The sequence below is a fragment of the Peromyscus californicus genome, unplaced genomic scaffold, assembly GCF_007827085.1.
Source record: "Peromyscus californicus insignis strain IS unplaced genomic scaffold, ASM782708v3 Scaffold_1__1_contigs__length_55948999, whole genome shotgun sequence".
NCBI lineage: Eukaryota > Metazoa > Chordata > Mammalia > Rodentia > Cricetidae > Peromyscus > Peromyscus californicus.
The window spans coordinates 46,889,442-46,997,373 of NW_026294492.1; the positions used below are offsets into that span (position 1 = coordinate 46,889,442).

The window sequence follows — 107,932 nt, forward strand, 5'->3', positions numbered from 1 at the left end:
AGCCACGAGCCATGTGGCAAGGTATAAATTAATGGAAATGGATTAATTTAAGCTGTAAGAACAGTTAGCAAGAAGCCTGCCACAGCCATACAGTTTGTAACCAATACAAGTCTCTGTGTTTACTTGGTTGGGTCTGAGTGGCTGTGGGACTGGTGGGTGAGAGAGATTTGTCCTGACTGTGGGCCAGGCAGGAAAACTCAAGCTACACAGTTCCACCATATTGTCCTTACCAGAAGCAGATCTAAAGGACATGTCTGCTCTGTGTGTCCATTGGGTTATTGTATGACTTCCAGTCATATGCTATGGGACACATATGCCTAAATTGACATTTAGTCTCCCCCTCTCTTTCTCACTCTTTGTGTGTGTGTGTGTGTGTGTGCCTGTGGTGATATATTGTGCACCCTAATAAATTTGCCTGAGGATCAGAAGACAGAGCCAGCCACTAGATTAGACATAGAGGTCAGACAGTGGTGGCACACAACTTTAATCCTAGCACTCGAGAGGCAGAGACCTGTCTAGATCTCTGTGAGTCAAGGCCACCCTGGCCTACATGAGATTGACTCAGTCTAGGAGAGAAAACAGAGCCAGGCAGTGGTGGCACCTCTAATCCCAGTACCAGGAAGCACACAAGCATTTAATCCCAGGAAGTAATATGGCAGGGCGGAGAAAGGTATATAAGACATGAAGAGACAGGAACTAGAGGCTTTGTAGGCTGAGGAGTCCTAGAGGTAAGACATGGCAGTGGCTTGCTCTGCTTCTCTGATCTTTTGGCTTCCACCCCAATATCTGGCACAGGATTTTCTATTAACAAGACCATTTTAAATTCAGACAACATGTATTCCTCTCCCTCTCCCTGCACTTCTCTCAGTATTAAAAAGAATGAAGCATCATCCCTTTCGTTGGCCCTCCGTAAGAGCCAGAGTCTCTTGCTCTTTTCCTCTCATGGTTGTTCACTTGCCTTTCCACTGGGGATCACTCAGCACAAAGCATATCAATAGTATTAGAGCAAGGGTACTTTCTAACAGAAAGAGGACATAAGTGTCACACTGCCATTCCTTTAAAATATTTATAGTTATGTGTTTTGTGTGTGTGTGTGTGTGTGTGTGTGTGTGTGTGTGTGTGTGTGTGTGTGTGTCCTTGAAGGTGGATTCACCAATGGTAAGCCACTGAGAGCCACCCAACATGAGGGCTGGAAAAAAATCTTAGCTCATCTGTAAGAACACAAGGACTATTAATTGCTGAGCAAGCACTCCAGTTCCTCTTACGTTCTTGGTAAGTTCATCACGTTTAGCACCTGTTAGGATCCTGTACATGTGCAGCTTGGGGTTTTGTGTCTCACATCTTACATCATCAGTGGGCACCGGTGACTACGGGCGCTGGTGACTACGTACCTTCTATGTGGTCATGCAATCCCCACCATAAAAAGCCAGACGCGGACCCCCACCCCTCTCTGTGTGTCCTCTCTGTGTTCTTTCTCTGCTCTGCTCTGCTTCACTCCCTCCCCCATTTTTCTCTCTCACCAGGCCTGGTCCCCTTCCCCACACCCATTTTCCCTCCTAATAAAGCTCTAAAAACTAACATTGGGTTCTGCTCTGGACTGTGACTTTTCCTCCGATACCCAGCGCCACCAACCAGCGCTGTTTTACTGTCAGCACCCTCCTATAACTACTTACCAAGACACAAAGGCTTTCGATATACTAAAACATCATTTCAACACTGTGGTGATATTCTGTTTGTACTGTAACAAATAAAGCTTGTCTAAAGATCAGGGCAGAGCCAGACACAGAGTTAGCCATAGAGGTCAAGCAGTGGTGGCACACACCTTTAATCCCAGTACTTGGGATCTCATGACTTTGCTCCCAGTATTTGGGAAGCACACATGCCATTAATCCCAGTACTAGGAAGGTTGAGACAGGAAGTGATATGGCTCGATTTGTTTGGGGCTGGCCCTTTCTTTGGATGTGGCTAAAAGGAAATATTTGCAAAAGGCAGATGTTTTGGCTTTTAAATTTATAATTTCTCCTTTTCAGTACTTCCCCTTTATTCCTTACCATCTACTTCTCAGCTCATTTTCCTCTTTTTGTGTCTTTTTTTTTTTTTTTTTTTGGTTTTTTTGAGACAGGGTTTCTCTGTGTAGCTTTGCGCCTTTTCCTGGAACTCACTTGGTAGCCCAGGCTGGCCTCGAACTCACAGAGATCCGCCTGGCTCTGCCTCCCGAGTGCTGGGATTAAAGGCGTGCGCCACCACCGCCCGGCTGTGTCTTTTTGTTCATGTCTTACTGAGTTTAATTTGAGTTTTTTTGCTGAAGTCTCAACCAGAAATTTATTAATAGCAACAAGGGCAAATACCTATGGACTCACCACTGAAGAAAATGACCCCCTTGTCCTCAGAAACCATGAATTGCAAGTACTCTCTGAGAGATGGGGTCCCTTATTTTTTCCTTTCTTCATCCATGATGAAATATAGGCCTTTCCCACATAGCTTTTGAGCACTGAGAAGTGAGTTCCTGAGCGCAATAGCTGTTATACCATCTGTGAACAGACTGGTTTCTCTTCTCCTCATGCTGTGGGCCTTAGAATCTCTACTCCTCTTAGAGGTTCCCTAAAGCTTGGAGTGGATGATATGGCTGACCCATTTCAAACCACACTCTCAATCTTCATGCAATTTGGGCAGTTATAGCTAGGATCTACAGGCAAGTGACAACATAAGGCATTTGTCTTTTGTATTAGGTTTACACCTTCAGGCTGTTTCCCAAACCCATCAAACTGCCTACACATTTCATTGCTTATAAACCTTTAATAAATTTCTACTGCTTTAATAAATCCACCTGCTTTCTTTAAAAAAAGCAATAGCATTACTACAGTTTTAAATATCTCTAAGAGAAATGTTGAAGGGTGGACGGTATGCGTCTGTTGTTACTCTGTTGGCACGCACAGGAAGACCACAGCAGGTTTGAGGACCACCTGGGCCAAGTACAAAGATCTGGTTGGAGGTGCTGACAGTGCTGACTATGTTTCTCTAAGAATTTGTAAATAGTCAGTGCTGGTGCATGCCTTTAATCTCAGTATTTGGGAGGCAGAGGCAGGCAGATTTCTGTGAGTTCAAAGCCAGCCAGGTCTACACAATGAGTTCCATGATAGCCAGGGCTAAATAGAGAAACCTTGTCTCAAAAAAAATTGTAAATATAGATGGACTGAACATTGAACTGAGGTCCTGAGGATAGTACACAATCACATAAAGTTCTATAATATATTGCACCTTGGACACACTCAACAAAGAAATTAAAAATATCCCCTAACAAGGGAATGGAATTCATTAGCTCTGTCGTTTCTGTGCCTCTACAAGAAACTGGTTGTTTTGTTTTTAATTGATTTTGGTGGAGGGATGCTGGATACATTCCCTTTGGCTGACTTTAGGCTCATAAGGGGGAAAACTTGATGCGAAGGGCGGTATACCCTGGGCTCCTGGAGTCGTGGATAGCAGGACTGTCACATTGCATAGGCTGTGGCACCACCGCCGGAACACATCCCTAGTGCTGTGCAGCAGAATGGCCACTGGAATTTGACACTGGCTTTGTCTACCTCAGATCTCTGGAAAAGTGTGTAGAGCAGGCATCTTGGCTCTAGCTGTCCCACACTCTCATTCCAAGGGAAACTGCTTCTTCGCAGAATTCTTGGGAGAGATTTTGCCATCTATCTGTGCCTTCCCAGACACTGCAGCACTGGCAGGCTGGAGACACTGAGTCCAGACTCTGGTGTGAAGCGACATGAATGGGATGTGCTGCCCCCATTCATACTAGTTGCCCTTACAAGTATGTCTGTGCTGCTTTAGATTGTTCATGTCACAGCCTTTATAATTTTATATTTTTTATTACTGCAATTGAACCCCAAAGCCAGACCTGACATGAGCTAAACAAAGTCTTTATCATTAGGATATATCACCCAAGCCCCAGTTCTCCCGCGTGCATGCGTGCGTGCGTGCGTGCGTGCGTGCGTGCGTGTGTGTGTGTGTGTGTGTGTGTGTGTTTTCTGTCCTTTAAAAAATGATGGTGTAAAAAAAAAAAAAAAAAAAAAAAAAAAAAAAAAAAAAAAAAAAAAAAAAAAAAAAAAAATGATGGTGTGAGAGGACTGGACTGTTTGCTCTGTGAGAGTGGCTCAAAATTCCCAGTCTCAGAGGAAGACAATTTTAATTTTTTTACACTATTTCTGACGGAGGGGGGGAATGGGATTTTTGAAAATCTATTATGGGTTTGAGATTGGATTGTTGTTTGTTTGTTTTGCTCTAGGCTGTTTCTCCAAATAGAAGAAATTTTGTGAGGGAGTATTTAATCAATATTTAATCATTTTACCAGATGACCTTCTTTGGAGAAAAAAAATGTTAATAATTCCAGTAGTGTTAGATTTTAGGTCACAGAGTGAAGAGAAAAAAGGCAGGAAAGAGACCAAAGTCTAGGCTCCAAAAATGACACTGTTTATTAGCACATACAGCAAGTGGCACTCACTTTGTACAGGGAAGCTTTGCAATGCTTAAAAGATGGCTGGGACCCTTTACAGGGCCTGGGAGGCATGTGGACACGAGGAAGTGGGTACAGCTTCATGGGCTTCCTGCTGGAATGCAATCTTTCCTTCCTGCAGTTATTTGCCCAAGGGAGACAGGCCTTCTCAGTAGATATTCCTCTCCTGGCTGACCCATAATGGTTGAACAAGGCCAGCTGTAATCTCATAGGAATGCTACGTTTACAGCCCAGGCACTCTGTCAAATAGAGTGTTTGTTCGTACAATATTATTTCTGGCTATTCTTGGACATAAGTATTCAAGTCTTCATCATTTGAGCTTGTCATGTGGAAGTGTTTTCTCCTCTTGCTTGTGTTTCTTCTAAGTAATTTTTTGTTCTTTTTACTATGTTTGAAATTTTGTCACTGATTTTTCTCTTTGACCCTGGTCTTTATTGGATCAGAGGAATAATATTCCCTACTGAATGTTGATATTATATTCTGCTATGTTACTGAAAGTACCAAATGGTACATACAAAATGTATAATTTTTACAACTTCCTCTGTGTTCTAGGGGAAATTCCTGTTCAATTTGATAGAACTACTGGCAGTGTATTAAGTAGTTATAGGTAATGACTGGTAAAATAATGAGCTGTTGCATATAAGATGAGAAAGGCCAACTTCAAGAGGGTAAAATACTTATACTGTAAAACTGAAAATCAATTTTGATTATTCGTGCATTGAATTTTTTGAGTCTCTGGGTAAATTTTATTCAGAAAACAGAACCATTAGTATTTTCATAAATACTAATACATAAATGCCTAACTAAAAGAAAAGTTTATGGCCTCAAGAGATGACTAAGCTGTCAAGAATCCAGCACCATATTGGGCAGCTTACTAACACCTGTACACGCAGCTGCCATGGGTCTGATATTCTCTTCTGACACCCAGCCCCTGTACATAGTGGTACACATACAGACATACACACATATCTGAAAATAAAATAAATCTTGGAGAAAGAGAATTAAGCAAAGCCTAGTTTATCACCACAAAAGTAGTTACATGTGAAAAATCATACAAATTTTCATTACAATTATCCATTTAAAAGTCAATTACCTGAAACCACATATGTGCTTGTTTGTGTGTGTGCATGCATGTGTGCATGTGTGTGTGTATGTACAAATTAGAGGAAAGTGACAGAGAACAACAGAATATGAGACTCAACTTTCTACTACAGCAAAAGATGGTCTACATTTTTAAGAAATGGTGTGTAACATTAGTGCAACCATTATTCAAGGGAATACTGCTGGCTCTTGTGGAGCATGCCAGAAATTTCATTGACTGCAGTTGGTTAGCTCCATAAACAGTCACACTGGTAGGCACATCTTGTCTGGAACATTAGTATTGTAGCATCCAGGGTCCAGCACAGTGATGCCTTTTCTCCCCAGCAGCTTTCATAGTACCATTCAGCACTATGAAAAATAGCCACTAGGGAGATTCCTGGTCAGTTCATGATTGGTTTTCCTGTGACCTGCAACCAAAGAGTGTGGTGTCTTCAACAATAGGTTTTTATCATCTAGTTTTGATGGGCAACCAAGAGCAGAGGCAATAGCTATAACATTTTGTGTGACTTTGGAGCCTCTCTGACCAACAACTTATATAGAGGTCACCTGTCCCTGACACTGACATTCATTTAATCACTCATACATGGCTTCTGGGAGCAGCTTTTTCAATAATGTGAGGTAATAGTAGTAATATCTGCTTATTCAGATCATTGTGGGTTTATGTCTAAATGGTTCTACACACAGAATTCACAATAAATTCCAGATCAATCAGGGCTTCATAGTGAGGATCTATTTCTTTCCACCCTCAAGAAAAATATTCTTATGTAGCATACAAACTAGTGGTGTTTCATAAGGCTTCACTTCTGCCCACCATAGAGTTACTATTACTGTGATAAAATACCATGAGCAAAACAATGTGGGGAAGAAAGAGTTTATTCAGCTCACACTTTCCCGTCACATTTTATCATCAAAGGAAGTCAGGACAGGAACTCAAACAGCACAAACCTGGAGGCAGGAGCTGATGCACAGGCCATGGAGGAATGCTGCTTACTAGCTTGCTCCTCATGGCTTGCTCACCCTGCTTTCTTATAGAATCCAGGATCACCAACCCAGGGACAGCACCACCCACAATGATCTGGACCCTTTCTCATCAATCAGTAATTAAGAAAATACCCTACAGGGTTGCCTACAAACTGATCTTATGCAGGCATTTTCTTAATTGAGATTCCCTCCTCTTGGGTAACTGTAACTTGCATCAAGTTGAAATAAAGCTATCTATAACATCTTTTTATACATCTTAATTTTCATTCCTCTACCTCTGTCTTCATACCTACTGAAACCTTTAGCTTCCCTGGGTTCATTCATGTCACATATGCTCTACTGTTCCCACTTACAATATGCATGTTTTTATCATAGATTTCCAAGTAACTTCTTCGTGTCCACTTTATTTTGTTTATGCCTTCTTCTAGCCTCTCCTCTACCCTTCTTTGTCACCCCACTACCTGCTTGAAAATTCTGTCTCCAATATTCCCCCTCCCTACTTTCATTTTACCCATATTCACACCCCATACAAATGCCCCAACAATAGCTTATTCTAGTTTCTTATCCTGCACATGCACTCACTGTTAAAAGCACACAAAGAAAATTTGAAGCTGGGAACCTCATATGAGAAAGGACATTCAGTGTTTCTTCTTTGAGCCAGGGGTGATCCTGCCCAATAGAGTTTTTTCTAGTTCCACTGATTTTCCTGATTTTTTTTACAAGTGTGTAACATTCCATTGTGTTTATGTGTCACATTCCCATTATCCATTTGTAAATTGATGAGTAACTGGGTTGATTCTATTTCATAGCTATTATCAATAGAGTTGCAGTGAACATGGATATGCAAGTATCTCCATAATAAAATTTGTAATCCTCTGTGTATATGCTGAGGAGTGGTGTAAGTAGGTCATATAGAAAATCTATTTCATGCCTTTAAATATATTTTATGCAATTTTATCTGCATGCAGTCTATGTACCACTTCTGTGTGATGTTTGTAGAGGCCAGAAATGGGTGTTGGATCCCTTACAACTGGGTTACAGGTAGTTTGGAGTTATAATGTGAGTGCTGGGAATAAAAACTGAGTCCCCTGAAGAGTAGCCTGTGCTTTTAACTGCTAAGCCATCTATCCATTCATATTCAGTTTTTTGAGAAGTCTAGAGATTTATTCCAGAAAGACTGCAGCATTTACATTCCTACCAATAGGGCAGCCATGTTCCCTTGGACCCACATCCATGCATACATTTGTTGTTATTTGTATTTCTCGTGAAGGCCATTTTACTGAGGAGAGATGGAATCTTAATTTAGTTTCAAAATGCAGACTAGACAAAAGTAGAATCTTTTATTTCACTTGCTCAAAACTCAACTCCAGTTGGAAATAGGACCTCAATGTACAACTTGATTGCTAGATGAAAACCTTGTAAGTATACTTGAATTTACAAGCATAGGTAAGGGTTTTCTAAATAGGACTCCAGTAGCTCAGAAATTAAGACTTACAAGTAAGATAATTGGGATCTCTTGAAACTGAAAAGCTTCAGGACAATAAAAGAAAGAGAACTAACTCGAGGCAACCCACAGAATGGGAAAAATCTTTGCCAGCTATGTATGTGACAGAGGATTAGTGTCCAGAATATATAAACTTTTTTAAAAAATATAAAAAAACCTAAATATCGGGAATGCAGACAATCCAATTAAAAAATGGACTATGGACTGTCTTAGGGTTTCTACTGCTGTAAAGAGACACCATGATCATGGCAACTCTTACAAAGGAAAACATTTAATTGTGGCTGGCTTACAGTTTCAGAGATTTAGCCCATTATCATCATGGCAAGACATAGCAGCATGCAGGCAGATATGGTGCTGGAGAAGGAACTGAGAATTCTACATCTTGATCTACAGGGAGAGAGAAGGGAACAGAGAAACTTCCTCCAACAATGCCACACCTACTCTACCATAGCCACACCTCCTAATAGTGCCACTCTCTATGAGTCAAGCATTCAAACACATTCAAACCTATTTGAACCACTACAGCCTCTGCAGTTTTTAGCAGAATATGATGTGTATGTGTTGCCGGGTAGGAAATTATTCTATGATCTTTTTAATTGTGGCCACTGGGTTGCCAGGTAAAATGTGTTTGTAGGTTTCATAGCAGACACTTAGGAATGGGGATGAGCTCGGAGAGGGAAAGGAAAGGTGATCTGGAAGAGGGCAGAAAAAGATTTTCCAACTGTATCTGCTTGGTCTCCTTGGAAGGGGGGCAGAGAATCTGGAGAGTCCCCAGCAGAAGGTCTGCAACAGATCTGGGATGGGAATAGGAGATGGACATGGAGGGATGGAGGTGAAAATATGCATTTAGCCAATCTGTATTTTTGGTCAAGGTGGCCTACATATTCCCAGGGAATGTCTTTTGGTGTTGGGAGCTCACATAAAGCAATGAGTAGGCAAAGGATGTTTGGAGGGGAAGATCTGCTTGATGTACCAGAGAAGGGCACCAAAAGGAAAGAGGGTCTGCTGAAGAATTGGGGAAGAGACTGTGTGATTTGATTTGGAATATGGAAGAACTGATGGAGATCTGCAATTAGCCCTCCTGCTTCCCTGGTTGGAGTTACCTGTGGATTTCCTGGAAATGCTTGCTGGTGTTGGAGGTTGAGTAATGCAATGTGTGTTGGGGAGGAAGTTAGAAGGGGATGATCTATGTAATCCACTGTAGATGGAAGCAGAGAGGAAGGAGAAGCTGCAGCATGTATATGCCACAGAGCTGGGGGTATTTACAGATATCTTCCAAATGAATTGGGGAATTCAACATGCAACTTCATATGCAGAAGTTTCTAGATTTGTAGGTGTATTTGAATTTAAAAGACATGTAAAGATTTAATAAATAGGACTCCAGTAGCTGGGAATATTTACATAACATTTCACCTAAACACAAAAGAATATACCTTCTACTCAATACCTCATGGAAGTTTCCTTAGAATTGGAGACATACTTGGACACAAAGTCTGAAGAAACATAAGAAATTAAAATAATACTTTGCATTCTCTCTGAACATCATGAATCAAAGCTGAATATCAACAATAACAAAAACAAAAACTCACTTCTGAGTTAAAAAATAGGTCAAGATAGAAATAAAAAAAGAAGAAATGGAAGACTTTCTAGAATTTCATGAATAAAAATTCACAATATAAGCCGGGCGGTGGTGGCGCACGCCTTTAATCCCAGCACTCGGGAGGCAGAGCCAGGCGGATCTCTGTGAGTTCGAGGCCAGCCTGGACTACCAAGTGAGTCCCAGGAAAGGCGCAAAGCTACACAGAGAAACCCTGTCTCAAAAAACAAAAAAACAACAAAAAAAAAATTCACAATATTCCAGATGATGGTGGCACATGTCTTTAATCCCAGAACTTGAGGGGCAGAGGCAGGTGGATCTCTGTAAGTTCAAAGCCAGCTTGGTTTACAAAGTGAGTTCTGGGATAGCCAAGGCTACACAGAGAAATACTGTCTCAAAAGAGGAAGAAGAGGAAAAGGAGGGGGAGGACATGGAGAAAGAGGAAGAGGAAGAAGGAGGAGGAGGAGGAGGAGAAGAAGGAGAAGAAGAAGGAGGAGGAGGAGAAGGAAAAGAAGGAGAAGAAGGAAAAAAAGGAGAAGGAGAATTATTTATAACTTCACAACATGTTCAAACTTATGGGACACAATAAAGGGTTTCTAAGATGCACATCCATAGTACAAAGTGCCTACAAAAAAATGGATAAATCTCATACTAGTAGCTTGGTGGCACACCAAAAAGACCAAAAAGAAGAAATCTCACCCCAAGAAATAGAAGGCAAGAAATAATCAATCTCTGGACTGAAATCAATAAAATACAAAGAAACAAGCAAAAAGACAATATGAAGAATCAATGAAATAAAGAGGTTTTTTTTTTTTTAAAGAAAATCAATAAGATTAAGAGACCCTTATTCAAATTAACTGAAAGGCAGAGAGAAAAACCAAATTAGCAGTTAGAAATTTAAAGGGCTGAAGGAAATTCCTTTGACAAAATCAACAATTCTTCATGATAAAAATCCAGGATAGATTAGGGATTCAATGGACATGGTTCAACATAATGAAGACAGTTTACAGCAAGCCTATGGCCAGCATCAAATGGAAAGAAAGTCAAATCAATTGCACAAAATTCAGGAAAAAGGCAAGGTTATCTGATGGGCGAATGTCTTTCTGTATGCTGTGAAAATATGTTGCTCTGATTGGTTGATAAATAAAGCTGTTTGGCCTATGGCAAGGCAGCTTAGAGGCAGGCAGAAAATCCAAACAGATAGAGGAGGAAGGAGAAAGACAGAGCAGAGGAAACACTTGCCTGCTGCCACCGTGAGAAGCAAGATGTAAAAGTACTGGTAAGCCACAAGCCACATGGCAAAATATAGATTTATAGAAACTGGTTAATTTAAGATATAAGAACTAGATAGCAAGAAACCTGCCATGGCAATAGTTTAAAAATAATATTAGCCTCTGTGTGTTCATTTGGGTCTGAGTGGCTGTGGGACCGGATGGCCACAGGAGCCAGGTGGGATGGAGAAAACTTCAGTTACAGTTGTCCACTCTCTCTAGACCTATTCTATGTAGTCCATTTTTTAATTGGGTTTTTTAAGTTCCTGTTTAGGTCTTTTTTTTTTGTAGACACTAATCCTCTGACAGATATACATCTGACAAAGATTTTCCCCCATTCTGTAAGTTGCTTCTCTACTCAGTTCTCTTTCCTTTATTGTCCAGAAGCTTTTCAGTTTCATGAAATCCATTTGTATTACTTGTAAGTCTTATTTCCTCAGCTACTGAAGTTCCATTTAGAAGATCTTTACCACTACTTGTAAATTCAAATACACCTACAAATATAGAAACCACTGCATGTGAAGTTGCACAAAGAGTTCCTTGATTTATTTGGAAGTGAGTTTTGTGCAAGGTGGAAGTTAAAATTCTAGTTTCACTAGTCTACACCTTGAAACTGCATCAAGATTGTATCCCTCCCCAGTTAAAATAGCCTTCAAGAGAAATACAAATGACATCATATAGTGAGATGGATCTAGGCCACAGGGAACCCTTGTACACTTTTGGGAGTAGTGTAAAGTACTATAGCCTTTCTGATAATCAGTCTGTATGTTTCTCCAAAAACTAGAAATGGGTATGAAGTGATGTCTTAACAGTTAACAGCACATGTAACTCTTCCAGAGAACTCAGGTTCTGTTCCATCATCCACATGGTATCTCACAACTATCTGTAACTCCAGTTATAGGGGATCCAAAACCCACTTCTGGCTTCCCACACATCACATGAGAGGCACATGAACATATATGAGGTTAAAATACACATACACATAAAAACAAATAAACTTTTAAAAACCTAGAAATAGATTGACCATATAACCTAGCTACACCACTTCTGGGTATATCCTCAGAGAACTCAATATCTTATTACAGAGAGTTGTTTATCCATTTTCATTGATACTCTGTTGTGAATAGATATGAAATAGAATCTGTTAATCCCAAAGATGTATGGAGAAAGATCCAAGACACAGTTCACCATGGCCAAATTAATTAAAGCTAGCAATTAATTAATCAAGTTTTTTATTCATCTACACTTGCTGCTTCCCCTGAGTTGGAGTTCAAGATGGCAGCATTCTGTGTGGGAAAATAACTCAGGTTTTCCAAATCGGACATTTGGCAAACAAATAGGCAGGGTTATAGGAGCAGAACATAAGCATAACAAATTGGTCATAATAACCTGAAAGAAAGATGGTTGCAAGGTAGTTATAACAATGTGGCCATAAAAATAGATGGTTATAATAACCTGTTGAGACAAAGGCATGGTTGCCGTTTTCTGGAATAGGCCATACAGAACCATTTTTAGATAAGGTTACAGGTGAGTGAGTCATAGCTCAATCTTGGAAAAACAGATCTGATGACAAACGGGAATGGGCCTAGTTTGTCTTTACAATAACATGGTTTTCAAGCCCTCCCCCACTTTGTCTTATGTGTTTCTGTTAAATCCTTGATAGGGTCTTGTTATTCTTTATATGCAAAAAATTTGTAATGCATTAAAAGATGTATGGCCCATTCATAAACTATACATGTTTTGTTAGCAATAGGAAGAACAAAATTTTAAGGCCATATAATCTTGGTGTGCCAATATGTACTACATGTAGTCATTTGCTCCCCTTTGCTGGGAAATTTCTCTTGGACCTAATATTCCAGCGCTTTGTGGAGGACAAGGGGTAATGTGCACTCTTTGATAACTACTTCCTTTGAAGTTAGGACAATGTTGTCAGGGTCTCAGGAAGGCAGGCATGTTATTCATTGGCCAGGAGGGGGTTATGACAATAGGGGTACTCATCAGAAGAATATGATTTTCTGACACAGCTGAAGAAATAGGGAGCAATCATATCAAGTGGACTAGTTTGCATCAAGTCCCGGACTTTCTGGTTTTGTAGGACACCTGGAGAAGGTGTGGTTTAGGTCACATTTAGAGCAGTTTGTTGACTACAGCTGATTCTGGGTGTTGTCTACCAGCCAAGTAAAGTCTGCTAAGACAAATATAGACTAGAGAAAGAAGAAACTTTTATATTTGGAGCTGCCCTCTCAGGAATAGCCAACCTCAGAAACAAATCATAAACTAACACATGTTTCTGAGAGAAATATTAGAAGGTATTATTCTAAAGAGTGGTTACCAGCTATCCAGATTGTACAAGAGCAGGGCACACAACTGCTGATCTTTCAAAGACACCAACAGCTCTACCTTTAAAATGGTTAACAGACAAGCCTGTATGGGTTCAGCAATGGCCTTTAACAACAGAGAAACTCTAGGCTTTAGAAGAGCTGGTACAAGAGCAGTTGAATGCTCAGCATATTGAAGAATTGACCAGACCTTAGAATTCTCCTGTATTTGTTATTAACAAGAAATCTGGTAAATGGAGAGTGGTAACAGACTGTCAGGGACAAGGACAGAATCTCTAGTTAGTGGAAAAATACAGACCCCCCCCATAAGACAGGGAACTTACAGTCAGGTTGCCTAGCAACAGGACATTGAGTCAGAGCCCTTGATCCTTTCACCCTGTAAACATCCTATACAAACATCCTGTTAGCTTGCTCCACCTTGTGCAGATGACAGCTGCTTGCTCCCTCCACCCTGCAGGAACTATATAAACCCTCCTGGAGAAAAATAAAGTTGCACCTTGATCAGAATCTTGACTTGGTGTATTTCTTTTGTGTCTCCTGTCCCTACATTCCATCCTTAGGGTGGTCGAGTACCTGTTGAAGCCCTGCTGGCCGGGGCAACAGACCTGAGAGCAATTAATAACAAAGTAATTCAGCCAATGGGCTCTCTACAATCTGGAATTCCTTTGCCTACTTTATTACCTAAAGGATGGGTCTCTTATAGTTATTGATTTAAAAGACTGTTTCTTTTCAATGCTCTTACAAGAAAAAGACAGAGAAAAATTTGCCTTCATGGTGCCTACTTATAATAATTCTCAACCAGTTAAGAGATATCAATGGAAGGTTCTCCCACAGGGAATGTTGAATAGCCCACCCTTGTGCCAATATTTTGTATGACAGCCATTGGAAGTAATATGTAAAAAAATTCCTAAATCTATAATTTATCATTATATGGACGATATTTTACTAGCTGATTCAAGTGCAAATATATTAGGAAGAATGTTTGAAGAAGTAAAGAAAATTTTGCCTTGCTGGGAATTACAAATTGCTCCTGAAAAGATACAAAGAGGAGATTCTATTAATTATTTAGGATATAAAATAGGTCTACAAAAAATTAGACCCCAATAGGTGCAAATTAGGAGAGATCGATTACAGACTCTTAATGACTTTCAAAGATTATTTGGAGACATTTCCCATCTATGAACTATTGCTGGGATAAAAAATGATGAACTGAGTAATTTGTTCGAAACCTTAGAAGGTAACAAGGACTTACATAGTCCAAGAGAATTATCAGCTGAAGCTGAGAAAGAATTGTCTTTGGTGGAAAAGAAAGTACTAGAAGGACATGTGGATTGTGTGGATCCAAAGCTAGATTACATTTTGGTTAATTTACCATCTAGGCATTCTCCTACGGGAATTTTAATGCAGATGGAAGATATTATATTGGAATGAATATTTCTACTAAATAAACATAGTAAAAAATTTAAAACTTATGTGGAAAAGATCTCTGACTTGATTTTAAAAGGAAAATTGAGACTTTGTCAATTAGCAGGAATAGACTCAGCAGAAATTGTAGTACCTTTAACTAAGGAGGACACTGAAAAATTATGGGCAGAAAGTGAACTTTGGCAAAGAGCTTGCAGTAATTTTTTGGGAGAGATTAACAACAAATATCCCAAAAGTGATAGACTTGAAATTATAAAGAGAGATGATTGGATTTTGCCTCATATTGTATGGGAAACACCCATACCTGGAGCTCATACATTTTATACAGATGCAAACAAACAAGGAAAGGCAGGTTACAAATCAGAAAATTTAAGTAAAGTGGTTTGAAGTCCTTATAATTCAGTTCAAAAATCAGAATTGTATGCTATTCTGTTGGTATTAATGGACTTTTCAGAACCTCTCAACATAGTTACTGACTCTCAGTATGCTGAAAGAGTGGTATTACATATTGAGACTGTAGAATTTATCCCTGATGAGTCAGAATTAACTTCACAATTTATTTAGTTACAAAATATAATCAGGAATAGGAAGCATCCATTATATCTAACTCACATCTGATTCCATACTGGTCTGCCAGGCCCTCTAGCACAAGGTAATGATGAGATTGATAAGTTATTGATAGGAAATGTGCTGGAGGCCTCAGAATTTCATAAAAACATCATGTCAATAGTAAAGGTTTAAAAAAGGATTTTTCCATAACCTGGCAACAAGCCAAGAAAATTGTAAGGAAATGTCCTACTTGTTATTTTTACAATCAGACTCTGCTACAAGCAGGATGTAACCCAAAGGGTACTCAGAAGAATGAAATCTAGCAGATGGATGTGTTTCACTTTGAAGAATTTGGAAAATTAAAAATGTACACCATATCATTGATACTTATTCAGGATTTCAATGGGCAACTGCTTTGAGTTCTGAAAAAACTGATTCTGTAATCACTCATTTGCTAGAAGTTATGGCCATCATGGGTATACCTACACAAATTAAAACTGACAATGCTCCAGCATGTATTTCTGGTAAAATGAAACAAGTTTTTTGCTTATTACAATATAAAGCATATTACAGGTATACCACATAATCCTACAGGCCAAGCAGTTATAGAAAGATCAAACAGAACTGTAAAGGATATGCTAAATAAACAGAAAGGTGTAACAAGGGCCCCCAGAAATAGACTACATAATGCTCTATTAACCTTGAATTTTCTCAATGCCAATGAGAAAAAACAACAGCTGCAGAGAGACATTGGATAATAGAAAAAACTACAGAATTAAATCAACCTATATACTTTAAGGATGTGCTGACCTCAGAATGGAAACCAGGATATGTGTTACATTGGGGACGAGGTTTTGCTTTTGTTTCTATAGGAGAAGATAAGCTGTGGATACCATCAAAGTTGATAAAGGTCCGATTTGAACAAGAGGGACCTCTTAATTAGAGGAGGTGATCGTTCATCAACCAGCATGACCATCCAATTTAAACTAACTTATACCACTAACAAATGTTTTTCATTTAATCAGGTCTAACTTGCCAAAAGGGAACCTCCTCAAAATTAGGCTTGTCTTCAAGAATGAAGGCTAAGGAATCTGAAGAACACTAGACAAAAGAGACATCTGAAGAAAAAGGAAAAATCATCTAGAAAAAAAGTCCCAAGAAAAAGAGTAAATTGACCTATTGTTACATCACATATAAAATTTCATAAGTCTTCCTAAATGTTTGTTTCTTCTGTTCTCTACAGACACTTAATACAAATGGTCTTCTTGTAGTCCCAGTTCAATTAAAAATTAAAGCTGGCTTTGGAGTCAGAGAATGGCTCTCCCCTTCTTTAAACCCAAGCTTGTTGTTAAAAGGAAAATATAAAATCTCTGTATCATGCCAGAAGAAAGAGCTATCTTCTGATACGGGAGAGAAGAAAATGAAAAAATTATCGGACTATTCTAGCCCCACTAATCTCGATTCTTTGATTCTATTTTGATTCTTTAAACTTCTCTTAAGTTATGAATTTTATATCAAAATTTATAAAATTGATATATATTTTTTTAAACTTTTGTTATTATATTACTGGTCATATAGAGTACTAACTAATTCTAGAAAAAGGCTTCAATTAGCAGCCTATACATGTTTTTGTGTTCAAGACTCTATCAGTTTTCTTTAGGGAATCATGATGTGGCCTAACATCGAATTTGAAGTCTCCAGAAAGATGATGGGGCCCCTCAACAATGATTCCACATGGACAATAATAATACCAATAAACTGACAAACATCACCCACAGATCAGCTTTGGACTACAAACTGCTCAGAACAATTTCGAGATGGTGAGCTAAGATGATCCAGTTTCACAGACTACTTTAACAAGGACTAAAGATAAGCCCTGAAATTTGGCATTATGCAGAGACTGGACAACAAATGATATAGCTACCTTTCCTAGAATTTGACAATTAACCCAAAATTTTTCCTCAGAATCCCCTAAAGATGCCTTTGCCCACAAACAGCAGGAAGCAAGTTTAAGAACATGATGCCCACATTCCCAAAGAGATGGTGATGGGCAGGTGGTTTTTGGTCTTTCTATGGTTTTCAGGTTTGGGATAATTTTCATTGTTTAGGAGGGTTGGTTACAAGTTGTTGTTGTTAATGGTTAGGAACAGTGCTAAACAAAGGAGATTAGATTTAAGGTTCTTGTTTGGAAAAAAAAGGATATATAGAAGTGATAGAATAGAGGTTAGATTATTGAATTTACTCTGAAAAGTAAAGAAAGGATATAGATATGATATAAATAAAAAGATAGATTATTGAACCTACTTTAAAAAGACAACTGTTAGTTTTAAATACTTTACATTGGATTGGATTTTTATATATTGTATATAAATTACATATATTGAGATTGATATTCTTAGAAAATGGTGTATGTATATTCCTAATATTGTTCAGGATATTGTACTTATACAGTTTATTTAACAATGTAATGCGATTTGCTAATCCTTAAATGTTATTATTACCAACTATTAGAATATAAAGAAATGAAAGTTAGTAGTTAGACATTACAATCGAACTTGTAGTTATATTAGGTATGTTTTCAAAGCTAAGCAGAGATATATTTTAGATAGACAGGTCATCTTCAAACCCTTCAGAATATGGCAGTTAAAATGTTTTAATAACTTAGAATTTTTTCTTTTTTTTAATGACTATAAGACATGTCGACTCCTGGCAGCACCAATCTACTTCAGAGATGATATGGGCATTGAAGAAACTGCATATGGAGTTAACTTTCATTGTGGCAAAAGTTAGCCACTGGGCAACAAAGTGCCCTCGAATCGACTGCTGACAATATGTTATCCAAAATGGACAGACAGGACATGAAACAAAGGACTACCAAACCTTGCCAAGACAAATGTGGTTGTGGCTTTCGCAACAGACATCCTCTGAGGCCAGAACAATATGGCATCATCGCTGAAGTGGCTTTGCAATCTAGAAAATGTACAGTGCCCCTTTCTTCTAAGGCAGCTGAACAGGCAGTGGACCAATGGCTTCTGGCATGCAGTGGAACAGTAGCTGAAACAGTTATTCTTTTAAGAGTCGCTAGGCTGACGGAGTCTAACCTCTCAATGGTAGAGGCATTTAAGAAAAGAGATGAAGCCACCCACAAGCTGAGAAGAATGGACAGCTGAATTCCAAAAAACACCAACAATTTCCAGAATTTAAAATCCTGAATCAAGACAGGACACTGGTACATGGAAGACTCACACCAAATGTGAAGTCAAGCTATAGGCCTTGTGTACATCCTGCTTCACAAATGAGTCTGTCAGATACACTAAGCCTATAGGCTGAAGATGATGCTCCAACGTTGCAGAGAAACTTTGGGTGACTGTCCAGGCAGCTGGCTGTTTCTGTCAACTCACATTTTTTTGGAAGCTGCTTATTTGCACTTCCTGTTTTACTAGGTAATATTATTTCCTTCTTGGGTCTCTGAGGGAGTTGAAGATTAGATAGTTATAGTTTTCCTTGTTAAGAATTTCAGAAAAGAAACTCACTAAAGAGGTGTAAAGTGTATAAGTTTGAAAGACATTATAAGATAGTTTTCTGTTGGTAAAATAAGATAGAAAATGATTTAGGTTCGTTTTGGACCCCCCAAAATAGGATAGATAATGGAATATTTTCTCTGAGTTTGTCAAATGCAAATGGACTAGACATTGTTGATGTATTTATTGCTTATATATATTGTATATAGTTATTGTACTTACTGTATATAGTTTTTCTTATATTAGTTATAACTTTTTATTTTTATTAGGAAAAAAGGGGGAATGTGGTGATATTTTATTTGTGCTGAGATGTAGTGATATTTATTTGTATGTTAATAAATAAAGTTTGCCTGGAGATCAGAGGACATAGATAGCCATCCATACACAAAAGTCAGGTGGTGGTAGCACATGCCCTTAATCCAATCACATGGCAGGCAGAGTCTCTGTGAGTTCAAGGACAGCCAAGCATGATGACCCATGCCTTTAAATCCTAGTACCAAACATAGAGACCTGGAGGTCTATACAGACAGGCAGTGACAATAAGTGAGGTGGCTGGGCTAAGAGCCAATGAGAAGGCAGAACAGCAAGGCAATAAAGGTGCAGGTTAGACAGGAAGAAGCTGGTTCTCTTGGGAAGCTACAGCAGTGTGGTGAGCTAAGGTTAGTTGGTGGCTATCACTATTTCTCTCATCTCTATGGCTTTCACCCTGTATTTGGCTCTGTGTTTCTTATTTAAAAAGACTCTTTAGAAATTCATCTACAAGATGTTAAGGGTGGAATGCAACAGAAGGGGAGACAGGAATAGGATGAGCCAGTGGGGAGGGGAGAGGAGATGGGGAGGACTGAGGGACTATGGGAAGAAACACGTAGAATTGATGGACATTTGAGGGGCAGTCCAGAGACCTAGTGAAGTGAAAACTTCCTAACATTTATAAAGGTCTCATAGTAATGGGGGAGAACAAGTCCCAGCAGACCATCTTCTGTCACCAAAGGAATCTTCCAGGAGTGGGACTGGGTTGCATTCAATTGAACTTGTGGCCATAGGACCACAAACAACCAAGGCCATGGCTAAGACAGTGGGTTCCTCTCTGCAAACTGAGAGCTGGGCCCCATTGCCAAAGACAATACCCATAAAACTCGATGAACATGGAGAAGTTGAGCTGGTGTCTACATGGAGCCCTCACCCCTACATTCTAGAGTCTTTGGTGCAATCAAGTACTCTGCAGGGTACCAAAAGAGAAACATAAACACTAACCTAGTCACAAAATCTGTGACTTACAATCTGTCCTGCCTACAAAATATGCTATTAAAAGTAGCCAAGTAATGTCTCCTATGACTTTAGACCACTCCATGAAAGAGAATCCATGTTCAACACTGCTTGGGTAACCAAGAATGAGAGACTAGAGAGCTCAGAGACCTAGGGTAAACCAACCATGAGTGGTCTAAAAAAAAAGTTTCAATAAACTGACACCTATTGATATTCTACTATACTCATACATCAGTGTCTTATTCAGTCATCATCAGAAAAGCTTCCTCAGGCAGCAGATGGAAACAGATAATAGATGCAGACACCCACACCCAGACATCACAAAGAGAACCTAAATGGGATGTCTCTATCAAATCCCTCCTTCAGAGTTCAGGGAACTCTTCAGAAGACAAGATAGAAAGAGTGTAAGAGCCAAATGGCATGGAGGACACCAGGAGAACAAGGACCTCTGAGTCATCTAAGCAAGGCTCATGTGCACTAACAGAAACTGAAGTAGCAAGCACAGGGCCTGCATGGTCTAGACCAGGTCCCCTGCATATATATTGTAAATTTAGCTTAGTATTTTCTGGGACTCCTGATTATGAGAATGAGTGAATCTCTGATTCTTATGCCTGACCTTGGAACTCTTTACCTCCTGTTTGGTTTTTGCTTTACCTTATTATACTTTATTTTGTCAAAATAAAAAGAAGACCTATTATTCTTATAATCACATGTCTATCCAAAGCACACAGTGTCTAGACTGGATGCTATGTTGAAACTTTGTCACTCTTGTGAGAGGAATATTTTGTCACATCATCATACACAATGAGAAGCATCTTGTAAAGGCACAGAAATCACAAGGCTAATGAGTTCCACACATTTTTCCAGATATACTTTTAATTTCTTAGTAGAACAAAACCAAAAGGGAATAGTATTATAGGACACTATATGATTGTGTAGTTTTCTCCGGACCTCAGTTCAGTGTTCATTGATTTATATTTACAAATTCTTACAGAAACATGTTCAGCATTGTCATTGTCTCTTTGTAATTGGCCCAGGTAGACCTCAAACATGCTGTGCTTTCGACTGCATCCTAGTAGAATAACAGAAGCACATCATCCAGCATCCAACACTTCTCCTTGTGAAATTTTCAAGTGCAGTAATGCTATTCTAATTTTTTCAGAACTCAGGTGGTTGAGAGAAATTATGTAGATATTGAAAATGTGGCACACATTCTCAATCAAATTTATTAAAGGATAAAAAAGCAATGAAATTTGTAGGCAATTTGAGAAGGAATCTGAGTGAGCAAACCTGACAGACAGATGTATTATGTTGCCCTTGTATGCAGATCTTAGCTGTAACATTTTAATGGTATGTACTTAACAATGTGCACACAAAAAGACCAGAAAGACTGGGGCTATTAGATGGAGGAAAAGTGGATATTCACACACATCATATATAAACAGGCAGAGGTGGTAACACTGGGTAGAATGGTATAGCACAGAGGAAAGTTGTAAGTTATGAAAGAAAGGGTGTATGCCCGTGGGAGGGAAAACCAAAACAATGCAAAAACATATAGAAACTTTGTGTGAAATCTTAGTAAAAATATAGATATTTCAACCAACACTCTCCTTGATGAATAATGCTGTTTTCAGTGCTATTTGGTTACTAATGAGAACTGGTTGCCAAGTTTGGGACACCTATCTTACTTAGGGTTTTTATTGCTGCAAAAAAATACTGTGACCAAAAACTAAGTTGGGGAGGAAAGGCTTATAGTTCCATGTAGCTGTTCATTATTGAAGCCAGTCAGGACAGGAACTGAAACAGGGCAAGATCCTGGAGGCAAAATCTGACATGGAGGTCAAGGAGGGCTGCTGCTTACTGGCCTGCTTCCCATGGCTTGCTCAGCCTGCTTTCATATAAAACCCAGGACCACCAGCCTTGGGATGGCACCACTCACTATGGGCTGGGCCCTCTCTCATTGATCACTAATTGAGAAAATGCCTTACAGCTGGATCTCATGGAGGCTTCTTCTCTAGTGACTCTAGTTCATATCAAGTTGACACAAAACTAGCCAGTACTCGCTGGCCAGGGAGGAACTAAGGTCTCCCTCAAAATATAGGTTAAGGTATTACTTGTGGTTGCCCATCAGAATTTGATGGTAAGACTGTATGGCTGATGACAACATACTTTGATCACAATACATTGAGAAATCAAGCTGAAGCAAAGCTGAAAATTTTCTCTTACTTTCATGGCTTCGAACTACAAGAATTTCCTCTGCAATCTGTGAGGAAAGAAGTCATCACATATTACCAGCTACATGAGCTATATTATCAACCTGTCAAGAAATATATATATTCTCAAATAGTGGAATGGGTGGTATTAGGATGACCTATCACTTTCTCATTGGATTTGTCACCCTCTCCACAGAGAAACCTCATGCTGAGTTCTTAAAATAGCCATTTTTACAAGTTTGTGCTCATGCAAGTGTGCATGCATGTGCACTATGTATTTGTGTCTGTAAGGGCCATAGGAGAGTTATGATGGCCTAGAAAGTGCATTACATAATGGTGACAGTCACCTAATATGCATAGCTAGAAATGAACATGGGTATTCTAGAAGACATGCAAGTACTCTTAGCTACATCGTCATCTCTTTAGTCCTCATTCCAGATCCTTTAAACCTTGTCTAGAGCCTATGGCTGAGGAGGACATTTCTCAGGCAGAACATACTACTACTACTACTGCCTTGGAGAATGTTGATGTCAAACTGCTTTGTAAATTTGCATGTTCATATCCGTAGATGGGTGCTCCGCACAGCATTTATCACAGAAACTTCTTACTGCAGGGGTGTATAGATGACTAAGAAACCTGTAACTGCCCAAGCTGCCATGCAGAGGAAGGGTTTGGTTTGAAATGGGTCAGCCTTATCATCAACTCCAAGCTTCAGAGAACATCTATGAAGAGAGGTGGAGAGTCTGTGCACCAGAGCATGAGAGGTGCAACCAAATCTTCTCAGCAGATGATACAGCTATTGCACTCAAGAACTCAGTGCACATGTGGCAGTGCACAGAAGTTACATGAGATTTGGCCTGTGAGCATTTCATCATGGGTGAAGAGGGGGGGAAACTAAGAGATCATCAATCCTCAGGGATTACTTGCATTCATGGTTTCTGAGGATACAGGAGTAATTTTCTTCAGTGACATATCCAAAGATATTTGCCCTTGTTGAAGTTAATAAATTCAGAGCCAGGCTTCAGCAAAAAAAATTTAACTCCATAGGGCACAAACAAAAAGACACAGAAGAAAGAAAACACACTGAGAAGTAGGTGCTGAAGAATAAAGGGAAGGTACTGAAATGGGTAATAGGAAACTGCAAGGCTAAAGTATTATAGAAATACATTAAACTGTGAAAAAAATACCAGTACAAATTGGGGGGGGGGGGAGACCCTATGTAACTTTACTTTAAGAACACTTCTAAGAGCCAGGCAGTGGTGGCACATGCCTTTAATCCCAGCACTTGGGAGGCAGAGGCAGGCAGACATGGGAGCTTGAGGACAGCCTGGTCTACAGAGCAAATTCCAGAAGAGTCAGGGCTACACAAAGAAACTCTCTCAACACCCCCACCCCCAAAAGAGTATCTATCTAAATGCCAGCACTGGAGAGATGTTCCAAATATTAAAAGCAGATAGATAAGTTTATATCCTAGTACCAAGCTTATGCAGCTCATGAATGCTTCTAACTCTAGTTTCAGTGGAAACTAACCGCACTTCTAACCACAGGCATGGACACACAGGCACATGTGCACGTACACACACACACACACACACACACACACACACACACACACACACACACACCGAGGGGTCAAGGAGACTATACATCTTCAGAAAAAAGTCTATATGAATGACACTTAGAAAATTCAGATTCATGTAAATATAATTACCAATAAACTAGTAATGGCAAGCAAAAAATAACTTGGTATGTTAGAACAGTTTGAAAGTATTACTATAAGGAACACTACAGTTTAAATTTCAAATAAAACACAAATGCTAAAAAATTAGCTTCCTTTGAAAGTGCAGTAAATGTTCTTAACCACTGAAGCTCCTCCCTGGTCTCTATTTTTTAATTTGTATTTTTAAATTTATGCGTATGTGTGTGTACACAATCATGCATGTGCCTGTTGAGGACCAGAAGAGGTAGGTGGTTAGATCCCTGGAACTAAAAGGACAGGTGATTGTAAGTCATCTGACTTACATGCTGGGAAACAAAGTGAAGCTCTCAGGAAGTGTAGCCAATGCTTTCCATCATGGATCAATTTCTCCAGACTGCAAATAATTTCCCTATATGCTTGTTACTGTTGGAAAGTTCATTGTTTGCCTGAGGTTTCCAGGCAACAGGAATGACAAGAAAGAAAATCATGCCATCATTATTAAGCAAATATATCTTTGTAAATTTTATTTTTTTTACATATTTTATGTGTGTATATTTGTGCATTTAGGTGCACCAAGGTACTTGTAAGAGCCAGCAGACTTCAGTTGTGGCATTGAATGTTTTGGACCTGGAATCACAGACAACATATGTGCTTGCAACTCTCTGCAAAAAGAGTAAGCACTCACAACTGCTGAGTCAACCTTCCAACTCCTTTTTAAAAGTCTAATAATGACCACACTTCCCCTTCCCTTTTCTCCCTCCAACCCTTGCCATGTACCAACAATAAGTTCTGGAATTGATGGCATGCTTGACTTATTATTGAAACATATGTTTTATAACTGCATAAATGCATTTTTGTTGTTTGGGTGGGTATAATTTTAGGTTTGATTGCTGTGTACTGGATAACCAATCAGAGGGCTCAGACCTAGGAGATACCACTTCTCTTTCATTAGTTGCCTGTATTTTGTCTAGGAGTGGTAGCCCAATGAAATATCCTTTCCTGTCTGTTGGTATTGTCATTGTTCTTGTTTTGGCAACCATATTGTTGAGGCATTATAGGTGTAGGCTCTGTTATTTCTAAGAGACATGGTCTCACCTAAGACAACCTCATAGTTTGGTTCTGTAGCTAGAGTTTTCCTGCCTGACCCACAGTCAGGACAAATCTCTCTCACCTGCCAGTCCCACAGCCGCTCAGACCCGACCAAGTAAACACAGGGACTTATATTGGTTACAAACTGTATGGCCGTCGCAGGCTTCTTGCTAACTGTTCTTACAGCTTAAATTATTCCATTTCCGGGGCTGGAGAGATGGCTCAAAGGTTAAGAGCACTGACTGCTCTTCCAGAGGTCCTGAGTTCAATCCCCAGCAACCACATGGTGGCTCACAACCATCTGTAATGAGATCTGGTGTCCTCTTCTGGCCTGCAGTCACATATGCTGTATACATAATGAATAAATAAATCTTTAAAAAAATTATTCCATTTCCATTAATCTATACCTTGCCACATGGCTCGTGGCTTACCGGTGTCTTCACATGCTGTTTGTCATCGTGGCGGCTGGCAGTGTCTCTCTGACTCAGCCTTCTACTTCCCAGCTTTATTCTCCTCCTTGTCCTGCCTATACTTCCTGCCTGGCCACTGGCCAATCAGTGATTTATTTATTGACCAATCAGCAACACACTTGACATACAGACCATCCCACAGCATGGTTCTTAGAAACTTTTCACTCCTTTGAAGATGTTCAATGAGCAGCAGGTGCATGAGTTGTGTATAGATGTATTAAGTGGGCCTGAGATCCTGACCATTATGAAAAGTTGTGGTTTTCTGGAATTGTTTGCACTGAAGAGTTTATTTAAATAAATGTATGGACTATACTTCTCTGTGAGTATAAAAATGAGTTGTATGCCAAGGGCCGTGTCTGGGTCCATGGCCCTGCCACAACCATGGTTTGTGTTTCCTTGACTTGTTACCAATCAAGGCCATGGGGATAGTGCTACACTAGGGAGAGCTGGCTCTACCCCTCTTCCCAGTTACAAGCAGCAAAACTGTGCCTGGGGTCAGGAGAATGGGAGAGCTGCTCTTGTCCCTCGCCAGCTACAGCACTTGGGAGAGTGGGCCCTGCATCATGCCTGGGCAGCATAGTTGAGCTAATCCTGTTTGAATGGGTGCAAGTGAGCCAGCCCTGAGGGTGTGAGAATGGGAGAGTTGGCCTCACCCTTCATCTGCCATGTGGTAGCATGGGTAGAGAAATGAAACCCCATTGCCCCTTGCCATGTGATGCAAGTGGAAATGCTGACCCAGTAGTCAGGAGTGAGGGAGCAAGCCATTCCCCTCACCAGCAGCATCCCTCAGAACACCTCACCTGGGCAACATAGTAGAGCTGAGCTTGTTAGCATGGGCATGCCAGCTCCAAGGGTATGAGAGTGGGAAAGATAGCCCCTCATCTGCCAGATGGTGATGTGGGCAAGGGAAAGATGCCCTCCCCCACCTCTTGCCACCTGTGAAAGCTGGCCCCAGGGTCATGGGAACGCTTGACTTGCGCTGTATCAGCTGCAAGAGTGATCACCTGTGAGAGCAGGCCCCACAACTCACCAGGGCAACACAGTAGAGTTGGCTGTGGTGGTGTGCATGCAAGTGAGCTGGTCCCTGAGGGAATGAAAGCAGACCTGTCCCTGCCCCTTGCTGCCTGCTGCACTGGATGAGGTAGCCAGGGCAATGCTGGAGAGTTCACCCTGGAAAGGATGAGGGAGAGGTGGTGGGCTGACCAATCCAGCCAGCTACCACCCAGGCCCAGGCCCAGGCCCATGGATGAATTGGCCAACTGCAACACCCACCCCATCTATGAACCACTCAACATATGAAGGGATCAGTAATATAGCTCTAAAGCTGTAGGATCACCATGCAACAGGGCAACAGGATAGCCAAGAAGAGTCCTAGTGAGGGCCCAGCACTGGTAGTGTAGGAAAAGCAAGGGCATCAAGTCAGACCAATGCCTCATTGCAATAAACACTTGTAAGCAAAGATGTATGGACTAAAAGGGTATACGGCGTGACTCACTGGGCCACACTGCAGCTTCCACAATGAGATTCTATTTTTTTTTAAACATTTATTTATTTATTATGTATACAGCATGTATGACTGCAGGCCAGAAGAGGGCACCAGATCTCTCATTACAGATGGTTTTGAGCCACCATGTGGTTGCTGGGAATTGAACTCAGGACCTCTGGAAGAATAGTCGGTGCTCTTAACCTCTGAGCCAACTCTCCAGCCCTATTTTTTCTTTTCTTTTAAATTGTATTTTATTTTATTTTGGGGGGAGGTTGCAAGGGATGGGGAGATCAATTGGATCAGGATGCATGATGAGAAATCCACAGTCAATAAAAATTTAAATTAAAAAAAATGAGTTCTGTGACTCGGGAATGATGTTAACTTAGTAAAAAGGCAGATGTAGGTTCCCTGAATTCCATGACATATTCTGGTTGGTTGATCAGGTTACAGCCATAATTTCTTACCTGTTGAGTAGATCTTAAACATAATTATACAGTAGCTGATTACCCACAAGATATGGAAGCCACTACTGCACCTTTACTGATATCTTGCCATCATGATCACTGTTTTGGTTCACAGGGTTCTTAGTCATTTTCCTATTGCTGTTCAGAGACTTACTTGGTGATCAACGCAATTTATGAAAGAAAACATGTAATGGCACTTTCAGAAGTTAAGAGTCCATGACTATCAAGGCAGGAAACATAACAGTAGGCAAACAAGCATAGTCCTGGGCAGTAACTAAGAGCTTCCATCATGATATGAAAGTTCAAAGCAGAAATGGGGCTAATTTAAAACAGTAAGTGCATGGAAACCTCAAAGTCATCCCAGTGCCACACCCTCTCCAACCAGGCCATATCATCTTATCCTTCTCAGCAGTTTCACCAACTGGTAAGTCAGACCCAAAGATAAATGTCATTTATCATTTCTCATCTGCAATTCCTAGCTCCATGTCTTCAGATGTGAAAATATAACCTAGAGTAATCAGAAAAGCCACATCTTACCTTCCTAATAAAGGCATAATGAAATGTAAAACTCCTGTGTAGGAATGGGCCAATAATAAAAATGCTCAGAATTTGACTGTGCTTCTTTCAAGCTGTTTATTTCTAAAATATTCTGGACTAACTTCCACAAAGTATTTCTGATGTAAGATTTAACTATATAAAAAAGTTACAAAAATTTTATATCATTTAAAAGGAAACAAAGTCATTTCATAATTTTACAATAATTTCTTTTGACTGAATTTGGTTTTTGTTAAAGCTCCAAGTTGGATGTCAGAACTTCTTTTCTATACCTGTGACCAATCAAATATTAATGTGATTTTAAAAGGAAATGTTACATTGGCCTTGCAGTTACAGAGGGTTAGTGTCCACAATGGCATAGCAAAGGCATGGTGGCAGGAACAGCTGTGAGCTCACATCTTAATCCATAGTCAGGAGGCAGGGAGAAAACACTGGGAGTTTCAGTTTCTTTTGAAACTTCAAAACTTTCCTACAGTAAAAGATATTCTGCAACACACCATACCTCCTAATCATGCTCAAAGAGTTCCATGAATTGAGAACAAAGTATCAAAATTTATGAGCCTACAGGGCCCATTCTCACTCGGACCACTACTACACTTGTATTCAAAGCCTAGGGGTATATATATATATATATATATATATATATATATATATATATATATATATATATATATATAAAACCTCATATTATTACATACACTGCAAGTGGCTTTCCTCCTATATATACTAAAATATTGAGTTAAAATTGGTTTTAAAGGGTCTCACAATCTGTTTCTTTCCACATTTAAAACATTGTATTTGTTAGTCTCTCTCTCTCTCTCTCTCTCTCTCTCTCCCCATTTGGAAATGTGCATGCAATTGTCAAAACACAGCTTTCATAATTGGTTCTCTACTTCCACCACATATGACCCAAGGAGGTAACTAAGATAATCAGCTTTTCTGGAAAGAACTATTCCTAGTTGATGCATCTCATGGTCCAACCACATTCTTCTTTCATGTTTCACAATAGAAGCAATTTGACCAACTCAGTGTCACAGAGTTAATACTGGAACAAGTTCTACCCAGTGTACTCCTTTTCACTCCGATACTGCATAGGTTTGTGAAAGGATATGAAACACAGAAATGAAGGCACACACTCATCACAAGGAAGAGGCTTCTAAACTCTATGAATTATTTCCCACATTTATTACAAAGTTTTTCACCACTGTGAAACTGTTTCATGACTACAGTAGAAACTTACTGCTAAAGGCTTTTCCACATGCTTACACGTGTACAGTTTCACTCCAGGGTGAATTCTTTATGAATGTTGCAGCAAATGGAACTGATGAAAGCTTTTGTAAGATGATTACATGCACAAGGCTTCTCCCCAGTGTAAGCTGCTCCATGTATGCTACAGAAACTGGAAGCATTAAAGGCCTCTCATAATGGTGACATTAATAATGTTCCTCCCCACTGTGAGATCTTTTGTGCTTGATAAAATGAGAGCAAAGAAACATTTTCCCATGGTTTTTCTCCAGTGTGAATATTTTCATGACTCCTATGGCAAGTGGAATTTGTGAAGGCTTTGCCCCAATGTATTAATTATATACTATTTTCTAGTGTGACAGCTTTCATGATTCTTATGACAAGTACAGCTGAAGGTTTTTCCACAATGCTTGCATGCATAAAGCTTCTCTCCAGTATGAATTCTTTCATGAATGTAAGATCATCAGACTGAAGAGTTTCCCCACACATAAAGGCTTTCTCTCCAGTCTTCCTTCAGAAGTATTACACCAACTGAAATTGACAAAGGTATTTCCACAATGCTTACATGCTTAAGGCTTCTCTCCAGTATGACTTCTTTCATGAATATTACGATAACTGGAGCGGGTAAAGAATTTTCCACAATGCTTGCATGCATAAGGCTTCTCTCCAGTGTGACTTCTTTTGTGAGTATTAAGCGAACTCAAAATGGTAAATGTCTTGCCACAATGCTTACATGCATATGGCTTCTCTCCAGTGTGAGATCTTTCATGAATTTTACAGGTAGTGGAAGTGACAAAGGTTTTCCCACAATGCTTACATGCATGAAGCTTCTCTCCACTGTGAATTCTTTCATGAATGTTACGGTAAGTAGACCTGGTGAAGGTTTTCCCACATTGTTTGCAGGCATAAGGCTTTTCTCCAGTGTGAGATCTTTCATGAATGTTACGATTATGAGAACTAGGAAAGGCTTTTCCACAATGCTTACACCTATAAGGCATCTCTCCAGTGTGAGTTCTTTCATGAGTGTTACGGTAAGTGGACCTGGTGAAGGTTTTCCCACAATGCTTGCAAGCATAAAGCTTCTTTCTAGTGTGAGTTCTTTCATGAATGTTACGGCAAGTGGAACTAGTGAAAGTTTTCCCACATTGCTTACAGGCATAAGGCTTCTCTCCAGTGTGAGATCTTTCATGAATGTTACAAGTATAAGAAGTAGGGAAGGCTTTTCCACAATGCTTACATGTATAAGGCTTCTCTCCAGTGTGAGTTCTCTCATGAGCGTTACGGTGAGTGGACCTGGTGAAGGTTTTCCCACAAAGCTTACATGCATAAAGCTTCTTTCTAGTGTGAGTTCTTTCATGAGTAGCACAGAGCTTTGAACTGGTGAAAGCCTTTCTACAATGCTTACATGTAAAATGAGGCTTCTTTAAATTGTGACTTCTTTCATGAGTCTTACGCCACCTGGAACTGGTAAAGGTTTTTCCACAAAGCTTACATGCATACGGTTTTTCTCCTGTGTGAATTCTCTCATGGCTGGTAAGATGATGAGAGAGAAGGAACATTTTCCCACATGTTTTACAAACAAAGGATTTCTCCCCAGTGTGAATTCTTTCATGACAGTTACGAGAACTAGATCCAAAGAAGGTTTTTCCACAATACTTACATGCATAAGGCTTCTCTCCGGTGTGACCCTTTTCATGAACATTTCGCCAATTAGAACTGGTGAAGGCTTTTCCACAATGCTTACATACATAAGCCTTCCCAGCAGTGTGAACTCTTTCATGAGCATTACGAGAACTCAAAATGGCAAAGGGTTTATCACAATATTTACATGTGTAAGGTTTTTCTCCAGTGTGAATTCTTTCGTGAATTTTAAAATAAGAGGGACTAGTGAAGTTTTTTCCACAATGCTTACAGGTATAAAGCTTCTCTCCGGTGTGAATACTTTCATGAATGTTACGACCATAGGCGCGGGTAAAGCCTTTTCCACAATACTTACATGCATAAAGCTTCTCTCCTCTATGACTTACTTTATGTTTCTCAAAACATGAAGCATATTTAAATGTTTTCCCACAGAGCTTACAAATGTAATTTTTGTTTCCAGTATGACTTTTGTGGTGGTTGATGAGGTCACTGGAATCAGTGAAAGCTTCTTTGCAATGCTTACACACAAATGGTTTCACTCCTGTATGGATCCCTTTATCTTTCTGGCCATATTTGTATCTCTTTAAGACTCCCACACGGAACTTATCTTTGGTTTGAGTTCTCTCTTGACGTTTATCAGAAGTGAGACTCCTACAGGCTTCATTACATTGTTGGTTTTTATGGGATTTCTCTGTAGAAGTTTCAAGTACCTGAAGTGACTCAGAATGAATGATATCTTTCCAATGTTTCTCATGTTTGAAAGCCTTTGCCACAGCTTTCATATATTCAGGCTGTTTCACTCTAGTTTGGTCTCTTGGACATACATGTGAGGATGAATGACCAATGATGTTTCTTACATTTGCTTGGCTTTCACAAATTCTTATTGCAGAAGGCATGTCTTTATTTTCTGAAATTGGTTCCTGGATTTCATCACACTGACTATCACACTCATATCCACAGTCTTTCTCAACCACCTGAGTTCTGCAAAAAAAAAAAGAGAGAAGACCATTACTGTAAACGAGGGAAATATTGAAGGCCAGATCGTCTGATTCACTACAACTATACTATTCCACAGGCAAGAAAAAAATGCCTCCAATGTTAAAGACAGTATATAGACCGCATGTAAAGACCCTCTCCTGTAAATAAGTATAGTGTTGACTTTACTTCTATAAGAACTACAAAGGAAGCTGGGGGGAGGAGGCACACCTTTAATCCCAGCACTCAGGAGGCAGAGGCAGGTGGATCTCTGTGAGTTCGAGGCCAGCCTGGTCTACAAAGTCAGTTCCAGGACAAGCTCCAAAAGCTACAGAGAGAAACCTTGTCTTTAAAAAAAAAAGAATTACAAAGGAACTAAAGGCTCAGAGGTTAAGAACAACACTTGCTCTTCCAGCTAACTGCAGTTTGTTTACCAGCTGACATGTGGAGGGCTGACAAGTTCTTGATACTCTTGATCTGAAGGATCTGTTGTCATTTTCTGACCTCCACAAATCTTTTTTTGCACAGGTCATATACACAAGCACACATACATATACTTAAATAATCAATGGACATAAAAGGAGTGAACATTCAGGCAAAGGTCCTGGCATTGTGAAGCAATCATAATAATGACTTAGAGTTGTATAACACTATGGCATTTTGGCATTCTATATACTCTACCTGTGTTGGTTAGTTTATTATTAACTAGACCCAAGCCAGGGTCATCTAAGAATAGGGAACCTCAATTGAGAAAATGACTTCATTAGATGGGCCTATAATCAAGTCTATGGGAGCATTTGTTCATTCTTGATTGATGAGAGAGGGCTTACACCATGTTGTGTGGTGTGTCCCTAGGAAGGAAGGCTTGAGCTATGTAGGAAAGATACCTTAATAATCCGCGAGGAGCAAGCTAGTGAGCAGCATTTCTCCATGGTCTCCAATTCAGTTCTGGCTTACAGATTCCTACCTACTTTAAATTCCTATCCTGTTTTCCCTTGCTGGACTGTAATGTGGAAGTGTAAACCAAAATAAGTCCCATTAACCCCAAAGATGACATTAGTCATTGTGTTTATCACAAGAACAAAAAGCACTCTAAAATACAAGTTGAGTCCCAGGTTCATGGGGTATTTTTCTGACAGAGCTGAGCTTACCACTGTACAAAGGACTATGAGAATGTCTGGAACACTGGGCTGGAAAAAAATCAGTGAATGTAGTTCAGAGGTTAATGAGCATTTGCAGGGGCTTAGAGGATAGGGATACTAAGAACAATGAAAAAGATGGAAGTCTGGCTTGTATAGATTCAGAGATGATAGAGGGCACATCAAATACTCTAATGGGGCAGTTTTTATAATGTTTTAAATTAAGAATCTGTGATTCCCTATCACCTGGGCTTGAAGAATGACCTGGTATTAACAAGAAAACAGCATCATTTAAGAAAAATCTTTGGGGATTTCAGTCAGCACACAGACTTGGAGTCCACAGGGTGCCAAGCTGCACATGAAGATGGCTGCAGCACACAGACATGTAGTCCAGATCTCAAGCTGGCTGAGATTATAATAGTTTATGAGCAATTTCCAGGCGGCACTGGTTTTTGCATCCTGAGACCTGCTGGATTGAAGGGGTTTTGGAAAGAAACTGAGGTCTAACACTAACAAAGGCCAGGAGAGGCCATTACTGAAGGTGCTGATTTGGACAAAGTGGAAACACCAGGATAGAAGAGCTTTGGGAGAAGCTGATGTATGGCACCATGTCATAGGGTTGGAGTCCCTGAAGAGTGGCCAGGAAGCCATTGGTGAAGGTTTAATGTGGGGAGCTTCTGGTGTATTAGAAAGGCCAGTACCAAGGGAAGATTGCCAAGGACTGAGCAGCTGTGCAATGAAGTCAGTCTGAAACCATAAGACAAGTGCATGGCAGAACCAAAAGGGTGGATCATGCAAAACACTCAGGACATCAGGAGATTGTGAACCAATTCCAAATATGGGATATGGATCTGGCGGATGACTGACACTATAGAATTTTGGTTTTGCATTGATCTGACTAGAAGTAAGCCCAGGTTCTTCTTACTTTGAAAATAGAAGCACAAACTTACTAATAATTTTTCAGGAGCTCACAGTAGAGTTTCTCACCTTTTGAGATTTTAAAGAGATCCAGGTATTTTAAAGTGACTAGCCAGTTAAACTGTTAGAGTCTTTTTAACACTGGGAGACTTCAAATGTCATATTCTACTTTATATTGTGATATCAAGAGTATTTAGGGACAAACATTCCATGAAAGAATAGAGATTATTAGTCATGTATTTGTGTGTCACATGATCAGTTGTGCTGGTTCGCATTTCACAACTTGACACAAGATAGAAAGCACTTCTGAGAAGAGGGAACTTCAACTGGAAAACAGCTCTATCAGACTGACTTTTAGGCAAGTATGTGGGGATATTTTCTTAATGAATTATTGATAAGGAGTGGCCCAGCCCACTGTGAGTGGTGTTCCCCTAGAGATGTGGGCCAGGGTTGAATCAGGCAGGTAGCTGAGAAAGGGGTGAAGAGCACACCAGTAAACAGCATTTCTCTATCACCTCTGCTTCAGTTCCTGCCTCTAGGTTCCTGCCAGGCTTAAGTTCCTGCTCTGGCTTCCCTTTATGATGGGACTGTGACAAGGAAGAGTAAATAAAAATGAGCTCCACCCCAGAGTTGGTTTTGGTCACAGCAAAAGAAAGCAAACAAAACACAGCACTTATGTTCCAAGTCTCAAAAGAATATATAGAAAGATAGTAAATACTTTTGGATATGAAAGGAAGTTTTTGCTTCATAAACCACTGGAAAAGCTCTTTCAGAACTTGATGAGGCATCACATGTTGGTGATATTTATAGATTGCACAGATGAGATACTCAAGTATTAAATGATATAATTCAATGCTCCATTATAGGAATCTGTGTGAAATCAATTTGCATTTAGATATATTTGGATTATATATGTAGGACCTCAGTTGTCCTACCACTCCCAATTGTTTGATGAAAATTCCTTTCTATTGAACATAAATTACCCCAGATTTCTGCAGAGATCTTTGTAGTCCTCTTCAATATTTTCTTCTAGTGTTTTCTCTAGAAATAAACCCAAAGAATTCATTATGACATATTCAAGATTTTTAAAAAATTATTACTATCTAGCTCTTATGAGATGGGCATGCACACTAAAGTCACCACATGTTCCATTCAGTTATTCAAATCACACCACTACACACAAAAGCAGGAAATAGTTGTTCTCTGAGTGAATATGCAACAGGAGCATGCTTGTTTTTACCTATGAAAGTCAGGTTCAAAAATGTCTCTTTCATCACATCTCTGTAGAGCTTCTTTTGACTGGAATCCAACAAAGCCCACTCGCCTGAGGTGAACTTCACAGTCACATCCTCAAAGGTCACTGGCTCCTAAAACAGTGCACATAATGGATTGGTTACTTTTAACACCCAGGCAGAAGGAAACTTAATCATCTAAGGCGGATGTTTCTGAAGACACCTCGATGTGATTATGTAGATAAAGGTATTATCTGCTGCAGGCCGCAGGAATATATCATAAGAACTCAGCTGGTTATGGCAAAGTCACTACCTGGAGGAATCAGGGAATTCCTCCAGAGGAAGCCAAATCCCAAGGAGTTTTTGGTGTTACTTGGCTTGTTATATATCAGCTGTCTTCTGTTATGAAAATCATGTGTGCCTTCATAGTTTTCCCAATTGACTTTTCCCTAAGAAGGGCTAACAGTGTGGACTGATCACTCTCCAGACATACACATTCCAGGTATTTGGAGAACAGCCTCAGGGAAGGCTTTCTCTGGAATCAGATATCTCCCTTGGCCACTTTCAAGGACTAGCAGTAATAACAGTCCACATGCAAGTCTCCTGATTTAAGGTAAATTCCACAAGGAGACACCACCTAGGTCAGGTGGACATTAAGTAATAGCTTTACACAATTCAGCTCAGACCCCCCTTTCTTACAGCCTTGCTAACTTTATAGACCGCTAACTCCTTACCTAACCACTTCTAGGAATATTTAGATAACCTCCTGTACTGACAGCTATGCTCAGCCAGAACCCCAGTTCAAGCCTCCCTGTAATTATCATCATTAGCAACATCCGGCCAGGTCCATCCCCAGATGGAGGAGAGTACTTTATCAGAGATACCTCTGTATTCTCTAAGAACAGACTTAACCATCCAGGCTACCTGTTTGAGAAGGCCTGGCGGATGTGCCAATTAAGCGTTACTTCCTCCTTTCCCAAACCTTACCTCCAGTTCCAGATCTCCCTTTAACTATCACCAGAGGCATCCAGCTGTACACAGGTTGCCTAGCGACTGAGCACACTTTCCCCCACCCTGCAGAAAAATGGCAGATAGCTTGGACAGATAGGAGCCACAGGAAAAAAGAAGACAGTTTTACTTTCTCCCATTGACCTAGCAACTTATAGATTCTTAACATTTTCTACCAATCATGTTTAAGATTATAGTTGAGCACATAAGAGCCCTCTTCATAGATATTACCTGAATTCAGCCTTTAGTTAATTCATTTCCCCATTGGTCACTTCCCTTTGGGGTTGCAAATGATAATTAACGGTTATTGCCTCCCTATGTGGTTCTTATCACCCTTCCATTTGACCCTGGAAGCCTGGCTTTATATACCAGGATGCTGTGGAATGTTCTGTATGGCAAATGTGTTGCTAATTAGTTAATAAATAAAACACTGATTGGCCATTGGCTAGGCAGGAAGTGTAGGTGGGACAAGGAGGAGAATAAAGCTGGGAAGTGGAAGGCTGAGTCAGAGAGACACTGCCAGCCGCCACGATGAGAAACAGCATGTGAAGATGCCGGTAAGCCACGAGCCATGTGGCAAGGTATAGATTAATGGAAATGGATTAATTTAAGCTGTAAGAACAGTTAGCAAGAAGCCTGCCACGGCCATACAGTTTGTAACCAATATAAGTTTCTGTGTTTACTTGGTTGGGTCTGAGTGGGTGTGGGACTGGCGGGTGACAGAGATTTGTCCTGACTGTGGGCCAGGCAGGAAAACTCCAACTACACCAGGACTTCCAGGGCATGAGGGGTCGGAGAAGAGAAAAGAGAATGGAAGAACTAGACGGGTAAGAACTTGAGAGGAACAGACTGAGATGGGGAAGAACTAGATTGAAGGGCTAGAAGAGAGGACTAGAGGAATGAGATGGAAGATGAGGATGAGCCAGATGGGGAACAACAAGATGAGGAAGAACGAGATGAGGAGAGAGAAAGAGATGCGAGAAAAGATGATATGGGAAGGAACAAGATGGATGAGAACCTAGAAAGGGCAGAACAAGATGATGGAATTAAGATAGAACCCAGAGGGGACCGCGGACAAGTGTAGAGAGAAATCAGGCAAGAAAAGACCTAAACATGAGAGCAGAATATAAGCTTGTAACTGACACAGAATAATAAAGTATATGGACAAAGGAGTTTTGTGTACATAGATTCATTTCTCCTCATCAAAGATTAATTATCAGCTGGTTGTAGATTCTTCCTGGACCCTGGGAGGGGACTATCGAGGGGCTGGACCGCCTTAGTCCCCGATAATTATCTACATAAGAATATTGTGGTCTGCTCCTTTGAGTTCTTATTAGAAGAAAGGAAGATGCACAGTCAGTTACTGCTCTACTGCTGTGAAGAGATACCAGGATAAAGCAACTATTAGAAAAGAAAACATTAAATCGGGCTTGCCTATACTTTTAGAGGATTGGTCAGTGAGAATCATGGCAGGAAGCACACATGCATGAAGCTGGAACAGTAAATGGATATTTTATTCCTGATCCAAAGGCACCAGGCAAAAAGATGTACATGGTGTCTGCCATGGCCTTTTAAAACCTCAAATACCACCCCCATTGGAACACCTCCTACAATAAGACCACAACTCCTAATATTTTTCAAACAGTTAACTGTGGACCAAGCTTTCAAACATACGATCCTATGGGGGTCAGTCACATTCAAAATAACGCACACACCTACCTGAGAGGCAGCATTTTATAAACGATGGAGGCATTACATCAGTGGAAGGAGGGAGCTGAGACACAGACAACTATACGTCACTCAATTCCTGATTGTGTGGGATCTGACCAGCCACTTCAAAGTGCTACATTTTATGGACTGTACCCTTCAATTGTGAAATAAAATAAATTCTTTCTGCTTTACGTCACTTTTCTCAGTGACATTTATGACAGCCAGATGAAAAGCCTAATACAAGAAATAGAAAAGAAAAAGTGGGGACATTGGTATAAGTAGATCGGACCAGGTTCTCTGTTCCATTTAGAATTTGTTTTGGGAGGAATTGGCAAGAGATTTTTCTTTAGAAAGGACCAAAGCTAGAGCACACTGAAAGCTGAGCTTAAAGAATCATTCTGATGGAGCTTCAAAGACAAAAATGCTGAAAGAAATGTTCACAGAGCTGAGAGTTCTACATCTTGATCTGTAGGCAACAGGAAATGAACTGTGTACCACACTGAGCATAGCTTGAGCAAAGGAGACCTAAAAGCCTACACCCACAATGAAAGATTTCCTCTAACAAAGCCACACATACTGCAAAAACGCCACACCTCCTAATAGTGCCATTCCCTTTGGGGGCCATTTTCTTTGAAGTCACCAGAATATGTAAGTAGAGTGGTCAAAACACTAGGAATTGAAAGGATAAAACAAGCACTGGAAAGGAAGAGAGGAGGAGGTTGGAATAGCAAGGCTCCTGATTATGCTCAGTTACAGAGTGATTTACAGGCCTACCTAGAGGCACACAAGTGACCCTGACTCAAAAGAAAAGGAAAAAGAAAAAAAAAAGTCAGGGGTGTTGGTGCAAGCCTTTACTCCAGAATGCATAAGGCAAAGGAGGGTGTTCTCTGAGTCCAAGGCTAGTATGGTAAACACAGGGAGTTCCAGGGCTACAGAGAAACTCTGCCACCAAAGACAAAACAGCAAAACAAACAATGCTAAATTAAATATTAATTATAAATTAAAATGAAAATCAAAGCAATGACACATACAAGAGTAATAAATATATTATCAATGTACTGCACAATCAAGGCAAATTTCAAATAACCTATCTCCAGCAGGTAGAAAGCAAACTTGTCTTTCTCTCTTATCAACTTTCCTAAGCATTCCCAATGGTCAGCAATTACACTACCTACAAAACCAACTATCTGAAGGCAAAAACAAAGAGATAAATTGTTAATATTTTGGGGTTCTTTTTTTGTTTTTGTTTTTGCAAGGACTAGAATCCTGGAAATTTACTGGTTACAAATTCACACTCCCAATCCCTTCTGTTTAAAGCAGCCTACAGCAAAACAAGCAACAGCAACAGAAATATGATTTCAGTTTCATAGAGATCTTTTCAAAATCCGCCAGCCCTTTTCACTTTCAGTAAAGTTGAACATAGCTTTCAAAATTCCAATTTTAAACTCAAAAATGATCACTCCAAGGAAATAAAATATGAAGTAAATTGAATTTTTTCTCTTTCTCCCAACTGGTAATTTTGACCACTGCGGGGGTTGGAGGGACAAGAAAAAATTTTTGCATATAGTTGTTTTGTTTTTGTTTTTAAATAAACATGCAAAAACCCATACTGGATGAGGTGTTAAAGGGTAAAGCCATAGTTCTGTGAGAAAACCCCTAACACTAAGGGGGCACTGGGAAGAATTCTTAGTTAGGGAAAGCAGGTGGGGGAGGGAGGAGAGAGAAAGGAAATCAAAGGTGATTACCGTTAAAAAAACAAAAACTAAATCAGCTCAAAGAGAAGTACAAGAGAAGGAAAACTACACATAACACCGCCTCTCCCTCACATCACAGTCTGGATTCAGCATCACCAACCCACCAGCACGGATGGTCTGTGCAGCACAAGCTCACGGCAAGGACGCACCCAAGGATGTTGTGGACTGCAAAGCAGCAGCTTCGCTGCAACAGAGAAGTTGGGGACTCGGGGTCAAGGCTGCCTGTAGGGTGCACACTTCAAGCACAGGTGGGCCTAGGCATTGCTGGGCCAGACCACCTTCCACTGGACTGTACAGCACCAGGGCAGACTTGGTGGCCCCACAGAGCTCCAAAGCAGCGAGAGTCTGAAACTACTGTTCAGCAGCCCAAGGCTCACTCACCGTTCTGTGCTTCCGATGTGTCTAGGTTTCCTCCCAAAGAGAACTGCACTCTGCAGAACACACGATCGCCCAAAACAGGTCGTCCCAAGAACATCCTCTGCTAAGCAAAGATTTTAAAAGGCCTGGGAAAGGGGAGCACACTGACTAGCCGTGCTCCTTACTGGACAGTTCCTTCCTTTTAGTAATGTTGTCCCTGATTGGCGAACTGTACTCACTCAGCCCAAAAGTATCAAAACATTTTCGGAAAGTTCAAGTGGAAGCCCACAATGTCAGCACTTGTGAGGAAGGCAAACTTCTGCGAATTCAAAGCCAGTCAGTGCTACACGGTGAAACTCTGACTCAAAACCAAACACAGAAGCACGAAATGGTGGCAGGCATTTTTAATCCCTGCAGTCCTGAGACAGAAGCAGAAAGATCACTAAATTGAAGGCCAGCACGGTCCAGAGAAGTAGTTCAAAGGCACCCAATAATATCTAAAGAAACTGTAGCTAGAAAAACCAAAACAAAGAAAAGAAAAAAAAGAACTAAGCAAGCAAAAAATAACAAAAGCAAAATAAACAAATCGAGAAAAAGAATAAACACCCTAACATATTATTATTGCATTCTGGGATAAATCTATTCCATTTTGGGATTTCAGTGCACTGTAAGCCAGCATGCTCTGGGATCTGGGGTGTACTCACTGACTTACTGGCGGCATACCCACTACTGCCCTTTTCCATAAAGCAGTGCCTTAAGTTTCCAAACTCATGTCCCAAAAGAAAAAAACAGAGCTTCCGGGTAGAAGCCAACCCCAGGAAGGTTGAAGCACAGGAACCACACATAGGACTTGATAGGAAAGCTCAAAGACTAGGGATGGTCGGGGGGAAAAGCTCATGATTTTCTCACACTCTGTGTTTCAGTGTATCCAGTTTCTGCCAATTGAATTAAAACACACCAACAAGGGGACACAATTACTCAATGGATAGGTAAAATAGACATACATGCCAGGAGTACTAAGGATTCAGAACCTCATCATGTGGAGTCCAGGGGAGGAGGTGCTGTTGGGGGATGTTGGGCAGGCTTTACCTGAGTGTTAGAAGGTGGTGGAAGGTGTCTTACCTTGGGTCTCAACATCCAGCCTGGCCTCCAATAAAGCCTGAGTCTTCTTCTGAAGTTGTAGGCAAGACTATGGAACCCAGGGGAGGGGGTGCGGCCTGGAGTTGTTGGGCAGGCTTTAAGGAGTGTTAGCCAGCAATGGTCAGTGTCTTACTTGGCGTCCCTAGGACCAGCTTGGCCTCTGGTAAAGCTGCTGGGGCTATGGGCAAGGGGGGTGTTGCACAAATCCGAAATGTTCTTGTAATAAAAACCCAGAGCCAGATACTGGGGTAAATGCACAGTCACTTGCCACCTCCCCAACTCCACAAATCCTGATTGAATGCCTCTGAGTCCTCAGTCAAAAGACCTCAGTTCCAGTCTCCTTCCACTTTATATGCCTTTCTCCGCCCAGCCATATCACTTCCTGTCTCAGCCTTCCTAGTGCTGGGATTAACTTTCCCAAATACAGGTAGCAAAGGCATGAGATCTCAAGTGCTGGGATTAAAGGTGTGTGCTACCACTGCCTGACCTCTGTGGCTGGCTCTGTCCTCTGATCTTCACGCAAGCTTTATTTCTTAGATTACAAATATCACCATGGGGAGGGAGGGCGGGGAGAGCAATGGGATGTGCCCTGGGGATCAGGGTCTGGTAAGTGCAGCAGCTCAACAGGGAGGCAGGTCACTCACCTCTTCTTCTGGTGTGGACTGTTCCTGGGCCCATGGAGTTTGCCAGAGTTGTGGGAAAGGGCTGTCCACAGGGAAGAAATTGAGGTAGGAGGGGTTGGACAGCAAAGTGAGTCTTGGGAGAACAGAATCCAGGGGCTGGTGGCAGTCCAGTCACTCACCCACTCATCTACTGCTGAGAACTACACCAAAGCAATGGAGTTCACCACACTAAAGATATACAGAATACGCCGGGCGGTGGTGGCGCACGCCTTTAATCCCAGCACTCGGGAGGCAGAGCCAGGCGGATCTCTGTGAGTTCGAGGCCAGCCTGGTCTCCAAAGCGAGTTCCAGGAAAGGAGCAAAGCTACACAGAGAAACCCTGTCTCGAAAAACCAAAAAAAAAAAAAAAAAAAAAAAAAAAAGATATACAGAATACAACTTCTTCTTAGCACCTCATGGAACCTTCTCCAAAACTGACCATATACTCACTCACAAAGTAACTCTCAACACATACAAAAAAATTAGAATAACCCCCTGTAACTTATCAAATCAACATGGATTAAAGTTAGAGTTCAAGAACAACACAAACTAAGAAAAGCCTACAAACTCATGAAAACTGAACAACTCTCCATTGAATTACCACTGGGTCAAGAAAGAAATTAAAGACAACCTAGAATTCAGTGAAAATGAATGTGCAGCATAACCAAACTTATGGCATACTATGAAAGCGGTTCATAGCACTAAGTGCCTACATAAAAAATTGGGAAAGATCTCACACTAGGATTTAACAGCACACCTGAAAGTCCTAGAACAAAAAGAAACAAACACACCCAAGAGGAGGGAGCAGATGCCAGAAAATCATAAAACTGGGGGCTAAAATCAATAAAATAGAAACAAAGAGAACAATACAAAGAATCAATGAAACAAAGAGTTGGTTCTTCAAGAAAACCAATGAAATTGAAAATGCTTATTCAAATTAAATAAAAGGCAGAGAGAGAATATTCAAATTAACAAAATCTGAAAGGAAAAGGATGATGAAACAACAGACACTGGAAAAATTCAAAGAATCATTGGGTCATATTTTAAAAACCTGTACTCTATAAAATTGGAAAATCTAAAAGAAATGGACAAATTTCTTGATAGACACGACTTACCAACTGGAGGTCTAGTATTCCATTCTTTGTATCTGTTGTATGGGAACATCATCATAAAATGATTTAAAAATAACCTCAAATCTAATATACTCAGAATGATTACTATTTAGCAGTGATGTGTAGTTCCTTTTAAACATTTATATCACTAGACAGTTGTTATTTGGTGATGACTTTAAAGTCTATACTTAAGAGAGAGATGCCATGGCCAGTGAAACCCATAAAGGACATCCTACTAGACTTGACTTCTATCATGCATACAGTTTTCCTCAGTCACAAGACCACATCTTGGTCACAGTTTATGCCAGAAAAATGAATTTCGGAAGATCAGGATCCCAACAGAGGGATTAATCTGCATGTTTTCCTCGCCTCTGTGCTTGGAATTACATTCATATAATCCCTTCCCTTAATAAACAAGACCAAAAGTATATGATCATGTCAACAAATTTACAGAAAATATTAAGTAAGAAGTAATTGGAGAGAACTAAGACTGAAGAGGAGCAAATACAACCTTTATTCGTTGATTATATCACTGTAAAGATAGAAAATATCCAAGTCTACATCCTCCTCTCCTCAAAATGCAAGAGGAAAGGGGAATGAAAGAAGGCTGTACATATCTACCTTCTCATACCAAAGCTACCATTTTGAATTGTATCAACTTCAAACCATTGGAATTTTATCAATTATAAAATAGTTCCATGATATGTTTGAAGATTATGCTCTGTGGTAGAGTTTTCTGAAATTATTATGTGTTTTAGTTGGCTTCCAGATGCTGTGATTAAATGCCATTACGAAAAGCAACACAGTTGAAGAAAGTGTTAATTTGGCTTACACACCCATGTCACAATCCAATCTTAAGAAAAGCCTTGGCAGGACAATAAACAGAAACTGTGGAAGAACCTGTTGACTGGATCATAAGTAGATAACTTTCTTACATAGTCCAGGACCACCTGCAAAAGGATGATGCTGCACCTTCTGTACTAGCACTTCACATCCCCATCAATTAAAAGAATCCCTCACAGACATAGCCACAGGTACATCTGATCAATACAATTCCTAAGTTCCCTCTTCCAAGATGATGTAAGATTGTGTCAAGTTGGCAATAAAAATTCACCAGTACACTATGACACAAAACACATTTATTTCCTGAAGTCCATCTATTTCTCCAATACAAACTGAGTTTGTAACAATTTACTTTTACAACCATAAAGACGACACTGGTAACAAGTTCAGTACTCATTTCCACCACACTGTCATTAATAGAGACTGGTATATGACTGCTCTGTGTGATCACTTAGGTTGTCCTGTGAGCTTCATGTTTATGGTATGGGACACGTGCCTAAAATTACATTCACACTCATTCCCTTCCTCCACCTCTCACAATACTAAAGGAAAGGAATGAATTATCCCTCCAGTTTACTCAGTGTAGACCTCTCGATAGTTTCCTCTCACACATGTTCACTTGCCTTCTACCGTGACCATGCAACACAAAGGGTATCCATAGAATTTGATCAGTGGGACTTTCTAATCACTAAGAAGCCACAGGAATTACTGTCATTCTTTTTAAATATGTGTGTGTGTGTGTGTGTGTGTGTGTGTGTGTGTGTGTGTGTGTGTGATTCTCTGGAGGTGGAGTTACAGTGGCTGTGAGCCACCCAACATGGGTGATAGGAAATACACTTCAGTCACTTGCAAAAACATAAGAGCTCTTAACTTCTGAACTAGCTTTCCAGCTCCATACTAATATTCTTTGTAACTTCTGTAGTGTCCTCATATAACCACTTACCAAGACACAACATTCTTAGACATACTGAAAATTACCATTTCCACATCACTGTGAATAGGCATTCCTGCTATGGGAGCACTCTGGAGGCTGATGCAATGGGCATCTATCTTCTAGGCAAGCTTTATCTAAATAGCAACCCAATAAGCAAAAATCTTCAAAATGAAATTTACTATTGGTATTGAAGATATTTAAGAATCTAGCCATCCAAAAACTGAGAGCTGTACAAGAAAAATCCTGGCCACAAATTAATTTTCAAGAGATAGAATAAATTAATAAATTAGATATCCAAGTCAGAAGAGATGGCATATAGAAGAAATCAAATTTCAAGACTAGATACATATATATGCACTTCTAACAAGCCACCATGGTGAGAATCAGCAATGATCTAGCAACACACAGCTCTTGCAACTGGTGTCTGGTGATGAAACACATCTGAAAATCATCAGGACTTTGGGTGAATTGAAAACCTACTGTGCTTAAAATCACCTGTTTGTCCAAAGCACACACTGATGATGTCTGTATGTATAATAACCCAGTTTCTACACTGAATGCAAAATTGAAACTTTCCCACCCTTGTGACAGGAAAGTTCTGTGATATCAACACACATATTGAGAACCAGATCTTGAAGAGCCACAGAAGTCACAGGGCTAATGGGTTCCACTCCCTTGTCTGGGGCTATTTTTAAGTTCTCAGTAGTGTACACCAAAAAATTAAAAAAAAATCATAAAGTATTATATGATTGTATACTGTCTTCAGCTCAATGTCCAGTTGATTTATATTTATAAATTCTTACAGAACACGTACAGATCAGTACAGTCATCACCCCTCCAACAGGGTTTTGAATTTGTCCCAGATAGACCTCAAATATGTTGTATATTTTCTAATGCATCCCAATAGAATAATAACAAAAGCGCATCAGTACATCATCCAGCCTTCAACAGTTCTTAGTGAAATGTAAAGGTACAGTAATGCTAACCTCATTATATGCAGAACTCAGGTGGATGAAAGAAAGTATGCATAGATACTGAGAAAGCGGTACGCATACACAGTGGAATATTGTTACATGGCTATTAACGCTGAAATTATTACATTTGAGGGTAATTAGAGCGGTTTTGGAAATATCATGAGTGAGTGAACCTGACACAGGAAGAAAAATGCTTATGTTGTCTCATGTATGGAGATCCTAGCTACCACATTTTAATGTGTATACTCAACAATGTGTGCAGGGAAAGACCAGAAAGATGGTGGCTATTAGAGGGATGAAGAGTGGATATTAGAACATATTATATATAAACATAGATAGAGAAGGTAACTGGGTAAAAAGGTATAAAGCACAGAGGGCAGTTGTAAGATTTGAAAGATAGGATATGTGTGTGTGTGCAGTAATTAAATCACAATGTCTTTAAAATGCATACAGAAACCTAGTTTGAACCCTTAGTTAAAATATAGATGTTTCAGTAGATATATTCTCCATGGATTGCTGCTCCAAGTGCCATTGGTTACTAATGAGAATGGAGTGTCAAATTTGGGACACTCTCCTAGCATTTTTTTGGCCAGGGAGGAAACAAGGTCTCTTTCAACATGCAGACTATTGCCAACACTCATGGTTGCCCATCACAATTACATGATAATAAGCTATCACTGAAGACAACATATACTTTGAACACAGTACATTGAGAAATCAAGCTGCAGTTAAGCTAGAATTTTTCTCCCTAACAATTAACCTGAAGTAGAAGATTTGCTATGCTACCTGCTAAGAAAGAAGTCCTCAGTTACTACCAGGTGTAAATCCAGTGAGTTACAATAACACCCAGTCAGGCAAAAATATATATTTTGAAATAGTAGAATGAATGTTGTAAAAATAAGTCATCTCTTTCTCATTAGTTTTGTGACCCCCTCCACAGAGAAAACACATGCCAGGTTATTAAACTACTCATTTTTACTTTGTGTGAGTGTGCATATTAATTATCTAGGATATAAGATAGGTTTACAGAAAATTCAATCACAGAAAGTACAAATCAGGAGATCAGTTACAAACTCTTCATGATTTTCAAAAATTGCTGAGAAATATTAACTGGCTACAGCCCACAACTGGATTACCAACTAAGAACTAAGTAATTTATATAAAACTTTACAATGTGATAAGGACTTAAATAGTTCAGAAAAATTAGCAGCTGAGACTGAGAGAGAATTGACTCTGGTAGAAAAGAAATTACAGGATGCGCATGTGGAACACTTGGAATCAAAACTGGATTGTATCCTAGTCATTCTATCTTCTACTCATTCTCCCACAGGAAGTTGTTTGTTTGTTTTTTGGGGAAAGTTTGGGGTTTTTTTAGGGGGGGCGGTTTCAAGACAGGGTTTCTCTGTGTAACAACCCTGGCTCTCCTGGAACTCACTCTGTAGCCCAGGCTGGCCTCCAACTCACAGAGATCTGCCTGCCTCTGCCTCCCAAGTGCTGAGATTAAAGGCATGTACCACCATGCCCAGCAAATTCCCACAGGAATTCTTATGCAGAGAAAAGATAATAGAATAGATATTTTTACCACACAGAGTGAAAAATTAAAGAGTGATGTAGAAAAGTTTTCTGAATTGATTCTGAAAAGAAAAATGAGACTTTGTCAATTAGCAGGACTAGACCCAGCAGAAATTGTGGCACCTTTTACTAATGCTGAAATTGCTTCATTATGGGGGGAAAATGAACACTGGCAAAGAGCTTGTGTAATATTTTGGGAGAAATTAGTAACAAATATCCAAAAAGCAAGAGACCAGTTTATAAAAGAACTGACTGGATTCTCCCTCATATCATAAAAAGGACATCAATTTCTGGAGCCCCTGCATAAATTAGGAAACGCAGGTTATAAGTGCGGAAAAAAATAAGTAAAATGGCTCAAAGCCCTTATGATTCAGTTCAAAAATCAGAATCATATGGTATTCTCATGGTATTATTAGATTTGCCAGAACCTCTTAATGTAATTATTGACTCTCAATAGGCAGAAAAAGTTGTTTTACATATTGAAACCACTATACTTATTCCAGATGACACAGAATTAACTTTGTTATTTATTCAATTGCAAGTAATCAAAAATAGAAATCATCCATTGTATATAGCACATACCAGATCCCATATGTCTACCAGGCCCTCTAGCACGAGGTAATGATGAAATTGATTGGTTACTAATAGGAAATGTGCTAGAAGCCTCAAAATTTCATAAGAAGCACCATGATAATATCAAAGGTTTGAATAAAGATTTTTCCACCACTTGACAACAAGCCAAGAAAATTATAAGGAAATGTTCTACTTGTTCCTTGTATAATTAAACTCCATTATCTGCAGGAAGTAACCCAAAGGGTACTCAAAGAAATGAAATTTAGTAAATGGATGTGTTCTATTTTGCATAATTTAGAAAATTAAAGTATGTGCACCATACCACAGATTCATATTCAAGTTTTCAATGAGTAACTGCTTTAAGTTCAGAAAAGGCTGATTCTGTAATTACACATTTATTAGAAATTATAGCCATTAGGTGGATACCTGTATAAATTAAGACTGGCAATGCTTCAGCATATGTCTCTAGTAAAATGGAAGTTTTTGCATATCATAACATAAACCATATTACAGGTATACCACACAATCCAATACGACAAATAGTTATAGAAAGATCTAATCATACTTGAAAAGATAGGCTTAATAAACAGAAAAAGGTAATAAAGAGACAGATGACATGGTGATTTATTAACTTTAAGCTTTTTAAATGCTAATGAAAAAGGAATGACAGCTGTGAAGAGACACTGCCTAGTAGAAAAAAACTGCTGAATCAAATCTCCCTGTATGTTTTTAAGATCTGTTGACCTCAGAGTGGAAACCAGGATGAGTGTTACATTAGGGAAGAGATTTTGCTTTTGTTTCCACAGGAGAACAAAGGCTGTGGATACCATTGAGAGTCATAAAGATTATATTCAAACAGGAGAGATTTCTTGAACCATGTGTCTTAAGTCCATGATGGAATGTTAAACTATAGATTGCCATGTGGCCCACGCCACCCTAGACATAAGCTTCTGAGTTTTTTCTTATATAAGGGCATTTTTGTTGTTTGATATTAAACACAGTTAAGAGATTTAATGTTTTAAGTAAATTCAAAGGGATACTACAGTTGAAGCTTGTTTTCTAAATCTCCAAGAGCTGGAGTGATTTGAATCTAAGATAAAATATTTGAGCAGGTAGTAGTAGCCCACCCCTTTAATCCCAGCAGAGACAGGTAGATCTCTATAAGTTGTTTTCTAAATTCTAGTTACAATGAACAAGGTTGTGGTGGTGCATGCCTTTAATCCCACCACCCAGAGACAAAATTCAGATACAGCTCCTAATTGGCATGTTTTCATCCTAGAAAAACCACATGCCATATTTACAAATTATTATTTAAAAAAAAAAAAACTCTACTGGAAAGACAGGCAAAATTCAAAATAACTGTCCTTTGTGATCTAAAAATAAATACACTTAAACCTTGAATTTATATATATAAGGATAAAGGGAAATATAGGTATGTTTATTGACACATACAAAGGTATATTTAGTTTCAAAATTTCAAAAAAATTTTTTGAATTAAAAGATAACACATTTTCTGTTGCCAAAAAGGCATTTTGCCTTAACAAAAATATAACCTGCCAAAGAAAGGAACTCCCCAAAATTAGGGTTGGGCAGGGTTTTGTTTTTGTCTTTCCAGGAGAATGAAAGCATTCAATTAAGGAATCCAGAGACCACTGGATGAGTGAGACATCTGAAAAACAAAGACAGATCATAGAGAGAAAATGTCCAAGGAAAAAGGGTAAATTGGCAAAGTGACATCCCCACCTCCAGCTCTCTTCTACGGCCAGGTTCTGTGCAAACATGGGACACCTCTGAGGAAGATGATGGGCCTGCAGTGACAACCCCACCTGGATGTGGTGATGACACTAAGCTGAGAAACATCCCACAAGTATCAGCTTCAGACGACAAACTGTGCAGGTCATTCAAATCACTGAATGAAATGAAACTGACGGAACATTTTACAGAACTTGGAACTTGGAACTACTTAAGCCTACAACTGCCAAATACAACCAAGCTGGACTTGCAGAAAAGCTTGGCAAAAATAGCTTCATTGCTGTGAACAGTTTTAGTATGTTAGAGTTCAATGTTGCAGAAATATTTGAACACATTGTGAACCCCAAGATCACATTGTTTACTGGAGGAACCTGCTTTTAGCATAGCTGTGGATCAGCCCTTAGCACATACCTTTAATCCAAGAGCTTTCTGTTGCAATACTGTAAACAAGATTAAATAAAATCAACCATAGATTGAGAGGTAGAGCAAGCAACCAGTTGACTGAAAATAACCACAGAGTATAGTATGAGGGGAAGCCGGGAAGGTGGAGAAAGACAGGCAGAAGAAGTAGAAGGGAGGGACATACAGGTGGAGGAGTTTTATTTCAGACAGAGGAAGGTCACCCAGCTGCTTCCTCTGCATCTCTGAGCTAGCAAGTTTTTACACCAGTACTGGCTCCCAAGTCTTTATTGTATGCATGGGAAAGCATACACACACACACACACACACACACACACACACACACACACACACACACACATGGCTAAATATCTTTGAAAAAAAGTCTACATAAATGTCACTCAGAAAATGCCTTTTCACATAAGTGTAATTACCAAGAGATAATAATAGCAGCAAAAACAAAAACAATGCAGGAAGTTGTATGTGGCAGCTCAGATTGGCAAGGATGTGGAATAAGGGGAACACTCATCCACTGCTGGAGGGAGTGAAAACTTGTAAAGCCACTATAGAAATCAATGTGGCAGTTCCATAGAAAGTTGGGATTTGATCTACCTCAAGATCCAACTATACCACTCTTGGGCATAAACCCAAAGGACACTCAATCCTACAAGGACCCCTGCTCAACCTATTCATTGTTGCTCTATTCATAATAGCCAGAAACTGGAAACAGCCTAGATGTCCTTCAACAGAAAAATAAAGAAAAAAAATGCGGTATAGTTACACAATGAGATATTACTCATCTATTAAAAAAAAGACATCATGAAATTTGCAGGAAAATGGATGGAACTAGAGGGAAAAAAATCATCCTGAGTGAGGTAAGCAAGAACCAGAAAGATAAATATGGTACGAATTAATTTATATGTGGTAATTAGCAGATAAGTAAATGATAACGAAGCTAAAAGTCATACAGCCAGAAAGGATAGGTAATGGGGGCGGGGTCGTAGGGGGACCTTAGAATAGGGGAAATAGAATAGATTTTACAGGTGGACTGGGGCAGGTAGGGAATGGAACAAGAGGATCAGGTGGGGAAGGTGAGCATGGACAGGGCTAAAGGGGAATATTCAGGAAGAGACAGCAGGAAAAGAGGGGCACTTGTGGGATGATAGGAAACCTAGTTCAGTGGAAACTTCCTAAAATATATGAAAGTTAGCCTAATGAGGTCTCCTAATAATGAGGGATAAGGAGTCTCAACTGGCCATCTCTTTGTCACCAAAGGAGGCTTCCATTAGGGGAACTAGGTTGCATTCAATTGACAACCCCCCTAAACAACCCAGGCTATTGCTAAGACAATGGGTTGCTCTCCCCAATCTGACAGTGGGGCCCCATTGCTGAGAACAATACCCATACAACTCATTGAACATGGAAAAATGGAGCTGGTACCTACATGGAGCCCAACATTCTAGTGTCCTAGGCACGGGAGGTACTCTGCAGGCAACCAAAAGAGAAATGTAAACACCCAGTCACAAACCCTTTGACCTACAATTTGTCCTGACTACAAAATACACTAGGGCAATCGTGGCACAAAGCTTGTGGGAGTAAGCAATGGATGTCTGATTTGACGTAAGGCCCACTTCACAAGACAGAACCCACACCAGACACTGTTCGGGTAATCAAGAACCAGAGACTAGACAGCACAGAAGCCTAGGGTAAAAAGCAAATACTACTGGTCAAAAAAGAAAAGTATCCATAAAATGACTGCTAATGATCTGCTAAACTCATAGATCAGTGACTTACTCAGTCATCATCAGAGAAGCTTCCTCTTACAGCAGATGGGAACAGATGCAGAGACCCACAGCCAGATATTACCTGGAAAGTCTAATTGGGAGATCGCCATCAAATCCCTCCCCTCAGTGCTCAGAGAACCTCAAGGTAGAGGCGGTGGAAAGAGTGGAAGAGCCAGAGGGGATGGAATGCACCAGGAGAACAAGACCCTCTGAATCAACTAAGCAAGCTTCACATGAACTCACAGAATCTGGACCCGGTCCTCTGGCTATGTATTACAGCTTTTGATTTAGTACTTTCATGGGACTCCTGAGTGTGTGAACTAGCGGGTCTCTGACTGTTGTGCCTGCTCTCGGGGCTCCTTTTCTCTTGTGAGAATGCCTTGAACAGCCTTGATGTGGTGTTTTCTGCTTTATCTCATCACGTTTGGTTGCTGTATCTCATCACGTTTGGTTGCTGTATGACTGAAGCTTGCTCTTCTCTAAAGAGAGGCAGAAAGGGGGGTGACCTGAAAGGGGGAGGAAGGGAAAGGAACTGGGAAGACCCAGGAGAAACAATTATCAGGATATGTTGTAGACGAATTCTTTAAAAAATGAGGCTGGCCCAGTGGTTAAGAGCACTGGCTGCTCTTCCAGAGGTCCTGAGTTCAATTCCAAGTAACCACATGGTGACTCACAACCATCTATAGTAGGATCTGATGTCCTCTTGCATACAGAAGTACATGCAGATAAAGCACTCATACATTTTAAAAAAAGAAACCTTTTTTTAAAGAATAATAAAAAATAACTACAAACAAAATGTTAAGCAAATTGAAATTTCTCTCTTTCTTCGGACTGGTAATTTTGGCCAGCTGCAGTTAGAACAAGAAAAAATTCTCACACATTATCATTTTGTAAAAGTAAGCAAAACAAGGGGGCTAGAGAGATGCTCAGTAGTTAAGAGCATTCGTTGCTCTTGCAGAAGACCTGGGTTCAGTTCCCAGAACTCACAAAGTGGTTCACAACCATCTGCAACTCCAGTTCCATGGGATCCAAAGGCACCACCAAGCAAGCACATGACACACAGAAACATATGGAGGCAAAACACACACGAAATAAAATGAATAAATCTAAAACAAACAAACAACAACAACAAAAAACAACTAAAGCAAAAACAAACCAACAGGAAAACAAAATGCAAAACCATACTGGATGAGGTGTTAAGGGGTAGAGACACAGCTCTGTGGGAAACTTCTCACAAAGGAGTTGAAGATGAAGAGAATGAAGAAGACCAGATGAAGGAGGGGACAGAAGAAGACAGAAATTAAATCCGCGGTGATAATGGGGAAAAGAAAAACAAACAAACAAAAACACCAAAATCAGCGCCAGCAGAAGTTCAAGAGGAAAAGGTAAACTGTGCGGAACACCCAAATCCCTGCACAGCCGTCTGGACTGACCATCTCCAACCCGCCAGTGAGGTTAGGTCTGTATTCATGGCAAGGACTAACTCAAAAGGGCTGGGGATTGTGGGGAAGCTACTTTACTAGGACATAAGTGTGGCGGACTCCACTTTAAGCGCACGTGGGCATAGGCATTGCTGTGCGAGACTCCGCCTTCCACTGTACTGCATAGCAACAGGGGAAACTTCAGGAGCTGGCGCCGCATTTAACTCCAAAGGAGCTAGCGTCCCAAACCCTCTCCAAGAGCCCAAGGCACACTCACCATTCCTGGCTTCTGATGTGTTTGGGTTTCCACCCAGTGATGCCTGCAGTCAGCAGAACACAAAGTCTCCCAAACCAGGTCCTCACAGGAATCCCGCCATACTAAGCAAAGCGTGAAAAAGACTTCCCCCACCCTTCCCCGGCTTGCTGCGACTATCCGTGCTCCCGATTGGCCAATTCATTCCTTTTAGTACTATGGTCCCTGATTGGAGAACTCTACTGACTCAGCGATAAATATCAAAACATTTTAGGAAAGTTCAGGTGCAACCCCTGACTGCCCACACTCTAGAAGGCGAACTTCAGTGAAAGACATTCAGGGCTACACGGTGACACCCTGACCCAAAACGAAACCAAGAAGCCCGGCATGGTGGCAGGCATTTTTAATCGTGATCACTAGGTGGAAGCTAGTCTGGGCCAGAGAATTAGCTCCAGGGCAGATAATAGTACCCAAAGAAACCCTGTTTCGAAAAACCAAAACAAACAAACAAGGAAGCAAAATAAACAACAACAACACATTTAAAAACAAAAACTCTAACATATCCGTACTCTCTGGAATGAACCTGTTCCGTTTTGGCATTTCACTGCATTGTAAGAAAACATGCTCTGGGATTTGGGATGCACTCACTCACTGCCTCACATACACAGTATACCTGCCTTTTCCATAAAGATAATGCATTAACTTTGCTCTATACATTCCAATATCTTGCCTCAAAGGAGAAAACGGAACTTCAGGATAGCAGAAGACATGGAAAATATTAATTAGTGGCTTGTTCCTCATAGATAGCTCAGCCTGCTACTTTATACCATGGAGGACCATCTGCCCTGGGGTGGCAGTGTCCCTAATGAACTGGGCCTACTTACATCCAATCATTAATCAAAAAAAAAAAAAATGACCATAGGTTATGGTAGTACATGACTTTAACTCCATATTGGAGTTGGGAGTTCTGCATCTAAACAGTTTCAAGACTGCTGGCTGAGATGGACCAGTTGCACAAATACTTGAGTCAGGACTTGACCATAATTCTCAATTTTCTCAGGGTCTCCATAAGATTACCAGAGCCACAAATCAACAGGAAGTAGCCTACAGAACTACACCTAAATTCCCAAAATATTGTTTATGAATGTTTGTTTTCATTTAAGGGTGGTTGATTATAAATTGTTAATGGTCATAGTCAATCTCTTTCTAAGAAGAAAAAGGGATATGGTATAGAAATGATGGGGGAAAGGGTAGATTATTCTGATGAATTATTGAATCTACTTTAATCCAAAAAAACAGCTGTTAATCTCAAAATATTTTACATTGGTATGGATTTTAGTTTAATGATACAAATTTAAAGTCAATTTTGTTATACTGTATATATATTTCTACTCTTGTTTAAGGTATTATGTTTATGGAGCTCATTTTAAAATGTATAATTAAAAATACAGATTAATAAATAGTCACCTATAATAGTCACATTTATAATCATATTATTTATACTTTCTAGGTATACAAAAATGTATTTCAATTAGATAGGTAATCTTCAAATATTTCAAAGACCTATAAAATAAGCATTTAAAATGTTTTGTTAACCTAAGGGTTTTCATGACAATGAGACACATCTGCTCCTGGCAGCACCAATTTACTTCAGAGATGATGGGCTTTGAAGAAACTCCTTATGGAGTTTTCTTTCAATGTGGAAAGGCTAGACATTTAGGAAAAAACTGCTCTTGCCTGGACTGCTTGACAGTATCCTGTATAAACTGGATATGCAGGACCCACAGGAAAGTGACCTCTAAACTTTGCCAAAACAAGGTGGGATGGTCAGAAACAACTGCCAGACATTTTCCAGGACACAGAGAAAAGTGACTGATGAACTTTGCCAATATAGGCAGGACAGTCCTTCAAATCTCCTGCTTCGGAAAAAGTCTGCAACTACTCTAGGCTTATAGGCTAAAGATGGATGCCTCAATGTTACAGAAGAACTTTAGATAACTGCCCAGGTAGCTAGATGTCTCTGTCATTTCTAGAGTTTTGGAAGTTGCTTCCAATGCCCTTCCTGTTTACTCAGGTAATATTATATCCTTCTGGGGTCTTTGGTGGAGTTGAAGACTAGATAGTTATAATTATAGTTTTCTTTAAAAGATAAAAGATAAATTAGATATGAAACTTTAGACTCACCGAGATAAAATAGATAATTGAATGTTTTCTCTAATTTTGTCAAATACAAATAGACTAAATATTGTAACTGTAATTCTTGCTTGATAACTGTTTTGTTATATGTTATTTCACTATGTTAAAGTTAAAACCTTCCTTTTTGATTAGACAGAAAGGGGGAAATACTGTGAGATGTCCTTCTGTATGCTGTGAATATGTGTTGCTCTCATTGGTTGATAATAAAGATGTTTGGCCAATGGCGAGGCAAGATAAGGTTAAGTGGTACAATCAAACTGACGCTAGAGATAAAGAAGGGCGGTGTCAGGGCAGACACCATCCAGCCAGCTACTCAGGAAGCAAGATGTGAAGAAAATAAAGTAACAAGCCACAAACCACGTGGCAAAGCATAGATGAGAAATATGGGTAAATGCTGTATGGTATTTAGTTTGTGTTCTGACAAATAAAGCTTGTCTGGAGATCAGAGGACAGAGCTAGTCACTAGCTAACTGTAGAGGTCAGGCAGTGGTGGCACACACCTTTAATCCCATCACTTGGGAGGAGGAAGCAGGAAGATCAGTGGTTCAAAGCCACCCTGGGCTACACAAGATTGAACCAGTCTTAAAGAGAAACAGTGTCAGGTAGTGGTGGCTCAAGCCTTTAATCCCAGCACAGGGAGTCTCACACCTTTAATCCCAGGACTATGGAAGTGGAGACAAAAATATAAGGCAGGTAGAAATAGGATCTCAGGCCCCATTCAGTCTGAGGATTCATAGAGACAGGATGCCCTATTCAGTCTGAAATTTCACAGAGGTACAAAGTCTAGTGGGTGCTTCTTTATTCTCTAATCTTTCAGTTTTCACCCTCTGTTTCTGATTCTGGATGTTTATTGTTAAAACTAATTAGGATCATGATTCATTAATTTAAGGGTTAGTAATAAGCCTGAGCTACTGACCAAGTTTTTATACTTAATATAAGCCTTTGGAAGCAGCTATGAAATAGGGTGGGACAGAGGAAGAAACTCCACTTACAATCTATCCCTGATTGTGTGTGATTTGACCAGTTCCATTTTGAGGACTATACCCTTCAATTGTGAGATTGAAAAAAACTCTTTCTACCTTAAGTCACTTTTCTCATATTAATGATAGCCAGATAAAAAACCTAATATAAGAATTAGATATGAAAAAGTGAAAACACTGGTATAAGTAAACCTAAACAGGTTCTCCTTGGGCATTTTTAACTTGTTTTGGAAGGAATGTGCAAGAATTCGCAAGAAATTTTTCTTTGACATGAAAATTTGCCTGAGACCAGATCTAGTGGGGTTCATGTTCCACAGAAGAGGTTTGGAGTTGTTTGGGTTGAGGGGTGTGGCAGAGAAGGAGACTGGCATGATCTGAGGGTGAATCAGGATGGCTGCCCATTTATTGAAAAAAGAATACATGTAGCACAAAGGATTAAATGAAAGAAAGAAGGCACATGAGCTCAGGTGTGGCTTGAGATCAGGGGTTGAGGAAGCTAGCATTGACCTTGACAAGTTAATAGACACCAGTCATTATTAATGGTAGGGCCACAAGTTCCTCTTGCTAGAGATAATGACTCCCTTTTTAGTACGCAGGAATTTACTCAAGCTCCTGAGGGAATGGGGACTTTTTTTTTTTGGTTTTTCGAGACAGGGTTTCTCTGTGTAGCTTTGCGCCTTTCCTGGAACTCGCTTTGGAGACCAGGCTGGCCTTGAACTCACAGAGATCCGCCTGGCTCTGCCTCCCGAGTGCTGGGATTAAAGGCGTGCGCCACCACCGCCCGGCGGGAATGGGGACTTTTGTCTAAATGCCTGGCCTTGGAAAAGGGATTTTCTAGGGGGATCAGATACTCCATTACACAATATTTTAATTTTTATATGGCTTAGTTTATCTATATAGCTAAAGCTTAAAGTGAGCAAAGATGAAGCTAGACAAACATTACTGTGAACCTGAGAAGACCTTAGGAATCTACAAATGTTGATTATCAAATATACCATATCAAGCATATGTTATTTTCTAGCAGCTTGGTGGTAACTTGTATAGTAGTAGGTGGAGTTATCAGGCTATATGATTTCATGGCAGAGGGGATTTTTTTTCAAAGAATTATTTGGTTTAAAGAAAGTACCACTGTACACAATTTCATCCTTCACCAAAGCCTGCACAAAATTTCCCAAAGGGAAAGGCATAATAGTGAGAATCATTAAAAATGAAAGTAAAGGGGTGCTGGAGAATTATGATCCACAAAGTCAAAATGCTAGAACATTGTCAAGCAGCAATTGTTGTCATGTCAAAATAAACACACTGAACAAAGCTGAAAGACTCATTCTAGTATGCATCACAAACAAAAATGCTGAAAGAAATGCCTACAGAGGAGGCATAGATCAGAAAGGTTCCATGGGGGAACAAGGACTCTATCAGGAACTAGAGTAAGGGCCATTCCTGTGCAATTAGACTCAAGAATACAACTTCATTCTGACCTATATCAGAAAACTTGAAATGAACTTGAATGTAAATTGTGGAGTACTTTGGTAGAGGAAAGGAACGTCAGCAAGCTAAATTTTTAAACAAAGGGAGCAGTTGGAATTAGTAACAAGTTAGTACTACGCACTGGGACAATAGTGAAGCAGGTAACATGGGGGAAACTCAACAGCCTGGGAGTGGCTGGAGGTTTTCTTGTGTCTTATAGCCACTCAGTGCCAAATAAACACACAGAGGCTTATATTAATTACAAACTGCTTGGTCTATGCCTCAAACTTATTATTAACTAGCTCTTTCATCTGAAATTAACCCATTTCTATTAAGCTATGTATTGCCACATGTCTTGTGGCTTCACCTGTGTTCCATTACATCTTGTTACCCTGGCAGCTCTAAACATCTGTCTGGACTCTGCCTTTCTTCTTCCTGTATCTCTCTTGGATTTCCTGCCTGGCCATAACCTTTCTTACCATAGGCCAAAGCAGCTTCTTTATTAATGAATGATAGCAACATACATTCACAGCATACAGAAAGACCATCCCACAGCACCTGGGACTCTAATTGACTTGGGATCTGCACACAGCACTCTGAACAATAAATCTATCTGACCCGTCCAGCAGGTCAGGTTATTCGAGGGTCTCGAGGAGGGAACCACCTGAAAGCCAATGGGGGCGAGAGAAGAAGGAGACCAGGCACATAAGGAAAGACAGAGTCAGTCTGAGTCGTGTCAAGGTCTCGTTTATTGGCAGTATGTTGCAGCTTATAAGCAGGATTTCAGGCAGGGAGGGGGAACAGGGAAAGGAGAGTGGAAAATTTTTGAGAAGAAGTCAGGGTGGTCAGGGTGGGTGTTTCTTTGGTCCCAGGCTTCTGCAGCTGGCTGATTACAGTTTATGCCAAGTGGTTTATCTAAACGTACATTTTGCAGTTAGGCCAAGGACGCCCTGTTTATGCAAGACTCCACGAAGCAGAAAACTCAAGACATAACAGTCCTGGGTCAAACAGTCCTGAGTCAGTCTCCAACATCTATCAATCTGTGGGTAGCCTTCTTTGAATAATCATTATTAGTGGGCTGTATCTATATATGCTTTAAAAATAGCAATAAGCAGTTCCTTTATTAATGCCTTCATAACTACTTCTTGTATTTCCTGTTGGAAAACACTGGACACAAGCTGATTCACAATGAAGAAGTATGAGGTGCATGTGCAATAAGGCAAACTGTTCTCAAAATAAATGTTCTAGAATAATCTTTATTTATTTGTCTGTTGTTACAATTTCATCATTCAAGTAATTGGGCCTGTACATTTTAAAAACCAGTACAAAGGAGAATATCATATGCAGTTAGCTAGGTGTAACCAGAAGGTTTCTCCAGTCCTGCCTGGCCCTGTGGTTCCCTAGCCAATTATAAAATAATCACTCAGAGGCTTAATATTACTCACAGACTGTATGGCCTATGGCAGGCTTCTTGCTAGCTAGCTCTTTCATCTTAAATTAACCCATTTCTATTAATCTATGTTTTGCCACATGGCTGTGGCATTACCAGTCTGCTGGCATCTTGCTTCTCCGTTGGTGGCAGCTGGCCCCTCTCTCTTCTCTCCTTTCTTCTCCCTGTCTCTTTCTCGGATTCCTGCCTGGATATAACCTGACTCACCATAGGCCAGAGCAGCTTCTTTATTAACCAATCACAGCAACACATATTCACAGCGTACAGAAAGATATCCCACAGCAGCTAGGATTATGAAATGTAATCCTATGAGTAAAAACATTGATCTCTGTGTATGTTATATACTTTTTAAAAATATTTTATTTAAAATATTTTTTTTCACTTATTTTACATACTGACCACAGCTTCCTGTCTCTCCTTTCTCCTGGTCCACCCCACTTCCCATCTATCTCATCCCCTCCCACCCCTCCTCCACCTCCATTAAGAAAGAAGCAGGCCTCCCATGGGCTTGAACAAAGCATGGTATATCAAGTTGAGAAGGACCAAGCTCCTTCCCTTGTGTCAAAGCTGGGCAAAGTAATCCAGCATGAGGAACAGGTTCCCAAAAGCCAACTAAGCACCAGGGACAGATCCTTATATCACAGCTATGAGCCTTACAAAGAGATCAAGCTACACAACTGTCACACACATTCAGAGGGCCTGGATCTGTCCATTGGAAGCTACCTAATTGTTAGTCCAGAGTCCATGAGCTGCCATGAGCTCAGGTCAACTCTCTCTGTGGATTTCCCTGTTATGATGCCCCTGGCTCATACAATCCCTCCTTCCTTTCTTCAGCAAGACTCCCAGAGCTAGTCCAGTGCTTGGCTGTGGGTTTCTGCATCTGTTTTGATCAGTTACTGGATAAAGTATTTCTGATGACAATTAGGGCACTCACCAATCTGATTCCAGTAGATGGCCAGTTCAGGCACCCTCTCCACTATTGCTAGGAATCTTAGCTGGGGTTATCATTGTAAAAAAACAAAAACAAAACAACAACAAAAAAACCCAAGAAACCAGACATCAAAATACCAAATAATCAAATTTAAAAATGGGGTACAGATCTAAACATAGAATTCTCAACAGAAGAATCTCAAATGGCCACAAGACATTTAAGGAATTGCTCAACATCCTTAGTCATCAGGGAAAATCAAAACAAAAAGACTCTGAGATGCTATCTTATACCTGTCAAAATGGCTAAGATAAAAAACACTGAAGACAGCTTATGTTGGAGAGGATGTGCAGTAAGGGGAACACTCCTCCACTGTTGGCAGGAGGATAAACTTATACAGCCACTTGGGAAACCAATATGGCAGTTTCTCAGAAAATTGGGAATTAATCTACCTCAAGACCCAGCTATACCAATCTTGAGCATATACCCAAAGGATGTGCCATCATACCACAAGGACATTTGCTCAACTGTGTTCATAGCCCCATTATTCATAATAGTCAGAACCTGGAAACAACCTAGATGACCCTCAACTGAAGAATGGATAGGGAAAATGTGGTACACAATGGAGTACTACTCAGCTATAAAAAACAATGACCTCATGAAATTTGCAGACAATTGGATGGAACTAGAAAAAAATCATTCAGAAGTAACCCAGACCCGGAAAGACAAACATGGTCTGTACTCACTCATAAGTGAGTATTAGGAGTAAAGTATAGGATAACCAACCTCCAATCCACAGCCCCAGAGAGTTTAGATAACAAGGAGGGCCCAAAAAAAGATGCATGGATTTCCCTGGGAAGGGGAAAAAGAAAAGATCTCCTGAGTAAACTGGGGGTGGGAAAGGGGGGAATGGAGGGATGGGAACTTGAGGGAGCAGGTTAGGCAGGCTAAGTGTGGGAGGGAGGTTGCGGGGGACATGGAGGAGGAGAGTAACTAAAGAGATGTCTTGATGGGGGGGCATTTGGGGGTTATGGAGAAACCTGTTGCCAGGAAAACCCCAGGAACCCACAAGGATGTTATTTATGTACTTTAACAACCAAATTCTTGCCAGGCGGTGGTGGCACACGCCTTTAATCCCACACTCTGGAGGCAGAGCTAGGCGGATCTCTGTGAGTTCAAGGCCAGCCTGGGCTACCAAGTGAGTTCCAGGAAAGGTGCAAAGCTACACAGAGAAACCCTGTCTCGAAAAACAAAAACAAAACAAAACAAAAAAAAAACAAATTCTCTTTCAAAGCCCCCACCAGATAATAGATGCTCTTAGTCATGTAGTCTGCTGACATCTTTCACTGCATTATTTCTGACTTCTACTATGCCTTTGCTTTGAATAAAGTTACCCTCTAAATGGGAATTGAAGGAGAGCCCCCCTGCACAGTGGGGACACCCTCCCAGACCCCAGATTATGCATAAATCATACCCAAACACCTGTTTTCATAGAAAGATTCTTCATTAAGTGAGGAAGAAAAGTTAAAGTAGCTGCTTTCTGACTCAGGCAGAACAAAAAACAGCAGCAAATGACCTTGCAGGTGTAATTTTTAAGAAGAGAAAAAAGGAGCCGGGCGGTGGTGGCGCACGCCTTTAATCCCAGCACTTGGGAGGCAGAGCCAGGCGAATCTCTGTGAGTTCGAGGCCAGCCTGGTCTACAAAGCGAGTTCCAGGAAAGGCGCAAAGCTACACAGAGAAACCCTGTCTCGAAAAACCAAAAAAAAAAGAAGAGAAAAAAGGGAGGTCTGTGTTAGAACGGGCTAGGATGTAGTGGTATGTTCTGATTGGGCGTGTTAATTAGGTGAACCAAAGGGGTCTTTTGATTTTGGAACTTCAATAATTTGATAGGTGGACCTTGGTAGTTGGCCTCAGGAGGAGGAAGCGGCCAAATAAGGGAACAGACCTTGGTGTTTAGCTTTAGTAATGTAATTTACTGGGTTTTAGCAAGGCAGAGGGAATGGGGGAGAAGGGCAAGGCCTCCCAGAGCCATGTTTGCCATTATTGGGCCAGCTAGAGTCCCTTCAGGAATACCCCACCCAGACCCAACAACCAATTAAGTACTGTAGGTAGGTAAGGGAAGTAAATAAATTTTCCTCTCTCATTACTAAAAATTCCCATTACTACTTTCTACCTCCTCTCCATTGTCACATGTATGGCCTCAATCTAATCAGTTTTGTCAAAAACCAATCACCAACCTGAGGACCTCAAACCCTCTTGAGGATGAGGAAAAAGTGAATACTTAGTGTTGGTGGGAGTTTAAACTGCTATAATTAACAAGCAAATCACTGTGAGTTTGCCTCAAAAGTAAAATACAGAATTACCATCTCAACAAACTATACATCTCTCCACATATAATGAAGAGTCCAAACATCTACCACAGATACACAGACACACATGGTCACTGTTGATCTACTTCCAATAACTAAAGGAAGAATCAGCCTGGAGGTCCATCTGCTGATGCTGCATAATAAAAATGTAGCACATAAACACATCGGAATTTGACTCTGCAATGAAGAAAACTAAAATGAAATTTGCAAGTGAATGGATGCAACTTGAAATATAATATAGTAAATGAGCTAACCGAAGTGCCCAAAGTCAACTGCTGTCTGTTCTCTCTTATATGTGGATTCTGCCTTTAACCTCTTACCCATCTCTTTCAGAACTGGACTGAGTGTCCATAGAGAGCACGGAGAAGAAAGGTTCCTTGAGATCTCTGGGCAGGTGGAGGTGGTACAGGCTCAGTAGCAGGCATGTGATGTGCAAGTGGAGTAATAGATACAGTAGGACTGCAAAGGTAAAAACAAGTAAGGGACAGGGAAGAGAGGAGTTTGGAGTATCAAGGTTCGGGATTACCCTCAGCTGTAAGTTGATTTCTGGAACAGACTGTTGGTACACACATGTTCCTGTCTAAAAAAAATAAAATCAGACATGAAGATGCAAGCCTTTAATCCCAGAGTGAATGACACAGAGGAGGGTGATCTCTGAGTTCAAGGCTACCTGGTCAACACAATGAGTTCCAGTGTGACACAGAGAACCCCTGTCACCAAAAACAAAACAAAACAAATAATAAAAAATTATATATTAAATATAAATTAAAAATAAATATCAAAGTAACTACAAACACAAGAGTAATTAATATATTATGAATGTACTGTACACTCGTGTCAACCTTCAATTAAAAAACATCTCCATCAGATAAAAAGCAAATTTGTCTTTCTCTCCTACGAACTTTCTGCAGCTTTCTCAATGGTTTGAAATTACACCACTTACAAAACCAACTATCTGAAGGCAACAAGAAAGAGATCAAGGACTGCAATCCTGGAAATTACATTACAGAATTCACACTCCCAATCCCTTCTGTTTCAAGCAGCAACAAACACTATTCCAGAACCTCTACACATGACTATCTGGCCCATTTGACATTCAGTAATGTTGGGAATACTTTCCAAAATTCCAGTTTTAACCTCAAAAATGATCACTGCAAACAAACAAAATATGAAGCAAAATGAAAATTTTCTCTTTTTTTCTTTTCTTTCTTTCTTTCTTTCTTTTTTTTTGGTTTTTTTCGAGACAGGGTTTCCTCTGTGTAGTTTTTGGTGCCTGCCCTGGTTCTCGCTCTGTAGACCAGGCTGGCCTCGAACTCACAGAGATTCACCTGGCTCTGCCTCCTGAGTGTTGTGATTAAAGGCATGTGCCACCACCGCCTGGCCAAAATTTCTCTTTCTTCAGACTTGTAATTTTGACCACTGCAGTAGGGAATAACAAGAAAAAATGTTACACATTATCATAAAAAAGGGAAAAGGAAAAATGCAAAAATCATACTAGATGAGGTGTTAAGGGGTAAAGACACAGTCTGGACTCAGCATCACCATCCCGTCATCTCTTTAAAACCTGTATAGCACAGGTTCATGGCAAGGACTCACACAAAGGTGCCAGGGATTGTGGGGAAGCAGCTTCACCAGGACAGAAAAGTGGGGACTCAGGACTCAAGGCTGCCTGGGGTGCACACTTCAAGTGCATGTGGGCACAGGCATTGCTGGATCATACTCCATATTCCAGCACCACGGGAAACTTCAGGTGCTAGTGCCACATAAGTAGTTAGTGTCGCAAACTGCCATCAAAGATTCTAGAAGCCCAAGACCCATTCACCATTTCATACTTCTGATGTGTATACACTTTCAGATGAAAGTGTACTGTTTCATACATGATATAAGTATTTATATTTATAAATTTAAATTTTATATTGTAAATGTAAAAATGAACATAAAGTTAATAAGTATTTAACCCTCAAAGTTGGTCTTCTTATCTTATGCAATTATTTCGCCTATCATTAGCTAGAATTATCTAGTATATTACTAACACTCATTTCAATTTGAGCAAGAATTTACACTAAAATACAGAAGGAACTGTGAAATATACCCACCTTTCTTAAGCATTTAATACTTTCAGTAACATGGCAGGATTAATATTAACATTCAATAAGCAACAGCATTTCTGTGCTCCAGTAAAGACTAGTGTGAAAGAGAAAATCAGTGACAAGATCCCATTCATAGTCACATGAAAAGAATTATTTAGAAATAAACTCAAGCAAGAGAGTGAAAACAGCAACAATGACAACCTGAAATGATAAAGAATTTGAATACTCATGTCTATGAATGTCCAGGAGTAATATCGTACAAACATCATTCTATTTGACAGTGAAAGGTTTACAACACGCCCCCACGGTCGGGCGTGTTCGCATATGCCCAACAGACACTTCCACCTAGCCAGTTCCAGGTCAGGATAGCCATTTCCGGGTCAGGGCATCTTGCGTGACCAAGATCCGTGACGTTCCATTGGCTACGTAGGCGCGCAACGTGGCCATGTGATCTACTAACATTTTGGTGCCGAAACCGAGCGGGCGCTTCCGGGTGCCCTGCGCCTGGAAACCCGTAAACCGGGGACTGCAACACTCTGCTCTGTACGCGACAGACCGCTCTCCATTTTGCCTGACCGCAGAAAATCCATGCAACACTGCTTTCTCCGATTGGTGAGTCTCCCCCATTTTTTGGCCAGTGTAAACGGTTTCCTGAATCTGTGAGAACAACCGGTACCTCACAAGTATTCTTGAGACCGGGGAACCCCCGACCACGGTCTTCATTGGCTACGGTCGGCCCCTATCACAGGCCTGAGATTTCTAGCCCTCTCCCACGTCTGCAGCCTCAGATATTTCTCGCGTTGGGACCACCGCCGTTGGGTGCGTCCTGGGGGCCACGTGGGGCCGACACGTTCATCCGACTTGACGAAGCGGCAGACGCTGTCCGGGTTCCCGGGGAATCCTTTCCTCGCGTGGCAGGGGCCCCCGCTTCTGTGGCTGACGAGCCAAGGAGCGGCTTGTGCCCGGGATCTGTCCTTGGCCTTGGGGACGCCTGGGGCCTTGGCTCCGGATCACGTTTGTTTTTTTATCTTTTTTATTTTTCTGCCTCTCCGCTGCAGACATGGGAAACAAGGCTTCCAACCCTGTTAGTCCTTCCTCTCCGTTAGGCTGTCTTGTTGAAGCTTTAAAACCTCTCAGTTTAATGCCTTACATAAAGATTCCTAAGCTAACTCGTCTATGTTCTAAAAAATGACCAAAGTATTCTTTAGAAAACAACAAAAAATGGCCGCCGAGCGGCTCCTTAGATCCCGATATTTTACGGAGTTATCTAATTACTGTCAGCGCTCAGGCAGATGGAAAGAGTTGCCCTACGTTATAGCATTTTTCTTTCTCAGTGCTAAACCGTCTCTTCTGGATTCCTTCTCTCCTGCTCATATGCTCCTGGCTATGCCTGAACCGGAGGATTCTCTGACTCCAGAATCTCTGACTCTAGATCCTGCTAACGAACCTCCACCTATTCGACCTCCAGCTCCAACTCCTAGAAAACCGTTCCTTCCGCTCCCCTTCCAGATTCTTCTTCTTCTAAAGCTGCTCTTTTCTCAGCAGCAGCCGGTTCCAAAGGCCCTGCCCTAGCTCCAAACTTCACTCCTCCTATCACCCGCTCTCGGACTGCTAAATTGTCGGATTCCAGCCATCCAAAACCTTCCACTGTTCTCCTTTTGCGAGAGGTGGCTGGTGTGGATGGACTGATTAAAGTTCATGTTCCATTCTCTCTAGCAGAACTCTCTCAGATAGAAAGTAAGCTGGGTTCTTATACTTCTAATTCTGCTGCCTTTATTAAACAGTTTCAATATATAACTCAATCTTATAGTCTCATCTTTCATGATATATTCATGATACTTTCTAATAACTTACTTCCTGAGGAGCGCAGGTGGGTTTGGGAGCAGGCTAGGATTCACGCAGACAAAATTCATTAAACTAACCTCTCACACCCTCCAGGAGCTGAGGTGGTTCCTGACCGAGAGCCACACTGGGATTATAACACCCAGGGTGGCTGTCTAGCCAGAGATAGGTTTATTACCTGTCTCCTGACAGGCCTCTGTAAGGCTGCCCTAAAACCAGTAAACTATGAAAAACTAAAAACGGTTATTCAAGATAAGGACGAAAATCCATCTCATTTCCTAGAGCAGCTCACCAAGGCTCTACTTCAGTTCACTAGCTTAGACCCGGAGAGCCCTGAGGGCAGGCAGCTGCTAATAACCCAGTTTGTCTCACAGAGCTTCCCTAACATTAGGGATAAACTTAAACGTTTGGAGAACGGCCCTCTAACTCCACAGGCAGATGTGCTGGTGATAGTGTTTAAGGTGTACCATGGGAGAGATGAAAAAGCCCATAAAAGGAGCTGCCAGATGCTGGCAAGCACTGCCCGACCGGCTCCCCGAAAGCCATCTGGTCCCTGCTTCAAGTGTGGGAGAGAAGGCCATTGGGCCCAGGCTTGCACCACCGGCCCATGAAGGGCACCGACAAAGCCTTGTCCAAAGTGTTGCCAAAAGGGTCACTGGTCAGCTGACTGTCCTAATGTCCCAAGCGACATAGGAATGCCAGATGAAGACCACCCTCCAGCTGACTTTGTAGGCTTGGCTTACAGCGAGGACTGCTGCTGCCTGGTTTCTGCCCCGGCCACTCCCATCTCACACAGGGAACCTAGGGTAATTATAAAGGTCAATGGGCAGCCCCATCTCGTTCCTTTTGGACACCGGAGCTACCTACTCTGTCCTGAGAGAGTTTTGGAGGCCCACCTCTCCTGCTCGTCTCCCTATTGTCGGGGTTGGGGACAGCCTTATCTACCTCATCAGACACCACCACTCAATTGCATTTTCAGAGGCATCCCTCTCACACACACATTCTTAGTGGTGCCAAGCTGCCCTGTACCTTTAATGGGGGGGGGGATCTTCTAGCTAAGGTAGGAGCGTCCATTTCTTTCGCTCCACACATTCGCCTCATCCCAGACGCGCCAGCAGCTCCTTTACTTCTCCTCCTAGCCACTCACTCTTCTGACTCTAACAATTCCTTTCCCCTACCAGTCTCTCAGGTAGACACAGTCTCTCAGGTAGACACACAGAGCCGGAGGCAAAAAGGACCATCAAAAATATCCAGGCGGTAAGGAATAATGTAATACAATAATCTATCATTGTTCGATACTCAGCAACTGATCACCTGCGTTTCCTAAATGCTAACCTAATAAGGGAAACCGGTGCCTTAAATAAACTACCTCTAATAAGGCTTGTCTCAGATAAAAATTAAGCAGAGTACTAAGGCCAGATCTACCTCAGGTAAATATCACATGTCTCTATCTGGACAGGCCAGATCTACCTCAGACAAATGCCAACTCCAAAATAAAATAATAATGATTCTTTCTCTCTAAGCCTTTTCTATGTCAACAGTATCTTGTCAAACAGAAGGTTCCTAGCCACAGCACGGAGGGTTCCCAGCCACAGCACGGATAGACAGCCGCAGAACAAGGGGACGGCAGAACTTCATTCCAGGACCTGCCCACCAACATCCCAGGACTTCACAAGATACCCTCTCATCCCCCTGCCCCCCAAGAGCCAACCAACGCCCACTATTCAGCTGGAAGCAGTCTTTGAGAGAAACGTCGCCCCCATACCCAGGCAACCACAATTTTTTTCTTTTTTAAAAAAGGAAGAGTCAGGGATGAAAGGTTTACAACACGCCCCCACGGTCGGGCGTGTTCGCATATGCCCAACAGACACTTCCACCTAGCCAGTTCCAGGTCAGGATAGCCATTTCCGGGTCAGGGCATCTTGCGTGACCAAGATCCGTGACGTTCTATTGGCTACGTAGGCGCGCAACGTGGCCATGTGATCTACGCGCTTGCGTGTAATAGTGACGCTGATCTGTCCACGCCCAGCCTTTAAAATCCGGCGCCATGTTCCCGGTTCCTTCTTCTTCTTCTTCCTCCTTCTTCTCCACACACGTGTTTCCCGCAGGCCTGTTCACTCTCTGTCCCTTTACCTTTAATAAAACTCTTGTTAGCGGATTCTGTCGTGTTTCGTGGCATTTCCTTGCAGGGTAAGAACACAACGCAGCCGAAAAACTAACAGACAGAGTATCTTGGTTGTAAACATAGCATTTGTAGGAGACCACAGCCTGCCTTGCTCAACCATCCCAGGAGAGGAACGTCTGCTGAGACAGCCTGTCTCCCGTGGGCAAATAACTTCAGGAAGGAGAGACTACATAGCAGCACACAGCCCAGGAAGCTGCATCAACTTCCTCAGTCCCAAGCCCCTTCCAGGGACCTTTAAAGGGTCCCAGGCAGCTTGATCCCAGTGCACAGCAGGAAAGTCAGTGTCATTGGGGTCTGTGCTAATGACCAGTGTCCTCTGCTGTGGTTAGACTCTGGTCTCTTTCCAGCCTTCTGTCTCCTCACTCCTCACTGTGAAATCTAAAACTATTGGAAACACTATTTTTTTTCTCCAAAGATGTTCCTCTGGGGAAAAGGATTAAGTACTCATTAAGTACTCCCTCATGCAATTTCTTCTACTTAGAGAAGCAACCAAACCATTCAATCACAAGCCCAAGATCCCCTTTACAGGGCACACAAAGGTCAAGGCTGACACAGCTTTTCAAAAACTCCAGTTTTGGCCTGAGGAAAGGTATTGAATTGAGCCGGGCGGTGGTGGCGCACGCCTTTAATCCCAGCACTCGGGAGGCAGAGCCAGGCGGATCTCTGTGAGTTCGAGGCCAGCCTGGTCTACAGAGTGAGATCCAGGAAAGGCGCAAAGCTACACAGAGAAACCCTGTCTCGAAAAACCAAAAAAAAAAAAAAAATTGAATTGAAAGTTCTCTTCCTCTGTGACTGGCAATTTTGACCTACTATTACAGAGAGAACAATCCAGTCCTTCCCCATCATCATTTTTAAATGGGACAGAATACACACACACACACACACACACACACACACACACACGCACGCACGCACGCACGCACACACACACACACACACACACACACACACACGCGCACACACACGCACACACACACAATTGGGAGTTGGGAATGGAGGGATGAGGCCTAATGACAAAACCATTGTTTATCTTCTGTCAGGCCTGGCTTGTGGTTCGATACTAAGAAAAATATAAACTCACAAACATGATGTCAGGAAAAATCTAAAGCAGCACAGAGAGAGCTATGAGGGAGAGCAATGAGAGGGCACACCACTCATGTCCCCTCACACCAGACAGGGTGCGGTGTCACCAACCTGGCAGCAGAGCAAGCAGCAGGGAGGCCAGGTCCCAGAAGCCTTTTCACCCCAAGAAGAGAGTGGCCTGGAAACGAAGTAGATTCCCTGGGACAGAACAGGGCCAGAGGCCTTGCTACATGCTTTGCACACAATTCCATTGCTCCAGGAAAGACAAAGCCAGTGTAGGCGGCTAGAGCACACTCCACACAGTGCCAGGGGAACATCAAGGCAGTAGCCCACAGCCTCATCAATGGCACAAATGCACAACCCACAATTCCAGGAGTCCAGGGCAACTCACACTTTTCCTGTTGCTGATGTACCAAGATGTCCTCCGCATGGCCTAATATCAGTAGCAGATGTCATACAGGACTAATACCACAAGTCTCAGGATCTACAAAGGATTCAAATTTGGTAGCAATGGTGTTTGTGCATATCCATGCACCTCAATGGACATTTGATGAAAAGAAGTAACAGCATCCCTGATGAACAAAAGAGACATAAGGCCTAGATAGTCCTGTGATTAATAAGATAACAGAAGCCGGGCGGTGGTGGTGCACGCCTTTAATCCCAGCACTCGGGAGGCAGAGCCAGGTGGATCTCTGTGAGTTCGAGGCCAGCCTGGTCTACAAAGTGAGTTCCAGGAAAGGCGCAAAACTACAGAGAAACCCTGTCTCGAAAAACAAAAAAAACAAAAAAACAAGATAACAGAACTACTAAAGTAAATCCTTTACGTTACTGGAACAATTGTTGCTGGTGAGCTGGAGCTATGAAATTAGCCATGATTGAGAAGAAACCAGCATCACTGAGTTGAATATTCTAGGAAGAGTTCCTGAGAGCATAGAGAAGCTGTGTTTCAGAGGTTGTACATCATGTTGGCAGCAGGACTTGTTAATGTGTAAGCATCACCCAGGTAGTACTGGTTTTGAAGGCATGAAGAACACCTGAGGCTTGGAACTGGGCGAGGCCATTGGTGAAGGTACAGCCTCAGTAGCAGTTGAAGACCCAGGACTGAAAGGCTCAAGCAGAGAAGTTAAGGCTTGGCACAAGGAAGAAAACCTATGAAAGGCTATTGGCGAAAGTGCAGCCCAGTTGCAGCGAGGAACCCCGGCATCTGGAGATAGCAGTACCATGGGAAGATCACCAAGAACAGTAGCAGCAACGGAGTTGAGCCAGCAGGAGCTGAGAAGACAAGCTGTGTTTGCTGTAGAGGGCAGATCCGGATAAATTACCTATGTCCTTTGGAGGAGTCCCGAAGATCATGAGTGAATCCCAGATAACTGGACATTGAGTTATTTATACTGTTGGGAGTTTTGTTTTGTTTGGTTCAGATTGTGATGGTGTCCTAGTTTTTCCCTCTTGAAGAAGGTATTTAATTTTATTTTGATTTTTAAAGGAGCACACAGATGAAATACTTGAACTATTAAAAGAGATTGATATCTTAAAGAGACTGAAATTTTAATGTGTTGAAAATTTAATGTGTTGAATTTGTAAAGACCGTGAAACTTTTAAAATTGTTTAAGGTTTGAATGTGAGATCTTGGAGATGAATAAGAAAGGAAGCGTTGTGGCTTAATAGTGATGTGTTTATGTGTCAAGATGACCAAGGGTAAGTTGTACTTACTGATTTTGTGTGTCAGCTTGACAAAAGCTGAGTCATCAGAGAGGACGGAGCCTCAGTTGAGGAAATGACTCCATGAGACCCAGTTATAAGGCATTTTGTCAATTAGTGATCAAAGGGGGAAGATCCAGCCCATTATGGTTGTTGCCATCCCTGGGATGATGGTCCAGGGTTCTATAAGAAAAACTGAGCAAGCTAGGGGAAGAATGCCGGTAAGCAGCTCCCCTCCATGGTTTCTGCATCAGCTCCTGCCTCCAGGTTCCAGCCCTGTTTGAATTCCTGTCTTGACTTCCCTCAGTGATAAACAGCAATGTGGAAGTGTAAGGCAAATAAACCCTTTCTTCCCCAACTTACTTTTTGATCATAGTGTTTGGTTGCAGCAATGGAAACCCTAATTGAGACAGGGCTAGATAGAAAAACACAAAGATCAGGTATGAGGCAACAGCCCATTACTATCTCATACTTGATATTTCTTGGTATCCTTTTCCTACCAAGAAAATTAAAACAAAACAACAAGATACAATTCCTCAATGGATGGATAAAACATATATGGCAGGAGTACTCCACTATGGACTCAGAGATATGAAAAGCAATCCCTGAACTTAAGAAAAGGTTTGCTTTGCCCAAGACCATGAAGAAAGCCTCCATTCACTAGAGTAAATACTCCCAACTTACAGACTGCTAACAAAGAGCCCCACTATGGTCATTCTCTAGTGATGATGCAGACACATTAAATGATTAATGTTGGGATGTCATCATGCCTGCTATTGCTCCCAGAGCTTTGAAATAATTCCCACAACACTGGGATATTCCCCAGAATAATACTGCCACTCATATGCATATTAAGATTTATTTATTTCATTTCCTGAGTGTGGTAGTATTTTATTTGTGCACCCCAATAAAGCTTATCTGGGGATCAGAGAAAAAAGCCAGCCACTATATTAAACAGAGGTCAGGTAGTGGTAACACACACCTTTAATCCTAGCATTCGGGAGGCAGAGATTCATCCAGATCTCTGTGAGTTCAAGGCCACACCAGGAACAGAGCCAAGCATGGTGGCACATGCCTTTGATCCCAGGGCTAGTTAACCATATAAGTCTGGAGGTCTATGCAGACAGAAAGGAAGTGATAGAGCTGAGCAGAGGAAGAAAGTAAGGTGGCAGGGCACAGAAAAGTATATAGGTGTGAGTATACAGGAAGTAGCTCACTCTGGCGGCTGAGGAGTTGGTTAAGGTGAGGTTGGATGTGGCTTGTTCTGTTTCTCTGATCTTTCAGTAATCACCCCAACATCTGGCTCCGGGTTTTTATTAATAAGATTATGTAGCAATTCGTGTTACACCTGAGTATGGATGGTTTTCCTGCATTTACATCAGTGCACCTCATGTGCACTTTGTGCACTAGAAAGCCAAATGATGGTACTGTATACCGTGGAACTGGAGTCACAGACGGTTGTGAGCCACTCTGCACATGCTGTGGTCCCTTTGAAAGAGAAGTCTGTGCTCTTAAATACTGAGCCATCTTTCCAACCCTTATTCACATTGTTCATTTAACAGAAATAAAGAGTAAAATCCACAAATATCTTATTCAGGAGTCTACCAAATTTGGCCTCTAAACATGACCACTGAAAATGTTCTTCATATGAGAGGGACTATTTTGACTAATCATAATCATTTTGTAAGTGACTGTCCTCCTATCTAAGTAACTTAAGTCTTCAGATGTTCCAAAGTGCCCCTGTGAAAAAGATTATCATAGCTGGGCTTGTTGACCATTTAAATCCCACATGGAGGGATGGAAGAAGGCATGAAATTCTCAACCATTATGGGTCAGGCCAGAAAGAAAAATCTGTTTCCCAAGGTAGTCTGATTTCCTTGGGCTAATGATTTCAGAAAGGAGAGCTTGCATACCAGGGCTGAGTACAACAAGGTGCTTCAACTGCCTGATCCCAGGACCCTTTTATAAATGTGTCAGGCAGCTATCTTGCACTGCACCGCTTCCCTGCACAGCAAAAGCAGGTTCAGCTTGCTGTATGTGTTGTCTGTTGAGGTCAGACTTTGGTCTCTTTCCAGCTTTTTGTCTCCTGTACCCTAAAATCTAACACTAATGAAAATACTATTTTGCCTCTAAAGAAGTTCATCATGTAAAATGATTAATTACCGATTAAGTGCTCCTTCATTCAAGCTCTTCAACTTGGAGAAGCAGACTAGAGTAAAACAAACAAGAAACAATCCATTCCCAAGCCCATGATCCCCTTCACAGGTCTTGCAAAGGGCAAGCTTGGGAGAGCTTTTCAAATATCCCAATTTTTGTCAAAGAACTGGTTAGTGAAAAAAGAAATCTAATTTAAAATTCTCTTCCTCTGTGAATGGGAATTTTGACCCACTCCTCTCCCATCATCATTTTTAAAAGGACAGAACACACACACACACACACACACACACACACACACACACACACACACACACACACACACACTGAAGAGTTTTTGCTTGGCGAATGTACCAAAGCCTGTGTTGGCCATATGCCAGGCATAGCTTCGAGTTCAGTACTAAGCAAAACAAAAAAATCACAAAGGTGATGACGGGAAAACTCTAAAGCAGCACTGACATAGCTCTAAAGGAGACTACCAAGAGAGCACACCACCCACGACCCTCCACACCACTGCCTGGACACAGTGTCACCAACATGGCAGCTCTCCAAGCTCTGAAAAGGCACAGGTTCCAGGTGCTGTTTCATCACAGCAAGAAACTAGCCTGAGACACAGTCGTTTCCCTGGGACAGAACAGGTCTTATGCACAGCTGCCTGCTTCGCCCACAATTCCGGTTCTGTGACGAGGAAGCCAGTGTAGCATTCTCCAGTGCACTCCTGTCTGCACAGTGCCAGGGGACATCAAAGCCACAGAGCCACAGCCCCTGCAATGTCACAAACAACAACTCGATTCCAAGAGCGGTGGACACAGTCTTTCCTGTTTCTGATGGATCAAGGTGTCCTCCCTACGGGCCTAACGTCAGTAGACATGAATGTGGAAGGAGCCGACACCACACACCTCAGCATCTACACTGGATTCAATCAAACCCAGTGGCAACGGTGAGGCTTTCTGAATATCCATGTACCTTAGTGGACATTTGATGAAGGGAAGTAACAGCATCCTTGATTAATGAAAGAGACATAGGCCTGGATATTCCTGATTGGAGGTCCTGAGGCCAAAACCAATAGAGTTGGGGTAGAAGGAATCCTGAGTTCTCTCCAGACACAGCTATGGGAACAAGGGCCTTCTATGCAAACACAACAGTTTAACCTTACACTTAAACCTATCCATTTCCTTATTTGGTTGTGTGTTTCGTTTTTTGATTCCGAGCCTCTCTGTTATGGAGCAGTGACTGGCCTAAAACACCCAATACAGACTAGGCCAGCCTGGAGCCCCCATCACCTGCCTCTGTCTCCAGAGTTCTGGGATAAAAGGTTTCACCTACCATGTCCTACTCAATGTGACCATTTTATAAAAAGAAAACTGAAATACCAAGAAGAGAATACAATTACTGAATGCATAGAAAAATGAAATGACATGGCAGCAATTTTCAACAAATTTTGAAAAGGCTTAAAATCAGACAAAGAAGTGTCTTGAAACCAAAACAGGAGTAATGTCTACATTCAAAAGTGGAAACACATTCACAAACCTCAATATCACATGGACACAATGTTGTAGCCAGAGTCCCCCAAAGACCACCAAGAGACCAAATCTGATGCAAAAGCAAAAAGTGTTTTTTATTTTGAGTTAACCCGGGCCTCTCCATCTGTCTGATGCAGCAGCAGAGCAGGAGATCCCGAGTAGCAAGGGGGTAGAATATTTATAGGAAGCAAAGCTAGTGGGGTGGGGGGAGTCTTGGCGTCTACACACTACATAGGAACAGACTCAGGATTGGTTTATGTGAGTGTCAGTCATGTTAGTAACTTTTAATTGGCTAGGGTAAGTTGGGAGTTACAGTTATCCATTTGGGGGCAGGCCTGGACAAGTCCCAGGCTTTGTCCTTGAGCTGCCATGGAGGCTAGCTGGGCTAGCATGTACTGACTGTGGAGACTGGCTCAGTGGCCCAAGTTCGGTGCGTCCTATTTCCCTGTCCCTGCTGGCACAGACATCAGTGATTGTCTTTTGTTCATGGCCCTCCCAGAAACTGCTTGCTCAAGTCTCAGGAAACTGAAATTGAGGCCTGATCTCTGAGAGAAGACTGGGCAGCCTGTATTGGAGTCTGCTTGGTCCTTCCACACGGAAGTCCTTCTGTAGTGATGATGTAGAAACATTGAAGAATTTAACTCTGGAGCTCGCCATGCCTTCTATTTATTGCTTCTTTTGCAAATAAAGTTATCTCAGCACCTTATATTCAAAGATGGACAATATTATCTACACTTACATTAAGGTATTCGTATGGGTGAGGTGATCTGTGTGTGCAGGGCAAGCATGCCTTCTAGGTTCTTGTGTATCCTTACAATGACTTGCACAGAAACACAAGCAGGAGGTTTGGAATAGCCTGAACTGTATGCCCTATTGCCACTGTGGCTTGACAACTAAGTGAGGACAAAACGAGGGAGGGCGGGTAGAAGTGTTCAAGTGACAGCTTTTATGGGCCATTAACTTAGTAGCCATCTCCAAGATCTAAAACTGGGATTTTCTAAAGGTGATCTTTAGGATAAATGAAGCTTAGGTAGATTAAAGCTGCTAGTCTCTCAGCTGCCACTGTCTTTTATATATACATCCCTACAACCTCCTGCAATTTCTAATTTTTCTGTCTCAATTTTCCTGTGAGTGCTATGGCTCCCACAAATTTATGCAGGTGCAGAAGGATGATGATCAATCATCTTGAATAACTGTTTCCTTACTGATTACTGAAATATTTAGATATTCATGAATCAGCCAAAAAATAAAAGCATCAGCAAAAACTGAAAAAGAAAACTCCAGTTCTGTACTTGAATACTGAGAAGTACAAACCATAGAATATCCATAAATGAATTGACGGTGAGACTGTGTCAAGATTAAAAGCACTCGCCGCTCCTCCAAAGCACCGCTGTTTGCATCCTAGTGCGATGCGAACTCGGCTCGCAACTGCTTCTAACTCCAGTTCCAGGGGATCTTGCACCCTCTTCTGACCTCAGGCACTTACATGCATGGGCACACATACACACAAACACAACAGACACACAGAAACTATAAAACTTTGGGGAACAAAGTCTACACAAATGACATCCAGAAAATGGCTACTCACATGAATCTAATTACCAAGAAGGCTTTTCCACCATACTTATATAATATAAATAAAACTACTGTTCAGTGCGACACCTCTTATGAATGTTAAAATAACTAGAGTGGGAGAAGGCTTTTCCACAATGCTTACATGCGTAATTTGTCTCTCAGTGTGAATCCTTTCATGAGTGATATACCAACTGAAATTGGCAAAGGTTTCTTCACAATGTTTACATGTTTAAGGCTTCTCTCCAGTGTGAATTCTTTCATGAATGTTACGATAACTGGCTTGGCTGAAGGCTTTCCCACAATGCTTACATGCATAAGGCTTCTCTCCAGTGTGAATTCTTTCATGGATGGTACGAGAACTGACTTGGGTGAAGGCTTTTCCACAATGCTGACATGTGTAAGGCTTCTGTGCGGTGTGAATTCTTTCATGAATGTTACAAGCGTTGGAATTGGTGAATGCTTTATCACAATGCTTACATGCATAAGGTTTCTCTCCAGTGTGAATTCTTTCATGAATGTTACAATAACTGGCTTGGGTGAAGGCTTTTCCACAATGCTTACATATGTAAGGCTTCTCTCCAGTGTGAGTTCTTTCATGAGTGACAAGAGAACCCAAAATTGCAAAGGTTTTGTCACAGTGCTTACATGCATAAGGTTTCTCTCCAGTGTGACCCCTTTCATGAATGTTACGATAACTGGAATGGCTGAAGGCTTTTCCACAATGCTTACATGCATAAGGCTTCTCTCCAGTGTGATTTCTTTCATGAGTGCTACATGAATTCAAAATGGCAAAGGTTTTGCCACAGTGCTTACAAGCATAAGGTTTCTCTCCACTGTGAATTCTTTCATGAATTCTACAGGAAGTTAGACTGGTGAATGTTTTTCCACAATGCTTACATGCATAAGGCTTCTCTCCAGTGTGAATTCTTTCATGAGTGCTACATGAACTCAAAATGGCAAAGGTTTTGCCACAGTGCTTACATGCATAAGGTTTCTCTCCACTGTGACTCTTTTCATGAATATTACGATAACTGGATCGGGTAAAGGCTTTTCCACAATGCTTACATGTGTACAGCTTTTCTTCTCTGTGAGTTACTTTATGTTTCTCAAAACATGAAGCATATTTAAATGTTTTCCCACACTGCTTACAAATGTACCTTTTCTCTCCAATATGACCTTTTTCAGGGTTGATAAAGTTACTGGAATCAATAAAGGCTTCTTCACTGTGCTTATGAACAAATGATTTCACTTCCGTGTGGATTCCATCATCTTTCGGGCTATCTGTATATCTCCTTAATAAGTTCTGATTGAATTTATCTCCACGTTGTATTCTCTTGTGAGGCTTATTAGAAGGGAGACTCCTAAAGGCTTCCTTACATTGCTGATTCTTGTAAGGTTTCGCTCTAGGAAAAGTTTCAAGTACCTGAAGAGATTCAGAATTACTGATATTTTTCCAATGTTTCTGATGTATAAAAGCTTCCTTATATTGAGGTTGTTTCCCTCTAGATTGGACTCTGAGATACACACGTGAGAATGAATGATCTATGATGTTTCTTACATGCCATAGGCTTTCATATCCTCTTATTATATGAGGCATGTATTCATTAATCATATTCTTTGGAATTGGTTGACAGTTGTCATCACACCGAGTATCACATTCATATCCACAGTCTTTCTCAACCACCTGAGTTCTGCAAAAAATGAGAAGAGCATTACTGTAAACAAGTGAAGTAATGGAGGCTGGGTCATGTGGTCCATTACAACTTTACTATTAGAGAGGCAAAGGCAGGACGGCTCCAATGGTGAGGACAATATTACAACATGCAAACCCACTGTCACCTGTGAAGAAGTAGAGTGTTGACTATGCTTCATTAAGAACTATGAAGGTGGAAGGATGGCGGTGGCCTTTAAACCTAGCACTGGGAGACAGAGGCAGGCAGACCTCTGTGAGTTCAAGGCCAGCCTAGTCTACAGAGCTAGTACCTGGACAGCTAGGGCTACAGAGAGAAACCCTGTCTCAAAATAAATAAATAAATAAACAAGCAAATAAATAAACAAACAAAAATTATGAAGGAGCTATATCATAGTCTTGGAGATTCTTGCTCTTTCAGCAAACCAGAGTTTGATGGCCAGCATTCATGTGTAAGGCACACAAGTTCCTATTACTCTTGATCTGAAGGATCTGCTGCCCTCCCCTGGTCTTTTTGGCATAAGTGGTGTACAAAGCAAACATATGCGTACACATAAATAATTGATGAACATAAAAGGCATGATCATTCAGGGACAGGTTTTGGCATTAAGAGACAATCACAACACACATAAAGTTGTTGCATTTTGACATTCTAAATACTCAGCCTCTGTTGGTTAATTTGTTTTCAACTAGACCAACCTAGCATCATCTGATAATAAGGAACCTCAATTGAAAAAAGTAGTTTGAAAACACTGGGCTGTAAACTAGTCTGTGGGGGCATTCTCCCATTCCTGATCCACGATATAGGGCTTAGCCCATGGTGGGAGGTGTGCATTTTATAAAACATGTCCCTTAGTAATCCACAAGGAGCAAGCTAGTAAGCAGCCTTCCTCCATGGTCTCCCGTTCAGTTGCAGTCCCTGGGTTCCTGCCTTTTTGAGCTCCTCCCTTGCGTTCCCCTTGCTGGACTATAACATGGAAATGTAAGCCAAAATAAACCCCATTGCCCCCAAAGATGACTTTGGTCATGGTGTTTATCAGGAGCAGAGAGCACTGTCAAACAGAAGCTGGTTACCAGGTTCATGGGATAGTGTTGTATCGGGTGTTCAGTTCACACAAGCTGTGGAAGAATCAGGATCACTCTTTTCAGCCACAGGGTGGTCAGCCTCTTTCGGACTGACTAATTGTAGCCTTGCAAAAAACTTTTTTATTGTTAAACAATTTACACCTTTAGCAAGTCAATTTCCACATACCAAAACTTCTTATCTGAAGTTCCCCAAAGAGACAAATGCCAAAGCAATTCCCAATCACAGGACACTTCAGTTTTCAGAGTCCTCCCACAACAGTTTTGCAAAAGGCTTTGAACCTTTAGGAAGCTCTCAGATAAAATTTACATACTTCAAACAGAAGGTAATGGACACAAAATGTAGCAGTCACAAAAGGCAAATCAAAGCCAGGTGCTAACACTCTCGAATCAAACCAGCTGCAGAGCTCTACAGGAACTCTCATTACAGCGTAGTACTGTGACAAAGCTGGCCAAGGTTGTTACAAGGACTATGAAAATGTCTGGAACCTTAGGCTAGAGGACCTTAGTCATTAAGGCTCAGTGGATGTCATAGGACCTCAGAGGACAGGAATGCTGAGAACAATGTAAATGATGGAAATCTGACTTCTATAGTTTTAGGGATGATGGAAGGTATCTCAAAGGTTCTACTGGATAGTGATATTAAGAATCTGTGATTTCTGGTGTTATATCATGCTGTATATTGTGAGATTAAGATGATTTAGGGAGAAACAAACCATGAAAGGTTCTGGATTAATAGCGTGGGATTTGTGTGTAATGTAGACAAGAAGTCAAGTGTTTTGGTTAGTTTCCATCAACTTGACTCAAGCTAGTTCACACATCTGAGAAGAGGGAATACCAACAGGGAAAATGGCTTTATCAGATTGACATTTAGGCAGATCTGTTGAGACATATTCCAATTAATGATTAATGTGGAATGGCCCAGGCCACTGTGGGTGGTGTCCCCCAAGAGAGATGGGCCAGGGTTGAAGAACACAGAAGCTGAGTAAGGGATGAGGAACACACCAGTAAACAGCATTTCTCCATCACCTCTGCTCAGTTCCTGTTACCAGATTCCTGCCATGCTTGAGTTCCTGCCCTGGCTTCCCTTCATGTTGGGACTATGGCAATGAAGAGTTGTTATCTGTCACAGCAAAAGAAAGCAAACAAAACACAGCACTTATGTTCAAAGCTGCAGAGAATATATAGAATGGTAAGTTTTTGTGTAATAAACCACTGGGACAGATCTTTCAGAAATTATTGGTCTGTCACATGATAGTGATAATCATGAATCACACAGATGAGATACACAAATATTGAATGATACAATTCCATGTTCCATTTCAGGAATTTGTCCTTAGATTCAATTTGCACCAAGGTATATTTGGGTCATTTTGTAGTTTCTCAGTTGTCTTCTCACTCCCAAATTGTGGGGCCCACAAAGTCTTCCTAGTAAGATCTGAGCTTACTTTACCCAGCAGGGCTGAACCAAGGAATGGCTTGACCACGTGCGTGGTTACCTGGTCGTTGGAAAGGTCTGCACTTGGCTGTGCTAGGTCTTTTGCCCTGCCCCTTTGCATTCCTATAAAAAGCCCTTTAGAAGAGACAGAAGGGCCAGTAGATATTGATCCAGGCCCTCCCAAAGCTATCCTGTGTTTCTTTCTATCTGTCTCTTCTCCACACTATCTATCTAAAAGTTTCTTATCCCCCTCTTCTCAGGAGTACCCTGGGAAAAAGTGGGAGCTGGCCTCCCACAGATGGCACCAGAACATGGGGCACAGGTTCAGGGATCCCCACAGAACAGGAATTTAACTAGGGACTTGGTGAAAGGAGAGTCGGGGCATCACAGGAGCAGGGGGGCATGCCCGGCAATGAATTAAAAGTAAAGGCTACTTTATTTTTCAATTTTCAGGAGTATATACATGAAACAAAGCAGTGGAAAGAAAAGCCGAAGACACACGTTAGGCTGCAGCGGGTATCTTTCTCTGTCTATTTATTTCTCCCTCTCTCTCTGTCTTAATTTATATCTATTAAAATTAAGTAAAAATATAGGGCTAGGTATAGGAATATTAGGTAAGAAAAAATTAGGTAAGGTAGAAGATAGGAATATAGTGTAGGAAAAACCTTAGGGTAAGGTAGAATATAGGAATATAGTGTAGGAAAAAGCTTAGAGTAAGGTAGAAAAGCAACAAGACGAAGGAGCTGTTGTTGGGACTCTGAACACAGACTCCTGGGGAAGAACCAGAGTCATGAAAAAATACTATGAAGAAAACAGGCAGAAAAATATTCCTGGGGAAGCTTTTGGCCTGTGGACAGCTTAGATCTGAGTCATGAGCTACAGGGAGAGGCAGATAAGGGTCACAAGAAACCCTCCGCTCCAGTGACGCTGGAAAAAAAGGCTTGCAGATAAAATCGTACCATCAAAGTCAGTTCTTTCGTGGCCATGAAGCTGAATTTAAGGAAAAGAAGTCTTGAGATGAGACGAGGGAGGAACTGAAGGGCTTGAAAAATCTCGTAATTTCTCTTACTCAAAAAATTGGAAGCTTTTTAGGTTTCATCTTCTTTCTGTAAGGGCAAAATTAGACTCACCTGGAGGGAACATCTATCCGAATGGGAAAGTCACCTATACTGCCCTAGGGAAAAAAAAATCCCCTGGAACACTGCAAACCCTCACACTTAGTGCTGTGTCTCCTCTTCTAAGCAGCACTTGGGAAGCAATTAGCAGAGGCCAGAGAGCAAGCACCTCCGAATTTAAGTGCGTTCCAGGGACACCAGGGTCCTTGCAGTCACCAGGCAGCGCCTCCAAGGGCGAACCGCGGCAGAGGCGGTGCAGGACCAGGGAAAAGCTGCTGGCATGGAGAAAGCAGTGGAGGCTTTGAAATCCTCGCTGCAATGAAGAGGGCAAGGGCTAAGCCCCTAGCAGTACCTGCAATGGCAGCACGGGAAATGCTGAGGCAGAATTTGGCTGTGCAAATGAGGCAGAAGTGGGGACTCAAGCCGTACCCCCAGAACAAAAAGTGGCTAGCAGAGAGCCTGAGCAGCAATAGCAGCATCAAGAACTGCATCTTGGGGGAGGAGACAAGCAGGGACAGGTAGGAGCTCTAGCCTGGGGGGGTGGGAATCTCTAAAAAAGCTCTTGTTCTGGCCTGGCGATGGTAGCGCAAGCCTTTAATCCCAGCATTCGGGAGGCAGAGGCAGGAGGATCTCTTTGAGTTCGAGACCAGCCGAGTCCACAAAGTGAGCTCCAAGACAGGCTCCAAAGCTACACAGAGAAACCCTGTCTCATAAAACAAAAAAAACAAACCAACAAAAGCTCTTATTTCAAGTACTCTCCTTGTTTTTTCACTGTCCGCTGAGGTGGGGCCGGGGGAAGTCCTGAGGGGCTGTTTTTCCTGCTGGCACCAAGCGCCAGTCCTACGTGTGCCACCTGCTCTGGGAACAGTGCCGGGTGAAAAGTCTGATTAGGGAGGTACATCTGTCAAACAGTAACGCAGGTGGACTAATTCGAGCTTAGGGAAGATGAAAAACCTCCCATACCAAATGTTAAATATAAATTCCTTTCTATTACATATAAATTACCCCAGATTTCTGCAGAGATCTTTGTAGTCCTCTTCAATATGTTCTTCTAGTCCTTTCTCTAGAAGTAAAACCAAATAATTCATTAGGAGGTATTCAAGATTAAAGCACTCAGTTCCCCACAGGTTCCATTCAAGAATTCAAATTACACCACTACACACATAAGCAGGACACAGCTGTTCTCTGACTGAATAAGCGACAGGAGCATGCTGTATTTTTTCACCTATGCAGATCAGGTTCAAGAAGGTTTCCATCATCACATCTCTGTAGAGCTTCTGTTGACTGGAATCCAACAAAGCCCACTCTCCTGAGGTGAACTTCACAGCCACATCCTCAAAGGTCACGGACTCCTAAAATAGTGCACATGTTACAATGGTTACTTTTCACTGACAGGCTGACAATATACAGAATCATCTAGGACAGAAGCTTGTAAAGGCACTTCCAAGTGATTGTGCAGATAAAGGTTAACCCAAAAACATCTCTGTGATGCCATCTTGATTACTTGGTGTAATATAATAACATCCATTGTCTCAGTTACTTTTCTACTGCTGTGAAGAGATATCAGGATCGAGCAACAATTATAAAAAAAATAATTTAATTGGGGGCTTGCTTATACGTTTAGAGGGTCAGTCAATTATTATGGTGGGAAGCAGACAGGCATGGAGCTGAAACAGTAGCTGAATGTATTACTCCTGGAAAAGGCAGCTGGCAAAGAGACAGACAAGGTGCCTGGAATGGACTTTTAAAACCTCAAAGACCACCCCCCATGACACACATCCTACTTCAAGGCCACACCTAATACTTTCCAATGAGTTCCACTACATGTAGACTAAGGTTTCAAACACATGAGCCTACAGGAGTCAGTCATATCCAACACCCCGCCCCCCCCACACCCCCCCCCCCCCCACGCGCGCCTACTTGAGATGTAGCATGTTGTAAACGGTATAGGGATTGCATTAATGGAAGGAGGGAGCTGAGACACAGACAACTACACATCACTCTATTCCTGATTGTGTGCGATTGACCAGTCGCTTCATAGTCATGCATTTTATGGACTTGACCTTCAATTGTGAGAGGAAATAAACTCTGCCTTAAGGTCCTATTCTCAGAGTCATTTATGGCAGCCAGATAAAAAGCCTGATACAAGAAATAGATTTTTTAAAAAATGGAGCCTTATTGTAAGTAAAACTAACAAGGTTCTCTGTTGGCATTTTGAACATGTTTTGGAAGAAATGTGGAAGAACTGACAAGAAAATTCTCTTTAGACAAGAAAAAGTCTAGAATGCACTGAACGCAAAGCTGAATGAATCACTCTGGTAGATGCTTTAAGGACAAAAACACTGAAAGAAATGCCTACACAAGAGACGTGGATCAGAAGTTGTAGAGGGAACAAGGACTTTGTCCAGAACTAGAGTAAGGGCTATGCCTGAGATATTAGAGTGAAGAATATAACTTCATTCTACCCTACATCAGACAACTTGAAATGAACTTCAATGTACAGATTGTGGAGTAATTTGGTAGAGGAAAAGAATGTGAGCAAGCTAAAAATTTAAACAAGGAGAACTGCTGTAATTGATAACAAGATTAATATTAAGCATTGGGACAATAGTGAAGCAGGAAACACAGGAAAAACTCAGCAACCTGGAACTCTACTTGGCTTGGGCTCTGTACACAGCCCTCTCTGAACAATGAACCTAGCAACATGTGGGTATTTTTCTTAGAAAAATTATCTCTAGTGGGCTGTATCTATATCTCCTTTAAAAAGAACAACAAGTTAGTTCCTTTAGCAAATGCCTTAGTAACTCCTTATTGTATTCAAATACCTTTTGGAAACCATTTTGGACACATGGAAAATAGGCTGATTCTCAGTGAAGTAGTTTGAGATGCATGCGCAATAAGGCAAACTGTTCTCAAAATGAATGTTTAAGGACAATCTTTCTTCTTCTGATTTTACAATTCTTTTTCTCCTACATAATTGGGCCTGCACAGTTCTAAAATCAGATCTCTATGACAAATGTCATGTGTAGTTAGCAAGGCTGACAAAATGTAATCCTGTAGGTCAAAATATTGAACCTTGTGTGCATGCTGTGCCCCTTAGCAACCAAATCCTCTTTCTTTCAAAGCCCCCCAAGATAACTGACCCCTTGTGTACCCTCACTCCTGTTGACATGTTTCATTGCATATTTCTGTCCTGTAGTATGCCTTTGCTTTGAGTAAAGTTACTCTTCTCTAAATGGGAATACCTTGCCCAGACCCCAATAACCAATTATGAACTGGGCAAACAGTCACATGGAGGGAAGTAAACCAAGGCTCCTCTCTCATTACTAGAAATTTCCCTAAACACTTTCTGACCAATTTCCATTGTGACATTTATGTTCTCAATGGCGTACCAAATAATCAGTCCATGTCCGACAATACAGGTTGGTGGAGGACACACCATCTCTGCTACTTTGTTCACCAGGAATGGATAAGAAATCAATAGAAAAGACAAGAAAAGTGGACTACTAGGTGACTCTGCCAATTCACAAACAATGTAGGACTCCTCAGTTTCAATTTAGAACAAGTTCTCTGGCCTAAGTCTCCAGCCACACAGAATTCATAAGAGGTGTTTAGGTTTTTCTTTCTCCCTTTCATTTTCGTTTTCTTCCTGTGTCAATTAGATCAACATCAGTTGAAAACAACTGATTTCTTATTGACTCAATCCTACATCAGTTACATGAATAACAATTGTCTATGTTAAACATGAACATTGTAGGTTTATAGAAGGTTGATGAACAAAGACACAAAGGAAAAAAGAGTATTCCTACTGAGAAGGAACCCAGTTTCCCCAAAAATAGTCTCCAATGCACATATAAAATTTTAAAATCTAGGGACTGGAGAGATGGGAGATGGTTCAGTGGTTAAGAGCACTGGCTGCTCTTCCAGAGGACCCAGGTTCAATTCCCAGTACCCACATAGCAGCTCACAACTTTCTATAACTCCAATTCCAGGGGAATCTGACACCTTTACACAATGCACATAAAATAAATTTAAATAAATTACTTAAAAGAAACATTTTTTAAGTCCCAAACACTTGGGATCCTGTCAGTCAAATTTTTGGGCAGAATGGGACTGGTCCTCAAGAAGGCCACCCCTAGCTAAGAAGGTATGGGCAACTGACAGCTTTATGGAGATGGAGACTCATTCTTCCTCAGAAACGTCATCACTAGAAGGCTGCCCACACACACCCTCTGGATGGCCACACACATTGGGATAACACTAACTGAACTCAGTGGGTTATAAAACAAAATAAAACAAGTAAAACAAAAGCACACAAATAAAGGTGTGCTGGGGTGTAAGGGTTAGATAAAATACATCACTTATAGAGAGGAAATTCCCAATAATAAACATATTAAATAGTTTCTTGGCCTTTTCATAAGCTACTTGAGGCATGTGAGTGGCCATGTCCCACCCCCAGAACCTCCAAAGCCCAGGCTCTGCCCACAGAACAATCTAACTACCCTAAAGACCAGACCCAGCCCTGCCACACACAGGCAGCCAAGCTCTGCTCTACAGAGTAAAAAGCCCAAGATCTGGACTTGAAAACCCACCAATTCCCACCCTGGAAATCTCCACTCTGGAAAATCGGCACCTGAGAAATCCTATTTAAACCCTGCCTTTTACTCAGTTCTCTACTGCTTCTCACCCAAGCAGAGGCAGCCACCCTACTGGGTCTTGCCTTGCAATAAATCTGTTGTGTAGTTTGTTGTGAGGGGTGACTTTGTGGTATTCCTTGGCTCCTGACTTACCTAGCCAGGTAACCCAAGCACACGTCAAATGCTGTCTCTTTCTCCTGTCTATGGATTCGATCTTTAGCCTCTTAGCTATCTGTTTCACAGCTTGACTGAGTGTCCACAGAGAGCATGGAGAAGGATGGTTCCACGAGATCTGTGGGGAGGTGGGAGGGGTACAGGCACAGTAGCAGGCATGTGATGTGCAAGTGGAGTGGTAGATACAGTAGGACTGAAGGACAAAACGGGGCTGGAGAGATGGCTCAGAGGTTAAGGGCGCTGGCTGTTCTTCCAGAGGTCCTGAGTTCAATTCCCAGCAACCACATGGTGGCTCACAACCATCCGTAAAAAAGAGATCAGGTGCCCTCTTCTGACCTGCAGGTGTATATGCAGACAGAACACTGTATACATAATAAATAAATAAATCTTTAAAAAAAAAAAGACACAACAAGCATGGGAAAGGGAAGAGAGGAGGAGTTTGGAGAATCAAGGTTCAGCAAGGTTCAGGATCAGCCTTAGTTATAAAGTGATTTCCAGGCAGGTACACAAGTGTCCCTGTCTAAAAAAAAAAGAATGCATAAGGCAGAGGAGGGTGATCTCTGAGGGCATGGTTAGCCTGGGAAAGACTGGGAATTCCAAGGTTACACAGGGAAACCTTGTCACCAAAACTAAAAAACAACAACAAAACAAAAAAAAAAACAAAAAAAAAAACAAAGAAATGATAACATATTATATATTAAATATAAAATTGCAGTAAAGTAGAAACCAAAGAAACTATACACACAAGTGTTATAAATATATAATAAATGTAGGGTACTCTCAAGTCGATTACAAAGCACCATCCCACAGCACAGCAAGGTCTGTGTTGGGACAAGTTCACAGCTAAGACTCACACAAGAGTTTGGGGGGTCGAAAAGAAGCAGCTTCACCAGGACAGAAGAGTGGGGACACATGGCTCAAGTCTGCCTGCAGAGTGCACACTTCAAGTGAACTTGGGCATAGGCACTATTGTGACAGACTCCAGCTCCACTGGACTGCACAGCACCAGGGAAAAATCCAGCCATTGTCACCACATACCTCCAAAGCAGCCAGTGTCTCAAATGCCATGTTAGGTCTCACACCCTGGACAAATGGCTGAGGAGTCCATTAACATATTAAAGAGAAAGCTGGCTGCCAGGCCACCTGTTACAGACTCCACCTGACCGGCATACCCCGCCCCTATTCTAAACTCCCCAACCCAGTGATGGGGCTGCGTTTTTCTTCCCCCAGCTTCTCTGAGTCTATAAGGCCCAGACTTTTTGCCTCTTGGCCACTTGGTCCCCTTCTCTCCTCCTTCTCTTCTCTTTGTCTCTTGCTCTCCCTACCCTTTCTCTTCTAACATGGCCCAGGTCATTGCGGACCACTCCAGAGGCCCCTGGCTGGGCTGTCTCTCTCTCATATTTACAATGAACCTTCTCCTCCACCACACATGGGTGTAGTCATGTCCTCTTTTATTTTTCATTCACCTGCCACCCAGGATTCCAGGAGCCCAAGGCATACTCACCATTTTGTGCATCTGATGTGTCTAGATGTCCTCCTGAAGACTCCTGCAGTCAGCAGAACACACAGTCACCCAAACAGGTGCTCAGGAGAATATTCTTTGCTAAGCAAAACAAAATAAAACAGCACTCAGGGTAGGAGCAGGCTCCAAGTAGATTCAAGCACAGGAAGCACACGGGGCTTGATAGGAAACCTGAAACATTAGGAATGAGTTAAAAGCCCATGACATTCTCCCACTTCATGTTTCAATGTATCCATTTCCTGCCAATATACTTAAAACACAAAAACAAGGGAATACAATTACTCAATGGATAGATAAAATAGACATACACAGCAGGAGTACTCCACTTAGGGCTCACAGTTATGAAAAGCAGTCCCTGAATTTCAGAAAAGGTTTTCTTTGCATAAGGCCATGAGGAAACCCTCCATCCACTAAAGTAAACATTCCCAAATCTCAGGATCTCACAGTCGGCTAACGAAGAGCCCACAATGGTCATTCTCTAGTGAAGATGCAGAGACACTAAACGATTAACCCTGAGACTTCACCATGCCCGCTTTTGCTTTTATGATATTCCCAACAGTAATTGCACATTAATATTAATTTATTTCACTTCATGTGTATGGATTTTTTTTTTTTTGCATGTACATCAATGCACCTCATATGTGCTTGGTGCCATAGGAAGCCAGGAGGCATTGCATTCCCTGAAAGTGGAGTCCTAGACTGTTGTGGCTCACCATGTGCATGCTGGGAATCAAATTCTGTACTCTGGAAGAGAAGTCTGTGCTCTTAACTGCTGATCCATCTCTCCATCCCTTATTCACATTAAGATTTTAACAAAAATAAACAGTAAAATTCACCAATACTTTCTTCAAGTCTATCAAATTAGGTCTCGAAACATGACCATCACAGATGCTCTTCATATGAGAGACCATTTTGACTAATCTTAGTCATGATGTGACAGAATGTCTTCCCAGATAAGCAACCTCCATCTTGGAGAATTCCTAAGTGCCCACTTGCATAAGATGATCACAGCTGGGCTTGCTGACCATTTACAATCCCACATGGAGGGATGGAGGAAGGCACAAGACTCTCATCCGAGGATCCAGGCAGTGAGCTCTGGAAAGGGGATAAGATATATGGGGGCAGGGGAGAATGAAGGGGACAAGGACTGGGGTGGGGCACTCTTTCTGCAGCTACTGGGAAACTCATCCCTGCTGAGTGAGGCTTTCCAGGATCAGCTGGCTGAGGGAGGAATGGCCAAACTCCTATAAATAATCTTTATCATATGCACTTTAAGGAACCCAATCAACCCATGGGTTCCCTAGGATGAGCTGTGGCAGAATCCTGCCTCAGTTTGCTGTTTGGGTCTTGGGAAGAATTGCTTTACATCTCCCCTGAGGAAGAAATTTTAGCAACACTTGGCTTGTTGGCTGGACATGTTATCCAGCATGTCATACTCTATGACAGCAGCAGCAAAGAGATTAAGACATCCGTCTTCTTCACTGGGATATGAAAGCCAACATTTCCCTGACCAAGATCCTGTGAGAGATGAAGCTATGTTTTACATTTTAATTACCGGGCCTAAAAGATCCATAAAACAAAAATCCCTCTAACCTGAAAGCCCCTTGTCTAAGGACACACACTTCCTGAAATGCTTGTGACTACTGTTTATGCAAGTAAACAAGCCACGATTTTGCTCCCCTAAACAAGTTCCTTTGACTCAACTATACTGGATATGCACATGTAGGCAGGAGGTAAGTAGGCAGGAAGTATTTCAGGAAATATATATGTCCCTGATTGAAACTGGTGGGAAATATGTGGCCTTATGGGTTTGCCTTGATGAGCCTCTGTAAAATGTGACTTCTTGCCATTTTCTGGGAACCTGGGAATGGACTGGGCCAGAGTCCATCCACCTGGGCAGTATTTAATTAAAGCTTGCTTCAAATTTGGCTCAGAATTTGTAGTGGTGTCTTATTTTTGACCTGGTAGAATTAGCAATACATGGAAACAGTCATGCTCAGAGCGACAATGTGACATGTGTAGAATTGTGAAAAACAGACATCTCCTGTGGAAATCGATACTTTACAAAATTAAGATATCTCAGAAGAAAGCCAAGCCTGATATTATCCACTACTTGAAGGGTAAAGAAAGTGAGTATTTTTTTTTCCAAAGACTGCAATCCTGGAAATTTCTGGTTACAAAATTTACACTCCCAATTCCTTCTGTTTTGTTGCTAAAGCAAAACAAGCAACAGCAACAAAAATATAATGCCAACACCATGAAGTTCTTTGTCAGCCGTGCTGGCCTTCTGCACATTCACCAAAGTTACAAATACTTTCTAGAACTCCAATTTGGGCCTTGAAAAAGATCACTGCAAACAAATAAATTGTGAAGCAAATTTGAATTTCTGTCTTCAGACTGGTACCTTTAACCAACTGCATGCAGGAGATAAAGAAAACATTGTTGTCCATTATCCCTTAAAAAAAAAGAAAGAAAAGGGGATTGGGGATTTAGCTCAGTGGTAGAGCACTTGCCTAGCAAGCCCAAGGCCCTAGGTTCGGTCCTCAGCTCTGGGGGAAAAAAAAAAAAAAAAAAAAAAAAAAAAAAAAAAAGCCGGGCAGTGGTGGCGCACGCCTTTAATCCCAGCACTCGGGAGGCAGAACCAGGCGGATCTCTGTGAGTTCGAGGCCAGCCTGGTCTCCAAAGTGAGTTCCAGGAAAGGCGCAAAGCTACACAGAGAAACCCTGTCTCAAAAAACAACAACAAAAAAAAAAAGAAAGGAAGAAAGAAAGAAAGAAAAGAAAAAGAAAATTGGATGAGGTGTTAAGGGTAGACACTGCTGCTCTGTGAAAACTTCTCTAACACCAGGAGGCATATGGCTCAATTCAGAGGCCGACCAGATGGGGAAGGGGAAGGGAAGACAGGAAGGAAATCATAGGTGATGAGAGGAAACAATCTGAATCAGGACAAACACAAGCACAAGCCGAGAAGGGAAACTGCACAGACCACCCACGTCCGCATCCAGCACAGTGTGGACGCAGCATCACCAACCCGCCAGTGCTGCAAAGATCTGTGTAGCACAGTTCATGGCAAGGACTCATGGGAGAGTGCTGGGGATCTTGGTGAACCAGGCTCACCAGGAGGGAAGAGTGGGAGATTGTGGGTAAAAGCTGCCTGCTGGGCATGCACTTCAGGTGCACCTGGGAGTGCACTTGCTGTTCCAGACTCCACCTTCCACTGGGCCCTATAGCCCTAGGGGAACTTTCAGGTGGGGGCTGTTTATCTCCAAAACAACTAATGTCCCAGTGCCGCCACCCAGGCATCCAGGAATCCAAGACACACTCACCATTCCATGCTTCTCAAGTGTCTAGGTGTCTCACAAAGTAGCCTGCTGCCCTCAGTACACACACTCACCCAAGCCTGGACTTGACATTGCTCTCCTTTACCACAAAGCCTAAAGAGGCAGCATGCCTAGGAGCCTATGACTATCCACGATTCTCACTGAACAGTTTATAAGTAATAAGGTCTGTGAATGATGAACTGTTCACACTCTGCCTAAAACACTTTAGGAAAGTTCTGGTGCAAACCCTTACTGCTGGCACACTTGAGGGAGGTGGTCTTCTGAGAATCCAAAGCCATTCAGTACCTCCCACCTGCCATTTCCAAAATGATACTACCTTCAGTTTGATCTGCACATTCTAATCACATGGCCAATTCAGCAAAGGAAGCAGATTGGCTAATTGCCGAGCAACACCTCTCCATCCACCCACCCACATCAAATCTCCAATTCTCATGCCCAGACCTGCAGCAAACCACCTTCTGTGGCTTCCCCTTCCTCTTCTGCAGTGGACCACACAGATACACCCCTTCAAACTTCTTTTGGCCCACTCATTACTTTATCTCAGGCCCTACACGAATAGGCACTCCCTGCAGGCTACTTTGCCCAGTGAAGCAGGTAGGCTAAGTGCAGATCTTCACCTCTGCCTCCATTCCTCCAAGTCCATCCCCAATTCTCATGCCCAGCTCCGCAGCAGAATTTCTGCTGTGTCCTGTCCTCACTATCCCACAATTTCCGAAGAAACTGAGCAGATCCTAGTGGAGCGCACTGCTTTGCTCCCTCCAGTGGATTCCCTCAGCCACCTCCCTTCATTCATAGTGAAGTTCATCTCCATTCTTAAGTTTCAACTCTCAATACTTAGGGTAACGATCAAGCTACGGAAAAGGGTACCTTTGTTGGCAGGCCCAGGTGAGTCCCGACGAAATCACACCTCAAAACAGAACTAAAGCAAGAGGTTTATTGAGGGATGGGGCAGAGCAAAGTGCTATCTCACAATTGGGACAGGACAGAGACAGACAGACAGACCAGGAGGCAGAGAGAAGGAACGAGATGGAGAGAATGCTCTGGAGTGGCCGGGGACTTTTAGGGGGCATGTTTCGATATGCAACTCTTATACAACCCATAGGAACATGAGAGTGGAAATGTGCCACACCTGGCGGTGAGCGTGACTGCTCAAGCGGCTGCCACCTCAGCTGCCACAGCCACCACTGCTGCCACCTCAGCTACCACAGCCACCACTGCTGCCACCTCAGCTGCCACAGCCACCACAGGTTGGCAGGGGCGCCAAATTTACACCACTTAGAAACATTTTCTACCTGAACCCACAGTGGCTACACTTAACAAGATCCCGAAGCATGTTATACCAGGGAAAACATAAAAACCATACTCTGCTAAGAACCAGAGAAGGTAAGAAAAACCAAGGAACAACACACCCACACAACAAATACAATACCAGATATCAACACCTAAATTACAATCTCCCCAAACTGTGATGCCTGGACTCCAGTGTAAAAACACAACCAGTAACAGCCAGGACAGGGTATCCCCACTACCACAGAGCCTTCCCCTCACAGCAGGCCCTGAGTCAGGCAACATAGCTGAAGCACAAGTAAAAACACTTAACATTCATAAAAACATCCACAGTCCTGACGAACATGATAAGGTCCCTAAAGGAGAAATGAACGAAGGCCTTAAAGAAATCTACAAAACCAAACAAACAGTGGAAGAAAATGAATAAAACATTCAAGACATGAAAGTGGAAATAGAATCAATTAAAAAAAACTGGAACAAAATAAAACCTGGAAATCAAAAATTTAGGCAATGAAACCTTACCTCAGGGGCAAGCCTCATCAAAAAAATACAAGATCTGAAAGAGAGAATCTTGGCCATTGAAGACATGATAGAAGAAATGGATGCCTAGGTCAAAGGAATGTTGAATGTAAAACACTCCTGGCACAAAACATCATTGAAATCTGGGAAAGTATGAAAAGACCAATCTAAGAATAATGAGAATGAATAGAGGAGAAAAAGAATCCCAGGTCGAAAGCACAGAAATATTTTCAAGACACTCAGAGAAGAAAGTTTCACTCCCCTTGAAAATAGAAGCCCATCAAGGTATAAGATGCATACAAAACACCAAATAAACTGGACCACAAAAGAAAATCTCCTTAGCACATAATAGTCAAAACGCTAAAAGTACAGAACAAAGTAAGAATTTTAACAGCTCCAAAGGACAATGACCAAATAACATATAAGAGCAAACCCATTAGAGTAACACCTGACTTCTCAGTGGAGACTCTAACAGCAAGAGGGATTGGACAGATGTTCTACAGACTCCGAGAGACCAAAAATACCATCCCAGACTAATATACTCAGCAAAATTTTGAATCACATTAGATAGAGAAAATAAGACATTCCATGATAAAATCAAATTTAAGCAGTATCAATCTAAAAATCCTGCCCTACAATGGTGCTCAAATTAGAACTGTAACCTGAACAAGTTAACCACACCCAAGAAAAAACAAGGAATAAATAATCCCAAAGCAGCAAATCAAAGCACTCGCACACATACACACACACACACACACACACACACACACACACACACACACACACACACCCCAAAACTACCACCACCAAAACAACAACAAAAACAAATAAAAAAGAATCAACAAACACTGCTAGCTGGTAACACCCAATATCAATAGTCTTAATTCTCCAGTAAAAACACAGACTAGGGCTGCAGAGATGGCTCAGTGGTTAAGGGCACTAGCTGCTCTTCCAAAGGTCCTGAGTTCAATTCCCAGCAACCACATGGTGGCTCTCAACCACCTGTAATGAGATCTGGTGCCCTCTTCTGGCCTGCAGGCATACATGCAGACAGAATACTGTGTACATATTAAATAAATAAATCTTAAAAACAACAACAACAACAACAAAAAGACTAATAGAATGGATGTAAAAACAGGGTCCATTTGTCTGCTGCTTCCAGGAACCACACCTTAACATCAACAATATATATCACTTCTGGGTAAACTTGTGGAACAACTTATTCCAAACAAATGGACCCAAGAAGCATACTGGTATAGTCAATTTAATATCTGACAAAATAGACATCAAACTAAAACTAATCTAAAGAGACAAGGAAGGACACTACATACCCAAAGAATAAATTCACCAAGATGATATTTCAATTCTTAATATTTACATGTCAAAACAGAAGGGCATCCAAGTTTGTAAAAGAAACATTACTACAGCTTATATGACATGTTGACCCTCACACAATAATAGTGGGAGACTTCACTACTCCACTCTCACCAATACACAGCTCATCCAGATAAAGCGAAGCAAAGAGATGCTGGGGCTAACTAATGGTATAAAATACATGAACTTAACAAATATTTACAGAACATTTCCCCCAAATACAAAAGAATATACCTTCTACTCAATACCTCATGGAACTTTCTTCAAAATGACCACATACTTGGGCACTAAGCAAGTCTGCAAAGATACAAGGAAATTGAAATAACACCCTGCATTCTATACGAGCATCATAAATTGAAACTGAATATCAACAACAAAAACAAGAAAAAGCTTCCCCTCACAGAATGTGAACAACTAACTACATAATAAATAATTATATAAATGAAATGATATGATTTACATTAATAAAAAAAATTGGTCAAGACAGAAATCCAGAAACAAAAGACTTTGTAGAACTGTATGAATGTGTCCCAAACTTATGGGACACAATGATGGCATTTCTAACACAAATGCCTACATAAAAAAATTGGAGAGATCTCAAAAGAGTAACTTGGCAGCACGCCTGAAACACGAAGAAAAAATTCACACCCAAAGTGAGTAGAAGACAATATATAATCAAACTCGGGGCTGAAATCAATAAAACACAACCCAAAAACAAACACAAAGAATCAGTGAAAAAAAGAGTTCGTTCTTTGAGGGGGAAAAAAATGAGACTGACAGACCCTTGTCCAAATTAACTAAAAAGCAGAGAGAACCAAATTAACACAATTAGAAATGAAAAGGGATGCAAGAAAACCCTTTAACAAAATCCAACAACTCTTCATGATAAAAATCCAGGAGAGACTGGGGATTCAAGAGACAGGCTCAGCAAAAACAGGCAGTTTGTAGCAAGCTCAAGGCCAAGAAAAACTTAAATGGAAAGAAATACCAATCAGTTCCACAAAAATCAGGAAGAAGACAAGGTTGTCCACTCTCTCTAGACCTATTCTATATAGTCCATTTTTTAATTCAGTTGTTTGAGTTCCTGTTATTTAGCAGTTTTATTTTTAATTTTTTATATATTCCGGACACAAATCTTCTGACATTTCCTTTGCTGTCAGAGCTTTTCAGTTTCATGAAATCCCATTCATCTTACCTGTAAGTCTTCCTTCCTTCACTACTGAAGTCCTTTTTAGAAATCCTTCCCCATGCTTTCAATTTCAAGCACACCAACAGATCGAACAGTTTCTGAGTATAACGCTGCATAGTGAGGACACTCAACAATTTGGAGGTGACTTTTGTGCAAGTTGAGAGGTAAGATTCTAGTCTCACTAGCCTGCACTTTGAAATACATGAAAATTCTCTCTCTCCCCGGTCAAAATGGTTTTCAAGAGGATACAAAGGATTACAAACAGTGGCAGGATGTGGGTCACAGGGAACCTTTGTCCACTGTTCATGGGAATGTCAAGTAGTGTAGCCTTTCTGGAAATCAGCCTGTAGTCTGCTCCAAAAACTAGAAATGGGCCTGAAGAGATAGCTAACAGTTAATCGCACAGGCTAGTCTTCCAGAGGACCCAGGTTCTATTCCCAGCACTTAACAGTATCTTAAAACCGTCTATGACTGCAGTTCTAGGGTATCCGACACCCACTTCTGGCTCCCAGAAACTCTACACACCAGAGGCACACTGACATACATTGTTTTTAACTAAATCTCAATCTTACAATTTTACAAATAAGGACTCAGGAGCCAGACACTGGGGTGAAGACCTGATAGCTCAGAGAGATGGAGAAAGCATGCAGATGCTTCCTCCTCATTGCCATCCAGCAAAGAAGGAGCTATTCTCCTACGCTGTCCCACACAAAATTTCTCCAACCAGCTGTCCCTCTCTTTTCCTTCCTATGCATCTCTCTATCCATCTGCCTGATTCCTCCTAACTATCTGTAGTTTATTTCTTTCTGTCAACTCATTATTTGCTCTCCCTCTTGACCTGTGGTTGATTTAACTTTGTCCTTTTTACAATAAGCAGAAAGCTCTTGATTAAACGTGTGTACTAGGACTGAGCCAAATTACAACTAGAAACAGGGTTTTCCAATAAATAACACAATCTCAGGGTTTACATTGTGATCAAATATCCTGCAACAGACACACATGAAGATAAAACAACACAATAAAAAAAAAAAACACCTCAGAATAGATTTACCATATGACATAGGTATAAAACTGATAGGCATATATGCAGAGAACTATGTCATACTATAGAGATACTTGCATATCCATGTTCATTGGAGCTCCATTGACAATACCTATGAAATAGAATCAACTTAGTCACCCATCAACACATGGATGGATAACGAAAATCTAGTATTAATTACTTTGCTGTAAAAATATGAAATCATGATATTTTCAGGAAAAGGGTGGTACTAAAAAAAAATTCTACTGAGTGGGATCACCCTTGGCCAAAAAGAGAAATACTAAATGGCCTTATCTCATATGAGGTTCCTAGTTTCAAATCTTCTGTTTATGTGTAGTTTTAACATTGAGTACATGTAAAAGATAAGGAGCTAGAAACACACTATGGATTGGGAGGGAGTATGAGGGGGTGAATATAGGTAAAATCAAAGTAGAGAGGGGAATACTAGAGACAGAGGTTCCAAATAGGTAATGGAGAGACAGAGATGGGAAAAGAGATGCCAGAAGAAGGCTTAAACAAGATGAAGTGTACATGAAGAAGTTACTTGGGAACTTATGACATTGCACTACAAGATAAACACATATGCATATAGTAAGTGGGGATAGTAGTCCATATGTGACATTAATGAACACTGGGAAAATATCGGAAGCTGAAGGTTTAAACAGGGATGAGGACAGAGTGTAGAGGAAAGGAGGGTAAGGAAGTGGGTTAAAGGAAGCTAAACATATATTTAAAAACCCTTATGAAACACCTGTAGCTTGTAAGCTATTTAAGAATACTTTTCTGGGGGGAGTGATAGAGCATCACTACGAAGCCCTGGATGTCCTGGAACTTTCCTCATAGACCAGGTCTTGTACTCAGTATATAGACCAGTCTAGCCACAAACTCACAAAGCTCTGAACAAGCAGATATTCAGAGCAGATATTGAGACCATTATTGAAGGGATGCAAAATATTAGGAGTTGCTGATCACAATGGCTCATGGTTGAAATCCCAGCACTTGTACAACTGATGAGTAAAGAAATGAGGAACTATTAGTGAAGAATAGTTAATGAAGAAGTTGCTCCCAGAAGCCATGAGTGACTTCTGGGAGTGTCAGTGTCAGGCACAGATACTTGGTCAGAAAGGGTCCCAAGGCACACAAAACAATATAAGCTATTGTTACTGCTGCTGGTTGCCCACAAAAATTAGATCACACACTACTGCTAAAGACATCAGACACTTTGTTTATAAAACACAGGAAAATCAATCATAAACTGACTTGTCGCAGGTGCATATCGTTCTTAGTGCTGAAAGGTACTATGAAAACTGGTGGGGAAGAAAAGGCATCAGTGGTTTATCCGGTGCTGGATATTGGATGCTACAATACTGATGTGCCTACTAGAAAGACTAATTATGGAACTAATCAACTGCTGTCATGAGACTGCAGACTTGCTCCACAAGAGAGAAATCATGCCTGGTACTTTCGCAGAGTCAAAACTCACGGCAAGGGAAGTCATAGGTCCTCAGGGAGAACCTACTAATGGTGTGTTTCTAAGTGCTCCTGTTGACACACTGCATTCTAAATATTTGCGTTTCTATCCATGGGTTTCTATTGTCACCAACCTGGATCAGACACGCTTATTTTAGCAGTGGTAGTTTATACAGAGAAGATTACTATTTAAATTATGAAAATATGCAACTGTGACTACTGAACTATCATAGATGGGACATTTTTATCAAACCCATAACCCTCAAAGCTCAGGAAACATTGCAACAGGCGGCTGAAATGAGAGTGTAAGAGCTGGAGGATGGGGAGTACTGTGAAAGGCTGTGCTCTGTGCATGGCATAAATTCACAACTGCTGTGGTTTCACTCATAAGATCTGCATGTGATCCTGGTAGTGAAAAATTCCAGCAATGGACTGAGGTGTGCTTTGAGGCCTTAGCCCTTACTGAGATCCTAGTTTTAGCTGATGCTTCTAAGGGAAGTAGTCTCTTTTCTTTAGGAATGTAGCCATGTGTAGGGTATCCTTACTGCTGTGTATGACCCCATGCACACTGTAAATAAGGGCTTCACTAATTAGACCCAGTGGGGTAGAAGTAAATTATTAAAAAAAAAAAAAAAAGGAACTGTGTTAATACTTGGGTTTATCTACCACTAGCTTAATCTATGTTATTCTGAAAATAGTTCCTCATTTCTTTACTCATCGGTCACACAAGTGCTGGGATTTCAACCATGAGCCATTATGATCAGCAACACCTACTATTTTGCATCCCTTCAATAATGGACTCTTGACTGTTACACACCTTCTCTAATACGGAGTTCTTTTTCCTATAGAGGAAATAAAATTGGGTCTCATATTCTAACATTCTGTCACTGTCCTCTAACCACTGTACACAAACACACACACACACACACACACACACACACACACACACACACACACACACACACGCAGAAGTAACTGACATTTAAATAGAAAATTGACAAACAAAATGACAGTTTGTATACTACTTTGGGTAACACTTTTGTTGTAATAAACCAGGTTTTGCTTAATTTTCTTTCCTTAAGAGTTATTTTAATTACAGTAATTTTAATTCCAGGAGAGGAACGGAATGTCTGCTAAGACAGCCTGTCTCCCTTGTGCAAATAACTTCAGGAAGAAGAGACTACATATCAAAACACAGCCCAGGAAGCTGCATCAACTTCCTCAGTCCCAAGCCCCTTCCAGCACTCTGAAAAGAGCCCCAGGCAGCTTGTGCCCACTGCACAGCAGGAAAAAAAATCACTGTATTTTGCTGTCTGTGCTAATAACCAGGGTTGTCTATTGAGGTCACATTCTCGACTGTTTCCAGTCTTTTGTCTCCTCATTCTGCACCCCAAAGTATAACACTATTGAAAATATTAGTGTTTTTAATCTCTAAAGAACTTCATCTGGAAAAAAAAACAAAACAAACCTATTAAGTACTGAGTAAGTACTCCCCTCATGCAATTTCCTCTACTTAGAGAAGCAACCTAGAGTAAACCAAGCAAACAAGAATGCATTCTGAAGTCCACAGTCCCCTTCACGGGGATCACAAGGACAGTGCTGACACAGCTTTCAACCCCCCAACTTAAACACCAGAAATGTTCAGGGCAAGAAAGTTGAAACATTTTCAAGAACACTTGAAAGTTCTCTTCCTCTGTGACTGGGAATTTGACCCACTCTTACAGGGAGAGCAACCCAATCCTCTCTTATCACGATTTAAAAAAAGAAAAACCAAATACACACACAGACACACATGCACAGATAATCAGGAGTTGGGAAACAGGGGATAACGATAAAGCCTTTGTTTTGTTTTGTTTTGGTTGGTTGGTTTGTTTTTTTTGGGGGGGGGTGGTTGAGACAGGGTTTCTCTGTGCAGCTTTGGAGCCTGTCCTGGAACTCACTCTGTAGACCAGGCTGGCTTCAAACTCACAGAGATCCACCCACCTCTGCCTCCGAGTGCTGGGATTAAAGGTGTGCACCACCGCCCGGCTGACAAGGCCTTTGTTTAACTTCAGTCAGGACTGCCTTGGGGTTCATTCCCAGTACTAAGTATAAAATCACAAAGATGATGACAGGAAAAATCTAAAGCAGCACAGACATACTTATAAGGGACACCAGACAGGAATCCACCCAGATCCCTTCACACCACAAACTAATCTCAGTGTCACCAACCTGGGAGGTCTGCAAGTTCTGAGGAAGCACAGATTCCAGGTGCTTTTTCACCACAGCAAGAGAGTGGCCTGAGCCACAGTCGTTTCCCTGGACAGCACAGGGCAGGAGGCCTCATGCACAACAGCTGCCAGCTTTGTGCACAATCCCAGTGCTTTGGGAAGCATGAAGCCAGTGCAGGACACCGGGGCACATGCACACGTCACAGCAGTAGCTCCACAGCCTTAGCACTGTCATGTTGTTCAAATCTTAGATGGTCTTTTAATTAAAAAAAAAAAAAACAAAACCCAGAGCCAGAGCCAGATATCAGGGTAAAAGCTGAAAGATCAGAGAAGCAGAACAGCCAGACACTAGTTCTTACCTCTACAAAATCCTCAGCCCAAAGAGAGTTCCTGTTTCCTCACGTCTTAAATACGTTTCTCTGCCCTGCCATATTACTCCCTGGGATTAAAGGCATGTGTGCTTCCCAAGCAAAGGCATGAGATCTCAAGTGCTGAGACTGAAGGTGTGTGCCACCACTGCCTGGCTCTGTTTCTCTCCTATACTGGATCAATCTCATGTAGCCCAGTGTGGCCTTGAACTAACAGAGATCCAGACGGATCTTTGACTCCCAAGTGATAGGATTAAAGATGTGTGCCACCATTGCCTGACTTCTATGTCTAATCTAGTGGCTGGCTCTGTCCTCTGATCCTCAGGCAAGTTTGTAAGGGTACACAATTTATCACCACACTGTCACAAATGCACAAAGCACAATTCCAGAAGTACAGGGCACACTCACCGTTTCCTGCTTCTGATGGATCAAGGTGTCCTTCCTATGGACCTAAAATCAGCAGAAGGGAATGTCATCCAGGACCAACAACACTTGCCTCAGCATGTACACACAATTCAAACTTGGTGGCACGAATATCCATGTACTCAGTGGACATTTGATGAAGGGAAGTAACAGCATCCCTGATTGAGGAAGAGACAGAAGGCCTGGATATTCCTGACTGGAGATCCTGAGGCCAAAACCAAGACAGTTGGGGTAGAAGGAATCCCTAAGTCTGTCCAGACACGGAACAGAAGGGGGCCTGCTGTGAAAACACAAGAGTTTGGAATGATGTAAAGACATTGGAGGCTTTTTCACACCTTATGTTTCAACCCATCCATTTTCTAAAGTTTTTTAATTAAAATATTATTTAGCAGTTCTCTAATACTTGCCTAACCTTGACAGTGAATTATCTTAAATAAACTTGACTTCAATTTTTTAATTAAAAATATGACATTTTTAGTGGCTCTATGAGCAATTATTTTGGTGAAACATATATTTGGGACATATTTTAAGCCTACTAATTACTTAAAGGAGTCTGAAATCGCAGGTCTAAGATATTTTCTCAATCTTTACATTTTTAAGAATGGAAGAACCTAAATTGTCATCTCCAAGATGAGGGCATTGTTCATGATAATGAAATTGTACCCTTGTATAGAAGATGCTGTGTCCTGAGAGCAACAGGGACATTTTAGACTTCTTATAGACTCAGAGCTGAGATGATGATTAACCCAAAAACATACTGAGTAATATTTTATCTAACTTATAAAAAGAAGCTTTAATTACACTATGAACTAAAACGAATTTAGGCCAATCTGGATATTTATATTAATACCACTTAACGATAAGCCAAAAAGTACGGTGGAACCAATAAGAAAACAGAAGCACATGTAAACAATACATATTTGCATAAGTAAAATGAAGATCATTTTAAAAACAAAGACACTGTATCAGTTTTCCATTTTAAATTAGGCTGTTGATTAGATCTTAGATATTTCACTAGCATTAGAAATCCTGAATCTAAAGGCTATCCTTTTGAAAATATGATTGTAATCTAAGTAGAAATCCTGGGATGTAAAAGACACGAAGCCTAACCTGACTACTGGGAAGTCTTTGAGCAGGCTGAACAGATACTTTTCTCTTTTAGTTTAACTGGACAAGAACAGAACTTGGAAAAATCTGTCATTAAAGAGGAGAGCATGGATAGAAGGGCCATAAGTCTTACTCTTTAATGTTACAGGTTAAAATTTATCTTAGAAATATTAATTATTGTTAGTTTAATACTTAAGAGCATAGACAATTTTATTCAGCTGGAAGCACCTGATTTCTTATTGACTTAATCAATCTGTTACATAATAATAATTGTCTATATTAAACTTGAACATTGTCGTTTCATAGAAAATCAATGGACAAAGACACAAGGTATAAAGAGAGCTCTTGCCGGGCGGTGGTGGCGCACGCCTTTAATCCCAGCACTCGGGAGGCAGAGCCAGGCGGATCTCTGTGAGTTCGAGGCCAGCCTGGGCTACCAAGTGAGTTCCAGGAAAAGGCGCAAAGCTACACAGAGAAACCCTGTCTCGAAAAACCAAAAAAAAAATAAATAAATAAAGAGTGCTCTTACTGAGATTAACTCAATTTCACCAAAAATATTCTACAATTCATGTATCAAATTCTAAAATTCCCCAAACACTTTAGATCTTGTCAGTCTAAAAATTTGGGCAGAATGGGATTGGTCTTCAAGAAGGCCATCCCTTGTTAAGAAGGTATGGGCAACTGATAGCTTTGAGGGGAATGGAAAGTTATCTTTCCTCAGGAATGTGGCCACTAGTAGGTTGCCCATGCCCTGTGGATGGCCACACATTTGGACAGCACTAACTGAACTCAGGGTTATAAGAAAGAAAGAAAAAGGAAAAAGAGAATGAAAGAAGGGGGCAGAAAGAAAGAAAAACAAAACAACAAAACCAAAAGACAGGAAGTTAAGAACTAGGTATGCTGGGAGTGTAAGGGCTATATATGATTAATATACATCACTCAAATGTAAGAAATTCCCTAGTAAAAATAATTTAAAAGTTTTGTTGGGCTTTTTATTAACAAACCAATGTCCATAGAGCTAGGGCACAGGTAAGCAGTTGAAAATCTTGCCCCGCAAGCCTGAAGAGCTTAAACCCTATTGAGGACGTGCAGAAAAATGAATACTTACTCACCGTTGGTGAGTTTAAACTGCTGGGATTAATAAGCAAATCAATGTGTGCTTCCCTCAAAAGTAAAAAATAGAAACATTATTTCATCAAGGTATAAATTTCTCTGACTATAATGAAAACACTTTATACACTACAACAGATACATGCACACACATGGTCATTGCTGCTCTCATCCAATAGCTAGAAAAAGAGTCAGCCTGGATCTCCATCAGCTGATGTCCACATGATGGAGATGCAGCACATAAACACAATGATTTCCACTCAGCAATGAAGAAAACTGAAATGAAATTTCCAGCAAATGGGTGTAAGTGAAAACGTCATTACATTGAGTCAAGTAACCAAAGCCCACAAAGTCAGGCATGGTGTTGCAAGACTTTAATCCAGAATGCATGAGGCAGAGGATGGTGATCTCTGAGTTCAAGGTTAGCCTGGTCAACACAAGGAGATCAGGGGCTACAGAGTGAAACTCTATTCCAAAAAATAAATAAATAAATAAATAATAACGTATTTAATACAAATTAAAAATTAAATGAAAATCAAAATAACTGTACACAGAAACATAATAAATATATTATAAATTTAGTTCACATTCAAGTCAACATTCAAATAAAGAACATTTTCTCCACCAGGTAGAAAGCACACTTGTCTTTCTCTCATGAACACTCTGAAGCTTCCCAAATGGTCAGAAATTACACTACCTACATAAACCAACTATCTAGAGACCAAAGGAAAGAGGTGGAATATTAATATTTTCCCAGAGACTGAAACACTGTAAATTACTTGCTACATAATTGACACTCCCAATCTCTTCTATTTAAAGCAGCCTACGGCCAAACAAGAAGCAGCAACAGAAATATAACACCAATGCCATGAAGCTCTTTGCCAGTTTTTTTTTTTTGGTTGGGTTTTTTGTTTTGTTTTGTGTGTGTGTGTGTGTGTGTGTGTGTGTGTGTGTGTGTGTGTGTTTGTTTTCTTGGCCTTTTCTGCAAAGTTGGGGAAACTTTTCAAAATTCCAATATTGGACTCAAGAAAGATCACTGCAAACAAAAAAAAATGAAGCAACTTGAAATATCTTTCTTCCGACTAGTAATTCTGGCCAGCTGCAGTCAGGAGAGCAATTTAAAATTCTCACACATTATCATTTTTTTTTAAGGAAAAATGCAAACACCACAGAGAATAAGGAGTTAAAGGGTAGACAGGCAGCTTTGTGAGAAATTTCTCTGACACCAGGAGGCATGGGAAACAATCTGAGGGGGACCAGATGGGAACGGAAAGAAAACCAAGACAGTAACAGAAAAAGCAAAATCAACGCAAACAGACGTACGAGAGGAGAAGGGAACTGCACAGACCACCCACGTCCCTTGATAGTAGTACAGTCTGGACTGAGCATCTCCAACCCGCCAGCGCTGTAAGGTCTGTGTAGGCGCAGGTTCGTGGATAGGACTCACCCAAGAGTGCTGGGGAACTGTGGGGAAGCAACTTCACTAGGACAGAACAGTGGGGGACTCGGGGCTCAAGGCTGCCTGTGAGGTGCACACTTCAAGCACAGGTGGGCACAGGCATTGCTGGGCTGGTCTCCACCTTCCATTGGGCTGCACAGCACCAGGGAAACTGCAGCAGCTAGTGTCCCAAACCCGCCACCCAGGATTCCAGGAGCCCAATGCTCACTCACCATTTCGTGCTTCTGATGTATCTAGCTGTGCTCCCAAAGATGCCCGCACTCGGCAGAGCACGAAGTCGCCAAGCCATGTCCTTACAACAACACTTTCTGCTAAGTAAAACTTAAAAAAAAGAAAAGAAAAGACAATGGAAGCACACTATGACTATCCGTGCTCCTGATTGGACAGCTCTTTCCTTTTAGTAATATCGTCCCTGATTGGCGAACTCTATTCACGCCGCACCCTCAGCCCAATGTATCTAAACCTTTTAGGAAAGATCAGGCGAAAGCCTTACTGCCAGCACTCTTGAGGAAGGCAGACTTCTGTGAATTCAGAGGTATTAAGGAATACATAGTGAGACACTCTACGTATCAAACCAAACAAATATGCCAGACACGGTGGCAGGCTCCACACCCCCACCTTCAGACAGGGTTTCTCTGTGTAGCCCTGGCTGTCCTGGAATTAGCTTTGTAGACCAGCACCAGGGGAACTGCAGGAGCTGGCACCACATAGCTCCAAAGCAGCTAGTGTCCCAAACCGGCCACCCAGGATTCCAGGAGCCCAATGCTCACTCACCATTTCGTGCTTCTGAGGTGTCCAGTTGTCCTCCCAAAGATGTTTGCAAAGCCATGTCCTTACAACAACACTTTCTGCTAAGTAAAACTTTAAAAAAAAAAAAATTGATAATGGAAGCACACTATGACTATGGAAGGTCTACCCTCGAACTCACAAAGATACTCCTGCCTTTGCCTCCGGCTGCTGGTATAAAGGCGTGCAGCCCCACGCCCTGCTAGTGGTAGGCATTTTTAATCCCTGCACTGCAGAGGCAGCAGCAAGAAGATCACTAAATGGGAGGCTCACTTGGTACAGAGAACTAGTTCCAGAACATACTACCCAACAAACCCTGTCTAGAAAAAACAAAACAAACAAACACATATACAAACAAATAAGCAAAACAGCAAACATAAATAAAGAAAAATATATCAACATTTAATCCTTGCACTCTGACATAAACCTATTCTATTTGGGGATTTCAGGAGAATTTACTCTAGTGAATGGAGGCTTTCTTTATGACCTTGGACAAGAAAACCTTTTTGTAAAATCAAGGGTTCCTTTTCCTAACTCTGAATCTTTAGTGGCGTGCTCATGGCATGCACGTCTATTTTATCTATCCATTAAGTAATTATATTCACTTGTTGGTGTGCTTTAATTATATTGACAGAAAATGGATATACTGAAACACAAAGTGTGAGGCAGTCATGGACTTTTGACTCATCCCTAATCTATGAGGTTTCCTATGCTGCCTTATGTGTGATTTCCGTGCTTGAATCTACTGGAGCCCTGTTCTTACCCTGAAGTCCTGGTTTTTCCTTTGGAGCAAGAAATTAGAATGTATTGAGCAAATTTAAGTCTCTGACTTTATGGGGAAAACAGGTGGAAATACTGAGTATGCGAAGAAGTGAGTGACTGCACCCCGAATCCCAGAGCATGTTTCTATCATGCAGTGTAAACATTGTGACAAAACCTTTGCCACTTTGAGTTCTCGTGACACTCATGAAAGAATTCACACTCGAGAGAAACCTTATGCTTGTAAGCATTGTGGGAAAACTTTCACCAGCTCCAGTTGGCGTAACATTCATGAAAGGTGTCACACTGGAGAGAAGCCTTATGCGTGTAAGCACTGTGGGAAAACTTTCTTCGGCTCCAGTTCTCAAAAGTCTCATGAAAGAATTCACACTGAAGAGAAACTCTTCGTTTGTAAAACATGTGGGAAAGTGTTTCTTCTTTCTCATTATCTTATCACCCATGAAAGAACTCACACTGGAGAGAAGCCTTATGCATGTAAGCACTGTGGCAAAACCTTTGCCATTTTGAGTTCCTGTCACACCCATGAAAGAATTCACACTGGAGAGAAGCCTTACACATGTAAACATTGTGGAAAAGCCTTCACCCAATCCAGTTATTGTAACATTCATGAAAGGAGTCACACTGGTGAGAAACCTTATGCATGTAAGCATTGTGGAAAAACTTTCACCACTTCCAGTTGGCGTGACAATCATAAAAAGCATCACACGAGACAATAGGCTAATGGATGTAAGAATTGTGGGAAAGCCCTCATAAGTTCAACTTGCTACAAGAGCCATAAAAGGATTCACACTGGAGAGAAACATGTGGAAAACTGTTCCTTTGCTC

The 107,932-nt window shown here is 41.2% G+C and overlaps 2 protein-coding genes across 4 annotated transcripts; both read right to left on the minus strand.

Annotated features, from left to right (window-relative positions):
• Nucleotides 1–29,209: 29,209 nt before the first annotated feature.
• On the minus strand, nucleotides 29,210–54,195 carry LOC128115697 (zinc finger protein 14-like). The gene is made up of 4 exons (XM_052746679.1): nucleotides 53,466–54,195; nucleotides 35,202–35,328; nucleotides 34,945–35,002; nucleotides 29,210–31,910 (listed from the first exon to the last, which is right to left on the minus strand). Exons 1-4 carry the CDS (start codon nucleotides 53,466–53,468, stop codon nucleotides 29,858–29,860), a joined length of 2,241 nt encoding a protein of 746 aa, XP_052602639.1. The 5' UTR covers nucleotides 53,469–54,195; the 3' UTR covers nucleotides 29,210–29,857.
• Nucleotides 35,219–105,892, minus strand: LOC128115702 (zinc finger protein OZF-like). 3 transcript variants are annotated; one of them, XR_008220277.1, is made up of 7 exons: nucleotides 105,754–105,892; nucleotides 101,851–101,892; nucleotides 88,626–88,724; nucleotides 83,536–83,662; nucleotides 83,316–83,373; nucleotides 77,127–78,675; nucleotides 35,219–35,328 (listed from the first exon to the last, which is right to left on the minus strand). XR_008220277.1 is itself a non-coding variant. In XM_052746685.1 (6 exons), exons 3-6 carry the CDS (start codon nucleotides 88,635–88,637, stop codon nucleotides 77,214–77,216), a joined length of 1,659 nt encoding a protein of 552 aa, XP_052602645.1. In that variant the 5' UTR covers nucleotides 88,638–88,724; nucleotides 101,851–101,892; nucleotides 105,754–105,892; the 3' UTR covers nucleotides 75,479–77,213. The 3 variants fall into 3 exon arrangements, 1 of the variants encoding a protein (XP_052602645.1); XR_008220276.1 differs by lacking the exon at nucleotides 35,219–35,328 and adding an exon at nucleotides 58,816–74,651; XM_052746685.1 differs by lacking the exon at nucleotides 35,219–35,328 and having other exon boundaries at nucleotides 75,479–78,675.
• Between the last annotated feature and the right edge of the window lie 2,040 nt (nucleotides 105,893–107,932).

What these genes read in the sequence shown, in the direction of transcription:
- LOC128115697 (XM_052746679.1), bottom strand. An exon ending in TTTGAACCTGACTTTCATAG is followed by an intron (nt 35,003 to 35,201) that starts GTAAAAACAAGC and finishes GTTTATTTCTAG; the next exon opens with AGAAAACACTAGAAGAAAAT. An exon ending in GATCTCTGCAGAAATCTGGG is followed by an intron (nt 31,911 to 34,944) that starts GTAATTTATGTT and finishes TTTTTTTTGCAG; the next exon opens with AACTCAGGTGGTTGAGAAAG.
- LOC128115702 (XM_052746685.1), bottom strand. An exon ending in CTTGAACCTGATCTGCATAG is followed by an intron (nt 83,374 to 83,535) that starts GTGAAAAAATAC and finishes TTTTACTTCTAG; the next exon opens with AGAAAGGACTAGAAGAACAT. An exon ending in GATCTCTGCAGAAATCTGGG is followed by an intron (nt 78,676 to 83,315) that starts GTAATTTATATG and finishes CATTTTTTGCAG; the next exon opens with AACTCAGGTGGTTGAGAAAG.